The 144,179-nt window shown below is 39.6% G+C and overlaps 3 protein-coding genes and 1 long non-coding RNA gene across 6 annotated transcripts; 2 read left to right on the top strand and 2 right to left on the bottom strand.

The window, feature by feature from the left end:
* Nucleotides 1-34,688: 34,688 nt before the first annotated feature.
* QRSL1 (glutaminyl-tRNA amidotransferase subunit QRSL1) lies at nucleotides 34,689-117,182 on the bottom strand (the record flags this gene model as incomplete). Of its 2 annotated transcripts, XM_079298715.1 has the most annotated exons (12): nucleotides 34,689-35,143; nucleotides 35,605-35,810; nucleotides 38,875-38,992; nucleotides 39,368-39,560; nucleotides 41,096-41,208; nucleotides 41,324-41,499; nucleotides 43,680-43,856; nucleotides 45,553-45,649; nucleotides 46,645-46,743; nucleotides 47,919-48,078; nucleotides 48,288-48,357; nucleotides 117,179-117,182. In XM_079298715.1, the coding sequence occupies 11 exons, from the start codon at nucleotides 48,309-48,311 to the stop codon at nucleotides 34,932-34,934; spliced, it is 1,575 nt and encodes a 524-aa protein (XP_079154841.1). In that variant the 3' UTR covers nucleotides 34,689-34,931. The 2 variants fall into 2 exon arrangements, with proteins under 2 accessions (XP_079154841.1, XP_079154840.1); XM_079298714.1 differs by lacking the exon at nucleotides 117,179-117,182 and having other exon boundaries at nucleotides 48,288-48,527.
* Nucleotides 48,578-71,632, top strand: RTN4IP1 (reticulon 4 interacting protein 1; the record flags this gene model as incomplete). Of its 2 annotated transcripts, none has more annotated exons than XM_079298760.1 (9): nucleotides 48,578-48,824; nucleotides 49,970-50,121; nucleotides 50,916-50,984; nucleotides 51,218-51,342; nucleotides 56,591-56,639; nucleotides 58,115-58,251; nucleotides 60,282-60,465; nucleotides 61,783-61,875; nucleotides 71,499-71,632. In XM_079298760.1, the coding sequence occupies 9 exons, from the start codon at nucleotides 48,578-48,580 to the stop codon at nucleotides 71,613-71,615; spliced, it is 1,173 nt and encodes a 390-aa protein (XP_079154886.1). In that variant the 3' UTR covers nucleotides 71,616-71,632. The 2 variants fall into 2 exon arrangements, with proteins under 2 accessions (XP_079154886.1, XP_079154887.1); XM_079298761.1 differs by lacking the exon at nucleotides 71,499-71,632 and adding an exon at nucleotides 64,347-64,489.
* Nucleotides 73,631-122,429, bottom strand: CRYBG1 (crystallin beta-gamma domain containing 1). The gene is made up of 22 exons (XM_079298694.1): nucleotides 122,306-122,429; nucleotides 114,339-115,828; nucleotides 107,310-108,762; nucleotides 107,055-107,231; nucleotides 104,556-104,603; nucleotides 104,323-104,441; nucleotides 102,849-103,011; nucleotides 101,765-101,904; nucleotides 97,950-98,076; nucleotides 97,583-97,618; nucleotides 97,044-97,186; nucleotides 96,679-96,805; nucleotides 96,442-96,587; nucleotides 90,392-90,518; nucleotides 90,184-90,216; nucleotides 88,301-88,410; nucleotides 87,949-88,078; nucleotides 84,151-84,290; nucleotides 81,773-81,896; nucleotides 80,481-80,639; nucleotides 77,449-77,611; nucleotides 73,631-74,335 (listed from the first exon to the last, which is right to left on the bottom strand). Exons 1-22 carry the CDS (start codon nucleotides 122,306-122,308, stop codon nucleotides 74,247-74,249), a joined length of 5,247 nt encoding a protein of 1,748 aa, XP_079154820.1. The 5' UTR covers nucleotides 122,309-122,429; the 3' UTR covers nucleotides 73,631-74,246.
* On the top strand, nucleotides 120,749-143,881 carry LOC306798613. Its single transcript, XR_013773414.1, has 3 exons — nucleotides 120,749-120,959; nucleotides 140,272-140,370; nucleotides 141,706-143,881. It is a non-coding gene; the product is annotated as an uncharacterized lncRNA (long non-coding RNA).
* The last annotated feature ends 298 nt before the right edge of the window (nucleotides 143,882-144,179 follow it).

The following is a 144,179-nucleotide window of genomic DNA, read 5'->3' as shown; positions in this document are numbered from 1 at the left end:
ACGAAGAAAAATCCCAGTATAAATAACTGGTGTAACTGGTTCAACATCTCAGTGTACTTAGACCTAACTCTAAAGGTCTCAAAGTCTCTGTAACATGGTTGACAGTCTGGAAGCTGCTACACAGCAGCTCCATCTGAGGAGTATACTCATTACTCTGACATCATTCAGCACCCATTTTTAGAAGGGAAGCAGGATTTTCCTCTGCAGCCCAGGCTTTAGCCAGCTGCTTGTGCTCCACTCTTTTACTTCTCTTTGTTTTCACTTCATTCTCTGGCCATAGAAGAAGTGCCCTGGCTCCTCTCCTCACCCATCATTGACTGTTGTCATACAGCTCCAGGAGGGCCTGGCATCCTTAAGCATCACACAAACTCTAGGTGGATATTTGCATTTTCTTCCTTTGTACTTTCTCCTACAAACCATTCACCTGTACTCTTTGTATTTTGTAAACAGATTATTTTATTTAATTATTTTTTGCTTTTACTTTAACATTGCTTTCCTTGGAGTTATTTTAAAGTAATTATCACTTGAAATCCTTCTGGCAATCTTAAAAGATAAGACAATGGCTGTTTTTCAGGTCCACAAGCTCCATCTTGGTTATCTCAAAGTGACTCTGTCTGTATCTACCTCTGGAGAGTAGTTTGAAATTGGTTAATAAGGTTTTGGGAAGAAGAAATGTTTCCTGCTTCTCATTTTCAGCCAGAAAAGTTCTCTCATATGTAGCAAACATGGAGAATCTCACCTTATATCCAAGGGTGGATATAAGATTAAAATCTCTCCTTAATAGATTGATTTCTCCTCTGAAAGAAAAACGTGGGAGCTTAGAATAGAGGACATCCATTCCTCAATGGCCATTGGCCCTGATCTAACAGTGTAATGGTTCGACTATTCTACTTCACATTTTCTTCATTTAATCCATTTAAACTAGAAAAAAAAATTGAAAAAGAGAAGGTTGGGTTGGGATGAGAAGGCAGAAATAAGATAAATTCAGCTTCAGGGTAGCTAATTGGGCATAGCTGGTAATTTGACCAAGGCAGCATGGAATTGAAGTAAATTCATTTATCCCTGGCCTAAGAAGGCTTTGCAGCCTGTGCTGTCCTCACTCTTACTTCAGGGTTTTTATATGTGGCACCTGCTTGATCCAGCCAGCTTAAGCACATCTACTCAAGCTGCTCTAGAGCAACACACACAGTCATAGCATTTTTTTTTTTTATGGGTAGTGTTGAGAATATTCATTGGGAGTTAATTCTGCTTCCTGGATATTAAATGGAGTGTGACTCTTGGCTTCAGTGACAAGCTATCCCTCACACAAACACCCCCCCCCCCCCCCCCCCCCCCCCAATATTCAGTAAGGTAGAATGGCTTGGAGTATTGTGTATAACAATATTAATATAATCTTTGGAGAGGATATGGATCTTAAATTGGTGGCAAAGTAAGCAAAATGTTGTGCTGGGGTACTAAAGACTAAATAAAAATACAGTTGGCTAGCTTAATTGTCACTGGCAGTGAAATTACATGCCATTGGTAGGATAATGGAATTGAAATACTGCTGTGTTCCTTGCACTTATTTCTGTGAATCAGCCTTTTGAATGGTCCACAGCAAATGAGTAGGCACCAAGTTTATATTCAGAAAGTGCTCACTCTTACAGCCGTGTGTCCTGTAATCAGACACTCTGCAAGGAGCAGCAGTCAGTGCTCCCCCCATACACAATATTGAATCTCATCATTTAATCAACCATGTCTGGGGAAGGATGAGCATAAAGAAGTTACTTTCTGTAATCAGCTGAGAAGCCCTGATCTTGGTGTTGCAGATGGCTCTTTTCAGCTAAGTAATTAAGTGTTATGTGTAAGAAGTGTGTGTTACATACAGCAGTTGACTAAACCCCAGTGAAGAGTAGAGGAACAATTTTACAATTCCCAGATGCTGGAGCATTCCCCAAAGGTGACTTTAAGAAATATAACCACTCCTGGTAGTGGTGATCTCCTACTTTCCTACCTCTGGTTCTTGAGAGGTGAGAGGAAACAGAGCCAGGCCAGATGCTCATACACTATAAATTTTCACTGTTCTGCTGGGTTTTAGTTGTGCTAGGCCAGTCTTTGCCACCTGACCAGTCAAAACCTGAACAAATTTTTTAACTATTGCAAACATTTAAATTCTCCTTCAGTTCACAGGTGGATTTAACTCTGAAGTGAAGATAACAATAATAATAAAAATAATTCCTTAGAACAGATACAAGAAATCCTATGTCATGCTATACCCTATAAAGTCCATTTAATGAAGCAATAAATCACAATGCCATAAAGGCAGCATGTATGGAAATTTGCTGATTATTCAAGAACCTAATCTTCCAGGTTAGTAAGAAAGTTTAAAAGGTTTATCTGACTAAATGTAGATGTCTACGTATGAATTACTCACCTTCAGCTGTCTTCACAGAGATATAGTTGAAAATGTAATAGGTTCATAATGAATATGATTCATGCCATCTCAGAGTAGATTTTAAAATTCAGCTCTAGAGAAATTTCTCCTTCTATTGCTCTCCATCAGATACAATGGAGTTCCAGAGTACTTAGACATCTGCAGTATAATTATCTAGATCTGACTTAAAGTGAATTGTGCCTCTTCATTCGTGATTTCAAACTTTTGCCTGCAACCACAATAACAAAAAATGTCTGGGTTCAAATACCAAAACAACTATCAACACTGTGGTAGTGTTGAAATGCCCCATGACACTGCTTATATTTGCACTGCAAACTCAGGAGAAGCAAAGCCAGTTTGTGAAACCCTGCAACACCCCTTCTCCCTCCTATGCCAAATCAATGCCAGCCACAGGTAAATGCAAAGAATCCCTCTAGCAGGCAGCTATGTTGAGCTTTCTTTGGTTGGACTCACCATTCCCCATAAGAAACCTTTTATTCCAGGAGCCCTCATTTGGAGCATATCTGTTGTGAAGGGTCTCTGACTACTTTAATGTAAGTACTGGGTTTGAGGTTTTTAACTATAAAGTACAAAATGCTTAGCTTTATTGCTTACCCTGAAAAACTCACTGAATTATTGCTGAAGGTGATGCTGAGAGAATCACAGATTTACCCTTGGTTTTGGTGCAAGTTAGAATCTGCTGGCTTTCATAATATAGTTTATAGCATCTTCATAATCTAAAAATACTGCCATTGCTCTGGATGTACAAGGCAGAGCAGTTTGTTTCCACTGATAGACTGTACAAGGCTTACAGTGATGTATATAAGGCTGGTTCTAGGAGGCAGCAGATACAAAAAACCCTTGTGAAGATGCTGGCAGTCACTGAGCTTTGTTTGATACCAATGTTGGAACTGTTGGCTTTGTTCACCATTCAGATCCACCAGAGATACAAATGCTAGGTTTTTCTGGGTGTCAACAATTACTTTTGAAGGGAGACTGGTGTGGGGCTGCAGTAGCAGTTTCAAGGGTTATAGTTAAGTTTAGCCTCCCCCTATCAACTAATCAACAGCTGGGTTGGACAATCAGGCTTTAATCTGCACAAGGATCACTCTGGCCTTGGTTATGGGCTGGTTGCAAAAGAGAAGCCTTTTATGTGTCATTGTGTGGCCTTCAGCTAAGGCAGAGGTTGTGGCTAGCAGGGCTTGATGGAAAGTAGATATTTTTGTGGCACTTTAGGGTTGGGGCTGGTGGCCAGAGGGTAAGAGCTCATTCCCTTTTCAAGCTATGATAAGAACCTAACTCTATGGCCAGGTGTCATGCTAGGGAAATAGACAGCAGGGCCAGAAGAGCAGCGCTTAAAGGTGCAATCCAGAAGGCACTGTGGACTAAGATACAGGTTTGTGTCAGGAGGCAAGAATATTTCATGCCTCTCTACAGTCTATAGAAGGATATCAAAGATATGATCAATTTTACAGTTGGAGACACAGATCCTGAAATACTAGTTTGACTAATTGACTCCTTAGAGGTGCTGGGTTTAGGACTCCAGCAGATATCAGCTTTTTAGCCTCACAATCCAGTCTATAATTATTCCAGCTGGGGTTTGGATTTTTGGCTACTAGGCCCTTACAAATTTGACTTAATCTGAGAACACAAAGACTCTGCCTAGGACAAAAGGCTGTGTAAAACCTTGGGGGTTTTAAATGGTCTTCATATTACTTTGACATCTTCAGAAGGCTATATATACATATATAAGTGATGTATGTGTGTGTGTACTTTCTTGATTTTCTGTGTTTGTGTAAAGGGTTAATAATCTAATTTGTGCTATGACTGGTACACTTATTAACAGCAGGTTCTGCAGATTTCAAGTTTTATGGCTACAGTCTTCAAGGCTTAACATCCCAGAGCAAAAACCATTTCTAGAAGTGAGGAATATCTTCCTTTGTGTTTGTTTGTTTCCAGCTAGGCCTCTCTAAAGCCTAACTTTATGGGTGGGGAATAAAGCCAAAAGGTTTGGTATGTCAAATTAGATACATTTAGTATGCAGGACTAGTCTAAGCCAAAGTTTTGTCAGTGAGTTTTTTACCATGAATGGCAGAGAGGAATCATTTTCCCACCACTGTTGAGCAGTAATCACACTCCTGACAGTAGTGGTACCAAGAGACACATCCCAGCAGCAGGTGGATAAGCAGTGTAAGGAGTTTCCTTCCTTTTGGTATCAGTCCTCATCCCAGTCTGCTAGGCCTGACAAGATCCTAGTCCTCCAGCAAATGAGGAATCTGTAAATGAACCTTAACCACAAATCCTACCCACAGGCTTAACAATAATAAACAACTTATCAAACAAGAAAAAAGGTCATACTTTCCTATGGGCAGTTCAGCCCATAGGCATTTCAGCATCTGTGAATCCAACTAGCTCTTCAGTTGAATTTTGTCTTAATTATACAGCCCAGAGCTGTGTCTCCTCTGCAGTTCTCCCCTGAACTTGGAGTAACAAAGAAACCACACATGGCCCCACATCTCATCCTCAGCAGTGGCCCTTGCATCATTAACTTGAGATCTTCATCCCCTTTTCCATAATTCTTATCCCCTCTCCAATCTTAATCATAGGTGTAAATAATTTTTCAAGAGATATAAAAATCACTTTAGCTACAGAGATGAGCTTCTGAGCAACCATAAGCCAATTTCTTTCAAATGTGAATTTTATCCCACTCCTCTGCACCCAGCATGACAAAGCTGCTTCTGCTCTCAATAACTGCAACCATATGAAGTAGCCCAACCTTTTTTCATGAATGTTCTAGAAATTGGAAAATATAGAAAAAAACCCCACACAGTACTCAGCAAATGTCCTAGTAATTTGATCCTCCCATTCAGAGCTCTACATCTAAACCTCTCCTGGGCTTAGACTTGTTTAGGGCCAGAGAGATTCCTGCTACAGCAAGAACAATCTAATTTCAGTATTCACCTTTATTCCAACTCAGAGTGCCTTCTAGTTTACTTTAACCTTTCTTCACCTGCACTTTGTGACCCTTTCTGCAGCAACAGTTCTAGCTGTAAACCTATCAATTATGCAGAAATATCTACCTGGGAAAAAAAAAAAAAAAAAAAAAAAAAAAAAAAAAAAAAAATAAGTTATTCTGTTCCTTGCTTGACCACATTTGTTTTCCATATCAGTGGACCATGCAGAAATGAGCCTTGCCTCCATTGCTCCATGTTCATGCCTTATATCTTTTCCAGCTCATTCTTTTCCTGTCCTACAAGTGACACTATGGCTGTTTCCCTACCTCTGAGTTTTTCTTTGGCCAAAGATATGTGAGAGAATGGTGGGCTCAATCCTTTAAACACAGGAGCTGTTGCAGGAAAACATCCAAGATTAACTGCTTACAGACCTCCTGGACATCCTTCCGTTTCAGGAAGAAGACAAAGACAATGAGTTCCTGGTAGTGTGTGTTAAAGATCTCTGAAGCTATTGTTCAAACTCTCTGGTTCTGGGAAATGAGAGTGGAAAATGAGTAAGAGCTTATCCAGGTATTTGCTTTCCTTGAGTTCTTGAAAATAATGGTGCTTTTCGTGGGGACCCAGTCCAACTGGTGCCTGGCTGGGGGCAAGCAGAGCATCATCAGCATCCTTGTGTGCTGCAGCCCCTGTGGCTCACCAGCTGGGCCAGGCAGATGAGCCAAGAGCTGCCAAATCTTTGGAGAGGGGCAAGAGAATCCCTGAGGGAGGAAGGGCTGGTGCAGTAGCGTCATGTTTCAAAGTGCAATACAGTGTCACACAGCTAGGGGTTAACTTTATTACCAACAACTATGGGGGATTGTTAGATTAACTGTGTCTGTTAGAAACCAGACAAACTGCAGATATTGAGGGCTGATCAGATTTTTTGCATTATCACAGAGTATCCCAGGTTCTCCTGTAGTTTCTCGGGCTTTGGCAATGCTCCATGAAGTTGGATGCTGATAACCTCTCTTTAGTTTTCTTCACCACTCATCTTTTCACATTAATTTCTCTTTATAAGTTCCTTTGTGCTATCCCAAACTGTTTTTTACACCCAGTCAGAGGTTTTATCTCATCTACTATAGATATCTTGCTCCAATTTATTTTTTAACTTGCTACAGTCTCTGAACTGCCTCTATCCAGTTTATGTTCTTACTGAGCTTAGATTAAACACAAGTAAGACCTTTCCTCCTACAAGGTCAGCTTTTTCTCAGGTCCTTGCATAGCAGTTTATCTGGCCAGGTTGTTTTGGGACCCACAAGACCATGTGAATAACAATGCCTCCCATTGCAGCTGGCAAGCAGCTGCTAAAACCTGCTTGGAATCTCCAAGAACAGGCTGTCCTGCAGACCTTGGGGCATTAGCAAAACAGATTTACAGACCCAAAAGCCCCTCTAAGAGTGGGAGTACGCTTGGAGGGGCCTTCCAGGTCTGTTTTGAAAGGAGTCTGGGTGCACCACAGCTGCCTAAGGTACAGCCCAATGCTGCTATGTGGGAATGATTAGTGAATAAACTTTTAAAGCATGTTGTAGCACTGATTTAAGAAGCTATTGTAGAGTTACACAGTGGAATCCTGAGAACTACTCCAGTAAGCCCCACTTGGATCAACACAAATATCACTGATTCTGTGCCCTGATAATGTTGCTCTTTTAGGGCAGCAGGCAGTACATCACAGAGCCCATTTGCTACATGAGGTTTTGAACCTTTGCTAATTCATTAGAGCAGGGAGCTCTCTCATCCCTCCTGGGAACAGCAACAGCTTTCCCTTGCTTCTCATCCTATGTCTCTGCTGCCCCTCTTAGCTCCTGCCAGCACAAATGAGACCTACTTACACCTGAGTTAAGTTTTAGTCCCCACACATAGGTCTTACACTAGTCCTTGTAATTTTCAGACCCACCTGCAAAGTTTGGACCTTACTGGCAGTAACCTTAAATCCTCCTCAACCTAAAAGCTAAAGTAAAACCTTCCACCCCATGCCCAATTTGTATGACCTTCTCTTTAGCACAAATCAATCTCTTTACTATCTGCTTTCCTAAATAAAAAAATTTAAGCTACCCCTAATCCCAGTGTAGGCAGTAACCCTGTTACTCCAGCATGATCTGGTATACCAAATGACTGTGACTTTTTGGAGCCTGTTGCTTAATGGTTTGGGGTTTTTTCTTAATTGAACCATAGCTCATTATAGTCAGTGTCATTTCTTTTCTCATTTGTTGCCAATTCTCTTGTTGATGCTAATGAGCAAATGAAAAGCACACATAGGCTGAGTTAGCAGTCGGATTATGCTAACAGCAGGAACTAAGGGCTGGAGTTGTTTTAACATTCAAGGTCAACAGAACTAGAATTTGGGGTTGGAATTATGTGTCAGAGTAGGGCAGAAGGCTTTTTCTTTAGCATAGGTTGTACCAGTGTCTCTGGGTGGTGATGAGAGTACTAGGAAGTTTGGATTTGCAGTTAGGCTGTCAGGTGTTGAGGAGCTTGGTTTGCTGCTGCACCCCAGAGAGCCCACACAGGAGGTCTGGAAAGGGCTCTCCTGGTAAGCATACTGCCCACACCAGCACACAGTGCTCTTCTGTGAAAATGAAGGGGATTTTGTGCTTCCTTTCCTTGGCCTAATTTAGGGTGGGGCAGTTTGAGCAGGAACCTGGCATTGCACTGGTGTCAGTGAGCAGTGCATGGACTGAGAAAATCCTACAGTATGTACAGTATGCAGTGTCTTCATTACAGAAGCTTGTCCAAGAGCAGATGAGGTGCAGATGTCATTCAACAGACAAGGTAATTAAGATTTTAACTTACTGAGAATTAATATTTATTCCATGGTAGTGTTACCAGCAAATGCAGACTCAAAGAGTTTTATTCCCACAAGGATTAGAGAGAGTTAAGGTACAAGTGCCTCCTTCATCATCCCTGTTAATTTAAGTGAGCACCTGAAACTTGCATACCTTGCCAGCAGACCTGAGCCAGCACAACAGGTTCTACTTGGAGTTGCCATAGTGTCTTGTTTAACCTAAAAAATAACAGAACCTGAAATTCTCTTGATGTGGCAAGAGGTTAATTTTGCTGAGCCAAAGGGCCTGCAGATAAAGAGGGATCCCGTGACAAAGATAAAGAGGCAATTTGCAATGATGGAGGTCCTTAAGTATGCTGGGAATCGTACAAGAAAAAAAAATTATATAAACATATTAACACGATACCTGTAAAAACTGAATGTAAGTCCTGTTGAAACAGGTCACACTGGCAAGCCTAGAAAATGAATTCACTGGTTATATAGAGCTAGCAGCAGTTCATTTACCACAATTTACAACACAGGCCTGTTTGAAGGCTGAATTCATCATGGTGGGCTTAAAGGGAGTCTGCACACGTATCCCAAGCAGTTGGATTTTTCTGAGCGATGATGAAATTGAGTATTTAAAGGGCAACTTTCAAAAATACATTTGTATTTCTGAACCTGTCAGCTGCTGATGGAGAGCAGGTAGAAGAAATGTGCTATGTGGCCTGTTTTCAGCCTTGTGTGGATATGGGGCTGTGTCTGAGCCTGAGACATTACATACAGTGTCTAATCCTCTAAACCATAAAATCTCACGTGAATAGTGCCATTGATGAAGCTTGCAGGTATGGGCTGCTTGTGTGAATGACTGGCTGAAGGACCCAGCCCTCTAATTTCAGTCTGTAGGGAGCTGTCCTAGCTGTGTTTTGTGTAAAAACACCTAAAAATCAGATCCTAATAACAAGCCTGGCAGACTTGCTGCTGTGGTGTAGAAGGTATTGGTGATATTTAGCTGATGGCTATGACTGTGGAAGATGATGAACAGATTAAGGTTCTCAGTGGAGCTGATCCTATTGCACTGGGAGCAGATGTGGTGAGGCTGAACTCTGGGACTGGGGATAGGAAACAGAGAAATGCAATGAAACATGCATTGAAAATGCAATGAGACACAGTGAAACTGACCTTCCACTCTCAATTTTGTGCCCAAAGGAGAAGGTGGGAGGCAGGAAAGAGGGTAAGACTCTGGTTAATAAACTTGTGTTCATGATGTGAGTCATTCCTCCAGTGTCTGCAAGGAAGCAGTTAATTTATCTTCCAGGGATAAATTAACACTGTAACTGCTTTGCCAGTCTAATTACCTTACAAGCTAAAAGGAAATGAGCAGTTGTTACTTAATAGCTTTTTCTACAATGAACTGCTGCAAACACTGGCAGTAAAAATAATGGAGATGAGGAGGTGTGCCTGGAGTGAGACCAGTGTCTTGCTGTAAATAGAGAGGTTTGCTCATTCTTAGAGAAACTGGAGAGAGGCAAATTTTACGCTCTAAGATACATTGGATATGTGTGGCAGACAGCTGCCTCGGGTTAAGAAACTTGGAGAGTCTTCTTCCTCACCAAGTTTGCTCTGTTGCATATAAGGACTATTTAATTCTAAATATTTTACCTGAATATGAACTATTGATCATTCCAACCAGGAGATAAATAGGTTGGTTGGTTTTGGTGGTTTTGTTCTGGGAGGTGTTTTGTTTTTGTTTTTTTTTTTTTTCTTTACCATTCCATATCTTCTTTCACACAGGGCATAACTGGAGGGATAATTCACATAATTATTTAGACTCATATTCCAATACAATACTACATTTTTTGGTCTCGAAACAGTTTTTCTGGTGCACCCAGGAAAAGGAATATTAAAACCAATATATTCCTGGGAAAGTGAATTTGAAGGCTTCAGAGAGCCAATACTCTAATTTTACGTCTCTTTGCTCTTCTTTCGAAGTTTCAAATGATGCCACAAATTTAGCTGTGGGCATGAGCTGTGGAAAAAATCAATGGCTATAGTATATGGAACTGGATCTGAGGAGAGTTGTCAGGTAGTTATTTATCACATGGTAAGCTTTTTACTAGATGTTTCTCTAGGCAGAATTAAACATTTAAGTATTGTTATAAAGGCCTCTGCAGGTGGGGTTTAAAATTTTAGGCTGAAAATCTCACAGGATTTAAATGTCACAGTACTAAAATTCTGCAATATAGGTAAAGGAGAGGTGAGCATTTTGGAGGCAGTAGTTGAAGAAGAAAGAATCAAGAAACTCACACTGGGAATATTTGTACCTGCAGCTTCCCACTCAAACCCAGTATTTACTGTGAACAGGCTTTCAGAGACTGTCTAGTGTGACAGTTGCTTGAATTAAATGCCAATTATTCATTACTTAGTCACCAAAATGTCTGATAGTGCATCAGTTTCTTAGCAATTGTACAGCTGGTTAGGGAAAAAAAATAATCAATACAACACCTACTCAGCAGAATTTATTGATTTTTAGTCAAAACTAAAATGTTATGCAGAGATGGTTCTGATTCAGTGTGAGCCACAAATAGATATTTTCCCCTGGGAGCACTGTACTTGATGAAAGGGGTTGATGCAGCTCCTCTGCCAGAGGCTGCTACCCCAGCTGAGCTCCTGGTCAAGGGCTCCCTAAGGCCCATCCTGGAAAATCAACCCTGGCAAATCTGAGGGGCAGGTGGGGAGTAATGGGCTTCACTGTTTAAATGAATGAGGGAGTGCTCAGGTGGGAAAATCCTGGGAAGCAGTATCCTCTTCCCCCTGTATGGCTGGACTTGGAGGGAACACCCAGAAGGCTGAGTGCCTGTGACACTTGGGTGTCCATGAACCAGGTTTGCTTTTGTCTTTATTTTGACTCCAGACAATTTGTTTCATGGTTCCTCTGTCAGGTACTCAATATTAAACCCTGGGAATTTCCAAGCCCTACATCTCTGGGGCACTTGGCCAAGCTGAGGTTCTTTGGTGGTATTTGGTAGTGATGCTAAATAATCTTTATGCTGATAGAGTTTTGAATTGTGCCAGAGACAAAACTGTTTCAAAAGGCTGAAGTCTTCTGCACAGAGGAGTCTGATCTCCCAAGATGTGTCTGACTGTTTTGAAATCAAAATGGTATTTTGACTGAAAGTGCACAAAAAGGCAGGCTCAAACTGGAAACTGAGATATAAAGGTGGTTCCTGTGCAAAACAGGCAATTCTACTTAGCTGACATAGTGTTGTAGAAAACTGGAAGGGTGGTGAAATGAGTTTGGAAACTCTCTTCAGAGAAAAATGATTACAGCAAGCTTTGGAAAATCTCACAGACTTTTCTGGTACCCCCCTGTCACCCCTCTTCTTCCTGTGTTATCTCTCTGAAGTAGGAAGAGGAAGGTTCAGCATGCAGTGATCTTCTCAAAACCTTTGTGAAGAATGCATTTTGGGGCAAAGAATTGAATGGAAGCAATAGAAAACCAGTTTGCCATGAAATGGCTGGAAATGCAGGTATGACACCTCTCAATTTCTATATTACTGAAGAGTCTTTGAAATACAGAGCCTTCCTGTGTTGTGCCACTGGGGCAGTGTGTCTCCCACACTGTTTATATGGGAGCATGTGGCTTCTCTATGAAGGGAGTGGTATATCACCAATAAGGCCAGCAGAAGATGATTTTAGCCTCAAGTCTCTCATTGGTGGCAGTAATTCAAAATATTAGATATTCTGATTTTGAAATCTGGAAAATTTTTGAGTTTTGGGGTAAAATTACTGGAATCTTGTAAAGAATTGCAGAAAGAACTGGGCTTTTCAGTCTGAGTTTAAATCCATTAAATGATGGAGAAAGAAAATACATTAGTCTCACAATTCTATATTTTCACTAAAATGTGGTCTTACTTAATTTTTTGCTTTTGTTAATTACTTTTCCAAATTCTTGATGCATGTCCCTATTAGATAGGGTTTTGTATAAACTCTGAAATAACATTGTTGATTTCAAATTAGTTGGCCAGGAAAGAGTAAGGAATCACAGGAAAAGTCAGGGGATTTTGATGGGCGAGAAATTAATTTGTTGGATTTTCTATTAGAAATCCAACATTGCCTGAGAGAGCAGAGTTAGTTAGAATTTGTAATCAGAATTTCAGCAACAATATTCTGTGCATTGGGTTTGTTCCCTGACCCTATATTCGTCAGATACAACCCAAAATATCTCATGTTGATTTGAAATGTGCTGGAGGTTTTTATAATCATCCCAACATTGGGGGAAAAGAAAAGAAGACTGAGTGCTAGAGAATTAAATTAAAACTGAGTATGATTGATTGTATCTGTGTTTTTTCACTTCGTTCATAATGTATTTTTTCTCTTAGAATAGTTTGTCTTATGTGCCAAGATGTCAGGAAAATGTTTGTTCAGTCTTATGAATCTTATTTAAAGCTAGAAAAGGAGATGACTAAGTAATACCAAACCTGTATTAACTTTTTATAGATGTCCCCAGTTCGTGAGGACTTTCTTACAAGGCTGGATCTTTTCATGCTTCCAGGGTACATTGGTATGATACACTTTTAACCCTGTTATCTGCCTTGTGCACAAACAAGATTGCTCTGCAATTATTAAACCATTCTACTCACCTGTGGAGCTTTCTTTAAATATATAAATTAAAAAATGTATATATTCAATCCCTTCTTTCTCAAAAGACAGGGATAGTCACAGATTCCACAGTGTAACATTCTCCATTCTTGGAGAATGGGGGCATTGAAACAAAATATTGAATAAAACTAGAATATAATATTATTAAAGTTGGTCAAAACCCAGTAATTCATTATTACTGGCTGCACTATTGGTGGCATTGCACCTGGCATGCTAGTTTAAACAAGTGAGCTGTCCAGAAACTTCCATTACCTTGTGGAGACATGAGTAGTTATGTTGCAGTTCTTCATCTTAGAAGGTGGTCATAAGAAAGTTTAGAGCTGAAACTAGAAAAACTACACCAGAAATAAAATGCATAAGGTCATTGAAAATGCTTACACAAGCGTGTGTGGTTATTCAGTTATAAAAAGCCTTTAATTGAGTAAAATATCTGCTGTTTAGAAAAGACTGGAATTCTTATAAAGGTTGCTGTGGGACTTAAAATCTATTAAAAAGTATTGTGAATAATTACTTGTCGTAAATGTTACTGACATTAACTCATAGGGTCTGATGGATATTGGTTTAATGTTCCAAATAACAGGCCTTAAAATCCAGATTCTTCTACTTTCAAGTGTCCCTAATACCCTGATAAATTAACTCTTAGATTAACACTTCATTGAATTAAGGTAATCAAGTAAATTCTTTAGAATCTGCATGACTCTTTTGTAAGTTTTGTAAGAGCTCTGCTGTGTTTTTCAGAAATAATTAAAAATGTAAAAATTTTGAAAATCTCGAATCTGACTTTCTCATAACTTCTGAAAAACTGATTAGTTTTTCTTCTTTCTTTTTCTTTCTTCATGTGTCACCATTCCTTCTTTGCTCACAGAACCAGCGTTGCTGGGCAAAGGTGGGTGCAGTGCTGTTTGTGTGTCCCCAGCTCAGGATGTGGACAGCAGATGTAGCAGATCAGGAGAAGGTGGCTGGAAGGGCTGGGATCTCTATTTCTATGTCTGGGGGTGTGTGGTCAGCTGCTGCTTGTTCTCAGGAGCATCCCTTGCTCCACTTGCCTTGTGGTGTGTGTGTTGTAGTTATGGTTTAAGGATCCATCTCCAGCAGGATTTCTTTTCTCTGTAGGCACACACCTTCTTTAATGTGAGGAACTCCAGATTTTGGATAAGAACAAGAAAATCTGTCTTCTAAAGAAAAAAGTGTTAAGCCACAGCTGAGGATGACAGACTTTACCCATGAAATCACTGCATTGCATTAAGTGCTGTACCTCTACCCCAGGTAAAGAAACCTTCTTTGAGGGGGAGAACTTCTGAAAACTTAATGTTAGTGACTATGTAAATATAATATGCTTTATTGGGAAAGTCAGTTCAGGATTTCACAAAGTGTGTTGTGCTAGAGAGTGATGGAATGCCATTTCACTTAGGCATGGCATGGAAATTTCTCTGCAGAAGTCATAACAAAGCCCTCTGGAAATGTTCATTTCGCAGCCCATAAATAGGTGAGACCACCAGCCCTGTAAAGGATTACTAGGCTGCTGGCACTTTCTGGGCAGGCAGGGAAGTCATAAAATGAGGATTTCATTACTTGGTTATGGAGCTGGAAGAGAAAAACATTGCTTTTAGAACTGAGGAGGAGAACTCAGAGAAGACATGGGGAGCAGAATGCTTTCAGAAGAGCAGGAGTGGAGGCTCCATGGGCGTCATCAGGAGGCTTTGCTTGAAGGGTGGAGAGTCCAGCTGAGTAAACAACAGGGAAGGATTTTACTCCTCCAGAAAGGTCCACTGTCACAGACAGTGCCAGAAGGATGGGTGCCCACTACTTGTTGAGACAGCAAGTTTTCAATTTGATCAAACGAGTTTACGTTGGAAAGGATCTTAACACCATTAGTTCCACATTTAAATACACTTTACACTCACTTTCATTTCTAAAATACCTATAGCCTGTGTAAAACACTAGAACCTGTGATTATGCTTAACTGCTCCAGCTTCTGGGATTTAGAAGTGACTTTAATTCTATTTTTCATTACTTAAATATTAACTAAATAGAGTACATCCATGGCTGGATGAATTTGCAAGATGAATTTGCAAGATGAATGGCAAGATGAATTTGAAATACTATCAATGTGTTATTGGTTTGACTGGTGTCCATGGATCAGGACCATGGTAGGATTTCCCCCAGTATATATCAGCTCTTGCTTGTTTTGGAAGAAATGCTCTTTCTCACCTTCCTGAGAGGAGGAATGACTTTGCACAGATCAGTTTAGGTGTGTGGGCATATCAGCACATGCAGAAAATATTTATTTGACTGATGGTGTAATGTCAGATGTAAAAGAGCAGGCGAAAGAGAATAGATAAGAAAAAAAAAATTGTAATATAACTTGTACAATAAAAACTCAACAGGTTTTTGCAGAGAACAATGAAAATAATTGTTGTAAAAGTGGCAAACAGGAATCATATTCTGCAGCCATTCACATAAATATCTTTATTGTGATGGCAAATTCAATGTAATTTTCTACTCATTTCTGAAGCACCTTAAGATTTTAGATTGAGCACTCCATTTTCGGTGAATAACATGATCCTGTGTCAATTTAGAACACAATTAAGGACAGTGGCTACTGATACCTCTGTACCTCAAAACCTTGGAAATATCTGAATATTTCCAACATTTATTGTTAGGTGGGTAGAAAAAAACAATGTGATCTTACAAGAATATTTTGAACACCTAATTTAAACAGAATTATGAATATACAAAAATGTAACAAATGCACTACAAACAGGTTACTGGGGCTTAACCTGACCTACTTCTGCTTGCAGTTGCTACAGTTAATAGTTTAGATAACACCATCTTCCTGTGAGTTTGTAGACAATAAGAAGCAAGACTTTTTTTAGCTTGGCTTCTAGATCACAGGCATTTAAAATCAGGGGATAAACAAACTCCTGAAGTAGATTTAGCAAAACTTCGTGCTTGTTTTTCTGTAGATCTGAAAAAAAAAGTTTGGAAATCATTCTGTCAGCTCTTTAAACATAGAAATATTCAGGTACATCATAGTAAGAAAGATGTATAGCTTACAGTGAGGAGGATCAGGAAGTATTTTACAGCTCCTGTAACTTATTTCTGTCCATTAGTTAAGGGTTCAGTAATTAAACTTTGTTTATTAAGAAGAGATTCTTTCAGTGATTGCATAATGCTTCTCTTCAACAGCATATAGTATGTGTTCTGATAGTCTTAAAACAGTCACATCCTGACTGTGATGCATTGGGAGAGCTTCTATAAATATGTTAGACCATTAAAAAACTGTTGATTAATATTTTGGTTGTAAGTATGCACAAATACATTATTGCCCATATCTGCTCTACCTCTGGAATACCTGACTTTCTTCTGATTTCACAAAACAAACAGGTTAGGTTAATTTAACCACTTTCCATGAGAAAACAGTGTAAACTTCAGGCAATTCTATGTTTTCTAGAGCTTACAGATCAGATGGGGGTTGGACACCGTGTTTGTCTGAGCAGTGCTCTGTACTGAGAGACCAAGGAGAATATGTTTACATGCTGTGAGAGTACTGATTTTAGAAATTCTATAATTTTCTGATGTGTAAAAATTATTTTCTTGATTATTAAAATCTACAGGTACTGCATTCATATCTACTGCTGTAATACTGAAAGACTACTTCCCTTGAGTAAACTGACTTAGGCAATCTGTGGAAAACTTAAAATCAGTACCATCGTAATTTATAACTTTAAAATAATTTCTACTGCATGTCTAAGAAATGGATTTTAAAGAAATCTAAAATGGGTAAATGTTACTTTGAGTAATAGATAATTACATTTGAGTATATAAAACTTGCACTTGCCAGAAAAGTACCTGACCTTGAGAAACATTTTCCTAAAACCCCTCTTGAATTAAACTTTGTCAATGAAATAGATTTTTGTAGGGGGATGAATAGTTTGTTGTGTCTGGGGTGGATATGACCCCACAGTTACCTCACAGTAACTTTGAGCAACAACAAAAGCTTTCCATCAAAGTTTCTAGACTTTAAACTGATTCAACAAGTATCAGTAATTAAATGTGTGTACTGAGTTGAACTCAGGAAGAGAGCTGGTAAATTATTTCCCGGGATCCTTCTAGCTTTGCTTTCTTTCCCATCACCTCACCACCCACTCTGCTCCTCCTATCCCCCACCAAGGAGCTGGTCATTAGCCCTTTTCAAAAAAGGAATGAGATTTCCTAGACATCCCTGAAAAATCTGGTTACAGCCCTGCGGTTTCTGTGTCACAAGCAATGAGTCAACTATTAAATCAGGTGCCAAAGCACCTCACAGAGTTGGTTCTTGTCTGGGGCTTTGTTCATGGATAAGCTTTCCTCTCTCTTTCAGACTGAGCTTGGAAACCCCCAGATGTGGGCTTTCCTCCCCAGCCCACTCGTGGCATCAAAGCCACTCAAGGGCTTGAGAAAAACCAGGCAGTAACCACTGGCTTATTCCCAGGGAAAGTAGATTTAGAAACCAGCCTTTAAAACCATCTGGATATGAGATGGGATGGACTAACCAAGATAAATTCAACTGGTACTTAACTACCCCCAGAGATGTGTGTGCTGCTGAGGTACCTGCTGTGTGGCATACCCGTTTTAAAGGAACTTGTCCTCGTGTGGTTTTCATTTCAAGGAAAGAAGTGCTCATGGCTGGCAGAAATTATCTTGTCTTTGGAAAGATGTCATTCTTAGAGTCATGACTTTCTGCCTCAGGGTCAGGTTTTGATGCATTTGTTTCTCTCTTTGAAAGAGCATGGCAAAGAGAGGGGGTAACCAGGGCAAGTGTGTACATTTAAAAATATATTCCATAGCATTTCAATGATATTCATTAGTACAAACTGCTTCACCCACATTTCACCAGGTGGTATCTGGCTTCACTGAGAGTGTTCTGTCTGATCATGGTTATATTGTTGTTTGCTGGGCACTTCAGATCTTGAAATTAGGCTGAGTGGCCTGTAGTCCTCTCATGTCGTACCTAGCAGCCTTCTTTGTCTGCAGGAAACACACCTAACACACCTGCTTTCTGTGTGTTTGCTAAAGGTTTTGAGATTGCTTTGTACTGTTTTAAACAATGGTATCTTGATATTCTTTTGACTTTTTTTCAGTGCTTGGTGCAATTTATGTTGCATTTAATCAGTGGTGCCTGCAAGATCGTCTTTGTTCCTTTACAATGTAAGTTGATTCTCAATAACACTACTTAAAATAATAGCTAGCTTGCAAAGTCAGAAAAAGAACAATCTCTTTGAGAAAATCAGGGTAAGTGAGAATGAACAAAAGTTCACTTCTTGATTTACAAATGGAGATATAAAATTTGGTGTGTAATTACTTATTTAATCTCTAACTGAACGTAGGAATGAATTTTGTGATGAGAATATATGCATATTAATAGAAAAGTTAAAAAATATATTACAGATGTTCAAGAATTTATTGATCAACCAGTCTGGTTCTTTTAACCAGTGGCTCAAAAGTAATAACAAAATAAGCATGTTGCACAACATTACATATGTAGGACTTATAATGCTGGCTGGAGAATGCTTAAAGAAGAAAAGGAAGAGGTTGTTCTTGACTGGCAGCAGGCTCTAGAGCAGATAACTCGAGGACTTCCACAAATGCTACTGGTATGGTTTTAATGGGAAGCTACTCTGAAGCAGAAATTCAATTCAGTTTGGATTTGTATTGTATCTTCTCTCCTTTCTGGATGTACATACTGGAATCTGGCACTGTCTGGGAGGACAAACTGTCTGAAGGACTCAAGATGGATGTATAGGGATCAATCAGATGAAATACAGGTTGCAGAATGAATTCACTAAAAATTAGTTATTTGAACCACAGCCATGTCAAGCCTTTCCCCTTCTTATAGGAAACCATAAATCCATGAAGATTAAACTATCCTTCCCTTCTCAAGTTTTGCCAAGAAGTTACACAAAACTTCCTGATCAGCATTTTTCTTGATGCTTTTTGCAATGCTCGGTGTTATAACTCATCTTTATTTAAGCCTGGAATAGTGCCAGAAGAGTTGTATCTCAGTCATTTCAGGAAGCAATTTCTGACACTTGCCCAATCCAAAAGGAAATAAAACTTCCAAAGAATTTATTTGCAGTGTCCGGATAGCTCCTTGTGATTGCTGTGTTCGCCAAGGAGAGTACAGGGGCTGCTTGCTCCTGGTGCCTCCAGGAGGACACATCACCCTGGTTCAGGGAAGGGGTGGAGCTGAGGTGGCACTGTCACCTCAGCATTAACCCAGGTCTGGCTGCAGAATAAGAGAAGGAATAAGGCTTTACTAAAGCAGATGGCAAAATCCAGCTTCTCCTGCTCTGTTCCTCTGCACCTCATCCTGTATTCTCTGATATCCTTAAAATCAAAGGGAACTGATGAAAAGTCTGCCTAGAACTTTCTAAAATCCTAATTGGACTTCCTTCAGATCATATAGCACTGAGAGCTGGGAATGCCCCTGGTTTAACCATTTTTTGATTCCATACATTTGCATCAGAGGCTGCTGGTACCTGAAGGAAGGGCAGTGGGTGCAGTACAGAGGACATTTACCCATCTCAGTGAGCTGTGTGACCAGAATACAACAGCACAGTGTGTTTGGGAGACCCTCAGAAACAAAGACTTGCAGCGTGGAAAAGGCTCTTGTTGAAGAGTCCTAGCCAAGCTGCTCTGTAGCTCTTTGTAGGCAGCATTTTCTAGCTCTTACGTTTTATGGCTGATGCTTAGGAACAGTAGAAGTGGCCAGGGTGTGAAAAGAACAAACAGTTCAATGTCAAGAGCAAATCATGTGGCTGCGAGTCAGCCCGCTTGCTTGCCGCACTGAAAGTGCAGCCAGGTTACAGCTGGAAATTCCCACTCAGGACACAAAATTAGAAACTGTTTTGCACTGAAAATAGGGAGATGTGGAGAGAGACAGCCATCCACTACAGCAGGGAAACCCCCATGTTCCTGAGAGGGTTTCAAGAAGGTGGAAAATCAGATTTTGTGGTGAAGGTGAAATGGCAAAGGGACCTGGAGGCTTTGATGCAGTCCATGCGAGTTGTGGAGCTGGAGGCAGCTCCTGCCCAAGCCAGCCTGCTGTGCTGCCCATGCCTGCCTTCAGGCTTTCTCTGGCAGCACCTATCCCTTCCATCACCCCAGTCCCACTGCCTGGCACTGCTGGCACACAGCAGCTGGTCACAGCAGGGCCCAGTCAGGCTCTGGGGACTTGCTGCCAAAGCCTCTTTTACACAGGCACATTTTGCCAGAAGAAAGTCAAAGAGCTTTAGGGATGTTTATTTTTACTTCCACCCCTCTTCTTGCTTATTTTTGGCAAAGGTATACGCTGCACTTGCTTTAGCAGAGGATTGATGAAATGTAGCCTTCCCTTCTGACGTTGTGCTGTTCTCAGGGCAGCAGGACTCACTTCTGCTTTCTCTCCCTGTTTAACAGTTAATGATCTGGAAAAAAAAACAAGGGCTAAGGTGACATTGGCAGCACTGCAGCTCCTGGGGGAGATGGGCTCTCTGCGGGAGCTTGTGCCCTCTCTGGCTGTTGGGGGCCAGTAAGAAAAGCAGCTGCTGGTGCTCCTAAATAGCAGCCACATCTCATTTCATCTTTTATCCTTGAGACTGGGATGGAAAGACAGTACTGGGAACTGCAGAAGATCTTCTTTGAAATTCATTCAGAACAAGGCTTGGCTTAATTTGCCCTTCTGGACTTTCAGAAGATATATAATTTTCTCTCAGAAATTGCATGTTCAAGAGATATAAACAGCCAGCTGCTGTTCTAAAATTGTCACCTCATCACAACTGCTCAGGTATCAAGAATGTCAGCAGTACAGCAGGTCGATGAGAGTGAGGGACTTTACCTCCCATCCTGGATAAAAACACCATGATCATAGTAATGATATTCTGATTCTCTAGTTTATAGCAGAGAAAAGAATCAGAGGAGGCAAGGAAGCATATTTCAGTTTTATACTCTGAAAAATGTTTCAAGTATACTTACATTTTTCTGTTGGGTGAATTGCAGGAAGACAAGTTTTATTTCTTCCATGAATCCAAGTAAATGTGGGATATTGATTTAAGAATAAATAAGCATTGATTTCTTTAGTCACTGTCACTTTAACACTCACAGTGGCAGTGCTGCTTGGAGAAGGTGAACAATTTACTTTGCTGGCTTTGAAGTCACACAGCAGAGAAGGCAAAGCTCTTCCTGCTCAAATTCTTGATGGTGCACTGCAAAATGATATGATAATTACATCATGTTGAGCAGACGTTCACGAAGTCAGCAGCTCAGTTTTGCTTAGCTTGCAGCATGCCATGGGCATTTAGGGATGTTTTTTCATTTGCTGGTGAGATGGAATCTTTTACACATCAGTGTGGCTTTGGGACTGTAGTCTGGAGCTAATAAGGAGGTATCTGCATGGTATTTTCTGTTAGACCATCTCCTTCTGCTCCTTCAGCCAAAACATACATGTATGCACTCAATACTAGTATTTCAGGTTTGGTATCAGTCTCTTTGGCTCTCCATTTGTTTCTGAGAAGTGTTCTACTGCATTCTTTTACAGAGGAATGATCAAGAAATGCAGTCCCCAGGCTCCAAAAACATAGAAATGTTGTTGGTTCAGATGCTTCATTTCAGAAAGGTGAAACCACGACAATTCAGACTTCTCAGTTTCCCTGTGTCCCATCATGTGAGACACCCTGAGTCAGGTTATTTGATCTGGAAGGGCAAAATGCTTGCACAACTGGTCACTTGTGGGAGGATGAGATGAGGAGGCCCAGGCTGGTGTGTCTGCTCCCCTGGCAAAGGATGTGGGGCTCAGTGATGCTGCAGGGGGGCAGAGAGGAGCTGTGGCAAAGTGCTGCTGCCAGGGTGGTGCTGGAAGAAGAGTGCAGGGCTGCAGCTCTGAATATGGAGCTGAGTGGGCCCAGGGAATTTGGAGTCAGATTCAGAGAAAATACTTCCTTACAGTGTGCATGCTGCTTGCTAAGTCAAGAGCTCTTTAATTAATTCCCAGTAACCATGATTCCAGTTTGGGAACAGCATCCATGGAGGCTGCTGGGAACTGATTGCACACTCACTGCTTGTGCCAGCAGGTTTCCTCACATGAGCAGTTCCTGGTAACTGGTAAAGGATGTGGGCAAGGCTCTTTGGGAATCATTGAAAGCTTTAGGAAAGAAACTGCTCTGTCTTTGAGCTGGCTGTGGAGGAGGAAGGGAGTAACTGTTGCTTAAAATGCAGATCCAAAGTGCAGGAACTTGTTCTAGTTTCACCTTTCATGCTCCTTAGGATGTGCCTACAGAGCCCAGCTTATTCTGCTATGACCTGTCAGGTAGATAAAGTGGTACAAGCTCATTAAAGTGGGTACAGTATAAAGAAAGCAAGGTTTGTAAAGAAAAGCAGTACCCTTGTTACAGCAACCAGTGTACTGGAAAATAAATAGAGAAGGTTTCAGGTACTTGGGCCTTTTCCCAGACTGTTCCTTACACAACCACAGGTACAGACATGGTCACTACAACACCATAGATGTGCTGTAGTAGCACAGCTGTTCCCAGGTGGAAAAGGAAATACGCAGGTAACAAGCCCTGCAGTAGGTTGTTGTATTTAAAAAAACCCCACAAGCAGAAAAATCCAAAGTAAACCACTTTAACTAAATCAACTGAACTCTTCCCAGCTCAGTTCAGCTTTAAACCAGGATTTAGAGCAATGTTTATCTTGCCAAAACACGACTTTGCAAACAAGTCCAAATTTTCTGCAGAGCAGAAAAAACATAAGCTTTTCCATTGCACTGTAAAACTGGTAATTCCTTTTGCTGACCAGTCAAGTTCCACAAGGCATGTACACCTGGAGGCTAGATGATAACCGGGATCAATGATCCTGGCTGCAATCACATGAGGTCAGGGCAGGCTTGAAAGTCCAAGCAGTCACTCTGAAAATTGATGAGTTTCACACAGTTGTGGATAACATATCCATTCATTTGTTTTTCTGATGATTCTTGTATATTCAGTGTTTTATGCAGTGCCTGGATTTCATGCTACCTAGAATGTCCAGAATGTATTGCCAGTTCATCAGTGTGCCATAGGAATTACAAGGGATGAACCTGGAAGGTTTTGACCACTGGCTAGAATGTTTCTGGCATTCAGAGAGGAATATGTTTAAGTAGCACAATTATTTGTGAAACAGCTGAAAAAACCCTCATTATCCAACCGGTTGTCTGTAGTTTGGTGATCAAGGAGCCCACTGAATTGTGTGTGATGATTTATGCTTTGCAAACACCATTGATTTAGTCTGGCTGCCAAATTTGGGAATTAACGCTGTAGTGATTTGTGCATGTTTCATGTTTTCATAGGCGTCGATCTGGAGACGTGGATCCAAAATCCAAAGCAAGCCCTTGAATTTGGGGGGATGGGGGGAATACTGAACTCCATGGAGCAATGATGAAAGACTAAAATGCTGGATGCCATTCAACCATGCTTGTTAAGGCACACTGTACCTTTGTTCTCAGGGGCTATTTTCTAGACTTCTAAAAAATTTATTTCTTTTACTTTCTTCCAAAAGACTGGCAAGGAAATATTTTAGAACTACAATAGCCTTGCAGTGGTATTGACTTTTAATTGAATCTAGTTTCTCTATGCACTTGAAATAACAAGGGGGTCATTAACTGCAGGGTTTGTATTGGGCTAAGCAAACTGACTAAGAAGAATGCAAAAAACATCTCCTAAGCAAGAGAATGCTTCAGATGTGTGAGGAAAAAAGTCTTGGCTTTTAAAGTGGCTGTACAGGCAATAGTTCTTTTAGGACAGTCAACTGAAAAGTTGCTTATTTGATCTCACAGGGAGATGGAAGATCTCTTAGCACAAAATGCTGAACCATTAGGAGATTTAGATTAGGAAGGAATCATTTCTGTTCTGAGAGCAAGGGAATACTGCAGCTGAGGTTTTTATCCTACAAGGATACATAAAGGGATAGCAGCAGAACATTGTGCTGCTGCATTGGCAAGATGACAAAATTTGAAAGTGGCAGATTTTAAATAAATAGGTGGAAATGCAATTACTTAAGATAAATTGGGGTTTGTCTCTTTTTATTTCACTATTTTTCTCACTTTATTCCATTATTGCTGTTAAGGACTAATTACACTATGATTTGTATTGCAGACTGTAAGAATAATTGGTCCTGTTTTAAGGCACATCCTGTAAAAGTACTGTGTTACAAGGCATTGACAGGAGAGTGCTAAATCCATTCTTGTTTGGTGTGCAATGCATCTCTGGTAAGACACAGTACTGATTTCAGGAATGAGCTTCTGTGGTTTTGATTATTTATGCAGAATGACATCCTGCAGAAATTCAGGATCATACTAGAAATCAAAGACAGGACTGCATCATTAATGCCTGAGTTTATGTGGAATAAAACAACTTCAACCTTTAACTGCCCTTTAAAATTTTTAATGTAACATTTCCTATAAAAGAATGTAAGGATATGGATACACACAAAAATTGGCTTTGCTTTAAAGGTTCATTTCTTTCTACCTTCCTCTTAAGTGCAAAAACTACTCACAGAGCAAGATTTGGGATTTTTTAAAGGCAGGAGAGGTAGGCAAAGCAGCTCATGGTCAAGTATTAACCAGAGTAATGTCAGAAACCATGCTGAAGAAAGGCAGCAGGCATAAATTTGTTTAATGTCTCCTGCCTTTGGTTGCAGGGCAGAAGGAAGGTTCCTCTTCATGGAGGGTTTCTGGTGAGCAGGCAGGCTCTGAGCAGGCTGGGAAAACTCTGCAGGTTCTATTTCTGAGAGAAAGGGACTGCCTGGAAGCAAATGAGCACCCATTTAACTCCAAGCCATGCCATGGTGAATAAAACCAACTTACTTGCCCAAGGACAAGAGGGGAAATAATTTGGCTGCTTGAGCCAATGTAAGGGTCCTAGATAATAAACAGAGAAACTGGAATTACTCATTTATGAATGTAAATTCAATAGAGATGGCATTGCTGGAACTTGATGGCAATTTTCTGGTGATTGAAATTTTTAAATCCCAGGTAAAAGTATCTTAAAAAAGTTCTGGTGGACAGAAAGGGAATAGAAACAGCACACTATGACCAAAAATAACAAAATGACATGAATATTTTACTAGAGACAAATTACAAAGAAATTATCTCATGGACTGATTCCCCACTCTGAAAAGTGCAAAAGGGAGTAGGAGTTTCTCTCTGTGTGAGAAAAAAACCCCTACTTTGTATGAGGAACAGGTGACTGGCTCTTTCAGTTAGTGTCTATAATTTATAGGAGGAAAAGGAAGATTGTGGGTTTTGTGGGAGACATTAATCCAAATGCCATATGCTGGCAGTCTCATGCTGCCAGCACTGAAACATCTTCAGAATCACTAAATAACATTCTTAATTTTGTTTCTTAAAGATAATTGCTCCAGATATCAAGATTTTGCCTCAGCAGAGGAGAGGAAACACAGTAGTAAAAATTAGTGATACAATAAACAAAAATGTTCGTAACTCAATTATATTTATTCAAGGAAAAAAAAATGCAAATTAGTAGTTTTAGCTGATAAAATTTCACAAAATGGAAAACAGTTTTGAATGAAGTCATTAGGAGGAAAAAAATGTAATTTGTAACTGTAAAATGTCTAAGAATATTTTCCAGGCTGCCTAATAAGCCATAACTTGGAAAAAATAAGGGTACATTCATTTCAAGAAAAACAACAACATTCTGGCTGAAAGGGAACTGTTAAAACAATAATCCTCCTCTCCTCTGTGAATATAAAACATGAATGGGGAATCTGAGAGTAACAAATACAGGACATAAATTTCTAGCTGGAAAAGCTGATACACCTCTTTCCATAGGATAAGATATTAATTATATGGAATAAGGTAAGATATTAAACACTTAAGGTCTAGGCTTTTCTAAGAATAAAAATCCACCTTCCCTTCTCAGCTCAGCTGTGCTCCTGGTCACCTACTGATGCTTTTGGCAAAACAAAGTCTTTGTCACAAACAGCAGAGAAAGGACTTAGAGATATTTATAGATACAAAACAAGAGACATCATAGCTATTTCATGTGACTGTATATCTTATCCTCTGGTAATAAAATGGGAGCCTGCTAAATTGCAACTGAACATTTGAAAATGTGCAACTTCCCTGCAGGAAATGCAGCAGGCTGAGAGGTTCTTGGGGTGAGTGTTGCTGTGGCCAGCAGGGAAGCTCTGAGGAAGGAGGGGAGGAAGCTACATCTCAGAGCCCTTAGGATCTCAGGGGGCACTCCCAGCCATAAGCCTGTTGGATCTTAGTCACAGGAAAATGCAGAAACCATGATGGGGGGACTGGACAATAGCAATTTGTAAACAGTGTAATGACTGTCAACAGATTAATGGAAAACATTTTCCTATCAAACTTGAGAGGTTTGTAATGTTGTTAATAAGAGGTGGCTGATATATATTATAATGTTGCCACTATATTTAGAGTTGTAGAACTTTTTTTTTTTCTTGGATGGTATTTGACGCTTTTGTAGAAATGGGGAGTGATACAAAAGCAGTATAGCACACTAACATAAGTAAAGCAGAATAGTAATAAAAATTATTTACTTCAAGTGCACTCTCTGAGTAATGGCCTTTTCCTTGTAAGGTTTCATCAAATTCCTGAAAGGCAACCTCCACTCTGAGGCCTGAAGTAGTGACATGAGTAGAGAGCTAAGTCACTTCTGAAAAGGATCAGTTTGAAAATTATGTCTTCAGTGTCGCTGTGCAGTTGGTCAGTTCCTCAGTTAAGCAGAGAAAACCAGACCTTTCCAGCTATCAGTAAAGACTAATATATTGAAAATAGAAAAACACACCAGAATATATTTCAAATATAATATAAATATATCAAAGTATTTTGAAAGTGGCATGTGGGTAGGGACTTAACAATGTTAGCCTTATAGAAACACTTAGATATATCCAAGGTCTATTCACAAATAATAAAACTCATTTTCAGGTTTCATCCTTGGAGAGTTCATAGTTTTTCAGAACTGTTTCTTGCCAGTGTTCTGTAGGGATAATTATTGGAAAAGGTTAGTGCTTGCAGCAGGTCCTAGAAAAAAAAAGACTTAAAAATTGAATAGATCAATAGAATAATGAAGTGGTATTTAGTCCTCTTGTCCCCCTCCCATCCATTGTGCTGATACTTAAGGCAATGGCAGCAATTTCTGTCTGTAAGAACTGGAGCATGAGATAAGCTAAATTCCCATGTATTTAATAAGATTGAAGATTGAAGAATGCTTTAAGGTGTTAATTCAATAGCACACTCACTCTGGTAATGCTAGACTGCATGGAAATGTGATGTTTATTTAGTGAGTTTGCCAGTGGTTTAGGAAATGTCTGTGCTTTCACAGTAAAGAATACAAGGAGAAGGAAATTTAGGACAAGTCTATAGGGAAGAGTACCCACTGCTAAATTCACTGATGTCTCTTCTTGATAACAGCATGACCAGTCCCTTTACAGCAAGCAGAATGAGTTCTGAAAGGTTTTCTCCCTCATCTCAAGTCTATCAATGAATTCCATATTTGTTGGCCAACTTCATTAGGAAATCTTGGGTTTGAATGAAACAAATGAAGTGCCAAGGAAGAGCAGGAGTCAGAAATGCTCTACATGTAAAGTAGCAAGGCTGTACAGAGAGAAGCTGTAGTTACCTAAAGTTCCTCTATACCATAGCTTGTCTTAGGGTCTCACTTTTAAAGAAGAAATGGAAATAATTACATCTTCTTTAGTTTCAGTTATGTTGCTAGTTCAGTGCAGGTTCTTCTGAAGTCTGTTTTTCACCAGGTTCACTGTATGTTAGATGCAGTCCTAATCCTTCAGTGTTCCAGTTTGCTCTTCCTGAGGCAATGGAATTGGAGCAACACACCTCCCCTTCATCAGGCTGTTTGTAAAAGTAACTGTGCTTGAAGAGCCAAATGCATTAGAATATTTTGCTGACTTGCTTGCAAAAACTGTTTCCTCCTTTGGTATTCCATTTGTCTCCCCTCATCTTTTAAGACATGCTACAAATTCCTCACCACCATTCCTCCCTCCCATGGCATGTACTCAAACAGGCAAATTTGGTTTTAGAGAAAAACACGTTGTGTGGGAGAAATACACTTGGCACCCGCAGTGTCTCAGTATATGTTCTGGGGACAAAACAAAGAGTAGTTTAATTTAAGATAAGTGTGTTTCACCAAGTTCCTCCCCCAGGAGAGATACTGGGAGGTGTAAGTTCCTCTCCCTTTGGCTGAAGATTAGGACAACTCTTTGCTTGTTCTGTGAGGGAGTCTCTCTTGCCAGGATGTGCTGTGGTCCTGCTGGGCTACCCTCAGGTGAGATGTGGCAAAGATGTGCAGCACTGTTGGCTACAACACAGTTTTTTTGGCTTTGTAAGTGATTCTGTCAGATGGATGCTTTAAGTCCCAAATCAAAGAGGCATGAGCAGAGCTGGGTTTTTCTTCCACCCTGATAATGTTTAGGCATATTCTCCATGGCAGGCCTTGGGATCTGTTATCTCTCTGATTGCACAGTCAGTGTTTCACACAGCCCTTGGGGCCTTTATAAGTTCCTCACACTCTCCATGTACATGCTGCTGTGGTGCTCTGGGAACCTTGTGATTGATTTAAGATACAAGAATGGGATGGGAAATGAATCACAAATTTCTCCCTGAGTCTTTGGAAGCCAGCACTTCTGGAGAGGCATCAGGGCTGCCCTCAGATATCCTCAAATATCCTTTACCCTGGTGTACTGGGCAGTCCTCTCAGAGACAGTTTTGCCTCCTAAATATGTTCTTTGACTTGTGTAACCAGGCAGGTGGAGTCCAGCACCTTCCCACCTGCCCTTGTCTGCAAGCAGGCAGGCTGGTATCTGTGGGAACTGGCAGATTGGCTCAGAGATGATGCCTCTTTCTGAAGGGCCTTTTGAGGTATTTTGTGCTCTCCCTGAGCCAGGCTGTATTGGCAAAGTCCACATTGTCCATGTGGTTGTGAAGCACAGGGGACAGTCAGAAATACAACCCTAAATGTAAAACCTGGGATGAAGAGTAGCTTACAGCTCAGTTCAACAATATGGACATCCCTCTGCCTGTCACATTTCTGACTGGGGCTGCAATTGAGGATTTTGTTGCTTGTCTGTTTAAATAATGTGAAGTTAGATGTTTACTTCTATAAAAGAAATTACATGGCTTTACATGCTGCATGAAAAAAGCACAGCACAAACTTTGTGACACAATTGTGATTTCCTGTTGGCTTTTCTGTCAAAGTTATAGGGTTACAAGATTCTTTTAAAGTAGTATCATCTTCCCTGTGTAAGTGATGCCATTTTCCTTTGTGGCTTAATCTGTCCACTCCTCTGGGAGTAAGTATTAGTTTTCACCACTACACAAAATTCTACACTTTGTGTACTACGAAAGTAATGTGATGGTCTTTCCTTCCAATTCCAGTTGCAGTGACCATCTGGAGACCTCCCATTCAACTTTGGATGAACTTCAGCTGAAGTGTGAGAGCCACTTTGGCTCCATACAAGCTGTTCCAAGCCTCATTGTTGCTATTAGCAGTTTGTCTTAGTGACAAGGCTGCATTTTGCCTATTGCAAGTCCGGTTTTAGTGATTCAGCGCGTTTCCATTGTCCACAATTGAGAGTAGATCATTCAGGCTCTTATGTTTCCACTGCTGTGGATACAATAGCTCATTATCCTGTGGAGGCTTTTTTGTTGGGGGTTTTACAGGGGTTTTGGATAGATGCATAATAGATGCAAGCTCTTTTCAGGGGCAAGTTCTTTTCTTGATACCCATGCACAGTGTTTATTGCAATGGAACTCTGTGATTTTAGCCTTCAAAGCAAGCCAGTCATGGAATAGAGTGAGGGCTGTAACCCCGAGCTTTTGTTCAGAAAGGCTGCAGCTCCTCAGCCTGTATGTAGCTTTGTCAATAGGTGATTGCATCTACACAATTCATCAGGGCACAGGTGAGACTCACAGAGGCCACACAGGAGAAGCTGGATTTCATTGTCCTCCAAGTCCATTGGCAGCAGTGGCTTGGAAAATAATTGCAATGAGGGTGAAGTTATGACGATCAGGAAAGTTGTTTGAAGGACACATTCTTTGTTTCTGATGATTTGAAGCTGGGAATTACTATCAAAACAGCAGAGAGTGGGACTCTTACAGGAAAAACTGGAAAACTCCGATAATCAGAATAGCAGTGATGAGAAAGAGTGCAAGGTCATGAACCTAGAGGCTTAATAATGAGCTCCCAGCTCATACGGGAAATGGTTATCCACTGAAAGCAAAGGAGGCAGAGCAAGCTCTGAGTGCATTGGTTAATCATAAATTGGCTCTGAGCTACAGTGTGGTGTAATGTGGCTGAGTAAAGGAGGAGTGTGATTCCAGAGTGTTCTGGAGAAGAATTTTTCAGGAGTGGCAGGGAAATACTGATGCTGTTGTGCTCATAAACCTGCACCTGGAATTGCCTTTTGAATACTTGTCACCTATGTTGGAAGACATGGATTCAGCTGGAGCAGGTGCAATGAGTGGCTACAGGGATTAGCACAGGGCACTCTAATATACAGGACTAAACTCTTCTAGCAGAATAAAGGCTAAGGAAGAATGTAATTGTGCTCTGTAAATGAATTAAGCACATCAAGTGAGAAGGCATATTTAAACAAAAAAAAAAAAAATATTGCCTTGAGTAAATATGTGTGTGTGGCTTGGCTGTGATTTAAGTTTCTAAGCAAAAGGTTCTTGAATATCAATAGGAGAAAGAAACCAAAAATACTTGTCAGATTTTAATAATGGAGATGACTGCATGAGATCATTATCTACATAGAGAAATCAAGCCCACATGACCTCTTACAGTGTTTTCCTGGGCTTCCTGAAGTACATTGTTAATAACATGTTTGGTCTTTGTATTTTGTGTGCCTGTGTCAGATGTTTTATGTGCCTGAGTAGCACTTACCTTGGCACTAAAAGCTGGTGAATGCAAGTCTTAAACACTCTGGTTTTGGACTAAATCAAGCTGCCACTGTTCAGAGAGGTACAATTTATAAAAGGTACTCACCTTTGAAGATTTCAACTTAGGAACATGAGATCAGGGTCCCTCCTTCACCAGAATACCTCTGATGAGCTTTGTGGGTCCTTTCCAACTCAGAGTCTTCTCAGATTATGTATGCTTCCTCATCCCCCTGTCCTTTATATCTTCAATGTTCTTCTCCCGAGTCTGGCTACTTGAATGAGTTATCAGCTTTTATGACAGTCCTTTCCCTCTTTTGTGGGCTTTCTGCCTCCTGATGTTTCTCAGCTTTCCTAGACAACGTTTCTGCGTTTCTCAGTGTCACTTCCCAATCTGAAATGTCCCTTCCTGGGTGGCACAACAAAGTGCTTACTGCTTTTCCTCCATACACTGCAGTGCAGGACCATGTCTCCCCTTTGGGAGTGGTGCTAGCCATGTGTCACTATCAGTGCAGCAAGAACGGACACACTTTCACCACTGGCTTTCACACACAGTGACATATAAGAACAGTCTCTTCAGCTGAAAAAGATTAAATTTCCAGCTCTTTGAAGTCTATTTCATCACATATTGTGCTGCAGACTTGGCTTGTGACTCTCTACAGCACTTTCACCCTTACTGTGTGGGTATCGGACCATAGCCTGGGCTGTGAAATGGCACAGGACATGGCAAAGTGCCCTGGCTGCATTCCTGCAGCTTTCCCTGAGCCCTGCACCCCTGAGATAAAGACACCTTTTACTGCTGTTCAGCAGCAGCTACATGAGGATGCCTGTGCTGGGTGGGAAAAAAACCTTTCTTCTGCTTACAAAGGAAGGTTAGCTTGGAATCGCTTAATTGCATCTGGACATTAGACAATCAAAGGTGTGGTGAGCTAATTAAGAGGATTGTTTTTCATTTTTTGCCTCTCTCTAACATTCCTGTAACTGGATAGCTTCTTTTTTATTTGAGAGACAGATGAAAAAGTAACAAACTTAGATAAACCTCTTTTGCTCCTCCAGCTTTTTTGTTTATTTCTGTGCTCTCTCTGGTGGCATGGTGGGCATCAATTTAACATGAAGCATGACTGCCATGAAACTCCAGCTGAGGTTTTTAGGCATGCTGTGCACACCTCTTTCTCCCTTTTTAGCTAGTGGTACTGCTCTCAGTATTCTGCAGGGCAGAGCTGAGGGGGAGGCCTGTGGGATTCCCCAGGTAGGGTACAAAGCCCATTCCCTATTGCAGCTTTCCACAGATTAGTTCCTGGGTGAATCATAAAACTCATGGAGAAATGACTAACACTTTGGAAGTTATAATGAATTCGTAGCTACTCTTAAATGCATGGTACCTGAAAACTAGAAATGCAGGAACAGAGAAGGGGCAGCACTCAATTAAAATTTTGCTTTGAATTTCTCCTTTTTATGAGTGCTCTTAAAGAAGGTGAGGAAAAACTCTTATGTGGAAACTGCATAAAGTGCAATATCAAATGGCAATTGTATTAAAAAACATCTTAAGCAAAAGCTCTTGACCATTTTAATCTGAAAAAGTTTTTCCACTATACAATGTCCTTACAGGTTCTCATTACCTGAAGAAAAAACAATTTGCACCAAAACCCAGATTGCTTGTTTGCTAAAGCTCTAGCTTTTGTTTCTTTCAGGAAACACTGGAATTATCTGGGCTCAGTGTGTGCTAAGGTTACACCTACCTCCCACTGTGACCATGCTGCAATGCCATGAAACTTCCAACTATTATTTCAGTGAATTGTTTTTCAAGACAGCTGTACAAAATGTTTGCATAGGCAGGGTTTTGGGTTTTTCCTTTTATTTTTTTGTTTTTACCTCCAGACTTTCCTGCTCCTTGGAATTCCTTGCTTCTGTAACAAGGGGTTTTGAGAGTCTAATTATCTGGCATATCAATTTTTCTGTTCTTAAGTTTGGAGTCGTGACTTGGCATGGGGGCAGCTGCACAAAGCTCTGTTCACAACCACAATAACTATAGGTAGGTGGGGGTGTTAAGCTCCTCAGGGAACTGCTGGGGGATCCACAGTCAATTACCAGTTTTTCTAATATGGAGACAGTAGACATCTCTTAGCTATTCTCCTGCAGTGTAAGGAATTCTTGCTTACATCCTCCACCAGCTTGACCAAACTGGTTCCTAGGTTCTTACCTCTGGTTTGATTAAATTCCAGGTTTAGAAAGGGGAGGGCAGGAAGAGCATATAGGTATATGGTCCCCAAGAATGGAAACCAGCTAAGAATGGGAAGAGGACAGAAACCTTGTTGGGGCTGCTGTGAATCTAAAGTACAGTCCTCAGCTTGTTCTCTTCTGCAGCACTCTAAGGTGCTTCATGTCTCTCCAGAAATGCTCTTCACAGCTAATCTCAAACTCTGGGCCAAAGACTCTAACCTTTACTTTTAGAAACACGAATGGTAGGTCTGGGTTTGAGATGTGCACATTAAAGAGCAGCTATTTTAAGTCCATATCCAGGTACAGAAACTTGGATAACCTCACACAAGAGCTCTGGTCAACTAGCTGCTGTAAGACACACCTGCATGATTACAGCACACCTAAATTACTAAACAAGTAATTTCACATCAGTGAGAATATTTTATTAGGATTCTCAATTCATCATCACCCACTAACAGAAAAAAACAAATTCCCTACAGACTGTTCTTTGGAAAAAGAGAGTGAGGCTGCAAATAGGCTGAACCTTGATTTTTAGTATTTAAAAATATAATCTAGCTTTTTAAATGTGGGGTTTTAGTTGCATAACATTTTAATTGTGTAGGAAAGGTATTGAAAAAGCTCACTTTGGCATATGGAAAATTCACCGATTCATCTGCAATTTTTAGAAATAAGGTTTTTCTTTTTTATATGGGTGACAATATGGTACAGGACAAGATGCAATTCAGGAAGATTGTTTATGTTTCCTTAGGAGATTCCACCTCAGTATTTTTCATTCCTCCATACCTTTTACATCTCTGGATGCTATAGACTATGATTGAAAGTGAATCTGATGCAAAACATCTACAAACTTCATCCTTCATGTTTTTTAATTATCAAGAAATGGAAACTGCAACATTTGAAACAGGTAAATAGCTGTTTAGTAAGTCTTCCAGTCTACAAGATGATGGTTTGGAAATTCCGTTCAAATTACTATTGTGTTTACTAACTGTCCATGAAGGAATAGATGGCATTGTTCCTACAGGGAGTCACACTGTGTACTGTCTCTTTCTTCGTGAGTATTTAAGTGGTGATTATAAAGAACAGTGAGGAAGCAAGAAGAAAATAACTACTCAGGTACTACTACAGCCTCCCCAGAAGGTATCTGGAATTCATCATAATTACATGGACAGAACCAGAGTAATCTGCGTGTTTTCTAAACCCAGAGGTTATTTTCACCTCCTGCACGAGTTAGCTAGAAACATGGAGTATTTTGGTTTTTAAAATGAACTAACATTTCCACATTGTGAATTTTCATAAAACAGGAATCTAAATGCAGGTGTGATTTAGCTTTCTCATAATGACTTTAATAAGCAGCACATGGCAGATGTGTAGATGTGGCATTAGGATATGACTGAGTGCTGAACTTTGTGATGGTGGGTTGGACTTGATGATCTTAAAAGTCTTTTCTAATCAAAATGATCCTATACTTCTATGTTATTCCCTTATTTCCTTTTGTGTTTAACTCTTAGTGAACAGATCCTTATTCTCTTTGCTCCAACAGAGCTTGTTTGGCTATTGCCATTACAAAAGCTTACACTCCAGAAGGAAACCAAACCCTCTGGCAACCATGACATTTTCACACAAAAGTTCAGGTTAGTTCTTTAATTGGTCGGATACCTTACACACCCTTTGGGGGATTAAAAAATCAACTTCACAGGCATAACATACACAATTTCAACTTGATGTTTTTAATATCAATAAGAAATGGCTCTTAATAACATGGTAATGTTTACTTAATGATTCACTTTGCCTTAATTACAATGTAACAAGCTGTCGTGATTCCATTGTGCATTACTGTGTAACATCTTAAAACAGATTATTACTTCAGCAAAAGACAATTAACTGCAGAAATTAATTTCTTGACCATCCCCACAGCTTTTGTGCTCTAGCTGACTAGCAAGTCCCAGGCTATGAAAAAGAAGCAGACTTCTGCTGCTGAAAGACACCACTGTCATGCCTCTTTACTTCTTCTAATTGAATCACTGGGAACTGGACTTGTTTTTCAAACCATTTGGCTACAGTGAGAAGCTGCTTCTCCTGGAATGAACGTCCAATGAACTGAAGCCCAACTGGCAAGCCTCTCTCTGAAAGGGCTGTAGGAACATTTATGGCTGGCAGTCCTGAAAGAGAAAAAATACACATGCAAAGATGCATTATTAAACCCTGGAGTAATTTTTGTATCAATTTTAAGAAAACCAGAAAAAAAATTATGTAGAGAAAAAAATAGCTAAAATAATTTGATTCAATGAACTGAATGCTAGATGATCCCAAGAAATTAATTAGAGAGATTTTAGAGGTCAGCATCCTCTGAAAAAGACAATCAGCTCTCCTTAGAAATAGATTTCTATCTCTGGAACATCTTACCTGCAGCCCATACTCAGTTCCAAGGTGCCCTGCTTTAAAATGTAGTCTTATGTTTTCAAGCATTTAATAAACTGTCCTGAGATCCAGTTACCACTGTAAGACTTACAACACGAGGGTGAAATATTTTTCTTCTAAAGAGAAGGTTAAATAGCTAAAGAGATGGACACTTAAAATGACTAGGCAGAGGAAAACAAGTTGAGTTCCTGTCCCTACTCACCAGCCATGTTTGCAGCCTGTGTCAGGATGTCATCTTGAGCGCTGCGGGTCCTGTTGTCTTCCTGGATGAATTCCGTGTATGGTGCTGCATCACTCAGAGTGGTGGGAGTGAGCAAAATATCAACACCGCTCCTGAAAACCTTCCCAAAGTCACTGGCAATCAGACGTCTCACTTTCTGTGCCTTGACAAAGTACTTCTCATAGTTCCTAGAAAGGAATAGGGACAGAAAGGCCTGACACTTTAATTCCCAAAATAAAGAACTTTTTTTCTTAGTTACTATGGAAATGACAAGCCCAGTAATCCTTTTGGATAAAATTTGGACTCACAACAGAAGCTTAGTAACCACACCTGTTTATGCTCTCATAGCAGAGTAGCTATCAGAGAAGGAAGAGATGAGGGCATACAGCTGAAGAAAGGTGAAGGGAAAACAAAGCCCTACTTTACGATAATTAACTTAAAATCAGAACAACACATTTATGATCATTTGGAAACTAAACTCAGTATTGAATTTCACAGAACCATGGAAAATGCTGAGTTGGGACCCATCAAGATAATGGAGTTCAGCTCCTGGCCCTGTACAAGACACCCCAAGAACCACACAATGTGCCTGACAGCACAACTCAGACTGGCTTGGTGCTGTGACCACTTCCCTGGGGAGTCTATTCCAGTACTCATCCACCCTCTGAGTGAAAAGCTGGCATCTAACCTAATTTCACTGTAGAGCAGCACAGCAAAGTCTCGAAAATGCAGAACTACACAGGTCTGAAAACAGGAATTAACCACTTAGGAATCAATCCAGCAAGATACCTGAAGCCCATGAAAAAGTCCCATCACCTCTTTAAATCCACCAAATGGATTTAAAATTATGTATGTGCTTGTAGTACACATCTCTGTAGAATACTATAAAGACCTTATCTTTACCCTTGTTTTTTCCCCTCATGTTAACTAACACATGGTCTCTGGATTTCCATCTTTACACAACTCTAACGCAGAAACATTAGTCAACTTTATGTCTATTGTTCCTTTTAACTTCATATGCAGAACTGATAAATATGGAATCTTAAATTCAGAGAAGTTCAGTTTCAAAAGTAGCTATCATCTAAACCCTCAGCTATTTGGGAAAGTAAAAAAAAGTAAAGTGAAAGAAAACTGGTGTGGTGCTACATGCCAGAGTGTTTACAGATAAAACAACTGCAACTGTCTAAACCCACTTTGTTAGAGTAGTCTAAAGATTTAAAGATTCTGAGAAACAGCAATGAAAATGGTTGTAATCAATAAACAGTGGATTCAGACCTTTTCCTACAATCACTTCAGAAATTAATCTAGTTGTTAACTTCAGGAAGTCCTTAAATGCCACATCTACGTGTCTTTTAAGTATCTCCAGACATGGGGAGTTCACCACTTCCCTCGACAGCCTGTTCCAATGCTTGACAACCCTTACAGTGAAGACATTTTTCCTAATATCCAATGGAGTGCAACATAAGACTGTTTCCTCTTCTCCTCTCACTTGTTACCTGGGAGAAGATACTGACTTGCACCTCACCACAACCTCTTTTCAGGTACTTGTAGTGAGAATTATAAGGTCTCTCCTGTTCTCCAGGCTAAACATTCCCATCTCCCTCAGCCAGTCCTCATCAGACTTGTGCTCCAGACCCTTCACCAGCTCTGTTGCCCTCCTCTGGCACTTCAATGTCCTTCTTGTTGTGAGGGGCTCAGAACTGAACACAGGATGTGAGGTGTGGCCTCAGCAATGCTGAGTACAGGGGGACAATCCCTGCCCTGGTCCTGCTGGCCACATTGTTGCTGATCCAGGCCAGGATGCCATTTGCCTTCTTGGCCACCTGGGCACAGCAGGCTCATGTTCAGCTGCTGTTGACCAGCACCTCCAGCCCCTTTTCCCCTGGGCTGCTTTCCAGCCACTCTGCCCCAGCCTGTGCTGCTGCCTAGGGTTGCTGTGACCCAAGGACAGGACCTGGCCCTAGAGAACCGCATAAAATGGGCCTCAGCCCTGCCTGTCCATCCCTCTGCAGAGACTTCCTGCCCTCCTGCACATCAACAGTAGCACTCAAATTAGAGTTGTCTGCAAACTTGCTGCAGGAGAACTCAATCCCCTTGTCCTTGTCATCTCTAAAGATGTAAAACAGAACCTCCTGTACAATCACCTTAGTAATTTCAAAACTTTGAAAAGCAAGATAAAAATCAGGTGTAAAAGGCAATATTTACAGGAGACACAGCTGGGTTTTCTCTTCTACTTATTCTAAGAATGCTTTCTGAATCTTGCACTCTGTTCTTCAAGAATAATTTACTGTGGAACAGGAACACAACTCATCCTGTTCCATCTTGGTAGAAGCTAAAAGTGTATTCCTTCACAGAAGAGTTAACTACGTGAATTTTAAAGCAGCCTTAGGAAAGCTGATCTGGACAGTTGTATGCAGAGGGAGCACACTTGGCAGGAATATCGGCATTCCATAAAAGCTGGTTGTTACAGACTGACTGACAACATTCCTGTCTCTGAGAGCAATTAGAAGTCACATCTGATGAATACTCTTGCTGACAGAGCTCTTTCAAAGCAAGTGCACTACAGAGACTGATTACATGCCTAATATTTTTGTTAGTATCTGAACAAATTCAGACAGAGAAAAACAGCACTTTTACTAACATAAATTAGGACTGCTGGAAAAGGATTGAAAACTAAAAATGTAAAATTGATCCATGCACCAGCTTTTCTATGTGAGCTGGATAAAACCCTGACTTCTGTAAGGACTTCAGAACTTGTGCCAATGCCAAGCTCTTTCCCTGTACATCGAGGCAGAGAGCTGCAGTTAATTTAATTGCTATGTCTCTGGCTTTCTCTAGAAAACCTCACTACAATGTACCAGTGGTTTCTCTATGCAGTTTTAATGAGATTAACAGTTACAGAACTTCTAACACTAGGACAGTAATGACTTCACTATGATTGCAAGTCATACTATAGGGTACATTTCTGCCTAATTTAACTAATGGATGACAATAATGCTCTGGTAGGGGAAAAAAATATCACTAAGTTGTTTTACTTATTTAATTTAGGAGGCTCACTGGTAAGACTCAGGGAAAACGTTTTTGTTCATTATTAACAGTTCACTGGGTATTACAGAGCTAAAGCAATAATAAAAATACAAACAGCTACTAGTGTAAGGTCAATTTCTTTTTCATGTTGTGATGAACAATTAATCACCATTTGCTGAAGAATTCATTAAGGTGGAAAGTTGAATTTCAAGATGTTCTGCTTACTGTTTCAACAAGAAGTAGTTTCCTGATAGAATCCTTCCTCTGACGACATCATTGAAGCCTTCTCGCCGTGTTGCAGCATACATGCTTTCAGTGGAATCCTTCACATCAGAACGATGTCCTGAAAACAAAATGCATTTTGGCTATCAATAATTCCTGTAATCCTTAAGATTTAATAATGTCATTGTACATGCAGTACAATAGGTCACTGTTTGCTGCAGTCTCACATGCTACTATTCTGGAAAAACAACGAAATATATTCCTGCTTTATTATGGAAATACAAAGTAGATTTTGAGCCCAGACACTGAAATACCTAGTAGTGAAAAATATTATATATTTATTTATATCTGCAAAAGAGTTTTTACTATATTCCATCTTGGAGAAATAACATCAAGCATCTAACCATGAAAAGAATATCTACACAAACTAACACTTTTACATGGCATCCAGCAATGTTTCTACTGTCTGAGAAAAAAGTTTTTTCAGAGGCCTTACCATATTCCAGTCCATCAAACCTGGCCATATTTGATGCCACTTCTGCTGTGCACAGCACATGATAGCAGACAATTGAGTAACGAGTGTGTGGTAGGCTCACTTCAACCACTTTAGCCCCTGCATTCTTAAACAGGTCAGCAGCCTTTGACCAGAAAGCCAGAATTTCACTAGACAGCCCTGGTGCATGATATTCCTTAGAACAAAAACAAGAAGAGGAGTTATTTTACACACTGGTTTACTTCTAATAGCAACCAAGACACAATTACTCCTTACTAAAAATACACTGAAACCATTATGTCACCACTACATGGTTTAAAGTACTTATTAAAGCTTTTTGCATCTACTAAATCCTATACAATCAAGAAGTATTAGATTAACAGGATTCAGTCTTCTTAAGAGTATTACGTTCATCTCAGTAGGATCAACATATGTTATCACAGATCATGGAATTTCAGCAGTTTCTTCTGAAGGAGTAATTACCCAGTTATCCCTTTATTTATCTATCAAGACTGTACTGCACTGACTTTGCAGTCACGGATAGAATTTCTCCAGGTCTAAATCCTAAAACTGGGGCTGCTGCAAGCAGGAAAGATAAAAAGAAATGGCCATAGCATTATCAGTGGCAGCTGGCACACCTTAGTAAAACAAATAAAACCACCCACCAAAGAACTACAATCAAGGGGCTGGGAGAAGACTTAGATTAGCTACATTCCTATTTCACTGCCAAATTATAGACATTCTATTAAAACTCCTTATTTTTGAAGATACTTGCTTTAGTTCTAACCCATAATATCAGGGTCATAATACTGTCTGATTCCTGAGTAGCTATGACCCATGTTTAATGTACGCATGTATCTGTTTAGAATAACCTGTAGCAGTAGAAAAAAACTGTCCAAGGGACAGGAAAAACTAACCAGTATCACCATTTTAGATTTATCAAGATTTGAACAGTAACCAGCTGATCAGTTTTTTAGGCATGTAATTTTTCCATTTCACAAATGGTGAATAATTGGTCAATAAATGTCTCTGCTTACCAAATTAAAACTTGGTATGCCTGTTCTAGCCTAGGTTCCAATATTGAGAATCCAATTAATAAATGTTATTCACATTGTCTCTTTGAAGGCAGAGCCTTTATTAAATTAAAAATAGGCTGAAGTCCCAAATTTTGTTCCCAAATTTCAAGTACTCTTATAGTTACAAACATGATTGAATTGCATTCACCAGATGCCAAATTACAGATGTCTTTCAGTTCTTATTAGAGCTCTGCAAATCACAGCTCCTTGTGCCATTCAACTGCCTTTAAAATTCTGCTCTATAGTAACACAGTGCCATTTAGGCAAGTATCTCAAAGCTCTGCACAAACCAGTACCAAGCTCACTGTGTGGGAAGGCACCAAAAGCAACTAGTTTGAGGTTACAGAGTGGACTAATGAAAGAGCAACAAAGAGAACCAAGAACTGAAGTTCTCCATTTCTCCTAAAGCTCCTGACAGTGCTTTCCTCTATGACCACAACATATTTTAGATGATGCATTAGTGTATGCTACTCCAAATTGCCTGGACAGGCAGCAGAGCACACACATACCATTCTTTCCCAGGAGCTGCTTTTACTGTCTTCACTGTTTCAGATCATGGGAGACTGGAAGGTGGTGGGCAAGACAAGTATCTTTTTGTTATGTGTCTTTTATTTGTTTTTCCTGTCCATAACTGTTAACAGGATTGAACTGTTACCTTTGGAATTCCTATTGAAAGCTTGCTGACATCAGTCAAATTAGGTAGTTCAAATGGCTTAAAGTCATCCTGAATTGTGGTAGAGTCCTTAGGATCATGTCCAGCAAGTGAACCTGAAATATGACACAACATGTGGAGACCAGGAAAAAGGACATTAGTTACGTTTTAATTCAGAATTCAGACTGTTTTGAGGAACACTGTAAACAAATATGTATGACATAGTAATACCTAACAAAACTGCTGCATCATCCACACATCTGGTTAGGATTCCTGGCACATCCATGGAGTTCACTAGAGGAATGAGACCATGGCGAGAGATCAGTCCATATGTTGGCTTTAAACCTACAACACCACAGTGAGCAGCAGGGTTTCGAGTAGATCCTCCTGTGTCTGACCCTAAGGCTCTATGGTTTCAAAAGGATCATCATTAGTAAGATAATTCAGAACATTTCCAAATCATAAGAATGTGTGGCTTTAAGATGCATGGATTTAAAACTCTGTGAATTCTTCCAGATCAGAAATCGTAATCACACAGCCTAAATTCCACCCTGCTCTCTATGTCTATTTATCATTTGTTCTCTGAATTTGCCATTAGTTCTCTTCACAAAGCAGAGGCAGATAGTCTGAATTCTTCCTATCTGAAAATGGCCCCAAATATCTCCTTTTGTCTTCTCTGTTCCAATACTGTGGAATCCAACTGATACATCTCATGTGATTCAGGGAACAATTTTCCATACTGATATCTTATTGTGTAGCCAGTGCACCATGAATCAGCATTTCCCAGGATAAAAATGAAGAGCAACACTTATTGCCCTTAAGAGGAGGGCATACTTTGGAAAGATATTCCCTGTTCCCAAATCTACAAAGATTGATCAGAATTCCCAGTTTACTGTAGCTTAGGTGCAATTAAAACACACTATATCGTTATTATTATTATTATATTGAATTCCTATTTTTTATCACAGCTGAAACCTTGTTCTTTCTAAATTGAAATTTTTATTTCAAAAATTGTATTGAAATGAAACATGCAGTTCTCTTGATTTTGATAAATTTAACTCAAGTAGCATTAAAAAGAGAAAGCGTTTTTCATTCAAATCTTTGCCAAAACCAATTCAAACTTCAGGAACAGATACAACTTACTGAAGTGAGTATATGATTTTTCCCACAGCCATTTGTTTCTGAGATGACTGAACCAATTCTACTGACTTTCCTGAAGTGGAATATTTTCAAATCCTCTGTGTTCATGTAAAACATCCTCACTTTTATAGCATTTTTGGATATCCAAATCTCAAATTGAAAATGTAAAGACTGGCAGAATTCCTGGTGCTTGAAAGACACTAATAGGATGAATATAAAATAGGTTATATGAAATAAAATAGCTGGACAAAAAATCTCCCTGATCTGACAGTGTGCTGAACAGTGCAAAATAGGAGCCCAGCAACATAGGAAAAGGTGCCAGACCCTCTTAGGATCAGCCCATTCTGGCTCAGGATGAGGACCAGCAGTCCTTGGGAATGGGTGCACAGAGTTCAATTTCAATAGTATTAAAATGATGAGTAGGTTACATCCCAGTAAGGAGATCAAGAGATATATAATTATTAAAAGTAATTTAAAAAGTTGTAATCAACATTAGCAAGAATATTTTAACAACAAAATACATGCTTGTAATGTAGTCTATGGGTAAACAAGGATAAAATAACTAAAGAGCATTTTTAAACACCTTCCAATTAAGAGCACAATTGAAATAATCTTCTATAAAACATGCTCCAACATGTAGCTCTAAAAATTGCATAAAATGCAAGGTGTGAAGGTTTGTGATCAGTTTTAACACTCAGATGGGGAAGATGGTATAGACAACTGATTTGCTAAATAGTGTGTTGCTATTCCATACAGTTAATAATTATTATTTTTTAAAAATCCAGCTTGTTTAAATTCCTTTAGGAAAAAATCTCCAAACAACCATAAACACACACTTGCCTTAAAAAAAACCCCAAAATAAAACTGTCTCCTAACTTAAAAAATAAAGAGATCTGTAAGTATCTACATAGTAAATACTCTGTACTCTTTTGTTAAAAGAGTATGGGATTTTAAAGCTTTTAGGCCCCAAATCTCATGTACTATTACATAACTATGCTGTAAAAACAAAGGAGTGGAGGAAAGATTATTCGACAGTCACAAATTAAGGGATGTCTTAATTTGCTGAATTACATTTTCAGTGTGTATTTGTGTAATGCAATTAGTGAGGAAGAGGATGTCAAAAAACCCTGTAAGACACTTTTAAGGGATTATTTGGGAATAAGAATAGAACTGTCACTCCTTTACTGCCATCATAATTTTATTTCATGCAGTGCAAAGTGGTCCCACCACTGAATAATGCTTGAAATGATAAATCTTAATTTGCCTGCATGGATTAATTCTGGCTTCATGGTATGCCATGAATAACCTAGGGATGCTTAAAAAAATTTTTGCATGCCAGTGCCAATAACCCTCCTATTTCATACTAGCTTATGAGAAAATTATAAAATTAAAACATTCCAAAATATTTTGAGACATTTAGGGCACAACAATTTTAAAAGTCTCTTACGCAAAACATGTGAAAGATGACACAGCAGCTGCACTGCCTCCTGAGCTCCCTCCTGATATTACCCAGTCAGGCTCTTTGTCTTCAGAATGGGATTTTGGGATGGACTTTTCCTTGTACTGTTTTGAATAACTCCAGGGATTTCTGACTGGTCCAAATACTCCATCTGTACTCCCAGATCTAAGACAGACAGAACAAATACAGACAGAAGTGACAAATGACACACTGTATTCACCAATTTAATTTTTAAAATCCAATTCCTCATCATCTTTGCAAATTCAATTTCAACACAAGAAAACTGGTGTACGTAAATCCTTATGCAATCAACTTCTACAACATTACATACAACTGTAAAATTGATAGCTGTTCATCAGTTTCTGACACAGAACCTGAACTGGTACCTCTTTCTATCTTCTAATGCCACTGAAATGAACAGAGTCACAAAGACATAAAACTGATTTAGGGTATGTAGAAGGACAAGAGCACGTATCTTTCAAAACCAAGGTATTCCATTTTTCCAGCCCTGCATTTGATGCAAGATGACAGTTGTGAGGAAAAACATGCTGCTAGAGGTGGAGAAAAAGTTCCACAATACCAGGAACATGCATTTCTCTGAAATGTCACACTATTATTCACCCTGTAGCCCTCTGCAGAGGCCAGAGTTCACTGGTTCAGAATGCCAGACTGGCTTCTCAGAAATTGGTTTCAGTCAGCTTGTGTCACCTAAGTGTGAGCTGCCACCAGAACAGGGGCAGGGTGTACTTTTCTCCTTCCTCAGGTCCTCTACCCCACACTCCCCCTGACTGCAAGGTGCCAGTTTTACCAGCTAAATCATTGCATAGAACAGGCAACTGACAGCAGCTGAAAACCAACCTTATTTAGACATCATTACCTTAGAGCTGGATCCACTCCCCAATCAAGAGATCATGCAAACACAGACCAGAATGAGAAGCCAGTATTGGCATAAGCTTTTTAGGACAATCCTGTGCTTTAATGAACTTAGACCAGTTGTAATACTGCATTATCAGGTTTTTCCCAAGCTGTTTGCCTGCCTGCTCTTCCACTGAGGAATAGCTTTTTCACACAAAAATTACTTTATTCAAAAAATGTTGGCAAAGTATTTCCACTCCATTCATGTGATTTTCCAATCAAACCTTCAACATTGATTTAAGTATAATAAACTCAAAATACAGCACTTTCTTTTTTTACAGGTAACTAAAGTTCCAGAGATTCCCTTCCAAACCTGGCAGTAATTCCTATCCCTAAGAGCCCGATGCTGTTCTCTGCTACAGCTTGGCTGCCTTCACTGATTTGCAGAAGAATCAATTTGTATGAGCATTTTTCAGTGTGCTCCTGACAAAAAGTCACCAGTGTTAGCTTAGCCAATTTAAAAGCCTTGCTCTTGATTAGCCTGTGTGCAGCAAGCCAGGGAGTACCCATATAAATTACCCCACTGGCTGATGGCAGGGGTAGTGACTGCAACTGGGGGCATGATAACAATTACCTAAGGGCAAAAAGCTGCCAGTAAGGAGAGAGGAAAAGGCAGCAATTAACTGTGTTGCAACCAATTCTATTTAACACACCACTGAATCCACAAGAAGGCCACTTGTCCTTGGCCTTCTGCAAAAGCTGGACTGCTTCTGCCTCTCAAGCACAGCCACATTTGAACACTATGTTCACAAAACTCAGCATTTGTATCATTTACACAACACTGCAAATGCTCAGGGAGAAGTTCATGCAGTTCTGTGTACCTTTCCAGTAAGTATTCATTGTTGTTGCCTCATAGAGAAAGGAGTTAAGGATTACAAGGAGATTGGGACAGATGTATGCTAGTTTTTGTAAAATCAACACGTTAAAAATAATAAACATCACTCACCCCATTGCAAATTCATCTAGGTTTGTTTTACCTAAAAGCACAGCTCCCTGATCCAGTAATTTCTGAACCACTGTAGCATTGTAAGGAGAAATATAACCTGAAAACAAACAGAACAATTAAGAGCAACTGGTGAGATACAAATTATTTTTACATGTTGCTACTCTGACCATTCTGAAGTTGTCATCACCACTCAGACCTTACATAACCTAGGATAAGAACTATGACAGTGACATGAGACCTCAGGTAGTAACCAATTCCCTCAGTGAATGATGGCAGGGGCTTCTCCACTCCCACCTTCATCAGGAACAGGGACATAACTCCTATTGCCCATTGCAATCAATCACAACAGGTCTGAGAACGTGCTTTAAGGAAAAGCATCTCAGGTAATAGAACAATTTTTACAACAGTGAAGTCCTATTTTTTTTCTTTTGCAATTAAAAAAAACCACAATCAAATTAGAGGTCTACTATTTTACTTCTACTATCTTCCACAAGAATTAATATAAAGTTTTACTTTATGCAGAATAAAATAGATATAAGAAATGTTTCCTACTTTTGTTTTTACATAAAAACATTGTAATACTTTGAAAATGTTCATGACTTGTTAATCAAAACAATGAATTAGGAAATTTAAAAAAATGCGTTAGAAGCATTACAGAATGTAATTGTTCACATCTACTTTTCCTACAGTCATATGAAAAAGCTATTTAAGACAACAGTTATAAACAGACCAACAACAAAATAGGACTGTCTTTGGATTTCACTAGGCAGAACAGTACTGACTGCACTCCTCTAGACCTAAAAGTAATGTGAAGGAAAAACATGATCTTCGGTACCATTTTATTGTGGTATATAAGTTTTTATTATAACTGTTGTTAAATGCATACAAATATAAATACAGATAATGTGCTTAGAAGAAGAAAAGGATCCATCTGTAATACCAGATGAACTTGGCTAGTGAAATTGGATAAATGTATTTCCTCAAATGGCGCCAGCTCATTTTTTGAAAATACTTGGATTTCTGGAAGACTCCAGTCCATAAACCCTCTAGAGAGCAAAAAAATCTGGTTTTACTTTAGAAGTTTTACTGTACCTTTTAGCATATTTGATGCACATGTTGTCTCAATGCCAGCTGTATTAAAGTTGTCTTTAACAGCAATAGGAATTCCATCTAGAATGCCCAGTGGCTGACCTGCATTAGGAATGATTGTAAAACAATAGAGATTAAAGCAAAACCTGCTATATATATATAATGTTCTCATCAATTACTGTTTATTTTACATGTCCCTTTGGGTGGTTTTTGGAAGCAAGATTGCTTTCCACTAGGCATCTGATGCTTGTCTGTTCCATTTCCAAGAACCATCTTCCATTCCAACTCAAATGTTGAGCACTCTGCCCAAACCAGACCTCTGTAAATGTGTCTAAACCCTCCAGACAGGCAGCTGCTTTTCCCAAAGGAGTGCATACTTCTTCCAATGTGACAACACAGTGCTTATTTTGGCCACAGGTGTTGCTAAATCCACTCCATCACTAGGCTGGGAGCCATAAACACTGTCTACTTGACATACACAGCAAATATGAAAAATTACTGAAGCAGAGAAAATCTTCCCCAAGTAATCGATTATCTACCATTAAAAAAAAACCCGAACCAACAAACAACACCACAAAAAAAAAAAATGCCAACCTGAAAACTAAAAGGCTTACATGAGGAAGACTAAACAACCTGGCTGACAAAATTATTAAGCTGCCAGAGGACAGCAAATGTCACCTCTTGGAAGGAAAGAAAACATGTACTCTATTAGGTGAAAATTTACCTTTTCTGCCTTTCTTAAAACGCAAAGGAAAATGAGTATGGCCATCTTCTAAATGCTGCAGATAACAGGACTGAAATCTGTTCTGTTCTCTAATTACTAACTGCAATTAATGAAGCTGCTTTATTTTAATTTGCTTTCTTAATTAAAACTCAACAGGCAGTGGCAGCTGTTTGCTATCCCAGTCTGGAGGCCTGTGAATGAGCACTGCACTTGCCTGTTCTCGGTACCTGCTGGCTACACACTCCAGATGAACTGCGGAGGGAAAGAAGCAGCAGACACCGAGCAGCAGGGCTGCCCAAGAGGCACAGAACTTACTTCAAGCTGCAGTGCCTCGTTTGGTCCAGGCTTTCCCTCTGATTTTTGGACCGAATACTCTCCTGAGTGCCAAGTGTACATCCAAGAGCACCCACGGAAACCTCAAGTGTGAGCCTCAGCCCCCAAAAATCAAACAAGCCAAGACACCCCCTTTAAAAAGCAAAGCTGCTTCGTTTAACACAGCCAGCTCCTCCACAGCATTTTTTTAAGGACTGACATTACTTACAAACCAACATACCTCTTTTATATCTTTCCTCTGATTCTTCAGCTTGCTTCAAAGCGGTCTCTTCCGTTACGGTAATGTACGCATTCAGAAACTTGGTGCTTTTGATGAGGGCCAGGCATCGCTGGCAGAGCTCCGTGGGAGTGACTCGTCCTTCCTTCAACGCCGCCGACACCTGAGAGCGCAGCGCGTCTTTCAGGGCAGCCGGAGGACAGAGGCCGCGCCGGGGCGGTGCGGGAAGAAAGCGCCATCCCCGCTGAGGGAGGGAGCCCGCGGGAAGCGCGTTCCCGGCCCCCGGGGAGAGGGGACGCGAGGGCACCCCGGTCACCTTGCGAACCCGCCCCACTCCTCCGCACCCCCGGCAGGCAGACAGACCCTACTCACCTGCCGGAGAGAGGCGCGCAGCATGGTTCTTCCTGCCCGTCGGCGTCGCCGCCACCTCACGCCCGCCGAGAGGCCCCGACCCTTCCTCCGGCGCGGCGGCCGCGCGCCGCCATCTTGCCGCAACACCGCGCGGCGCCATTGGCAGGGCGGCCAAGAAGGCGGCAGCCCATTGGCTGCCGGGGGCGCCGGGGCTGAGCGCTGAGGCGCGCGGGAGCCACTGGGTCCGATCGCGATCCTCATCCCGATCGCGATCCCGCGGCTCGGCTCAGCCCGGCCCGGCTGCCCCGGCCATGCTGTCGTGGGGAGCGGCGGGCGGGCGGGCGCTGCGCTGGGCCAGCGGGCGGGCACCGGCCCGCGGGTTCCGCGCCTCTCCGCGGGCGCGAACCGCCATGCCCAGCTGGGTCATAGACCGGTACGGCAGCAACGAGGTGCTGCGCTTCACCAGGGAGATGATGTTCCCCATCATACACTTCCCGAACGAGGTCATCATTAAGGTTCACGCTGCGAGCCTGAACCCCATCGACCTCAGCATGAGAAGTAAGTGCCGAGCCCCAGCTGCCGGGAGGGCAGGGGCTGTGCCGGGGCTGTGCGGCCCGAGAGTGCCAGGGCAGCGTCTCGGCAGTGCCTCAACACACGTGTTTCCCCGAGCCCCGGGGAAAACCTCCGCCTCTTGGGAGCTTCCTTCATGTTATCACGGAAGAGCGGTACAAAAAGATTATGCTGAACTTAGGGGAGAACGGAAGAGCCACTGACAAGTGTGTTTTTTGTGTTTGTGTGTGTTTGTGTTGCGAGGGTGAGCTTTCAGCTGAGTGATTGTGGTGCTACTCTCGACTAAGAGATGCCCGGCCACGGAGCTGCATTCCCCCTCAGTCATGCTGGATTTTCCCGTCTCCCTGGGGTCAATGGGGCTGGAGGTCCCAGGTGCTGCCAGGTCGACATGTGCAACCTAAGGCAATGAACTAATATTCATTGCCATGCCCATCCTGAATTGGCATCTGGGGACGTGCTCTCATCCCGCCCAGGAAATCTGTCTCTTTCACCGCTCAGCTCTTTGTATTTGACACATTTAATCAGATTTTCCTCCCCAGTTTCTGGATTTGAAACACAAGTTGTGGTAGTAGAATACCTTACATTTCCTGTGTAGAAGTGCTTGCATATCAAAAACGATTCAGTAGAACAAGCAAATATATCTGCAAGAAGCCCCCTGACAGAGCTGCAATCTGTATTTTGGGTCTCTAATAAATTAATTTTAAAAAATCTTTGAATATAATTGGGGGTTTGGTGATGGGACATTTCCTGTCTTGAGGATTCCTGTTAAGGCACTTTCTAGCATGATAGGCAGACTTGTCCAAACACTTGAATGGGCATACATACCAAATGCAGGCTATTTTTAGGCTGAATAGTGTTATTAGATAGGTAATTCGGAGACTTCACAGCATTTGTCTGTTGCTTACTTAATGGGAGTCCAGGTTACTCATTTGAGGAGATATGCCTTATAATTTTTTACACTTGCTCTTTATTTCTAAAATCTGTAAAAGTATGAAATATTGCAGATTTTTGTGTGCTTCGGTTATAACAGAAATGAGGCACGTTTTGTATAGATAATGCTTTCTAATTGGAATTGCACAATTAATAAATGAGCACTCATTGTGGTGTGTTGTGGTTTATTCCATGTTTTGCAGGTGGTTATGGTGCAACTGCATTAAATATGAAGCGGGATCCCCTGAAACTCAAAACTGGCTTGACTGAATTTCCTATGACACTTGGTCGAGATGTCTCTGGTGTTGTTATGGAATGTGGACTGGGTGTGTCTTATTTCAAACCTGGAGATGAGGTGATACCACCAATCTCTTATTTTACTCTTTTCCCAAAATGTATAGTTAAAATATACTATGACATGTGCAGCATTAATTCTGCTCTTAATAATTTTTTTAATGCTGTTACACTGTTAATAAGCCTATCTGGAAGTAAATTCCTAGAATACTGTCTTCCTTTAATTTTTTTCTCGGAAAAACATAGTCTTCTGCAAGTTAATTTCCCTTCTGTGTTTTAGTTTTTGGTCCATTTCAGCAGCAGCAATAGTGCAATTTGTTTGTTTATAAGTGTGCACTCAAAGTGCTGGTCTGTTTTTAATTGAAGGTAGAAATCTAACAAGAAAGGGTTTGTTTTTATTTGTCCCAAGTAACTTGGAGTAGGAACTTTGGCTTAACCAAAGTGGATGCCCACACAAAAATGCTGTTTGCTTTCACCCTCACCAGGTGTTTTCACATTTCATTGGTTTTAGCCAAGCAAATCCTGATTCTGCACCATCCTCACCCTTCTAATCTGGGTTTTCCTAGTATGGGAGTAGTTTGGGGAGGGGTTGAAAAATTATGTCTTATACACAAAGCAATAGTACAATTTATTTACATAGCTTCCAGTCCTTCATTTAGTCAGTTCTGTGATTTTTTTTTTTTAATGTAAAATAAGCTAATAAACTAAATAAGGTAAATAAAACTGGTTTCTGATAAACAGTGAAGACATTCTGTGAATTAGAAAAAAAGATTTCTATACTGATGGAAACTTCTGTGTACTTGCAATTGTGTGTAAAGCTACAAAAATTGATAGTTGTTTTCTGTTTGGTTTTAGGTGTGGGCAGCAATTCCCCCGTGGAAACAAGGCACTCTGTCAGAGTTTGTGGTAGCTAGTGGAAATGAGGTAAACTTTCAAAACTGTGGCTAACAAAACCTCAAAGTTGCAAAGGCTGGCATTTTTCTTCTTCAGTACCGACGTAACTTTATTTCTTAGTGCTTGGATTGATTTGTGCTCCAGCTAGTTTTGAAGATGGCTGAAAAGATGTGCAGTACACAGTCTGCAATTCAGTAAAGGTTTTTAAAGTATTTCTGTATCACATAGGAGCTGCTGTTGACTTAGATATGATTTTATTTCAGGTCTCTTTTAAGCCAAAGTGTCTCAGTCACACAGAAGCTGCTGCCTTACCATATGTGGGTCTCACTGCATGGTCTGCACTTAACCAAGTGGGAGGACTGAACCAAAGTAATTGTAGTGGGAAAAGGTAAGTAAATAGTTCTGGTACTAAAACTAAAGTTCTTCATTTTTATATTGATGAGCTGCTTCTAAGACATGTCCAGCAGTGATAAAGACTGTTATACCATGACATTCCTAAAGATCAGCTGTCTGAGGATGATGGATTCTGTCTACACAGCTGCTGAGAGAGGCTTCTTTAGAGGAAGGCTCAGATGAGGTCCCTATATAGAGGTAAGAAATGCCCAGAGAAGTTGTGGATGCCCACACATCCATAAGTGGAAATACTTAAGGCCAGGTTGGGTGCACGTCTGGGTAACCTGCTCCAGTGAAGGGTGTCCCTGTCCACAGCAGGGCATTTAGAACTAGATGAACTTTGAGGTCCCATCCAACCCAGGCCATTCTGTGATTCTATTATAATCCAATATGTATCTAGTGTGTGTGTTATATGGATAATTTGAGGATATTATCTCTAGTAATTTGTAGGGAGTTCCCTTTTCTGCCTGTTACAATAGCTAGCCAAATGTAGTGTCCTCTCAGTTATACTGGCAACTCATAAAAAACCCTCTCAAGGACAGACTTGTGTGTGTGGGCCATGTGGAGCAGACTGGTTTTCCAGCTTTTCAGAGAAAAATGAGCAGGTGACAGACTCTTATTTGACCTACAGGCCAGAACTTTGATGAGGTCAGGAATGCAGACAAGAAAAGGAGAACGTGCAAGATGAGCAGCCAGTGAAATAGAAAAATTGACTTTGTTTATCAGTCTGTTAATCTGACAATGGCAGATGAGAAAAAATGCAGTGAAAGATTGGAGCAAATACCATTTTTCTGATAATTGAAATTTTCAGTTATTTTGACCTTTGAATGTTTGAGTAAAGAGATAGCAAGATCTTCAGAGTGGAAATACTGGCAAAAGTGAAACTATGGGAGTTGAAAAATAGTTAAAATTACTATGTTGCATCACAGGTTTAGGTCATGAAGTAATTATTGGGTATCAGGAGTCTGGATGCCTGACCTCTTCTTATCTTGACTGCTACTTTGTAATGCAGCACATTGCAAGGGACACTAGATCTATTGAAATTCTTCACCCAGATCTCTAGAAGACAATCGAGTGAGTGGTCATTCACATGTCAGAGTGAACGTCATCATGAAAACATTGAGTAATTGTTTTTTCTAAAGATAAACAATGAATGAAATTGTAAAATTTAAAGGAGTTTTAAGGAGACATAATTGAAATTAACTTCCAGCTAGTAATAAAATTCTAGATAAGATCACTTTACTTTTTATATTTCAGTATTTGGACTATTCATTATCTTAACTTTCACATGCAAATATAATTAACCTAAGGATACACTGATAGGCTAGCCTTATTTAAATTGTCTTTCCAACCTTCAGGTAAGTGTTTAGATTGTTAACATTAAAATTCAAACTGCATTTGTAATGCATCTTTACATTTAATATTTATTTTCATGTTCCAAATAAATTTTTAATTACTCTGTCAGCAAAAAGCCCATTTTAATTTACTTTAAAAGTATTATATTTCCTCTCTACAAATTTTGAGCTGTAAAACCAGCAGTGAATGACTTATGTGATGGTACCTTTTTTTCTCTGAAATATTACTTGTAGGAAAGTGTTTAAAATACGTTGAAGGAGCTGTGCAAAATTATATTCCATGAACTCTTAGGGCAATAATTTAAAAGTACAAGAATTTATATACTGTTTCCTAATTTCTTTAGATCGTATATTTGGTAAGAAGTTACCTACAGATGTGATTTTATGTCAGTCTTTTTGTCTCCTGTAGTTGTATGTAAACAGCTGTGGAGAAGGGTGCATGTGCACACAAAAATATCTTACTTTGGCAGAGCAGCTGTATTCCTTGATGGAAGTTTCTTCACTGGTACTTTAGTGCAATGTTAAGACATCTTAAAAAGCAGCCAGATTTTTCTGTTGGTGTGTTTTATTATCTTTGCCTCTTTTAAGGTGTTAGTGTGGGCTAACCAGAAATACTTGCAGCCAGTCCAGTGTCTGGCTGTACTTTGATCTGACAGATTATCTGCTCCACCTGTGCATACTTTCACAGGTTATGTTTTTACAAGTTTCCTGCAGTATGCTCTCATTGTTTGTGAACCCTCCTGCAATTCTAGTCATTTTTCCATAGTTTTTATTCTATACCACTCTAATTAATGCCAGTATTCTTGTAGAAGCTTGAATGTTCTTACTATCCTAAGTATTCAACATTGCTCTTGTGTTGTGTTGAAGGTCTCTCTGGATACCTGGAGCTTCTCATATGTGCCACTGACCTGTTTCAGTAGAAAGGGGTTATGCTTATTCAACACTAGCTGTTGAATATCTTGCTTTCTGTATTCACAGAATGCATAACAAAACCAAACCTGACAGTTTGGGAAGTTATTGCTACATGCAAGCTATACAAAGTGCTATTAAGTAAAAGTCTTTATGTAAATACAGAGGCAATATCTTAGACTTTCCAGAAATGCTGGATTCTGTTAATGTAACTTACCAAAAGTATACTCCTGCTTTATAGGGTTACAGTGAAAATTTGAGTGCCATAATACCCCAAGATTTTTTTTTTTCAATGTGTGTGTTATTTCATAATTTTATCTGCTGAGAAGTACAAATTCAGTGTAGGTTGTAAAACTTCTTGATAGGGCAAACACTTCTTGATCCAGGAATAAATTTCTTGGAGACATTTTGTTGGCATAATCAAATTAAATATAAATGTTACATCTAAATAAAATTGATATATTTAGTCAATAAAAACATCCATTTTATAACAGTATTAAATTGATGCATTTATTAAATTTTTATCTTGAATATAACTCAATCACTGAAAAACTTTAATTGTTCATAATCTGGAGAAAATATTAGTCCTTGATCTTTACCCTCCACTGCCCACCCTTTGCATATTCTGGTAGGGGCACACAAAGGTGAAGCAGGTCCTGTCTCTCTGATGCTCTTTTCTGACCACACCATAGTTCCAAGCAGGGCCCAGGGAGATGGGCTAAGCTGTCAGATCTCATGGTGTGCTTATCTGGAGAGATCTGCTCCCTGTGATCATTTGAACTGCTGGAGCCCCATGGGGAGCTTGGTGAATGTTGTGCCTCTGTCAAAGGGAGAAAAGCTTGGGGTACAAATGTTCTTTTTGTTGTTTTGAAAGAATTGGTTCCCTTGGGTCTCTGTCCAGGTCAGAAGATTTGTTAGTGTGTTGCCTGGTGCACATACTTGTGTATTAGTTTACTCCTGAGCTGCCCTTGCAATGGAAACAGGTAGTTTCTGTGTTGTGTTTTCTCCTGGCTGTGTTTTCCTGAGGCAGTGCAAACAAAACTGTTCTCCTTTGGCATTTGCCACCATCTGTCATTCAGTAGTGTCCTAACAGGTTCTGCACCTTCAAACACTCCCCCACTTGTACTTTGCTGTTGTCAGTGCTGTAAAAATGCTGATCTATTGAGCTGCTACACATGGATCTCCTGTGCAGGTGTAGTTTATCTCAGAAATGAAGAGTTTTGTGAAGTCACAATGTGTGCAGAGAGTTTTAAAAAGTGGAAGGTGTGGTAGAAAATAGCCCATGTAACATAGGAACAAACCAAATCTGGAAAGTATTTATACCTGAAGGAATCTTGAGGGTTTTTATTGAAGGGGAAAATAAAAAAAAAAGTCCTAGCCAAGCTGCTCCCCAAACTGAAAATGTTACCTAAATCCTTTGAGCAAATTGTACATTTAAGGCTTTCCCCCAGATACGTAGTAGAAGAAATGGTCTTTAACTACGGAGTGAAACTGTAAAGGTGGTTTGAAAAAGTGTTTTGAAAGGATCTCATTTTGACTGTCCTTTTTAAGGATAAAGATGGGTTTAACCCAATATCTTGGTGTAGTATCCTGGAGCCTTTTCAAGTATACTAAAGTTGAAATATGCATGTTGCTCCAGGCATCTGTCGTTAGAAGCCTGCTTTGAGGATAAGTACATTTTGGCAGATTTAAAAGCTGCAGGCTTTGTGGTATTGTGGTTTCATATTCTTAATCTGAATTTTGCAGCTTGCATCAGTGAAATGGGAGGGAACAGTGTCTGATCACTTACAAAAGGAGCATTTTAAAATGGATAGTGTGACCAAAGCCAAGTCTCTTAAGCTACATCAAAGAACTTTTGTAAACTGAGACTCCAGATTGTATAGTACAGTTTTGTACTGTAAAAAGCAATTTCCTTCAACATCTTTTACTGTGAGATTTAAAAGAGAAATTTCACCAGCTTCTGAAGATTCTGAGACTTTTCTGGCAAACAGAAGCTCTGAGAAACATGATGTTCCACAATCCTATGCCAGGACTTCATCTTGCATCTTCTTTTTGTCCTAGAATTAGCAAATGTTTGCAACTTGAGCTGCAAGGTTTTCTTACTAATTCACTTTCTGATGTTTATTTATTTAATAAAATATTTGGATGAGATTTTTGAACAGTGATTAAACTTCTAGTAGTAAGGTCCTCTCACAAGTAAGCTTGTATTAATTTTTTTTGAAATTTAGGGTTATCAGCTAAAATGAGCTGTCAGTTGCTAATAATTTGGCAGTATACTCTTTCATTTTCTTGCTTGTGTGTTAGTTTCCACAAGCTGGCATTTACAGGGTCTTGTTGAGATGTACTGGAAGGAACTAGAAAAATTGTACTGCCTTTTTCTAAAGAAAAAGACACTTCAATAGAAATTAAACTTGTTAATGGTGAGGGTACTTAATTGTAATTTTATCTTTTAGATAAACATTATGCAATATGGGAAAAAATTGTGTTCCATATGTTCTGCAGTTTACAGTCTCCTTAAATAATGTGATACTAAACTGCTTTTTCTCTTAATGTAAAATATTGGTGAATTGGGTTTTTTTCTTTAGGAGATATGACACTGGAGTGTGGGAGACAGAAAGGACTCTTAATTGATTTTTTCCCAGACTAAACAATTGTGTTTGGGAAAGTAAGGACAGGTACAGGGGTTTTGAGTGATATAAATGCTACTACCTGACAGCTCCACTGCCTGCATTTAGTGGAAAGCACATATGAGGAAGTCTCTTTAGCTGTGCTGAGATAATGCTTTTGGCACAGGACACATGATCAGCAATGTTAAGTAAAATTTCTGGCTATCTGAGCTCTTGAATAACATTAAATGATAAAACCAATCTTTTGCTAAAAATGATTCAGTGTCAGAGATCTATAGGAAACATTAGAATACATAGTTACTCCAGAGTTTATTTAAAGAACTATTAAATATATTTCAATTTTCTCTTACAGAATATTAATATTAGGAGCTTCAGGAGGAGTTGGTACATTTGCTGTACAGGTAATATTATCCAGCATGCCCAGGATGAATCTTTAAGTGTTTCAGTATGAAAGAAGAATAACAGAAAGGAATTGAGAGAAGGAATAGAGAATAGCAAGCTCCTGATCAGTCTGCCTGATCGAGATGATTGATATTTCCAGAAGTAAAGTATTTTCATATTTATTGCTTTCAGTTTATTATGTTGTATTTTAAAGTAGGAAGAAGGGACTTTCAAAGAAGGGGGTTGTATGTAAGATCACATTTCACAATTTGGATGCAGGAAATCTCTTGATTGGTGTAATTAACTTGAAATATGTAGCCTGTTCTCATTATCTTTCATTCAGCACTGCACTCTAAATATGAACAGAACTTGCTGTATGAGTAGGAAAACGGATGGAGAATGTCACCTACCACAACTGCTGTAGTTGGTCAAACAATGTGAGAGGCCATCAGGCTTTTGTGTGCCGTGGCTGTAAAGCACAGAGGCTTAGATTTACTTTCCCTCACTGTCTTTGCCCTTCTGCCCTTTTGTCTGTCTGTTCCATTAGCTCTAAACTTTGGAAAATCAACATGCTCTTTTGTTGCTTCATTAGTTGTACAACTTCCTCTTTCATCCTCAGTTAATTTGGGAGTTTTGATTCTAATTGCTGTCATTTCATGCTGAAAAATTTTTCTCTCAATATTATGAAATAATACAGAAGTTGGGTGATTGCATCACTGCTTTCCATGTTACAAGGCCATAAACACAGTGGTTAAAGAGGTTTACAGCAGAATTTTTCATGGTATGCTTTTTGCCTGATCCATGATAAAGCAGGTGACTTTCAGTATGAAAGGCTGACCAGTCACTGACTAGTTACAATGCGTAACTGATCAATCCTGGATAAACTACATTATTTAACCTGGAATAAAGGTAAAAAGTGTTACTGTAGATGAAAAAATGAGATGCAGAAAGAGATAATAACTAGCAAAAATAATTTAATTTGCTATAGCTTTTGGAGTCAAAGATAACCTGATATTGTCCCTGTGATAAATCAGAGATTACTTCCTTCTTTTTCTTGTTACTGGTACTTAACCTCTTTGCAGCAACATGAAATACTTAAAGGGCATATTTAATAATATTTAATGATATGTCTGGTGACAGTTTGGTAGATTAACAACTTGGACAGTGCCTCTTGCTGTATGTTTAGCTGGCAGATTCAGATGGCAAACTGAGAGCCTTATTTGTCATGAAACCTACTGTGTTTCAGTGGCATTAAGAAAACCCCACACTCACCAGCTCCTCCTTCCCCACAACCACCTTAAATATTGATAAATTCTAGCCTTTATTTTGTCTGTGGGATTTATGATTATTATCTTGTACTAGAACAGTCTCCTCACTCCCTATTAAACATGCTCATTTGTTCTGTAAATATATTGAGACTTTGCCTTTTAAGTTGTTCTCGATATTTCACTAAATTTTAATTTTTGGACTTTTTTTTTTTTATACTTGTTTTTAGCTATTGAAGGCCTGGAATGCTCACGTGACAGCAGTTTGCTCTCATGATGCCAGCACATTGGTGAAAAAGCTTGGAGCAGATGATGTGATTGATTATAAATCTGGGAATCTGGAAGAGCAGCTTAAAACATTACCCTTGTGAGTGTTAGTGTTGTTTTAACACAGACATGAAGGAGTTGGTGGTCAGACCTTCTGCCTTTTGATTGCTTGACTCCATCAGAACTCCCTACATTTTCCCCCCTGTTTCTAAAGCATTATTTTGTAAAGCAGATTCACCTTTTTGATTGCAGTTTTCAAGTGAGTATGCTCAGCACAGGTTTCATTGTAAGACTAAGCCAGGTAATTGGGAGACAAGCTCACTTCCATGTGCTTCTCTTCTGTGACTGTGGTATGAACAGTTCTGTAGCTTCCATCCAAGTATCTTGGAGAATATACAATGCTTGAATAAATTGAAATAAGCCTCTGAAATCCTGAGCAAAGCTGGTAAATATGGAATTGATCTTATAGAGGAAAGAACTATATAATGAAGAAGCAGTGACTTGCACTGTGCAACTCAGCTGGGAGTAAATTTCTCTTCTGTTACATTTTCAGCTGCCTCTGAAAAACAATCACATTTATCTTGTCACAGCAGCTATGTTTAAACTAGCCTGGGATTTTTCTCCAGAACAGAAGTAATTTTTGCTTTTGTAATCTTTCCATCTGTTTAAACTTAGTCTACTGTGACTTGTATTTGAATACGGTACTTACACTGCTCTTTTTAGCTAGATTGAGCTAACTTTCTGAGAGGGGAAATAGAAGCTGCTGGATCTGTGAGAGAATTTTACTGGCAGCTGTGCTAAGAAGCCCTTTAACTGTAGTGTGATTGTCAACAGGCCTGAGGGCAGTGACACTGTATGGAGGACAGACTTTGCAGTCCGTGCTAAATTTGCCTTTGTGCAGTTCAACACTTTAGATGCTAAACACCCATTCTAGCAAGTGACCCTTTCTAAGATATACCAACAACAGTGTCCTGGAGTGCAGTTTAATGATGCAACTAGGCTGATTAGTCAGCTGGATTGACACTTCAGAACCCATAGTGAGCTACTTTTTCCAGGAGCATTAGTTTTCATGATCTTCTTTTGCTGGCAGCTAGCTGTTATATTAACTGAACTTTAATAATGAAATCACACCCTTGGAAGACAGGCAGGAGAACTGTCATTCCAGAGAGATAAGTACTTTTCTATTTAATTTGCATCAAGTATTTTCCCTTGCATTTGTAAGTTATTTAGATTAGAGATATGTGTATTTACATATCTACTGCAATCTAGAGATTGCTGGAAATTTACAGATGAAAACAAGAACGAGTTGTGCATTTAACAGAACAGGTACATAGCTCCCTGTTGCCCTATTCAACCTTTACAGGCTCACATGTTGGGATAATGAGAAGGAACACTGAAACTGTGGCTTTTTGTCAGAGGCTGCATATGTCCATTCCATGGGGGGCAGGTTTTAGATCCTTTGCATTGTTAGGTTCAATGTTAAATAGGTAGATGTGAAGAAAAGAGCTATCAGGAGAGGTAAAACAGTCCCTAAATAAATAAAGAGGTAAAAAAAAAAACACTTGGAGAAGTGAAGCTGAGAATTGGGTCACAGAAGGATGTGAGGAAATAAGCATTAGTAGAATAATTTGTTTATGTAATTTTATCCACTGGAACTGACTTTTGTGTGAGTACAGCATGTACAAGAGCTGTTCCTAGTTGAGGGCACGAGTCCAGACTAGTTTTTACATGTACGTACCATATTGTTCAGTGCTAGACCTCAAGGCTGTTCCAGTAGTCTCTGTGGGAGGGCTGAAGAGATAGAACTCTAGAAGGCTTTAAGCAAGTACAGAATGTAGTTGTGCACCTAAGTTTGTTTTTTGGAGTTTAAGTGTGCTTTTAAAATAGCCTGTGTCTGCTGCACAGTGAATAGGCAATAACCGTAAATTTAAATCCCATTGTACATTAAGATGGGACTCTACTGAAGTCCTGGGAACTTCTTGCTGCTGTCTTGCAGCCTGATTATTTTATTGCATTGCAATGACAGAAAAAAATGTGAAGTATAGGCAATTTCTGCTATTAATTAGCTTAATTACAGTGAAGTTATTTTTCCCATATCAAATTTTAAACATGTTCTTTACATGTCTGCAGGTTTGATTTTATCCTAGATAATGTTGGTGGATCCACGGAGAAGTGGGCACTAGATCTCTTGAAGAAATGGTCAGGAGCAACGTATGTTACCTTAGTGACACCTTTCCTGATCAATATGGACAAACTTGGAGTGGCTGATGGAATGTTGCAAACAGGAGTCACTGTTGGTTCCAAAACTCTAAAGGTATTTAACAAAATCCTATGTACTTTCATATTTTGTAATACTTTAGTGAGTACTTCTGTGGCTTGGATGTCAGTCACAGAGCTCATGGAGGGGCAGCTGTTGCATTGTCCTCATATGTCATTAAGTATACTGTTCTTTCTTTCTTGCTTGCACTGAAATGTGTTGGAGTGGTGCTGCTGGGTGTATGTAGTAGTTTGGGGAGCTTTGAAGTTTGATTCCTTATTGTGCTTTCCATTGTGGCCTTTACCATATGGCCTCCCTGGTGAGTCCTGCTGGCAGCCAGGGTTTCATAGTAAACACATCAAATCCCTGCCTCACTGAAATGAGGGCAGTTCTGTTACTTGCTTTAGGCTGGTCAGGCTTTCTCTCAAAAACATTGTTCCATGACTGATTCTCTTCATCCTGTTCCAGCACCAGAGAGTGGTTGAGGGTGGCTAGGAAGTCTTTCATCTCTTTCATGTTCATGTGTCTGGATGGTGATACTGATTTTTCTAGTTTTCATAAGTGGATCTTAAAACATTCTGCCAGTGGCCAGATCAGTAGGGCTTTAGAACTTTTCTCTTTCTTCTCTATGCTTGTGTACTTGCTTTTCAAGCAGTTGCCATGGTATTCCTGTGAAGGCTTGGCTGAATGGGATTTTAAGTCCTGCAGCAGTACTTTCACAAGAAAGCCCAAAGACAAAATGAAAAGATGGGAAAGAAACAATGTAATATTATTTCTCAGTGTGCATGTTTCCATGATGAAGAGGATTCTATGCCATATATAAAAATCTCTCTTTGGCAGATGATGGCTTTTATTCCTGTAATGACTTACTCAGTGGAGATGCTCTTGACTTGTATGTGTGTGAGATCTTCCCAAAATGCTGTTCATGTGACCTGCCATCTGTCATTGGACAGTGATGACTTTGGCAGATATTATGGTGGAAAATGAAGTCACTGATACTGAAGTGGAAAGTTCTATATGTCACACTGCTGGGTTTATTTCACCCCCTTTGTGAGTGTACATGAACACAAAACACCATTTCTCTCTTATATAACAAATACTTCTGTTTTTAGCTGCAGAGACAAGGTAATTGTTTTTCTCTGCTAGCTGACTTGTGCAGTTAGACAAAAAATTCATCCTGATTCTATTGTGGTAACACAACATCCTGGTCTGTACATTTAATCCACATGCTTAGGTGCGAATTTTTTCAGACACTAGCATATAAATTCCATATTGTTTCCTTAAGTTACTTCTTCAGGGATTCTGTCATTAATTTTAGTTCCCATTACAGTTTGCTCTCATGATATTTTAATGGATTTATGATCTTTCTTGCAGCATCTCCTTAAAGGTGTCCATTATCGATGGGCATTTTTCATGCCAAGTGGCCCAAGTTTGGATGAAATAGCAGAACTGGTTGATTCTGGAAAGGTATGTCAGTAATGGCTACTTAGGTATTTGTGCTGAAAGAGATGCTGCTTGGACTGAAAAATGGTGTAGTTCACTATTGGGAAATAAAATGTTATGAGAGTCATGGTAGGGAAAACTAATTAAAAATCAACTTGTTCCAGTTTCTAACTTCTGCCTTTTGCATGGAATTTAGGAGTTCATAATGCTTAAGACTGTTCTGCCTTCTCCCTCTTGAGCATATGTTTTTAAAAACACAAATCTTACAAAGTTACAAGGAGTAGTGTCCAGTGATTGATTATCTTTGCCAGTGGGAATAATTTTTTATGAACTTTATATGAAAATTATGTTTTAAGAGGTCTCACATGGTTAATTTGGGAAGAATAAACATGGCTGTGTATCTGCATATACCAAATTGCTTAGCCTGGATGGTTGGGTGTCCTGCCCATACTATGTACAGAACTAAAATATTCTGGTTATTGCATGTGATAGGTGATCTCCATTGGCAGAGTGGTGACAAGAATCTTGTGTTTCATTATTTCAGTACTGCAGAGTATGATGTTTGGGCTAATTCAGCACAGGGACTTGGAATGTTGTGAGCATTCATAAGCTTCTGGGGAATCTTAGTGGACTTGGGGGGAAAGGTCAAGATAGATTACAGTCTACTTTTGTGATCTTTTCATGTTTATGAACTTGTTACAAAATATACTGGGGGGGTGAACAGTTGATTTCCTATGTTTTGGGTTGTGTGGTGATAAAGGTCCCAGCAGTGTCCTCTTTGGGAATTTTGGCAACATTAAATTACCCAAGAGTAGAGAATATGGACAACTGCTGTTAATCTTTCTGTGTGGTGGATAAGCAGAAGAGTAAACAGAGTCTGTCATGACTGCTGGTAATTCTAGTATGTGAACTGCCATCTTGTGCTCAAAATTTGCACATATTAGTAAAATTTAGATCTCTCAAAGTCTGAGTGTCGATCCCCCTTTTTTGGTATGCAATATGTTCTAGAGTTTGGAAAAGACTAAATAAACTGCTGTTGTACTGAAGACCTGATTGCTTCTGTTTTGCCCCCTCAGTGCTGCTGATAAAAATAAATAGTTATCTGCTTTGAATTATGTCCAGTGCTATAGGCATAACCCTGTGGTCAAGAAAGAAGCTGTAGAAGGTTCTCATCCTGTGATTGCATTCAGTCACACTGCTAAATTATAAGTGTCTAAGAAAAAGGAATGCCCTTGTCTTTGTTCTACCATTTGTCCTGTCCTCAGCCAGTTGCAATTTGTTTTGTGTTCTGTCCCTACCTTGTATGCAAAACAAATGCAGAATATGCTCATGAAAGCCTCTTGGGAAACAGCTGTTTATGCAATAGAGATAGGTCTTAATCAGTGTTCTTTGCTTAATAACCTGGACAGGTGAATTGCAATGTGCTTAAAATGTGCGTCATACATACATGAATGTCCCGATGTACTTCTGGCTGTAAGATGATCATGAGAAAAAAGATGTGCAAAAACAAGTCCTAACGTCAGACTGTCTGCAGAGTCATTATTCTAGCAGCATTTTACTCTATTTTGTGCAATGTTATAAACATTGACCTGTCATCAGGATTTTATAAGACACAGTTATAAGACTATCACCTTTCTTGTTTAGACACAAGAGTTCCCTTAAAAGGACAGACCATTCATTCAGAAGAGTAGGTGTTTGGGGAAAAAAGGCAGGAGAGAATCACTAGAGGAATTGTACCACAGTTTCCTATAAGTAAGTGAAAATAAATGTTTATATTTGGATAGGAAAGAATAAAGAAGAAATGAAAAAAGCATGAAGCAATTAAGTGTATCTAGAAGCTTGGGGAAGCCAGCAAATTGAGCTAATGTAGTTGAACTTGTTACCTTTGAGTGAATACTTTTGAGTAATGCTGGGGTTTTTTTTAATTTTAGTCTTTTTTGTTAGACATGTTAATTTTGAGGTGGTATGAAGTGAGTAAGAGCAATTAGAAAGCTCCTGAAAATGAGAGGCTTTTTTTCAGGAATAAATTATGTGGGGGAATTAAATGTAGGAAATTAAAAAGAGATGATGTTTTAAAGAGATGTTACAGTAAGTGAAGCGTTGAAGAGCATACCTCTGAAACATTTACAGATAATTTTGATTTGACAGTGTTTCTCTTTACAGTTCTGTGGCAACAACAGAGATTTTTAGTTCTGATACGTTCATCATCTTCCTTTGTGAAAGCAAAAGGATTCTTAATCCTTCAGTGGATGAAGTATAAGCAATTTTGTTACTTGGTTTTCACCTGGATGATCTTTGCAGTAAGGAATAGAGAATTGCAAAATATCAGCTCTGAGGAGGAGTTCTTTTAACAGCCCTTTTTTAGTGGGAGAGTGAAGGAGAGAATTTGGTGAGTTGGTAGTACAAGGAAAGAGAATAATTTTCCTTGTGTAATTTGCCTGGTGAAAAAAAACCAAAACATTTTCAATTTACAAGCTCTTTTCTCTGCCTTGCAGCTGGACATCTTGCAAAGAGACTATTGCAAGACTGAGGGGCTGGGAGGCTGCTGCAACAGTTGTGGACATGGAGAAGACCAGTATTTCCTTGACAAATTTTAGAGAGACTGGCTATTTTTTAAACTGCTGAAGAATCCCTGTTGTGGTTTGAATTGCAGCAGTTAATTGTAACGCTGTAAGGACTGGCTTAATGTGGGCTCCACCAAATGACTTGATGAAGCCCATTCAGAAGCTGGTGTATGTCTTTCTATGGTAGAATGTTCCTGGTGAATTACAATTCTCATCTAAAGACAAATGAAATCAATAGAGCCTTTAATTCAGGACATAGATTTGCTGGCACACTTTGGTGAAGCATCATCACTGAAAGGCTCGTTAGGAATTAATTTGGTGTTTTTGTGGTTGGTGTTGTGGATTTAACATTGACAATTTCGGTTTTTGCTGCTTGCTCAGCATTTTTATCCTAATGATATGTCATATAGTCCTTGCTGAAAATAGGCCAAATTCATATAGAAGCTTCTAAGTCACAACTGAGCAGTTACTTTGCCTTTTTATTAAGCCTGGTGGAGGAAAGCAGCCTCAGTGTCATAAGCAGGAGACTGAGTGTGTTGTGTGTTTCTGCAGGACACAGGTAATAGGATGTGGGTTAACATGTAGCCCAACAGGAATGTGACATTTTCATTTTAATTCAGTGCTATTTAAATGCAGTACAAGTGTGTGTGCAGTATTCCTGGTGACTTAATACTCTTTCCTTCAGAGCACTGTTGCATCAGATGAGCTGATGGGTGAAAGTTGTTTTTGCAGAAGGAAGGCCAAAGGGCAGAGTCTCCAATCATGAAATGAATAGATCATTCTCTTTGATATTTGCTTTTTAGATAGATGTTCCAGCACAGGCATCCATAGGAAGAACAACTGCATGCCTATATTAATGTAATTTGTGAATAGTGTTGATTATACATTTTGCTGAAGGCACTAGATGCTTTGGGCTTAGCACCTGCTGTTATGGTTTGGAGGGCAGGATGCTGACTGTTCTTTGGCCCTGCTGCTGTCTTCTTGTGCAATGCTGAACAAATCACATAGCCCTTTGCTACCATAATGTCTTGATCTAATAATGAAGGCTCATGCCCTTTACTCACCTTTGTTTATTTGCTCTGAGATACCTTGTTAAAATGAGGAATTGGTTTGGTTTCTGTTCCTGGTCTTTCCTATTCAGAAAGTAAATAACACAAATGGACATGATCATCCACTTGGACATGCCATGGGTTCTGAGAGTTGTTTGCATGGCTATGATTTAAGATGGCTTACACCTTCTACTAATGTAGGTCATCACAGCTTCTGTATCCTAACCTGTGTGTATTGATTTGCTTCCAATTCATCTTGTTTCAGTTCTGCAAACACTTTTCCCCTGGCCTTTATTGCACTATTGTTGCATTTCTCCCAGCTGTATGAATATCAAACAGCGAATATAACACTGAGTCCTTGAATGTTTTTCAAACAAGGCATCTATAGTTGTAGCCTTCTCTACAGTAATTCCAGACTTTGACTGTGATAAAGTATCCTAAGATATCAGAGAACTCACCTTTGTGTGGTGTCTGCTTCAGTCTCTCTTAAAAAAGGACTATGGTGCCCAAGTTAGCAAGTAGCAGTTTCTACATTTAAATGTCTCAATTAACTAGAGATCAGTCCTTCCCACTCTCTTCCATCACACTTGTTCTGATGACCATCTTTCTTCATGCTAAGTTGCAAAGCTTGCACCTTTTTTTTTTTTAATTTTGTTTTCCTGTTGCAGTGTGTTGGCTTGCCAGGTTGGTTGGCTAGAGCACAGAGAAAAAGGTCTGTTCAGTCCTTTATCTTCCAAAAAGAACGTCTATCTGCATTTGGTCATGGCCACCAAAAAAACCCAAAGCCACTGTGATTTTTATTAAAACCTATCTGTTGCTGTTCCTCCAGGACATAGTGGCTTGCTTATGCTCTTTATGAAAGTGCTATGTGGTTACATCACAGAGTGTCTGTGAAAGAGCACTAATGGAAACTTTGCATACTGTGGGGAAATAGGGTTTCAATATGTAAATTCACTTACACCACAATGAGGTCTGGAAAAAAAATCATCATCATCTACTAGGCATTTAATCAATGTGTTCCCTTAACCTGATGTAACTGTAAATTGTGTGGAAAGTCAGTCCTGGTGTTCTGAGCTCTAGCTTTCTGGTGTAGGAGGGAATTGTGCCTATTGCAGGGGTAAAGTGCAGACAAGGCAGCCCTTGTCTGCTGTGAGTTTGCTGAGACCAGGAAGATGTGGATCATGCCAGGACTGATCTTCTAATTGCTATATATGATATGCTTTCATATGTAAATATGTATTTATATTTAACTGTATCAAAATTGCTTCTATCTTAAGTGTATAGTGACATTGACCAAAATTGCAGTAATTACCAGCATAAATACCAGGACAACTAGCAAGAACGTGCCTTACCAGAGATTCCAGAAGAGATTAATTGTGCTTTCCTTTAGTTAACAGTTTTTCAGCATGGTCCAGTATGTAACTGAACCCAGGATCTTCCTTATTTCTACTGATTTAAGCTTGGGCTAGGCTGGCACACATTGCAGTTCTGGGCTTGTCCCGGTTTCTTATTGTGTTCTGTAGAAGCTGTTCTGCCAGGGCTAATTAACAAGAGATTTTTGACTCCTTTTCTACACTCTGAACTGTACCCTGATAGCTTACTTAACTGGAATTTGTCTGCTAGCGTTTTTAATAACTGTACATGGTACTCATGAGTTCCTGTGGGCTGCTGCTAGAGATTTGATATGAAAGAATGTACTTTGGTTTAATAACCAAACAAGATGGCTGTGGGATTAGACCTGGGACACTTGCCTTCCATTCCCATCTCTTAACCACTCCAGCACCATTTTTGTTATGGGTGTATTAGTGGATCACTTTTACTTCTGTTAGGTATTTGGGACAGAAATATCAGGTACCTGATGTCCTTTAATGTGCTTATGGATGAAAGTGCATATTCTCAGAAATACAAGTTAATAAAAAACACAAGGAAAGTTTTTTACAAAACATTCAAAGATGGGGCTCTGAGCAATCTGGTCTAGTAGACCATACCCTGCCTATTGCAAGGGAGTTGGGCTGAATGGCCTTTAAAGGTTCTTTTCCAACCCAAACCATCCTGTGATTCTGTGCTGGTATGTGCAGTTGCAAAGCTACCTACCTGTACAGAATGTGACCACAGGCAGCTGTTGCAGAAGGTAAGAGTTTCAATCTTTGTCTTCAGTGAGGGGTGACACAAGAACTTGCTGTTGGCAAGCAATATGGGGCTCGGCATACATTGTTGCATGCCATTTTAAGGGGAAGAAACAATGAAGAAAGGAATGAGATTAAGATCCAAGGAGCATGGAATATGAATGTGTACAGCAGAGAAGATGCTCAGCTAAAGTAGGAGTGTCCCAAACAGCATCTTTTTTCCCCTTGGGATGACAATAAAGCAACAAATAGATAACCATTTTTTTAGTTCCAGGGCAGGGACTGTTCTTTTTAATGATTTCTCTTCACGATTCTTGTTGACATTGATGAGAGACTCACTAAAGGCCCAAGGAGACTCTCAAGCTCTGCATTTGTGCTCACAGTCTGCATTTAGGCTCGGTGGTAATTTGTGGAGGAAGACAGCCTTTATCTTTTAACTCAGCTAGTCAAAACAGCAGGCAGGTCTCTTCCATTACAGCAAGCCCTCAGGAGGATTTTGATGTCTGGTGGAGCACATCCCAGCTTTTGTTCTGTGCAAGTTCCTTTATTGGAGAGCGTGTATGGGAGCCCGAGCAGCCTCACCAAGGCATAGGAAGGGGATGTGCTGTGGGAGGCAGCAGCGGGGAGGGAAGCCCTCTCCCAAGCTCTGACAAGGCCATCCTTTGCAGACCTGGAAGAGAGCCAGTGCACTGTCACTGTCCTTTGAGTGAGAATTTCAAGGCTCTTGCTCTCCCTCCAGTGGCAGGAAAAAGCTCCACATTTCGTGCTACTGAAAGCGTCAAAGCCATCTCCATTCCTTTCATGTTTTCTCACTTGTCCCCTCCTGATAAACTAAAACTGGTCTTTGCTACCGCAGAAAGTGGGACCTCCAAGGGTGGGCCTGAATTTGCCATGAGCAGGAGTGTGTTCCTGCTGGCAGTCAACTCCTGCCAGTGCTGTTCTCTGCCTATGGCATTCAGAGCTGGAGTGCCTGGGACACCACCTCTGTGCTGTGTGTAGGATAGCCTTAATCAGCATCAGCAACTACTCTTTATTTTTCCAAACAAATGAGTTCATTTCAAGAGACCTGAAATTCATTTCTATAGTATGTCCTGCACTGGAGAGAATGAAGAGGAAGAAAATACCTTTCAGGCCCAATCTGTTTTCAGATAAACATTTCAGTGTGGGTATGTGTAATCCTTTCTCTCCCAGATTTTAGTTTAATCCCTTTTCCCTGAATAAATAGGTGTCCTCTGGCAAGGAATTGATGCGTGGCTCTAAATAGGCAGTGTTTTTATTATCCAGTTAATCTCCATTTATTATCACACATTCAACAAACAGCAGACGCTCCCCTACTTGTTTGTCTGTTCACAGGAAGAAATTTTATCTTAGTCAGTGGATTATGGTAAAGGCTGAGTGAATCACTGTGCTGCAACACGGTCAGCCCTTTCAGGGTTATTCAAACAATGGGACTGTCCAGCCAGCCAGATAAAATGTTTAATGCTCTAGATTGCCAGGATCATCAATTTGGTATTCATGTCTCTCTATAGCACTGCCTAAAGCCAGCATTTAAATGAAGCTAGAGGTTACATCAATGTAGCAGATGGGCTTTGAGCATGTGGTGGCTGCAGTGCACATAGTGTTTTGAATTGTGAGGCTGAATTCAGGACTCCTCTGAATCACTGTGTCACCACTTTTGAAATGCAATGCTTTGAACTTTGCCCAACAGGCTGAGGATGTAACATACCTCACTCTGTCAGGGTTATAAGCTGCAACCTACAGTAAGGGACTGCAGGTTAGCAAGACAGTGAAGTGTCTTGTTCATATATTCTCAGTTGCTGCATGTGTCTGAAGTTAACTTCTGCCTTTCCCTGGAACCCTTTGCACTTCACATCCCTGGTACTGGTGATTTGCTTTCTACCCTGAATACTTTTCCTCTCCTCCTAGCCTGTTGCCTTGTCAGGGTCATCTGTGTCCATGCACCAGCAGTCTGTGTTTCTATATCTCTTTTTTCCCTCTTAATTGAAGCACAGCTTTGTACACAACTGCCACTAATAATAAATACTGTACAAGTGCTTGGCTCTGCAAGGTTCCTGAACTGTGTTTTCCCAAGCATCTGCTATGAAAGCAAGGGTTGGTCCTCCTGAAAACAGTCAGTACTGATCAGCAGCACGTTCCTCCTGCTGATGGTCACAGCAGCTGCAGCTGCACTCACATGCTGAGTTTACCCCAAACCATTGTCTAATTCAGTATTTTTGCTGCCTTGAGTCCACGTCCCTGACTTCGCTGATGTCCAAGACAACATTTCCATTCTGTGCTGAATGCTGCCCAGACATGAGTTTGTCTTGAACATGATCATTTATACCCAACATTTCTTCCACAGTTGCAGTATCTTTGTGGCTCCTCTGCTGTGCATTGCTACTCAATGAAGAGGAAATTAGGAGATCTAAGAAAAGGACCTCCCTGAGCATGGAAAACTATCAGAAAGCATTTGTTGTGTTGTTGGGGAGGGTGCTGGGTGGTCAGCACTGCTACTAGGAAAGTGTGTGTGTGTGTGTGCATATGAAAACCTTTTTTTTAGTAGTGCTGCACACTCACCTTCTAAGCAGCACGCCTAAAAGCAAAACCCTTTGTCTCATGGTAAAAGCAAGGCAGCTTTTTGGAAGACAGCACCATTCCAAAGCTGGCACACTGTTTGTGTCCTTATTGTTGCCGTATTCCTTTTCTGTCTAGCACAATGCACGTCCTGCCAGCAGAGAAATTACCAGTTCTGGCTTATTCAACGAGAGTACGTGCTCACAGCTGTAAGAAAAATGTAGAAGATTTTTTTTTTTCCCTGACACAAGTGAAAAGGATCGTGTAGCACTGTAAATAGTGTGTTTGGATCTTTGGTACTTCGAATCTTCATCACTGCAAGTGCTAGCTGCAGAGTCATCTACTGGTCATGTTTTCCTCTGATAAGAGGATTAGGGTCAGTGCATCAGTGCAAGGACATGCACTGGGCTGGTGATCCAAGGTAAAGGACCAACCTCAGGGTAGGCAGATCTTTGGTAGGAGGTGTGGCAGGTACTTCTGTAGATAAATCTTACTTTGGCATTTAGAATGCTGACTCAGAACTTGACAGTAGAAAATAATCTCTTCCCTTGGACCAGCCGTGACAAATATTTTTCAGAAGAGCTGATATTTCTTCTGCTTCTGTTGGTACACATCTAAAGAAAATACTTTTGGGGGTTTTAGGCTCCTTAGTTAGTATTGGGGGAGTGAATAATTAGTCTCACTGTTTATAGAAATGAGTCTAAAGCAGTCCAGAAGGCCACTCTACAAAATGAATGTCAAAAGCTGGGCTTAATAATGATTTATGCCTCCTGAACTACACAGTGATTGAGTTTCAAATGTAGTTTAATGATTCAGCAACAAACATTGGTGGACTTTTTATTCATACTTAATTTGTGGTCTTTTAAGGGTACTGAGCCAAGTACTAGATGCAGACAGGCTTCAGAGTTATAGGTATTACAGGTATATAGATATATTTCTAAAATATCACTGTGAGATTTTCTGAGTCTAACAAGAAAACCAGTAGAGAATTATGCGGGAAAAAAATGTTCATTAGTATATCATTGTGGACAACAAAAAGTTAAACTACAGTGTCAAGTTTTTGAAAGGATGTAGAAGTTAGAGCCTTACATGGTGACATTAGGTAAGGTCTCTAAACTGTGCTCCTAGAGGTGTTTCAAAACAAAGAGCAGCAGAGAGCTTTCTTCTGGATAGAGAGGTATCCTTGAAAAATCTTAAAAAGCTAGTGGCTCCATGGCAAGTTCTGTCCTAAATACCTTAAAGAAAACTTCCCCCTTTCTTCATACAGTTTTGAAGCCTGAGGGTGACACATAGCTTTATTCCTAATATAGTGAATTTTTTTCTTTATTCTGTAGATTCAACCAGTAATTGATGAAGTCTTCTCATTTTCTGAAGTTCCAAAGGCCTTTCTGAAATTGGAAGGAGGACATGCACGTGGAAAAACAGTGATCAATGTAATTAGTAAACAATAAAGTATCTCTAATCATTATTCTGCCTGCAGTCAGTCCTTGAACATGAGTTGGTATGTAGCAAGTGTTTATTTTTTAAAAGCTCATACAGGATGCCTAACTTACAAATTTTGTTTTAGAAAAGTCTCTGATTTCTTCATATACTGCTTGTTAATAAACAGACAAGACATACTAATGTCCCTTAGGGATTTCTAGCTGAAAACAATGTTAAGAATGTAGTTGTGACTTTTGCAGAACACCCCTCACTCTTAGGATAAGAGGAACAGTCTGCAACATTTTCCTTTTGTATATCTTGGAGCTTTTATTTCTCAGATGTAAGTCCTGAAATGGTGAGGCACTCTCTTACCTACTTGTCTATATGAAACCTGTGCTGCTTTTCCTTGGCTTTCCTAGTTCTATTTACTTTCACTAATGTAGATTATCACTCAAGCTATTTCATTCTCAGAACTAAATGGTCTCATCACTGTCTCAAGACTGATACTTTGATCTTATTATGGCAACTCTCTCATGACATAGCTAATCTAAACAGAAGCATGGAACAAAATCAATCTGTAACTGATAATTATTCTAGTTGCCCAACTCTTGGCCCAGATTCAGCTGCAGTGTTTATGCAGGTAGTGTAGACATGATTTTGTGTCCCTGTTCCTGCTGTGTCTCATCAGCACTGGTGAAGTGCTGGAGAGGGTGTTTGTGTCTGGTGGGCTGTTTTTCAACATGCCATTTTGCCAGGGATGGGCTATGGAGTAGCTTCCCCTGCAATTATGCAGGTGGATTGAAGAAACTGACAGTTTCTTAAATGAGAGCTGTCCATTTGCTGCAGTGCAGCTGTGGTGGTGCACAAACCATGTCATGCAATGCTTCCATTGGGGGACAAAGTGGCAGCCGTGTGGATGGTGGCCCTGTGCACAAATGCACTGAACACATATGGAAAAATCACCCATTCCTCAGAGCCTGCAGCTATTCCACACTGTGTATTCACTCCTCAGGGGCTGGCTGTCACAGAAGAATTATGGACCAAGATGGGCACAAGATGAAAACAAAACTAACCATAAAATGTCACATTTCTACCTTCAAAAATAATTTCAATAAAAAGTTACCTAACTTAAATTTATTTGTAAAATGCTATATTATATATAGCAAGAGCACATCATTATAACAAAGTACCACTGTTTGGAACCAGTAACAACATATGTTCTATTAAGGACTAAAAGCAGCACATTTCAGAGCAACAAAACTTCAGTGCATCTTTACAAAAAGAAGAAAATTAGTAAGGCACTTCCTCTAAGGTGGTAATAGTAAAAGCACCACTATCCTTTGAGGCAATAGAATAGTAATGAAAATGTTATTTTTAAACACACTTACTATGCAAGACAGAGGCCTGGATGTTCCTTGGAGCAGCTTCTAATAACACTGGTCTAAGCCAGAACAAAACACAGCAGCATAGTACCAGAGTTTGTGTTTTACCTTTTTGCCAACATTATTAAGGAAAACTAAGGTTCAAAGCAGGGCAACAGAAGGACCTCCTGTAGTCATCAGAACATCCTACTTGTCACAATCTCTTTACTGAACCAGTGACATTTACTTGGAATGGGCACAGCCCTTGTGGCTGGGCACGTATCCAGGCTTGGTGGCTGTGCCCCTTCCTAGAGGAGTCTGACACTTCTGTCCAATGGGAGCCAGGAGCCCACCTCAAACACTGCTCTCCAGCATCTCCAGAAATACTGGGGAGTTGGGCATTCTCCCTGCTAAGCCCAGCAGGCAGTGGCTGGAAAATTCAGTAACCACAGTGCTTACAGGCTGTTGCAGACATATTTAGTAATACTTTCCCTAAGAATTCTTGTTTCTTATAAAATTTTGGAGTTCAGTAAAACTCTACTTACTGGAACTGTTTTAAAAGGTACAAATGTGTCTTGGCAAAGAAGAAAAATGCCCACAACTCAAGAAGTTAGGCAACCTAGAAAATGGGCAAATTCTTCACATTCCAATGCATCCTTTTTTCAGCCCTCTCTTTTTCTAACAAAATATCTGCTACTTTACATCCTCTATACATGAGAAAATCTAGATTTTTTTTCTTAATTTAGGACTTACTATATTAGCATACTAACTATACTTGAAGCCACATGTTAAAAAAAAATCTTTGGATGTGCTGTACTAGCAGTCTTCAAATTTTCAGTAAACATAAGTTTGTTCTAGTGAACCAAATATATTAATTTCCCATAGTGAATATTTCTCTATACTACAGCCCATAGGTCCAAGTTGCTATACTCACATACACACTGCACTCCTGTCCTTTATAAAATAAGTTACACTTACTGACTATTCTGGGTTAACCATCACTGACATAACTCCATGGGGTCTCTCCCATGTTCAGTTGTTCCCTTCTATCCTGAGGCATACTGCCACTCTATCCAACACTGAATTGTAAGGATTTAAAAACAAAAAAAAAAAGATGGTTTTGAGATACTCAAGCTTTTATAGGGAAAATAATCTTGAATAGGGAGGTGAAATAATTCTGTTGATGGTGAAGAAAAGACAAAACTCTCATCATTGATCCTGCATCCTTCAGAGATGGCAGTGCCAATTCCAGTGTCCAGAACAGTGGCCAATTCAAACATCATCTTTGCTTCACTGGGTTTATACAACCAGCGGTTCCCAACACTGTGTTAACTTTTCTTCGTTGACTGTGTTGACAACAACATGGTCACAATCATACTGTGTGCCTCCTGCAGAGAGAAATGTCAAAAAGTGGAGGTTATCTTTGAAAGAAGAGACAAATACTCCAGGTTTCAGAAAAGTTCCAGTAAGAGCTGGTGTAGACAGTTTGTCTTTGACCCATGGATCTGAGAAGACAAATGTATTTTCGTCATTGCCTGCTTTTGGAATTTATTTTTGAAACTGTTTTTAAATTTACTGAAATCAGTCTGCTTGAATAAGGCACCCCTTTAGCAATTCAGTTTCTCAGCTCTTTCGGCCTGGATGGAAAAGGAAAGAAACACTGCAGTACAGTCAGGTGCAGCTCCTTGAAGACTCTGTCTTCCTACAAGTCATGCTTGACTATTCTGTTTTCCTGAAAAAGTTGTCAATTGTCACTTGGCTCTAAAAATGGAGTGAAGATGTTTAGATGATGAGCTAAGTCCTGCTGCTAACAGACAATACACACGTGACCGTGTCAGGGACACGGTCTGGCACTTGTTTACTCCTTGCCATTATAATCCTTTATTTTGACCAGATGAATCACAAGTCATCATGCACAATGTATCACTCAATGTTCAGCTGTTTCCACTAGCAGCTGAACATATCTGAATGCAAAATAGAAACATTTCTTAGAAGAGCTTAATCTACTTACACGATGCAATGCCAAACATGTTCTTACAGAAGAGCACCATTAATACCTGACTTAAGAAACTGGGAAGCAAAGAGATGTTTGACTGGAGCTGAAGTTAAAATTGATGTTTTTTTCCCTCAGATCTAGTATGTGCTGCAGAAATGTAGGGCACATGCATTTCCTGTGGTACGACACACCTGCAAAGCAGGTGGTATTCCCACTGGAAGCAGCCATCTGTGCTAACCATTTATACAAAGCACCAGGACACTCCCATGGACACTGTCTTTTTGTTCTGCACCCCAGTTGCCTCACCCTCACTGACTAAGCAAAATACAAGCCTGGCAGCTGAAAGCTTATGATGAGTGTAACATTCTGAGCTACGTAGCTAATGCTATGCTTTGTAGCTCAGTTATCACTGTGAATGCAAAAATTGTTTTTAAGTGGTGTCTGATAGAATGTAAACATGTTAAAATGGGAAAAGATGGGATTCTTTTTCAGTGGATAGAGACTATTTACTTTGATAGCATGGTGCTCTGGACAAGGCTTTGTGCTATGCAGTTTATCCACAAGGTGGCATTGGCAACTGCACAGTTACAAAACTGCATTCATGTGCTGAGGAATTCTTTAAAGCACAATTTATAGTCCAGAATGGATCAGCAGAGTTGGCAGAAACAGGCAATGCTCCTACTAGGCATTCACTAATAACAGCTAAATGTAGCTACTGTTTCGCATTTACTGTACAGATTTACTTTGTTTTAAAGCTAAGAGTGCATCTCTACTTCCACCAGACCTATCCATTGTAAAGTTCTCCAGTTAAAAATGCAGAATACATAATTGCTTTCAATATGATTAACTGAAGAAAAGGCAATACAGTAGTATTTCTGCTTGTTTGGTGCTACTTAGAATGGACTTTAGAAAAAGATATGCAGGCATTGTGACTGAAGATTCTCCTTGAACTGGAGTGTTTTTGCTAAGTTTGTAATTAACAATCACTAGGTTTTTATGGCAGTAAGGAGATATTGTGACTATTTGTGCCACTGTTGTATTATGGTCAGACATCAGATAACCCTGATTGCACAGTTTTGATAATCCTACCCAGTAGAGGTGGGTGATTGTCCCACTCCGCTCTGTGCTCCCCTTGAGTGAGCAGCCTCACCTCGAGTTCTGTGTGCATTTTTGGGCACCACAATATAAGAAAGATATAAAGCTATTAGAGAGCATCCAAAGGAGGGCAACAGAGATGGTGAAAGGCCTTGAGGGAAAGCTGTATGAGGAGTGGCTGAGGTCACTTGGAGACTGAGGGAAGACCTCACTGCAGTCTACAACTTCCTCATGAGGGAAAAAGGAGGGGCAGACTGATCTCTTCCCTGGTGACCAGCAACAGGACCCAAGGGCATAGAACAAAGCAGGGAGTTTTAGGTTGGATATTAGGAAAAGGTTCTTCCAATAGAGGGTGTTTGAACACTGGAACAGGCTCCCCAGGGAAGTAGTCACAACACCAAGCCTGACAGAGTACAAGAAGCTTTTGGACAATGCTCTCAGGCACATGGTGTGGCTGTTGGGGTGTCCTGCAGGGCCTGGAGTTGGGCTTTGATGATCTAAGTCCTTTCCAGCTCAGGATATTCTGTGATTCTAGATGTTCAGTCCTGCTTGGTTCTAAAGTGCTGACTGTTGACTGTGCTATTTTTCTGCTTGGTTTGGGTTATTTGGGGGGTAGTGGTGGTTGTAATTGACATAATTAATGTCACAGCATCAATTAAAAATCAATTTTAAAACAGGTAAAACAATTAATAGAATAGAACAGATATAGAAAATGTTTACTGCCTTCACAAAAAAGAGCAATTATGTAAGATACATCTGATTATGCTAATTCTGCTAATCATTCAATTTCCTACATTTTTAGACCTTCTGTGAAGCTCTGAAAACAAAGTTTAGAAACAGTATCTACACAAATCAAATTACTATGACAAAAGTGACTCTAAAATACCATCAAGTGCTCACAAACCCCAAGCTACTATGGCAGAATCTCATGCTTGCTATATAGGCATAGTCATTAATAAACAAAAGAACCCCACCTTTTTGCATCTAATCCCATCAGTATACAAGCCTGCTTTTGCTTTCCTAATATCCTCTGGCTATTGCATCTACAACTACTGTGTAAGAAAATTTGCACTTACAGAAATTAAAGTTAATGAGAAGTTAGGTTGTTCTTGCTTCACCATTTTAAATAATCATACTCACATTGCCCAAAATTAACTGAGGCTATCTACAGTGAGTGGACACTGAGAATACAAGATAAGCAAGTGCTGTGAGTTACTAAATTGCATGTAAGAAAAATGAAATGAAGTCTTAGGGCCTGTATAATTCAAGAGGTCAAACTAGCTGATCGGGTCTTTTGCCTCTAGATTAAAGCAACTAAAGCACCATGCTTAAATTAGGCACATTTAGTGTGTATCCCATTGCAAATACCATGTAATTAAGACCTACTGTAATGAGATAACATTTGCTTACCTTTGATATCTAAAACCAGCTTGGGTTTCATCTTGCTATAAATTCTGCCATCAGGACTAATATGCCAATATTGTTTGTCTTCATTCCGCTCAAATGACAGGCCGAGTTTAGAGCCAGGAGTTATAAGATTTCCAACAATTGTCAAGCAGCAATCCTCTGCTATCTGTGTCATCAGAAAGGGAACAGCAATTATTCAAAATGGCCTTACTTCTACTTTCCACTGTTTTTTTTTAATCGAGTAGGGGAGAGATCATTAGGTGAAAACAGAATTTAGGAATGATTTTCCCTCAAGGTATCTTATTTTTGCCCCAAACTCAAGACTCATCTTTCTTTTGTTCCTGTTTCTGCTGACACTCTCCACTACACAGGAACATTAAAATAGCTATGCTGTATCAGATCAAAAGGAACAATTAGCACCTGTCTCTAACAGTGGCCAATAACTGAAAATTACATTGATACCGTGGAGGATTACATTGACTGTACTCTTGTATGCAGGATGTTCCTGGTTATCTCTTCCAGGCTACAGCAATTGCCAGCCCAGAGACTTTTCCATGCATCCCAGTAACTGTAATGCTCATCTTCTGTTCCATGTGTGAATTTATTAGTCACTACGCACCAAAATCAGTGTAACCCTTTTAACATGAACACTCTTGTGCATTGTAACCCTTCCATACTGTGGCAAGCAGTTCCAAATCCTAACTACCACTATTTTAAAGAAATATAAATTAAAAAGAATTTGATACGCGACTCATTTTATTTGATGCTCTCCTTATCCCTTGATTATTTTAAAGGATGTGTTATCCATGCTATGTTTGCAGAGAATTCATGCAAATCATCCCTCAAAGTGCACCCTTTGTAGGCTAAAATATCCTCACTATTTTGTCTCTTCCTTGCATAGAGGCTCTCCATTTCCTCTGAACATTCTTTTTTATTTTCCCCCAATCATTTCTAATTTTGGAGTAATCTTTTCACATAAAGGACATAACTGCACAGTATCAAGTGTATGAATTTCACAGAGTTTCACAGTAATATTTGCTTCTTTGTTCTACACTCTTTCCTAGTCACTTGTATTACTTGATTCCAAACATCTGCAAATATCTTCTTGGTTAAAAAAGAGCTGGCAAAAATTAAGTTTATTTCAAAAGAGTATTAAGACTGTATTACTAAGTAACAGTTTTTCTAAATAAACAGTAATTTTCAATAGATCAAAGATCACCATGAACTATGCCTTTTAACTACTAAATGCACTTCTGTGGCAGATTGAACACTCATCTGTCATTGTTGAAATGGCCCTAAATTATTTTTACAAGTACTGTTGAAAGTACTATTTCTTGAGAAAGTCATACTTCTGACTACCATAACCTAGAATTAAAGTCAATTTAGTTGTGAAATTCTCACTTGTATCTGAAGCATTCTAGTCTCTAGTGGGACTAGGAAAACTCTGAGCTTAAACATTAGGTCCACTAGGCCAGAACTTCACCCATTTCCATGAAACTCAAAGAATAAGGAGACCTGCACTCATATCCATTTCTGAAAAAAGAGCAAAATGACTTTCATATCTTACTGGTTATCCCACATACTTAAACCAGCCCTTCCTTGAAAATCCCAGGCACAGTACAAGGTCGCATCTGGTGACTCAGTCACTGAGATGATCCAAGCTTCAGGAAGGTGCAGGTTCTTCCAGTGACCTATGTCTGCCTCTATGCAGGTAGCTACCCATCCAGGAGCTCAGTTTTCTTTGTAATATGTGGTAAAACCCAATGCTTGGTTTGTGCAAATGGATTTACTACTATTCACTAGAAATATGGCAGAGTTCTGTAAGAGTTCAGTCAGTTAAGATCAATGTTGCCAGCTTGCACTCTGCACTAAGCTACCTAATTGCTATACAGCACACACTGTGTATTTTCTGTGCACAGAAAAACTGCTTTATGAGACACAGAAAAGGGGGAAAAACCAGAAGAATTTATCTAAGCCATACAATACCAGACTGTCTCAATATGAAAACTTTCAGTGACATGTTTGAGAAGCACCATCAAAAGAGAAGTCTTTTGTATGTCATATTAAAGCTTTAGCTTACTTTGCACCATTTTGCTGTCTGCATAAATCCCTTTTACAACTACATGTGTCCTGTAAACTTGTCCAAACAATGCCTTAGCTTATTAACAGTAAGATTTTTCCCTCCAGCATAGATGACATAGTTATAAATGGCTCCTTTGAAGTTATACAGTCCTATAGAAAAAGTTCACATGATTCTTCACAGTCAAGCTGTTTAACAGTATTAAAGTAACTTAATTTTCTTTTGGCTGGCATCCCTACCTAAGACTGTTCATGCTTAAACATTACATGAACTGAGCATACCTCTGCTCACCTCAATGACAATTTGCGCATGATTAATTGTATGGACTGTGAGAAAAGTAGGCTTCATTTGGAAACTTGTACAGAGGAAAGGAAAAAGAATGGATTTGACAAATACAGGGATAGCCAGAAAACAAACAAAAAACCCCGAAACAAAACCAAACCAAAAAACCCCCACCCCTAAATGACTTGAGTGGGATTTTATCTTAAATTTAAGCTTGCCTAAAAGCAGAAGAGGATATTGTCCTCGGGTGACTTTATGATGTCTGTATTTTTAATCATCTGTTTCCTCCCAAATTTGCCCAAGACTAGTACAAATACCAACCTACATTACACTAACTGTCCTACTGCAAGGTATGCATGGTTCAAAATATTATCAGGAAGGGTCTGTACTTTAAAACGTCTTCCCTGCTTTGATGCTTTCACAATACATTCTCTGAAAATTTCCATTATATCAAAAAAAGTATCATACAACTAATTTGTATCACCTGAAAAATCCAGAGTTGATTGAAACAACACAAAACCCACAAAAACCAACTTTCTACAGAAAGATTACATTATAGTTGAAGAAGAGTAAACCTATAAAATAAATGAAGATGCTGTGGTAGGAATTAAATTCATAAAGCCCTACTACTGGAGAGGAAAAGAAAAAAATGCACATTTAACTCAAACCTTACCCGACACTTTATGAATCCATCCTGATAAACCCAGATTTGATCATCTGAGTCTGTATCTTCTGCAACCTGTATTCTGAGAAGATTCAGATTATCTAGGTTTCCATCAGCTGACATGAATTTTCCTGTTTCCTTGTTTCGAAGCCTGAAGTACACACGTTTCTGCACAAAACAAAAGAACTCTTTCACCACAGTCTTAGCAGAAAACACATCCTGCTCTGAGTTAATTTCAGAGCAGTTACTGTCAGTGCTGAATCCCAAACCTCCCTCTTTTGTTCTCAAAGCTTAACTCTCTTATTTGAGAATTTAATTCAGAAGCCCATAAACATCTAGATGAGACAAGCTGTGAGAACTCTGCATAGAGTTTTAGGCTTTCCTGTGCACTGAAATCAACACACAGCAGAGAGCTAGAATTTTTTAATTCAGAGCAGAACTAACTTCTCTCTGCTAATTCCTTCTATGGATGCTCTTAGCTTTCATTAAGGGTGCACTTGTGTGGCCTGTTGGACATGAACACTTCTGTTCAGACAAGCTCTCAGCAGAGCTGTGAAAATGCATTATCCTAATTCTGCTTAAGGCTATATAAAGACAAAGCTATGACAGCAAGCAAACACAGTTGGTTACAGGTACAAGTAACCTATGAATTAGAAAAAGCTGTTTCTCTAATGAAATATGGCTCAGCAAGAAGTTCAGATGTTAAAGCTCCCAGGACTGCTGCATCATTGGACAAGATCATATGGTCTTTATTTAGAGAACAAAATAAAGAGTGCATGACAAGAATAAATTTTGTATTAGATTTGCAAATTATTCTGCCAAGTAATAAGCAGGGAGGGACTTACCCTCTTAAATCAACACAAAATCACTTCTTAACTGAAGTATCTTTTTTTTTTAACCAATTTTCTTGTTCCATAAATAATGCATATATAGTACAGACAGTATGCCAACAACCAGTCTAACTGCAAGTTATGAAACAACTTAAAATTATTTATACATAGCAGTTATTGCCATTATTTATTAATCCTTAATTAATCCTTATATGCTCTCTTCTGTACTTTAGTTTAAAGGATGCTTAATGAACAGTTTAAGCAGTGTAACTGCAAAGCCATGTAGCATATTCAAACAGCTTTTATTACACATAAAACTCAGGAGTGATTTCTTTACACAATTGCCAATGCTTAAGTTTGTCACATGCCTGTGACAAGGCTGTAACGCTGCTTTTAACTGCATAGTATCTCCCCAACCCCATGACAAGCTATAAATTAGTGCTTGATGAGCTCATGTCAAAGCCCACTCACCTGCAGTAAAGGTCTCAGAGAACCTATCTGACAAAAGCCACTGGCTTTATACCAATCTGGAATTTCATTTGGCATTAACAACATCTGACGTCCCCTGTAATTACTGTGTTCATAAATGATCCATCTATGAGGAGAAAAAATAAGACAATGTTTTAATGGCCAAATTCTGCTTTGGAATCAATAAATGAGTTCAACAGAAATCTGTCCCACAGTGTAGTAGTGCTTAGCTTTGGAAAGCCAATGACGTTCTTTGTCATTAAAAAATAATAAAATAACATCTTGATTTAGATCAGCCACATTGAGATGGGTACACAGGAGTTTGAATTTTAGAGTTCTATTATTTAAAAACTACAAACTGAGTGAAGCAAAGCATTTTCTTGGGAGAACCTAATTTTGAAATACCATTTGTTTTTGGGAGGCATTGTGACTCCTCAAGAAGCACAGATCTATGTGCTGTAAATGCTACATTGCTGCAAGTGCAGCACCAGCTGGTTTGTGTATCTGAATTTGGACAGACCTGGTTTATGTGAGAAAGAACTACTATGGATGCAGATTGGAACAAGCAAATACTGCAAACTGCAATAGGGTGAAGTTCTCTTGGGTATTTTGATAGCGGTTTTATTTTGTAACAACTCTCTTCTTTCCAAATACCTGCATGGGGGGTGGGGAAGAGAGAGCAAGAGTGCACATAGAAAAGTTTGTTTAGCATTCCCTAACATACATCCAACCACGCTTAAAATCACACATTGAGTGTAATCTTTCAGAACCCAACTTCTGATTCTCCATTATAGGTACAGCCAGTGAATTATGTCTGAGCTTCAAAATACTCTGCCATACAGTGCAATTTCTAGAGTTTTCTCACAGTGATGTGCTGGGACTGTCCAGTAGCCATGGGGGTTTGTGGACCTGAACACTCAATATGTTTGCTTTCAGGTTACCTCCTTCCTCTGACTGATCTGTCACCAGACTTCTCCATCCAGAAGCACACTGACTTTAATTTTGGTGCTTTTTCACTGCCTAATACACACCTATTCCCAGGCATGAAATTAAGAGAATTATAAGTGGAGGCCTCTTAGCAAAGGAAGAGAAGATTAAACCCTCTTCAATAAGGGAGGCAACAGGGGTAAGGAAACTGTAAATCCTGAATAATGGCACATTTCAGCACCTGACACTGCTCTAAGGAAATCAGAATTGTATTATATTCTATGTTTCCAGTGATCCACCAAAAATAAACCTCACATGTATTCATTGGACAGGAAGCACACACAATTTACAAATCCATTACCTGGAATCATGATATTGTCAAAGAAGTAACTTGATGTTTGACTTCCTGCTATGGAAAGTGACAGTCATATATTGTGGTTATGGTGAAAGATAATGAAATCTTGTGAGGCTTCAGAATATGAACATGTACCTTTTCTTATAACCTTTGTTTCAAAGTTCAGTTCAGCCTGCTAGGGAAACCCTTTGACCTGCTTATCCAGATGGGGAAAATTATTTGCTCTATGGATTTGCTTATCAGCTATCCACTTGAGGGCAGTCTTAAGCTACCCACAACATCTCTCTACCTCTGAGATTTACCTCTTCAAAAGAATACATTTAAGTGCAAAGCAACAGTAACATGGATCTATCATTAAAAACAAAAAAAAAGCTCCAAACTACAAAAACCACCAAAACTGGGTGCAAGTATCTTAGAGGTAGAGGCTAACAACAGGGGAAAAACAAAAAGAGAATTTAACACATCTCGTGTAGTCCTAGAATATAGGACAGTAGTTTTAAAAATGCTTCCAAACAGCTTTTAAACTTCTCCAGACTATTTTTTTACAAGATCTTCAAAGTAAATTTAGAGAACACTACTGATTAAAAACACCCACCAAATCTAACTGCTAGATTCTCATCCAATTCTTGAAGTAAAAGGGACTATTACAACTAACACCAAAAGAGGTGAGACCATGGTCTGTACCTCTGTGTCCATAGCAGAGATTAAAGGATGACTGTGAACACTTACTAAAAAACACTTTGAGCTTATGACACAGATCACAAACCAAATTATTTTTTTTTTACGACTGTGACCTAAACCAAGAGCAAAGAAGTTGGTTTTAAGGATGCTATCCAAGCTGATTTTTATAATATGGCATGAGAGAAGACATGAATTTCCTTGAGAGCTTTATTCAAATTCATTTCAACTCCTAGCAGAAAACATGAGTCGGTGATAACCTATTATTGAGACAGGATATGAAAATGCTCTGTAAGACAAAATGGCATTAATGCACTACATACATTATGTTATTCTAATTTTGCATTCTCTGGTTCCATTATACCTGTAAAGTTGAGTAAGTACTTCATTCTAAAGAGTCAAAAGATGATTTTAAACTTACATGCCACCAAGGACTTGAACTGAAGCTATTCGAGGATTGTATCCCAGGAACTGAAGATTTAAGATTTCTGTACTGAATTCGATTTTCTTTCCTTGGAAGCCCATCTTTTCAAAAAGAGCTATGCAGGGCTCAGACAGCTCCTGCAAAAGGAAGATAAGTGCTTTTGTAGGATGTTGGAATTCCAGATGGTGACTGTAAAGATCAGTACTCCACATACCCCTTTTATTTCAGAGGTTTCTTCTTGATTAAGATCAAAAAGCCTTAATCAAAAACCCAACTCTCTTCTTAAACTTGAAAAGTCATAAAAAAGCCTTATACAAAATACACAAGGGGTCTTCTTGCATGGAATATAAGACTTTCTTATCTTCAGGCACAAAGACCTCTGTGGCTGATTCTTGCACAATACCTTAAGTATATTTTAAAATACATTTTAATCAATGCCATATCTCTCTTCCATTGCACTAACCCCCACTCGTGGGAATTTTCATACAAAGCAGAACAGACAGTAAGATAATATTGATTTCTACAGCTTCAAATGATGACAGCCTTGTCAGCACTGCTTATCACTTATTGCATTAATTTTTAACTTTTACAGTAGGTTACGGCAACTTCAATCTCTGACTAGACAAAAGATTCAAGATTCATACTACTAAAGTAAAATTCATGACAAGTGAAAACTGTAACATCAGAATCCTCCAAATTGCTGGGGGGGGATGATTCTTCTTGTCTGTCGAAATGCTTCTGGTATCAGAGGGATTCTGCCCACATGAAGCTCTCTGCAACACCAAATCCAGTTTGAATGTCTTCTGGAAAAGGAACCTTGGACTCTCTTCTGTGGGGCAAGGTATCTGTAGGGGACTAAAATAACCTGTCATAATGAAGGCCTTCCTGTGGAAGCTGGGAGGTAGGGTTTGAAATTCCCCAGGGTAAAGTCAATTAAGCGTGAGCGTCCTTGTGTTACAGTGTACACTCATAGACAGAAATGACACTGCCACTCCCTTTCTCACAAATCTTCCAGCCAAGGACTGCATAAAACCAAGGCCCCAGCCAGCAGCTCCCTCCCTCTGGCACATGTTCAGCACTCGCACATCAGCTGCATCGGGAACGCCTGACATGACGCAAAGTCTCGACAGACTCCCATCCGGCCTCGGGCATGGAAACAGGCCCTCCAAGGCAGAGCTGGCTCCATGCATGCGTGGCAGCTCATATATGCATGCTTCCATGTCAAGTTATTAGGCAAGACATCCTATCTACCAGTTTCTAGACAGTGTTAAATTCCTCTTTAATCTTCCTTCAGATGTTTAAGGGCTCAGATGACTGTGTTGCATGAGCGTCACCATTGCCTGTGCAGCAGTCCAGCTTATCACACAGCAGCTGAGCTGTGCTTCCTGATGGCACACGTGCTGCTAGGCTGTGGAAAATGCCAGGAGAGGCCTTTTCACTCTACTCCAAAATCAGAGTATGCTCAGCCCCACCATGAAAGGCAACACCAGTTAGATTGTCATGTATCACCATGGACCAGTCACACTGTGATATCCCAGTGCCCCTGAACTCTAAGCCCTTTTACAGACTAACACCTGCCCTCTGAGGCATGCAACTTCTCAGGCAGCAGCCTTTCAGCCTCATGCAATGCTTTAGAAATAATCTTGCAAAGAAAACAAACAGAGAAGGAAATCCTCCAGTTTTCTGCCACACCTTACACTGGGCATTTTTTTGATTCAGCAGCAATACTGTTATATAAAACAGTGAGAAGTGCAAGGTCAGCTCATGAACTTCCTGTCATTACTTCCCATGTACTGCACTGTACCAAACTGATGTTCCTGCATATCTACATTTAGTTATTCCACAGTTTCTCATTAAAAATTTCAGATGGTCATTTCAGATGACTGTTCAAGTATAAACCACATTCACAGCCATTTTTTATAGTATGCTTAAGAAGAAGAAGGTGTCAAATTCAAGAAAAAATGCTATTTTCTATCTGCAGCACAACCATGTGGAACACACAAAGCAAGCACAACCAAGACATAGTGGAATCTAACCCCAAAACCCTTGAGCTTATAAACAGCCCTTAATATAGTTTAATAAGCTCCCTTATTTTAAAAATAAAAAGTCCTTTTAGCTTTCACTTACAAGTATATCAAATACCCCTTTATTTTCCCTTTTTTATTTTATTTCTTTTTTTACAAAATGATCCCTGCAAAGGGGAGTTTGACTAGATAAATAAAGAAAAATGACATTAAAATAGCAAAAGTGCTTCTTGTATAGAAATGTCATGAGAAATCCTGAGGACAGTTATAGAAATGGCAGATGGTGGGAAGGAATTAAGATTGGCACTGCCAAAATACAGTCCCAAAATAAGTCTGACAGGTGAAACCAGGAGCTTAAATAATAAGGTTCAAGCTTTTTGAAAAACACGAAAAACAAACAATATAATTAGTTGGAAATTATAATTTTTTTTCTAATCTGGTTTGCTAATAAACCAATGAGCAATGGAACTCATTCTCCTCTGCAGCTAGGGAGCCTCTGAAGAAGGAAGCAGCAACACATCATTTGCAGACAGATGCAGCTCTCTGCTACTGTCTGAAGTGTGATAAAATGTAGGACTAGAACAAGTTTCACAAGTGTAAAGAACTTAAAGAAACACAGAACTGGCATATCTGTTTTAACACAAAAGTCTCTGTCACAAATAGTAAATCTTTTAAAAGTAAGCTGATCCTTCCAGCTTGAAACAAGCATTTTAAACCCAGGAACTACTGACATGTACAGAAAAGTTTATTTTAATTCATGGTGATCACCCACCAAGCTTGGCTAGAAAAAGTTCTATTGTTTTTCATACATCTGTCTACTGGACAGCCAAAGAGTTCAGAAGGCAGATGTACTTGCTAGAGTTGTTTGTTTATAGAGTAGATCAAAATTCTCCAGTGCCATGAATGAGGATGACATTTTAGCTCTCCTTCATCAACTGCTACACCACTGACAGATTACCAATGGAGTGCAATAAAGTTGCCAAATTCAAAGAAGAGATTCAATACTCTTCATTTTTTAAAATGAGTACCATCTCCTCATGTTGCCATAAGTTCCTGGAATCTTGACCACAATTTGCTAGTAATTACTTTGATCTTAAAAGATACTTGCAAATTCCGTAAGTGATCCACTATAATGATTGGTTAAAGGCTTGAGAAAAACGCATTCCTGGCCACTGATGAGTTACAAAATATGTAAATGTAGTTTAGTTTGTATCCACCACACATAACAACACTGTTTGATTTTGCCACATAGTAGTGGGTGTTGCTTTTCCTTATCTAGAAGAGTGCATTATTTTGTGATTAACTCAAATTCCATTGTCCTGATGATAACAACAGTGTCTTATAATTACATGTATTTCATGCAAAGTTGCTTAATTAAACCTGCTTTTTAAATATGCATGGAAAATATGGTACAGATATTTCTTCACACTGTCCTACCACTTTTTCGACCCATTCTAAGTGGTCTCTCCTACCAGGAAATACACTTGTCTCTTTACAGAAGTTCTTTTATAAGCTGCTATTAAGAACAGGCATCGTAGGCCGTTGTTTCTGTAATGTCTTCTCCTTTACAAAAACAGCACAGAGGTCAAGAAATCCTAACTAACTGCAGCTAAGACATTTAACTGCTACTGCACAGGAAAAAACCCAAATAACCAACCTCCCGCCAACCCAAACCCTCTTCTCTTGTATGCCCTAGAATTTTTACTGTTGCAAAAAATGGGGAATCATCACTGTCCTTATCTTTACAACTTTTCTAATATGTTTTACTTACAATATTTATGATCTGTAAAGACTTTAGAACTGTTTGGGGTGAACAACCCATTGCTGTCAAATCAGGATAGATCCCTTCTTCCAACACGTACTGGTTACCGGTGAATTCCTCCTGGTCATACACAATGCAGCTGCAGAGAGAAGGAGAAGTTTCCTCTTAAGACATCTGTGTCAGTAAAATGCAGACACACTATTTACAATGCTTTGTCCTGAAAGATTGATGTGCAAATGGCAAAGCATTGTTCTCTGTAAGTCCCCATATGTGGAACCACCTCATGTGTTAGAAAGGTGGTTGCTTTTCTAGAGATTCTACCATTTTAGTGATTTTGCAGTATTCATTCAATGTAACTTACCTGCCGTCTAAAATTTTTGAAGACTTCACAGCAAATGAATCAATACATCTTGTGGTTTTTTCAAATATTTGGCAGTTACCCTTGAATTCAGGCTCTGAAAATAACTGGACCTTTAAAAAGTTATAAACATTATTTAAGGAAATTCATTCTTCTACCTTCAGTTACATTTCCACCAGTAATTCTATAATTAGGTAGAAACATATTTAAAACACCCAGACTTCCTTGGTTACCTATGTTTGTCATCTCTTCAGTGTTACCATCCTTGCTCAAGAGAGCAAGGTTACAATTCCAAAAATTACTTCTGGCTGTAAATCACTTAGTGACATACAAAATAATTAACAACACTGACAAGTATAGCTCCTTGGTTTATCTGCCTGGTAAGATGCTTAAATTCCCACATAATGGCCAGAATGGGCACACATTTATTGAAGGGCCATAACAAGATTTCTTTTATATTATCAATCTGCTTAATTTCCAAAATTCATACTCTTCCCAGTAAATGAACACACTCTGCCTCTCAGAACACTAATAGTGCATGATCCTGGCAGAGGACTCAGACAGCATGGCAAGAAGCATGGTATATATTCCCAGGATATATGAACTTTATGAGCATGTTACAGCTACAGACACAGTCTCGTGTTGGTTCTTTCTCTGCTCCAAGAATAAGAGAGGATACATCTCCCAGAGTATTCTGCCCTTATTAATGAAAAAAAAAAAATTCTAAGCAACAAACTGGCTAATTTGGCTAGAGAATAATTAGCTGTCATCACACAGAAGTAATTCACATTACAACATGCCCACCAGCTTTATTCACTCTTAATAGAGATAGGAGTGTGGGCAGGAAAGAGGAGCACACTGACGATGCAGTGTGCTGGCTGCAAGCCACTACTTCTTTGTTTCCTTAGGATAAGGTCTTCCTTAGGATAGGGTCTTAATAGGCATATAATGTAAATATGCAAATAATTTTTTATGCACACAGCTGAAAATAAGCAGCCTTGAGATTTTTATTCCCCATAGTTTATGCATTATCCCTATGCAAGATATTGCAGTGAAGTGTGCTACTAAACAGAAGTAGCAAACCAGGATAGCTAAGAATTGTCTCCTTAGTTTTTAGGGCCGTGATATACTCACTACACAGACAGAATTTGTACAGGTTAGGATTTCTGAACTTGAAAAGGTTCAGAATTAAGAAAGATGAAAAAAGCTGCCCATTAGCCTCACTGTCAAAACTACATATTAGTACTTGCACAAAGGAGACAATCCAATGTAGAAATATATTAACTCACTGAACAGACAAGTTCTCCCTGCCATTTCCTTCTCTTACATTATTGACAAAGATGGCTTTAACTTTTAAGCACAACTCAGCAGTATTTTTGAGTGAACAACTCCCTTCAAGTGCAACCACCACTACCAAAACTCTTATTCAAAGAAATAGGTTCAAGAGGAATTTAGTCAGCTGTTCCAAGAACAACAACATCTATTCTGTAGTGCCCTCACCAAGAACAACATCTTTGTTGTAGAGCCCTCACTTCAGGAACAGACTCCAGGTCCTGCACCTCTGGAAAGAGGGCTTCAGGCTCCAGCTCCTAAGAACAATCACTGATACCCCAAAACACCTCACTTGCTGAACCACTGCACTGCCAATGCCCTAAGAAAGTTCTGATAGCAATTGCCAATTAAATCCCACCTTCCTTGGGTCTTGATGTGCCTTACTCAAGAAGTTTGGAAAGTAGCCTTCCTCCACCTGCAGTTTTCACTCTTAGTCTGACTAGTCAGCCATCAATGCAAATACCTGAGTGTTCCAATGGGCAAAAAACCACTTCTCTATTTACATGTTACAGACATTTCACAGTATGTTTCATGTGCTTAGAGAAGTATCTTACCTTGACTTTACCCCTTTCGCTTCCAACAATATCCTGCAAAAGTTTCGAGGAAAACAGGGAAAAAAGATTTTAAACAGTGATAAAAAACATACAAAATTTACTATTAACTATTATTCAAATAATGTAAATATACTGAATTTGACAGAAAAAGCAAAGTTCCAAATACTTCAGAGAAACTTGCAAAACAAGTATAAAATTAGCTCCTTACCATAACAATGGGTTGAACTGAAGATATTTTGCAATTCTTTCCCCCCCATGCCTCAATGCTGGGATACAGCCCTTTGGCCAGGATATATTGCTCCCCTGTAAACTCAGGATTCTCATAAGCCACCCATCTAAAAGAGAAAGAAGAGGAGGGTGGTTGTTAGAAGTCACACTACATTTTCAAAATACAGATGTGTATTTTCATTACTGTCTTAATGTCAGAACAAATAAAAAGTTTCTGAAGTGCCAAATTGTGATGCTGCTAAAACCCTAAACAAACCAGTGTATCTGACAGTGCAAACTCCATGCAAATTTTACTACCTCCTTGCACTATGTTGATACCAATCAGAATGAATTAGCTAAAGCAAACCACAAGTTCAGACACATCATCTGCCACATATCCTAAAAGTTATCTCCAGTAAGAATATTTCCAGATGTTTTACAATGCTGTTATTTTACCAACATCAAGTTCTTCTCTAAAATCAAAAAAACAAAACAAAACCAAACCATAGGATAGACATCAGAATACAGCTTTTTCAATAAAACTAATTTTAAGAGTAATCTGGGCAGTAAATGTAGCAATATTGACTTTTAATGTTGCCTGTAGCTATGGCTTAGTTGTGTTTAAGCAAATACACACCCCCAACAGGATGCTGAGCTGCAACAACAGGCATATATGCCAAGCAGAGAAAGGAGACTGTTCCCTGCAAGGAATCAGAGAGAGCAAGAAGAATATCCCTGGAAGTTAAGCATTAAAACCACCACAAATTTGACCAGATCAATGTATTTAAATGCAAAACTGTTATTGTAACTAATCAGTTGAATCTCTTGCTTGACATAGACCACAAACTCAGATTTGCATCAAGTCTCCTGTCTCAGTCGGAATATGCCTTTTTGAAAGACTTTCAACTTTTAAGATGGCACACACTTGAAGTACTAGAAAAGCAACCAAGTCACTATATGTATCTCTCTGATATACAATTGCTCCTGCAGTGCTTCAAGTCCAATCTTAAATATCTGCTATCAGTTAGTCTTGCTAAGTGTAGTCTACTACAGTCAATAAATCTTCTATTACAGTGTTCTTTAACCCTGGTTCCATACTGAAGCCCAGAGCACTTCCTGCATCTATACTACCTTTGATTTTGTGATAACCTGCAGAACTTGTCTTGCCTTTTACTGCTATACTTCCCAAACTTTCCCATACTTACACTCTTTTTTTTTCTGTTTGGTTATTTTTCGAGTGCCCATATGAGAACAGACCACAGCAGCAGCTGTGCCTAATTAATTATATTTATGCAGGAATTAGGACATCTTGCTGGTTCCTGATTCTACAAGAAAAATTTTTACTCAGTCAATTTGCTTTTAACTTTTAGCTGCTGTAGTGTACAATGAATATATGCTAGATTATGCCAAAATCCACTTTCAGTGAGCTCAGAAACTGAGTTTCTACACTGACAAAAATTTCACATCATAAAGCAGTAAAATGATACAGATCTTAAAATCTGCAACGGATGATAACTCTCAACATCAAAATTCCCCATTACTTTCTTAGGTGTGTTGATCAACTGAATTCTATTAAGCAGCTGTTTTATTCCAAGTACAAATACCAGTCTCTGCAGATACAATTAGTGGGATAACCTCAGACTGAAATAAAGGTGCATGAACATGTATATGCCAGGAGTATGAACTTTGTTTTACTTGTCCATGGCAAACACTCAAACAGTGATTCACATATATCACTATTCACATCTTTTGGTTTGCCTCAGATATAATCAATTATTCCAACTTGTTACGCACTAATTACTTACGGCATATTTCAAGGCCCATTTCAAAATCACCTCAGTAATTCATCAAAGAGACATTGGTATGTACCATAAATTGAGCAGAGAGTTCAAATGTCTCAGGTGTGTCTATACCTGTACCACATACACTAAAAGCAGTGAAAATGAGGTTTCCTTAAACAATTTCTTCAGCAGGCATTCATTATTTTTCAATGCCAGGATACAGCTATGGTGTATTGCAATTTTACTGGATTGAGATCTATGCAAACAAGTGTTTCTGATATAAAGTGAATTGTAAGACATGTCAGCAGCCTCCTAAGAATCCCGTGGTAGCAGTTATTTTGTTTCCCCCATCTAAAAACAAGCCTGAATGCACAAGTAATCAACGAATCTCACTTGCACATGTTTACATTTAAATAAATGGTATTTAAATAATTAAGTGCCACTCTTCTATGCAAGTCAGCCCATGAAGTTAGACAGTTCCTAGAGTCAGGGCTTAATGGTAATACTTGTGCTTCTCCATTCAGAAGCCCATATAAGCTGCTGAAAGTAGTAATAACATCATCAAGGACAGGCAGCTGAATTCAGTACCAGCTAAACCTGTCCAACCTCAAGATTATCCCTAAGAAGGAGCACTGCCTTAATCCAACTTCTAACTTAACAGAAAGGCCTGGAGAACAAGACATTGCCTCCACAGCTGAGCAAGAGTCACATTCCAGCTGCCAGGCACAACAAAAACTGAGGTACTGCTCTGCAGCATGGCAGCAACCATCCTGCCCCACAGGCAGGATGAGAGCTCGCCTAACACAACAGATTTTGTAACCCCCAGATGTACAAACTGCCCTAGTGAGGCTGAGCAACAGCTCCATCCCAAGATGCTGGCAGGAGGGTGCTGGAGACCTTCACTCCTAGGCACCATCCATGCCCCTGAAACCAGAAGCATAAAGCTTTGATTATATATTGTTAGTAGTATTGCACACAGAGAATCTTTCTCCAAAAACTCTAGGTATGACACCTAGGAAGCACAGCTAAGAAAATAATCCAGACATGGGTAACTCATGAAAAATCAGATTTGCCCTCAGTTAGCCCAGGACTCACCTTGTCTAACTTTAGGACAGAGGTCAAAAAGTTAACTGGCTCTTGCAGATTTGTACCACAATTAACAGATAGGATGAGGTAATAAAATTCTATTTATAGGAAAGAGAGAGCATGCTCCTTTGTGACTGTGATTCTTAGCATCCCAGGGACCTGCGACCTTTAATTTTGTGACTCCTTGAAAGGTTTGTTCTGAACATGAATTCAGATATACAGAGAAGTTAAAGCTTTGTTTGAAGTGTTTTCCAGTGGGATAACCAAGGGGACTTGCCCTTTTCAGATCCCAGTGGATGTACCTTGTGTCTCCAGTTTCACTCCCATTACCTTCCTGAGTGCACGTAGGTTAAATTTACTACCTTCTGGTTTCTGTATATGAACCACTCATTATCTAATTATTTCCTTAATATCACTCACTATCCATATGTACTCTAGAAACAACCCAATCTACATTGTGGACTACTTACAAGAAAACTAGGAGAAAACCAGGCTGATAAGACTACCACAATAAACAGATGACTACATAAAATAAACAAATCTGGGAAAATTCTTCCAGCAAGTTCAAAAGGAATCAACTGTAAGACAAGAGCTTCTTCAGGAGCTTGGTGTGTTTATGGATAAAGAAAAGGCACATTTCAAACATGCAGTTCCTGTGATTTTGATCAGTATTAAATAAAAGCTTGAAGAAGTTTTTAAGCAGAGGGGAAATTAAAATAATACAACACTTGATTTTAGTACGTGCTTGAACTTGTAAAGGGTGTTACCTGTTGCTAGCAAATAGTTCCATTTTCCGCCACTTCAAATTCTGCCAGTTTGGAAGTAAACATCAAACCCTACTTAACAGAACAAAGGCCCCTCCTATTTTCAGGCAGCCTGGATTGCTTTCTCCTATCTTAATGGCAGAAAAATAATTTTATGAATTTTATGTCTGACTAGTCTCCAAAAAATGCTCAAGAGCAAAATATTTTTATTTTCTAAGTAGTAGATTTTCATTTTTCAAGAAGTCAATCCACATCTCCTTTGGAAATATTTTTCAGGATGTCTTTACAATGGATTTAGCAAAAACATGAAAATATTGCTTTTTAGAAACATTTAGAAATCTAGAAATTTTAATACAGCTAGTGCTGAATTACCCCAAAATGGAACAGTCACTCCCCAAATGCAGAGCTGGGCTGTCTCCAGCAATACAGATTAGAGCTGCAGTTGAGCTCTCAACTTGTTCAGACTACAGTATCTGTGCACTGCAGTGTCAGGCCTTCTTTTCTTTGATATACCCTTTAAATTACAGAGCAATCAAATTAATTATGTGGGAAATACAGATCATCTGTTATCTTACTGCTCTAACTGCTTACCCCAGATACCTGTAGTCAAAAAATTGCAATGAAAGGTTGAGGGTTACTTAAATTTTTGACTTAATTGTTTTCAATATGATACCAGGAAGGTTACTTCAAAATATTATGACAAGCTTTTATTGAATCTGCCACAGTTCACTATGTCATCATCTGCATTATAAACAGCTCAGGAAATTGCTCAATGGATTATTCATTGCTCTATGACAGATTTCTTGGAAAGAAAGATATAAAAAAACCCTTCTACCTGAACGGACGGTTAACACTTAAAATAAAGCACTGTATTGCCAAACATGACTTCAGAGATCATTCAAGCTTTCTGACACGTTAACATTTAGTGAGATCAACACAAAACCCTCAAACACTCACAACCTCTCTGGACAATACTCTTAAGAACTGAGTGCTAGCCACCTGTTATGCACAATGTATCTGAATTTTTCAAAAGCTTATTGCTACAAATTACATCTTTTGGAGTCTACAAGGTGAAATTACAGGAGTGGTGGCAAGAGTCTGTGGGACAAGTTTTGTTCACAAAGACTTCTAGCCACCTTTGCCATCAGAGTATTAAAGTCATTCTTAATTACTAGAATACTCAAACTGATGTATGATTCCTATCTCAGAGGCAACAGACACATTTACTGGAACAAATACATGAAGGGCATGATAGGTAACCCACAATTTGTTTCCCAATTTTGGAGGCAACTCTTTCCCATTAATTTCTCTTGCATATTACAGATGACAAAAGAGCAGAGCTGCTTCAAAGGTCACCAGGCAGAAAAAAATCTGCTGTCACACCATATTCATATACAAATTAAAAGCATTCCTCTGGAATGCACCAAGCTTGATTCTGCAACCTTTATCCAGACAAAACTTGCAGAGATATAGCACAGATAACACACAGGAAAGATTTAGGGTGTGGCTGGGTAAGGCAGAGCTTCCAGCAAGTCACCTGCATGCATACCAGGCAGGGAGACAGACTGTACATCTCACGCTCTTTTGGTTCTGCTACTTTAGTTAATTTTGTGTGTTTGCAGCTGTGTTTGCTAATATTTGTCTGCATTTCCAAAATACTTTGATACGATCTGCAAGGCTGTGAAACTAAATCTGCACTTCATGGACTTGACTAATCAAACAGCAAAGTCTGTAAGCTGATCAACTGCATGTGACAGCACTCGTGGCACTAAGCGTTAGTTTGTTAATGGCCATGGCTGATACAGACTTTTGGGAACCATATGTTTAAAAAAAACCTCAAACTAACAATAAAAGCAACATCACAGCACTAAAACAATGTTAACCTATAGGATTCACTGCAAAAGCAATGTTAATTTTCAGAACAGTTACTCTCCCTAGTATCAGAAGGTATTAGTGAGCACAGTAAAAGTTCTCTCTAATTAAAACACAAGTGAGAGAAAGAGCAAGGAATCTAGCTCTGATGAAATGCAAGAAGCCTGGAAATAATTTCCATAACAGATATTTCAAAACTGGAAATTGTTTCCATAACAATTCTGCTGTTAAAATGCTTCAAATAAAATGCAGCCACAAGAACAACCTATTTCTTCCTCTCTTGATGAAATCTTGTCTCATGCTTTCATACTCTGTGTATCAGGAAGTCAATGCTTCCTGGGACCATCTTATCTTACTGTAAGAAGAAAGCCGATTTACTGTACGTATTTGCCAAAACTTTACTTTTCACATTCTGTGGTCAAGGGCAGAAAATTTTATCTGAAGACTCCACAAAGAAATTAGAGTCCTGAAAAACATCTGCAAACACTATCAGTTTCTATAAGGACCAGCCTGCCTAAAATGAAAGAGTGAATAAAAGTATCACTTACACGCCACTTAGCACATTTATAGACTGTGTCCTCAGCCCATATCCAGTGTCTTTCAAATTGGAAATGATGCCTAACACGTTGATATTTGAACCCTTTGATCCAAAGTCTTTTTCACTGTACATTATCATATGGGAGCTTGAGAAGTCCTGTTAAAACAAAGAGAGGCACCATAAGGAAAGTGCCACATGACATCACAGAGCACTCAGGAGACACCTGCTACGTGTCCTTGGAACTTACACCGACAATTGGTCGCAGGGACTGCACTGCCTCATCGTAGCCGCCCCAGTCTGTCCAGTCCCGATACGCTCCTTCCTCCAGCAGGTACTGGTGGCCTTCAAACCCAGCCTTCTCATAAGCAACCCACCTGAACAACAACAACAGTCTGAAAATGGACAAGGCCCACTCCATCTTTTCATGGAGCACATATAAATATGGGTTATTTATTCTTTTGCTGTGAATATTTTCAAATTTAACCCTGGTGTATACCTCAACCCAAAACTTACAAAAGCAAAATAAACAGGGACTGGATTTGCCCACTGCAACTTCCAGCCTATGGAGTTATTACTTCAGCTGAAGGGTAAATACCACTTTTCCACACTTACACTCCTCCCAGCACTTTCATGGATCCCACTGACTTAAATGGAAGTCTTGTCTTGTCTTCTGATTCCTTGTCATCAAGCATAAAGATCTCTGATTCTACTTCCACGTGTCTTCCTTCAAAGGAAGGCTTCTCATAAACAATTATCTGGAGTAGAAATAAAGTAAAAGAAAAATTGCAGGGAGGATGATGAATTCTGACAATAGACAGTTTCTTTGCATGGGCACATAGAGGGAGAATGCATAATGATGAAACCAACTAGTGGGATTTCTCCCTCCTCTACAAAAGGCCTTTCCACTACTAGAGATGCAACATGAGGGCTTGAGCATTCATTACTCATCTGCATTATCTGGACTGCTGTTAATAATGTCTATATGCATGCGATGGATGCAGAAATGTGACAGAAGTTGCATTTTCACTATGTGGTCACATACAAAAGGATTACCCAGTAAACCATCAGTAGTTGGTGTCCCATCAAAGCATACTTATCTAGTTCATGTGCTATAAAAGAGCTTTGGACAAGCAATACATACTGACTTTTACCTTTGGCTCCCCACTGAATTCAACTTTGCGACCACCCTGTTAAAAGGGAAAAAAAAAGAAGAAAAAGATTAAGCTGTTCATGACTTAGGCAACTTACAGATGTCTCTAAGAGTCATCAATTATTTACAAAAAGGCAGGACTAAGATGAAATATTCCTTACAGAGTGCAAGTGAAAATAAAAGGCAGATTAATGGCAGAGATGGAGGCAATCAAATGTTGTAAGCTCAAGAATTTTACACATTAAAACTTTTGGGTTTTTAAAACGAGTTAGATTTTTGTATGTCTTGAAAAATCCAGCCACCTTAATACATTATTTATAACACACAAACATAGGTCATTTAACTTGTAAGTAATAACAGTGGTTTACCATTTTCAAGGGCCTCATGGACCTAATGTAGGCTTCCTTCTTCTCCCAGAATAATAAATTAGGATATTCACCAGGCTCCAACATTACAGGGATTCCCTGAAAACCAGGTTCTTCATAAAGAAGCCATCTAAAAGTGGAGGGGGTGGAGGGATAAAAGCAAGACATAAAAAACCCAGAACATTTCTGAACAGCAAAGAACAAGACAATATGCTTACTTTAGCAACAAGATCATTGTATCCTTAACAAAAACTTTGTTTCTTTACTACCAAATCTGCCAGCTACAAGCTGGCGTACTGACAAACTTCCGTGCTCCAAAGGAACCACCAATAGTGGTGTTTTGTTTCAACAGCCCAAAAAACCCAAACCGGAACAGTGAACAATAAGAATTTGATTCTGTCTTATCTGAAGGCAACCATATTTAGACTGAAATATCAACATTTAAGGTTATTCTATTATTTTTTAAATAGCTTTAAAGTGCAGAACCTATTTACAAGAATTTTTAAAATACCCTAAACCTTACTAGTATTTGATGCAAAATCTGCTCAATAAAAAAGTTCTAACCTTATGTTGTTTACTAAAATACAGAAAAATCTGACAACTCCTTAGAAATCTATGTCCTTGCAGCTTGTTTCTGCTAATAAATCCACTTTGAAAGACATAACTTTGAGAATTCTTGATAGGGGCAGCAAAAAATAGTTTCTCAAAGCTTTTTAAAGAAGAATCTTAGCCAGTCATCATTTGCTGGAAACAAAGATATCTGATATACTGCTGATATCTGCATAAGGATGTCAGAGAATTTCTTTAATTTAAATGTGCTGATCTCAGAGAAGTGCAGTGTGGAGCAGTGTGGAGCAGTGTGGAGCACAGCAACATCTTTTGCAGCCAACCCTTTACTTGTGTAAGTACCATAATGCATAAATCTGGTAATACCAAAGAGATTAAAATAATCCATCACTCTGTCACACATTAAAGGGAGATTCCAAGCTAACATAAACTGGCACAAACTGGTATCATTCCATTGTAGACACATGGCTCCAAGAAATAAGCAAGGTGCTTTAGTTTCATTAGTGTCTGTAGCTGCATGTTTGATATATTGAGTGCCCTGTATTCACACCACTCAGTAAGCCATTGGCTTGTGGCTGGTCACACGTGGTATTTCCAAGGGCTCCATACTGGGGTAAATTCTGCTTAATATCTTAATATTAATGATTTGCATGAGGGGATTTGAGTGCTCCTCAGCTGTTTTGCAGATGACAAGAATTTGGGTGGGAGTGTAGATCTGCTGAAGGGTAAAAAAGCTCTACAGAGGGATCTGGATCAATGGGCCAAGGCCAATGGGATGAGGTTCAACATGGGAAAGTGCCAGGCCACAACATCCCCAGGCAATGCTTCAGGACTGGGGAAGTGTGGCTGAAAAGTTGCTTGGCAGAAGAAGACCTGGGGGTGCTGGTCAACAGCAGTTATACACAAGCCAGCTGTGCCCAGGTAGCCAAGAAGGCCAATGGCATCCTGGCCTCCATCACCAACAGTGGGCCAGCAGGACCAAGGCAGGGACTGTCCCCCTGCACTTGGCACTGGTGATGCCACACCTCAAATCCTTTATTTCAGGATCTGTTATGGGCCCCTCACCACATAAAGGGCATTGAGGGGCTGGATTGTATCCAGAAGAGGACAATGGAGCTGGTGAAAGGTCTGGAGCACAAGTCTAGTAAGAGTGGCTGAGGGAGCTGGAGGTGTTCAGCCTGGAAAGAATGAGACTGGGGAGACCTCACTGCTCTTTACAACTCCCTTGAAAGAAGGTTTTAGCCAGGTAGTGACAGGACAAGAGGAAGTTGTCTCAAGCTGCACCTGTGGGGGTTTAGACTGGGTATTAGGAAAAACTCATTCACTGAAAGCGCTGTTAATCACTGGAACAGGCTGCCCGGAGAAGTGGTGGAGTCACAATCCCTGTAGTATTTAAATGATGTGCAGTAGAGGTGCTTAGGGACATGGTTTAGTGGTGGACTTGGCAGTGTCGGGTTAATGGTTGTACTGGATGGTCTTATAAGGCCTTTTCCAGCCTAAAGGATTCTATGACTAACTTCACTGCAAGAACTGACACACATGGAACAAGGAGAGAGTACAGTCAAAAGATAAAGGGGCATTGACTCATTTCTGTTGGCAGCTGTTAACAAACAGCAATTAAACATGAACACTGGGAAACTTTAAGATGATACAACCACACCCACATGGCAAGGTGACTCAGAATCACAGCTTCCCTCACCTGCCAATACAGTGAACTATGTCATGCTTGTAAACCAAAGGCAAAAACCCCCTAACCCTGCACATGCAAAAAAGGAGCAGCCACCTGCTAAATTTCTCATGGATGCAACTTCTTTCTACACTGGACTAACAAACAGAAAGACAGTTGAAAAATAATATATTTCACTTCCTAGTGAAAATATTAGTCTGCTTTTCTACAGGGATACAAATGCAAGAGAGAGATATTAAGATAGTAAGAGTTTATGTGGATTTAGTAAAACAATGTTGTTACACTAATGCAAAATAAAAACAACTGAGATGTGCACAGGCTCTGCCTCCTTTCTAAAAGGTTTGTGATTTTACTGGTCAGAGATCGCTTTTAAGTGAGACAAAATAAAGTGGAGACGTGGATGAAGTGAATTGACAATTAACCTCCAAATAACTTATCTGATTTAATCACTCTTGTGAGACATATAATTTGGATTGAGATTGCAGTTCACCAGAAATAACTTCCTGTCAGAGAACCAACTACTTGGACATCTTCACATTTATCCATATACCAAACTGCTTCACTTTTTTCCCCACAAATCAAGGTGTAAATATTTACTCAGATAAAATACCCTTTACCTAACAACAAAAATGTCCATATATCATGTGGTAGATGTGAAAAATCTTTACAGCAGTATGTAGCACCCACCTTCAGCTGGGCAGTTTTTGATAGTTATACTACTTGAGGCAAGGCAAGTGCTATCAGTGCCCAAACATAAGAGCTAACAACCAAGGTCTGTACACCCTGTAAGAAGTTCTGCAGGATGAAAGTGGCCCCAGTCTCACTTTTTCTGAAAGAAGCCTCTCTCTCCTGCATACTTTTCCCAGTACAACTTTGAAGCATGTTTTCTATAACAATTTACAAGTTTATTTATTAAGCCATGAAAACTAATATTGGTACAGTACCTGGATTCCTCCTCAGAGGTCTCCTTTCTCATAAAAGCTTGCTTGGCTCACAATACTACCCTCCTAGCTCAGATGGCCAGATATTTTCAGGTGACATAATGTATTTCTATTAAACATCACCATAAAACCCCAAATCAAAATGCACTGGGAAATACAAGAATGTCATGTAGAAACTCTCTAAAGCATTAAATCTTAGTTTATAACAGAAGGACATAAAAAAATATCTTCTTTTAGTAGGATGATTTCAAGTTTAGAAGAAAGGAAGTGGGAAATGTGGTCTTACTATAACAGCTCATTCCCCACCCTCACTTACGGTAAATTTGCCTGAATAAGAAAAAGCAAGAGAGGCAAACTCTTATTCCTTGGCTACAAATACACAAGGGTTATTCAGTATTTACTACACACAAGCAGAAGAAAATCTAGCTCTAACAAAACATTGTAGGTCAGACTCCCCAAGAGTAAAGCATTACAGTGATGTACTAACACTGCTGTCAACAAATACTGCCAAAATATAGGACTAGAATAAATATAGCCTGCTCACAAGTTTGACAGGTATAACCAATAGTTTAAAGCAAATTCCTTTCATTGCACTACACATTCATACAGAGCTATATACTTACATGCCCCAATGTACTTTAATAGAACAAGTCTTCTGAGTGGTTCCAAACACCCCTGTTTCTTCAGTGTCATCAAAAAAGGAAGTCACGATTCCTAACCCTTCAGGCTCTGTATACAAATCAATTCGGCAAACCCTGTAATCCTGAAAAATGAAGATCGCCATAATCACATGATCTGTGCTCTGAGTTCTGTAATTACTGTGCATAACTAAATCAGTTTTGAAACACCTGTTTATTTTAAATTGTTTCCCCCCTTGTCAATTACTACTGCTATTAGGTGTCTATAATAAAAGTATAGCTAAGCCAGTTTGCCTGTCTCTGAACCAAGACAGTCAGTCAATCTCTAACCAGTATTTACACTGTTTACTTTCTGCCATCTAGGCAGGAATGCACCTTCTTTCATCAGTTTACATCTCCTCTAGCAAATTAAATCCCAAGATAACACCAAACAAGCCATCCTTGAAGAGAACTGCAACTTAAACAAGAATTGTAGTTACAAGCAATATATATTCCTCCTTTTTCCTTTCCTAGTCAAATAACTTTATAACTTGTGCTTGTTTTGACAACCTGCAACTACAACTACTTAATGGTAGGTTAAAAGTGCATGTAGAAAGACTGTTCCATCATGAGTTAAACTCACTAGTAAGTTTGACCACACCAAGCAAACCAAAGTTGGGTGTTTGACATTGAAGTTTGTATTGAGTGCAAATTTAGTTTGTATTGTAAAAAAAAAAAAGAAAAACCTGTATTTTGAAAATAGTAAATTATTGATGGTTTTCTGGATGCTTTTCCTGAGACTGACCAGACTACAAAGCATATGCTGCATGGTAGCATTTTGATGGCTATTCTAATAAAACTCCCCAAGTTCTGTTCCTACCCTCCTTCTTCTTGATATTACCACAATCCCCATTGCACACAAGCCCCACATGCCTTTGTGATTAAACATGAAATTCAGCATGGAAGATTGTTTCATGCACTTGTAGATCATGTTACACTAGTGTCCTACTAGACCAATTATGCTCTCTATCAGTATAAAACATCACTATACATTAAGGTCTATAAAAAGTTTTTTACATATACTACTTGCCTTAACAACGTGTCTGATTGAACCAATCACTGCAGGCTCTTGAGACTTGCAGTCACCTTGTTCTTCAGAAGTACCTGCACCCCAAATATCTGTGAGTTCCAACTCTCCTTCTTCCAGTGGAATAGAGGGGCCTTCATAATTTGGTTTCTCATAGAGTATCCAGCTTTAAATAAATTTTTAAAAAATCTAATTTTTCATGGTTCTTTATCAAGTATGATTTGCAAAAATCATGTTCCCACTTAACAAATCCTTTCATACACAATACTGTTTTCAAACCCTGCCATTTCCCCAATACAGCTTATTCACCCAACACTGCTGAAACAAGTCTCTGTGATACCTTTAAAAACAGTGATAAAAACAAAGATGCCTACTGCTGAATTGTACTCTCACAAAAAAACTCCTCCACCTTTCTAAATTGATAAATTGGGGCAGCAAAGACTACTGTGTCTGAGTACCAGACTTTGTCTGAGACACTAATCAGAACTCATTTGTACATCAGAAAACAATGACACTGCAGACTGCTGCATCACGTATAAACAGACAAGTTGCTTGGATCCTGTGAACATGGTGGAGTTCCATAGGAGCTGGTGTAGATGTGCCAGAGGATAAGACTGCTCAGAAGACTACTTCATTTTTAACAGCAGATTGGAATATATAACTAAATAAGAACTGTATCCATATGCAAATACAAACCCTTCACTCACTTTAATGGAAGGAGGAAAAAAAACCCCAAACCCAGTCCCTCTAGACCATGCTAGAATGACAACCCAGTTTACAGAGATCAAAAGGTTTTTATTCCACTTTTCTGAAGCTAAACAGCAATCAGTTTGGTTCCCAGTACCTCCTGCTGCAGCTAGCCCTTGTGTCTGCAGCTTACTATCAGATAATTATTTTTGAGAACCTGCTATTTGACTGCATTATAGCCTGACCACAGTATAACTTGCCATGCTAGCCACACTACTAATGGCCCTTCTGTTGACGCTATGAAGAAAGCAGGAGATGAACTTGTTTTGAATTACTCTTGGGCAATATAGCTTTTGGAGCAAAATCCCTCCTTTTGTCAGAGAAACAGTCAATTATTTCTGCTGCACCATCTTATTCCTTTGGTCATGAAATAATCATGTAGGACCTGGCTTTAAACTTATTTGCTAGCCCTTTTAGCCCAATCCAAATACTATGCAAGAATTCTTAATGACCAGAGGAGTTGAAGGGCAAAATAGGTGGACAGAATCTGTCATTTCATCCCACACCTATGCCCAGTGAAATCTTGCACCCTGTCAGATGGCAACACTCACTCAATGAGTCAGCAAAATAGGTTTTCCAGCTCAGAACTTCCTGCTGCAGAGGTAAAATTACCTATTTCTTGCTCACAGTTGTTCATGTTAATTGCCTTTTAACAAAGCAGACTTAATGTGAATCATATGCCAGTTCTGTTTCAAAACATTTCTGGATAGAGTAAAAATTTATCTCTTACCATCCTCTGATGACTTTAATTAAAATTGTTGGTGATAGAACCCAAGAACTGCAATCTGGAACATCGTGGAAAACTTCAATGCCATCTTTTTGACAGTCTGAGTCACAGTATATCACTAGCTGTATTTAAAAAAACCCAACAAAACAGATAAAACACATCAATAACATATAGTTCTATTCTTCCTAAGCTTTAAAAATAGAAAAGAACAGTAAAACTATTAAAATTCATCTTACCTTGCCAGGTCTGGGATTGATTTTACTTTGTCCATTTCTTGGAAGTGTCTAATAGACAGTGAGAAGAGAAAAATCACAAAAAAACCCCACAAAAATCAAAAACATTTTTAATAAAGATACTTAGCTATAAAAAAGGGTTAGTAGAACAAAATAAAAACTACTCTGAACAGCAAAAGCTGGTAACCTTTCAACTATACCTACATACCCCCCTTCAATCTCTACTTCCCCTTGCAGAGCAATATTTTGTCACAATTGTATAAATTTATACACTTTTTAAAAATTCTGAATTATCATCTCACTGAAGTCTACTAACCTCAGATTTTAAATGCTTTAATATCATCCTGATTAGCTTCCTATATATGCCAGGAGTTCAATACCAAGAGATTACTTTAAAAATTGCTACAGATAAAGTACATGCTGTACGATGATAAAGATGAGTTTAAATGTCTAAAAATATCAAGCCATAAGACACAATGTATTTTGAAGGAATATATGAAAATACTGAGGATGCAGGATGGCACACACATGCATGAGCTAACTAGCATAATCAATTTTGTGATTAACACCTTATAACAGGTTTCCTCAAAGACTGTGAACTAAGTGATAAAACTAAAAATATTCAGAACATGTAAAACACACTGAGGTATATAACATCTAAAACAATGTTGAAGTCAGCACAAAACTGTAGGATATAGAATATATGAGAAAGCTGTGGTTGCATTGTGTCATCTTCAAACAAATAAATAAAGCAAGTATTGCAATTAAGTATTTGGTTTCCTAGCAAGAACAGGAGTGCTCTTTCTGGGACAGGGTCCTGCTCTTCTAGGAATTATTCAAAAACAAAAAGACCAAACCAGATCCTTCCCCTAAATAGGTAACCAGCAACACGTGCAAGGAATTAAAGAGAACATAGTAGTTAACATACTGAGCAGGCAGTGGTCTCAAGACAGCTCTTAGCCACCACCAGGTTTCTGTAGGCATCATCAAGGCATGTTGAAGCACGACTGGTTTTTTAGCCTGCGCTTCAATTCCAGTTAAAACTTGTTCTGCGTTTTGAGGAATGCCAAAGTCATTGTTTGGGGCTGCCCTTGCTCTTTCCTTCACATTACCCACTAGCCATTGCATCATCATTTTCTTAGTCAGTGGAAGATGCACAGCAGGTACACCTCACAGAAACATTTTTGATTCCTAACTTGAGCCAAACAATTTGGTCAGCAACAGTGCCACAGAAATCCAGAAACCCTTTGAAGTCTAAAGAGATTCTCTCAAGTGCAGTCACAGGTATGTACACACTCCACTGCTGTATCAGGCCTACACACACTACTGCAAAATTGGAACCCACTCAAGAACAACAGTTTAAGTAGCAAAGACCAAACTAAGACAGTACTGATATTTAGCTTTAAATTCCAGTTTTTAAATCCAAGCAGGACCATCACAGTAAAAAAAGACTCTTTAACTGGTAACATAAATCTACACTACTGTAAGTAATCCCCCTAATTTTCATCACCACTCTAATTAACAAAACTTCCCACAAGAGAAGAACCTACATTCTCAAAACTGCAAGGTACCATGGATGGCTGTCTCCTGCAAGGTACAAAGAAAGGAGCTAATTCTGCTACCCCACTCCTTTTACATAGCACATAACCATTAATTTCAGAAAGTATTTCTCAAACTTCTTACATGCTGCAATTCCACAGGTCACACTCATGTGGCTATTAAACTTTAGAAAACATATTTCTTCCCATGGTTCTTCAATCTTCTGATTAAAGTTTTCCTCTCGGGTCACAATAACAGCTTACATTAACAGAAATAGCAAATACTACAGGACATTGGTTCATTATTTTAAAAATAGAAATTACAAATATATTCCATATGAAAGTTGCTTAGAGGGAAAAACACAGGTCTGTCTTAAGCCATGAAGAACAGATGTTTGTAATAAGACCTAGGGTCAGCCCTCCACTGTACCAGCACTTTCAATAATCACTACTATCCGGTTATTAAAGTATTCTTAAAGAATATACATTTTTCTGCCAATGCACAGGAATACAACAGAGGGCTAAAATAAAATAAAAAAAATTGCTCTGTTACTTATTTAACTGTACAATTGCTGAATGTCTTGTTGGAAGAGAAGAGAGATTACTTCAACAGAAGTTTTCTGAAGTTCACAGAAAGCATTCTACCAATTTGCAATAAAAAATTAATGTTAGCATAAGATTTGTTTTAATATAATACAAAATCAATTATGAAGACATATTAAAAAAATGCTTTCCATTCATATTTGCAGAAAGTCTCAAAATAAAGACCCCTTAGTCATGTTGATAGATGTCATCTCACTCTCATTTTTAGAAAAAACAGGTACCATACCTAAGTTCACCTCAATGTATTTGTAATCCATATATATCCCAAAGAGGGGAAACAAAACAATGTATGCACATTGTCTATCAAAAACATAAAAGCTGGATAATTTTGCAGGCAGCTTTTTAAAAACACAATACTTACATCCACATCTAATAAACCAGGGGGGACATTTGATTCATATCTGCTTGTTCCTAACCAGCTCGAAAAATTTTTCTCAAGGTTGCCATAGTTGGGCATTTGCAAACTTAGCTCTTTTTTGGCACTATCTGCTTGCAGGTACTTCTCCACAAAACTTGGAAACTTCATATCTGAAAGAGACTGAATTGCAAAATCAAAATTAACACTCATTCAACAGGCAGACAAACATTGTTTCATTTCCTGAATGATCTTTATTACCTCAGATTTTTGAGGCATGATGAATGGCCCAGAAACATCCTGTTGTAAAGGAGGCATCCCTGAGGAGTCAGTTGCAAAAGCTGTTGTGTTATTTACTGAAGTGACAGAAGGGCTAAAAAACTTTTCTTTAACAGACAGCAAGCTTGAGAAGAGGGAGCTTTTTTCAAGTCGTGATCTCTTAATTTCACCATCTGTACAATCAATGTTCTCTTTCCCATTTATTTCGTGAGGAAAGGCAGGTTCCTCTCTACATGACTGCAGAGCTTTGAATATTATACTTTGCTCTGTTGATGCACGCTTGGGTCTGACTTTGGCTATTGTTTCCAGGCTTTGCATTTTAATTTGTTGTGTTGGTAACAGATCCTGTGTTTTTTCCCTCCTCAGTCCCAAACCAAAAGTAAATACACTAGGATCAAATACTTTCTCTAAGTTGTCTTCATGAATGGGAGGCATTGCAAAGTGGGGTGCTGGAGACTTCGGAAGCTTTGACCTCTTCTTTTTCTGGGGTAAGCAAACTGAGCTGTCTAAGTTTTTTATAGTTTCAGCAAACTTCTTCATGTCAGATGGGGAATCAAAAATGCTGTCATCTTCAGCAGAGCCATTGCAGGTTTGGCCTGGGCTCTTTTGTGTATCGGTGTTGTGCTCTGATTCCAACATACTGTCTTGACTGCTGTCATCGTACTGCAGTGCTGCAAAGTCCAAATCTCCTGGCTTTACCTTTTTATCTCCATTTTCCATATTCTTAAATTCTGATCTGGAAACCTGATGAGATGGTAGAGGATATTTATCATTACTGCAAGGTGATAATGTCTCTGTGTTTGGCAGCACTTTTTCTTCGTTTCTATGGAATTCTGAGCTTGTGTAATTTCTTTGGTAGAAAAGATCTTGAGTATTTTCACTTTTAACAGGTGAGTGCAAAGGCAGTTTAAAAGGTGAACTTTCTTTCTTTGCTGTGGTTAATTCTGGTTCTGGTTGCTTCAGAGAGACACTACCACCATCGCTTTTGCTACTTTGGTTAAAAAGGGAAATTGCAGCTTTTACTTTAAGTTCTGTTGTCTTCCCAATATCATCACAAGAGGCAAAGCTTTCTTCATTTTTGCCTTTTAACTCTGCAGTGCTTTCTTTCTCCAGTGTGCCATTCTCAAATAACTTCTGGCGACTGCTTTGCTTATATAGTGTTTTATCAGGCTGTTCATTTTCTTTAGATTGTTTTCCAAATTTAAGCTTTGCTCTGCCAACGAATGTGCTTGGTACAGCACTATTTTTTGAAGCGGGGATGTCAGTAGGCCTCTGGCTCTGGTTAGCACATTTGTTTTCAAACAAGGAAATTTTGTTGGCAATGTTGCTGTTAGTTTTATTAACTGGTTTTTCAAGTGTCTCCTGCTCACTTTCTAAACTGTCTTGATTTGTAGGTGTTTTAAAATTCAGCTCTATGTTCTTCGGTTTGGCTGGACTAGAGGAGGCAAAGAGACACAGAGTGACATCTTTAATTAATCTTGAACAGGCTTGTAACAATTTTCAGAACAATAAAATGTAGAATTATAAACCATACACTTAGTTTAAATTTTGATATCTCAAAAGGAATCAACTAAAAGGGGAGTAACGATATGGATTTAAAAAATGAGATACTAAATAAGTGTATATTTCAAAAGTACTTATCTCTTTAAGGTTAGTGAAACAAACACAGCAGCCTACAGCATCTGCAATTGAGGCAGAGAACTCAACTACTTATGACTGACAGACATTAATATTTAGTAGTGAATAGGCAGAATAAATTATAAACATGCAATTCCCTACAGAGTTTAGAAAACAAATCCCAATTCATTAAGGTGATAATGAGTTGGTTAACATTTGCATATTCTCTCCAATGAGTTTTGAAGACATCTGCACCTACACTGCAGAAGCAACCTCAAATTGAGTGAAAGAACTCTTCCACTCTCATGAGTGCTTGCAGAAAATGTTAGCTGTCCCCGAGCACTGCATCACCACCTTAGCTAAGCAAACACCACATCTTCCACTTCCTTCAGGCAAACTTAGCTAACAATTTAAATTGTGTAAACTAAGCCTAATAATTTTACAAGAATTGAATTTGGAATCAAAACTTTTCTATCAGAGTGGACAGAAAAGCATGTACAAATACATGCACACAGTACTCCTGAAGATGCACAGCTAAGTGTTTCAAGCTTTTTTCTCTCCATACCTACAACCAGGAAAATTTATTTGTCCATGTAACTTGCTACTGTATACTGTACACTATGAACAGCTGTGAAGATGCAAGGCAGATGGCTTCAAAATTTATCAGTCAGACCTAAGGAGTGTCACGGAGCCCACCATCACCTCAAAGACAGTCCTGTTCTCCAAAGGGGAATCTGGGGGACACTCAGAAGTAGGAAAACAGGTAGAAACTGCCCTACATGAAACCTGACAAAGGTGAGAGATATAAAGAAAACAGCTTGCAGCAGTCTCCAGGGTCCCAAATGCTCTACCAATCAATGGTATTTAACTGCTTTCCTCTTTTTCTAACCTACAAAAATTGTGCTCACTAAGTTCTCAGGCAGTTCTTTAGCCCAAGAAAGAGGTGTGAGATACAGGAACAACCCAAAAATTGAGATCCTTTCCTCTCTTCCTCAAGTGATCCATGCCAAATATGAAATTAAGCCTTCCTAATGCAAGACTCTCCATTGTACAAACTTTTTTCTTGGGAATACCATGAGGAACAAACTAAGTGAAATAACAGGAGGATTCAAAAATTTTTACCTTCAAATCAATACAGAGAGAAGACTATTAAGAGGCTGCAACGAATCTTAAAAGATCATTTAGCCCCTACTCCCCTGCCATGGGCAGGGACATCTCCCATTAGACCAAGTTTCTCAAGCCTCATCCAGCCTGGCTTTGAACACTGCCAGCATTGGGGCATCCTCAATCTCCCCAGGCAACCTTTTGTAGTGTCTCTCCACCCTCACAGTAAGAAGTTTCTTCCTAATATCCAACATAAATTTCCCATCTCTCAGTTTGTATCCAGCACTCCTTGTCCTATCGCTACAGTTCCTGGCAGAGTCCCATTTCAGCTTCCCTGTAGATCCCCCCTTCTGATACTGGAAGGTTTTTATGAGGTCTCCATGCAACCTTCTGTTCTCTGAGAAGTCCTGACTCTCTCAGCCTGTCTCCATAGGGAAGGTGCTCCAGTCCTCTTATCATCTTTGTGGCCTCCTCTGGATTTGCTCCAACAGTTCCACATCCTTCTTATCATCATATCATTTCAGAGAAGCCTTCCCAACATTACTTCCTGTAACTACCAACCTGTTCAAGCTGATTCACAACTGAAAGGCTCTTATGAAGAATGCATGATCAATAAAAGAGGAAATGGCAAACTTAAAATCCACTGGCCATACTTCAGATAGGTGCTAATAAAACACACTTGGAAAATGTAAGGAAAAACAAAAAAACAAAGTGTTCCTGAAAGAAGGAAGGTATGAAGGAACTATCATACAGCATAAAATTAAATAGATTGAGGCACTGCTTTTCATTTGAACTGCAACTGTTTTTTCCTAAATTTTCAAAAGTTAAATTATTCTGTGACTTTTCTCTTTGGAAAAAGAATACGAGTTGCAAGGGACCTCTAAAGATCAGGTAGCCCAATTTCCTACTCAAAACAGGGTCAGCTTCAAAGTTAGATCAAGCTCCTGGAGGCTTTGCCTGACCAAGTTTTGAATAACTTCAAGGGTAAATACTTCACAACCTTCCCAGTGAAGCACTGAAGCAGGGTGGCCAGTGCAGCTTTGAATTATTTTTGCCTTATATCCCATTAAAACTTTGCTGTTACAACTTGACCTGCTGGCTATGCTCCTGCCTATGAAGCACAGTACAGGTTTAGCCTTCACCTGGTACAATGATGCACTACTGACATGTGCTGAATTTCCTGCTCACCAGGACCTTTTATATCCTTTTCTGATTAGAAAAAATTGTACTTATCCTTTTCTTTTACCTGCATTTTCAAGAGGTGGCACTAATGGCCCAATTATCTAAAATTCATTCCCATACCCCCTTTTTTCAGCCTGTCACTTGCAATACTACATGCATTTATTTCAACATAACAACATGTATCTTCCCCATAAAATCCGTGTCTCTCTGTATGCCCTGACACAAGCAAGCTTAATGGCTAACAGTGATACTTATCAGCCACACCTAAAACCTATTTTAAATTAAGAGCTCACCCCTCAAAGGTATAGTTTCAAGCTTTGCAAATGTATGCAGAAACAACCACTCCAACACTTTGTATTCCCCAGTATTTCTGCACAGCAGCAGCAGCCAAAGAACATCAGAAAGCTCAGCCCTGAAGCTCCACTCATTACAGCTGGCCTCCTCTAATCTTTTCATTACACTTTTTTCTACACTATGAAATACTGATTTTAAATTCAGCCAAAAGATGCACTTCATTGCAAGAACTGAGTTTCTAAGCTTGTTTAAAAGATGTTGTTTGAGTATCCTTTAAGCCTCTCATCTCATATGGGGAAAAATCTTAACAGTACAAATGATTTTCCACAAACAGTCCAGTGTGACTGATTCTTACTACTCATCCCTGATCTGCAACGCCAGAAACAAGCAGGCACAAGAGAAATACCAATGTCCTTCTCTTTGGCTACACCTTGCAGCTAAACTGTGGAAGCAAGCAGTTAAACCTCTCCCAACAGTCAGAAATGGAAGGTGAGTCATATGTCAAGCATGCAACTGGTGCCAAAAACACACTGATGCCAAAATATCAGATTGAGGTGAGCAAAGAAAAATGGCATGGGAAAAGAGAAGAATAATTCAACAAGTGAGCTTAAATATAAAGGCAACTACAAAACCATGTCTGAACATAAAGTATGACAACTGAAGCCAAGTTTTCTGCTAAGCACATCAAAGTAACTACTGCCTCAGCTTTTATTTGCCAATGAAGATTTACCATCAACCTCATTTTAGTCTCAAATCTGATAGATTTCCCTTTCAAAAGCTAGAAGCAGAGTATGCTGTGACTTTCAAGTTATCCAGTACAGGAAGATAAATGGAGAAAAGAGGAAAAATGCTACCTTTATTTACGGGCAACTCACATTTCTGGAGGTGATTGGAGAAACTGACCTGTTTTGAAATTGTCTCACAAGAAATTTGATTCCCAGAACTAGCACAATGTCATTAGTAAGAGACACCATGCATTTTTAAGGAGAACTACTTGTATTTTATAAAATCCATCTTACAAGGGGCCAAGAAATTTCTAAGTAAATGGGTATTCTTCAACCAGAAAGGAAATCATGTGAACTACCTAATAATAACTTTTCTAACCTTTGAAAATGAAGAAGTTATCTGTTCAAAGGAATCACTAAACACCAAAAACACACCATCTCCTAGTAATCACCATCTTTTCCTTTCCCACTTCACAGCACCTTAATCCACGTCCAGGTTTACAGATCATATATTCTAATGAATGACCATAAACTATACCAGATCACCTGAGCATGTAACTCTGGCTAAAGAAGTGGTGCAGTGCTGTGCAATGGCAGCTATCAGATGCATCAGAAACCTTGCAGGCAACACAGCAGTCCCCACCCAGGGCTAAAGTTCCAATAGCAGAAGATAAGGCCAAGACACAATGTCACACCCCCTACAAAATGAGATGAAATAGAACTGGCTGTTTGCTCCTTAAAATTCAGTCTTTCAGACAGGACATTTGTCTGTTACTTTATGAGTACAGTAAAAGATAATTCACTGTACAGCAAGCCCAGGAGATAGAAAAAATTAAATTCAGCTGTGCAGGGGTTTATAACTTCATCATCACTAATGACAGTGACACAGAGAAAAAACAATGCAAAAGCTACCTTACCTTTGAAGCTGTAAAGATATAAAGAGTTTAAGATTTGTGATCTATATTGCAGATGGCAAAGCATCACCAAGTACAAAAATGCCACAGTTTAGCTTTCAGTACTAGCCTTTTTAAACTCAAGTTACAAATTAACAACTCAGATGTAGAGTATTACAAATTGTGCAAAGGAAATTGCTCCTGTGCTCCTCAGATGTGGGAAGCATAATTGGAAACCGAGGTGTCTCTGAAACCATCACCTTGAACCTCCACATCCCTCCAACACAAGGACAATTATGAATGTTCCATGTTCCTCAGGTGGGCCTACAGGATTCAGTGTACCCCAACACCTACAACTGAACATGCCACAACGAGGAGTGCAATAGCACACAGTACACAGCCATGACAACCAAACAACAGAAATTAATAATGCAAACAAATCATTCCCTGTGGATGAGAATGCAATACTAGCCAAGTAATCAATCACTGGTCTCATACTAGTGGTAACATGAACTTTATAAATACAGTTGCTTCTTTATAATCCTAAAGAAAGCTCTGATCACCTGTTTCTTCAAGTGTAAAATCAAAAACTGGAAACTAATATATGCATAATTCTGCAAATCAAAATTTAAATTATTCATCCTGCACATACTTAAGAAAGCAACTGTATACATTCAAATCTCAGGAGTGTGATCTATTATATCATTTGAACAATCAATTTCTGCATCGCATCCTACATTTCTTCATAAAATAATAGCAGACCTTAGGTTCTTTCATAGAAAACTTATACACATTTCTTATTCAAAAATTTTCACATACACAATCTTCAACCACATTCTGATTTGGTTACAGGGAGAAAAATTACATTAAGTTCAATGATAGATAAATTAATCTGATCCACAACGATGATGACTGAGCAGTTTTTATGTGTTAAATTATTCCATATGATGGAATTGACAAAGACATTGCCTATCCATTAAAAAAATTTAAAATGAATTATTTTTCTAGTACATATAGACTACAGTGCTTGTTAAGTGGTAGTTTTAATTATGGTAACTTTTCTTTTAAAGGCAGTTCTTAACTGAAAACAATTTAGGCAGATAACACATACACAGCCAGTGTTTCCATGGAATTCTAAACACAGATACAAGCAAAATTACAGCTACAAGGACAAGGTAAACTAGTTTTTTACTTACAGGCTGATCTTTGTTGTGACTGTTCTGGAAGCATCCAAACTCTTCAGCTTCGAGGTGTCTAAATCAGAATTTATCTGTCTTTCAGCTGACAGACACAGGTCTCCATTTTTAATCCCATCAGTATGCAAGAAAGCTTTTCCATCTGCACCATTACCATGTTTTACTGCCTTGGTATCATTTCTCCCTTCAGCAAACACCAAGGCATTGTCTTCTGTCTTAGCAGCCAAAGAAGCTTTTGGAGACTCCAAACTGTCTTCCCCAAAAGCCACAGGCGTAGCTCCCTTTTCCACTGAAGTTCTTTTTGTTACTGGGTTAGTCTCTGGTGATGCTAAAGGTTGCCTTTTTGAAGAGTAATCTTTCACCTGACCCTTCAAGCCAGTAGGGGAAATGGGTACAGTATCCGATTGATTCTTTTTATATGATCTTCTCCTTGCAGAGGTTGTGCTTGAGATTTGCTGCTTGCCCTTGTCAGCATCAGCTTTAGACGCCCCTTTGTGAGCAGATCCAACTTTTAGGTCCTGATTATTACCTGAGGAAGAGGAATTTCTTTCAGGAGTCTGTTGAAGAGACCTCACTTTTCGTTCAGGGTTTATTATCTTGTCTGAAAACACCTCAGAATGGGAATCATCCTCAAAAACAGATTCTTCTCTTGCAGTATTCTCAGCCTGGCTTTTCTCTCCATTTGAAATGTCATTAGATGACTGAGACTTTCTCCGTTTTCCAGATCTTTTACTAGCAGATTTTTTATCCATTGTGTCCAAATCACTGCAATTTTCTTCTGATATCAGAGTCACGGGTTCATTAAGGAGTTCGTCTGTTTTTCTTAGATAGATATCAACTGTTAACACTCTAGCAGAATGTGTGTGTTCACTCGCTGCAGATTCCAACTCGTATGGCAAATCCTTTGGTTTTGCATGCCCAGGCTCCTCAGACACCCACGTGTTCACAAGCTGCTTGTGACTTAAGATACTCTTCTCTAAGTCTTCACTAGACAAATTTCTCAAGCTCTGTATGAAATCTGGAGTTGTGGAATTATTTATATCTGTGACGGATTCTTTCTCCAACCCCAGAGTTTCCACATTCAGGCTGCTCTCACAGAAAGAGTTTTTAATGGTTTCGCTGCTGCCGCTCCAATCTGCTGACCACTCGCTGTCAGAAGAGACTCCCCTACTACTCCATTCTGAAATGGTGTCGTGATACAGCGGTCTTACTTCCCCACTGAAATTATATTCCTGTGCCTCGGAAACGGCACTTACGTTTCTCACTTGGTTCTGTACTTGAGGAGCTTCGTGTCCTTCTCTGAAGTGCCTACAGTACACTGCCTGTGCCCCGTGAGGAGAACCTGACCTCTCACCCTTATGATGTGAAGTGTGTTCTAGTGAACTTTTGACATTTTTCCTCTTCCCTGTACCAAACAAATTTCCAAGTCTTTCCAAAACGGGTTTCTTTTTATTTTCTTCTCTGGAAGAATCTGGAAGGTGTGAGGTGGACTAAAAAAACAAACAAACAAACAAACAAACATTTGGTTAGTGTCAAAGTTGTTTCTACAATACATTTGTTTGCTTTAGGACCACTTATAAATTAAAAGGACACAGTGAATAGAAACAAAACAGTTTATTGAACAATACTAGCTCTCAAAAAAAGAACAAGAACAACAAAACCCTTGAAAAACAATTAGGACTCCACAATGTTTCTGTATGTTTTTCCCTGCATTTGTTTACAAGTGTGCTCATCTTGCCTTAAAATGACAGCTTGTAATGTCAGATGTCCCAAGTCTCAAACTTTTGCACAATTAGTTAACGTCACCCAAAATGTCACCCAGAAAAGCATCTTGGAGCCTGCAAGATCAGGGTCAAACTTCATGGTCAAAATTTTCCTTACAAAAACAAGAGTGAGGAGTTCAACTTTCTCTTCAGAGTGGATGAGCCAGTTTTCACACTTGTGCCGGTAGAGAATAGTTTCAAAGATGTAAGTTGTCTTATAATTCATATATTTCTCATTAATGAAGTTTAGTAAATATTCGGTTTGCGTTTTGGGCTAAAAAACCCAGAACAATAAAAGCCACTGCATCACTCAGTGAGTATTACTGGGTCAAACACTGCCCTGCATTACCCTTGGTGAAATTCTGCCTTACAACTTCTAATTAACATGGTAAACAGGAAACACGCAACAGCATCGCCGAGCACACATGCATATTTGCATTTTAATACATTAGCCCTTTTTTACATGCCGGTACGATGAATACTTGTTTTGAGACGTCTATTTCAAAACACCGCGAGTATTTTCTACCCCGGCGCACCAGACCTCTGGAGGAGAGCGCGTTTCTCTCGGCAGCACGGACCCCGCTTCAGCAGTTTCCACCTTGTTTCTTGCCGCAGATGCCCGGCTCGCCTGCAGTGCCCAGCGCACTCGGAGCGCCCGGCGTGCCCCAGCGCCCAGGGCGGGCTGCCGCTGAAGCCCCCGCGCAGCCCCGCGGCCGCCGATCCCCTCCCCGCAGGTACGGCTGCGGAGAACCGGCCCGGCACCACCCCACCGGAGGAGTCACAGCGCCCGTCCCGCGCGTTACCGGGAGGGTGAATCCGCCCGAGGCTGCCGCTGTCCTTCCCCGTCCCAAAACGGGATGAGCAGGAGGAAGGTGTCGTGGCGGGCTTTACCCGCCGCGCCGCATCCTCGCCTCACCTCCCCACCGCGCCGAGCGCCCGACACTCACCGCCCGGCTCGGCTGGGCTCAGGCTGGGCTCGGCGGCCCCTGCGCCAAGCCGCCCCACGCACCCGCCGCTACCCGCGCGGTGCCCGGCGCCGGCCGTCTGTGCGCTCCGCCTCGGCCCGCCCCCGCAGCCCGCCCCGAGCCGCCGCCCCGCCGCGGGCAGCGGCTCTACCCGGCCGGGCCGCCCCTCCCGGCCGCCGAGGGAGGCGCGGCGGCAGCGCTGGACCGGCCCCCAGCGAGCGCCCCGGGGCAGCGGGAAGCGCGGGCGCCCCCGGCCACGGGCGAGGCCCTGGAGGGGGCGGCGGGGCGCGAGTGGGCGCCGCGCCCCGTACGTGCCCCAGCAGCCCGCGCTGCGGCTGCCGCCTTGTTATTGAGGGCAAAACGCCGCCCCGGGCAAAACCGACGCCCTTTGATGTTGAGGGAAAAGCACCGGGGGTTGGAGGCGGGCGGAGCGCACCGCCGCCGCCGCCCCGGCGAGCTGCAGGGCGGGCTGCCCGGCGTGAGGCGGCGCCCGGGCCGGGGCAGCGCAGCGCAGGGACAGCGGCTCGTCCCGGGCCAGGACAGGGGCAGCACAGTGCAGGGACAGCGGCTCGTCCCGGGCCGGCACGACGGCTGCGGGGCCGCGGAGCGTGTGGAGAGGCCGTGACCCGGCCGCCCCCCGATGCCGGCCGCTCGGAGGCGCCGGGAGCAAGCGTGGCGTTCCCCCAACCCCGGGAAGAGAGCGGGGGCCGGCACCCCCGTGGGACATCTGGGTTCAAAGCCCTGCGGGGAGATGAACCCGCATCTTCAGCTCGCCCCGGAGGCGCGGCTGGCTGCCGTCTGTGCCTGCCCTGCCTGGCCGCCCTGGGCCGGGACACGGCTGCGGGCGGGCGGTCGCGGCTCCCCCCTGCCCGGCGTGAGAATGACTACGTGGCCGAATGATGCCGGCGCTCTCCCCGGGCGCTCAATTAGTATTTAATGTTTAATGAATGCTCAACTAGTCCTCTTCTAATTAAGGCTTAATGACTTATATGAAGTGGAACAGCTTCAACAGGAAGGACCACGCAAGTCTCACTTCGGAGCGTCTGAGGACCAGCGCGGGGGCGGGGGAGACACCAGGTCAGCCCGCCTGCAGCTGGCCGCGGTGCCCGGCCTGCGGTGTGTCTGGCCCTTTGGCTATTGAAGAAAATAAGGGCCTTTTTTTTTTTTTTTTTTTTTTTTATGGAGTCACTTCCTCCTCCAGCTGGAAAAGTGTTAAGTTAGTTATTTTTTCTTAATCAACAGCCTACACAGTCTTGGCTCAGGAGAGACACACAGAACTTACTTAATGCCAATGAATGTGCAGCAGCAAGGCTGGCCCAAGCAAATGAAAAATACAAAAAAAACCCCATGAAAAACACAGAGACTGAACTGGGAAAGAGGTAGAGGTGACTTATACTGCAACCTAACAGAAATCCCAGAACCCTTGTCTTTGCCTCTCTTAACCAATGTCACTCATTCAACTGATAAGCAGCTGTACCGCCAACCAAGCAAGACCTGTGTCCTCACACAGTGATCTTTCACCGGTGGCCTTCAAATCTATGGTCATTACCCTAAGCTCAGGTTTTTGTATTATTGGGGTTTAGGTTTTATTAGACAGAGAAATAAATGAGAAATTTGTCTTTTTCCTCTCCCTTTGAGGACCTTTTTCAACCAGCAGAACCAAAACAATTAAGTAAAGTGCAACACTAAAGGCTGCATTAAGTTCATATATCTCAGACAGGTAAAGTGCCTTCATGATAACAAAACCAGCTATAAATTTCCCCTATCAGATGCAACAATGAATAATGCAGCCCAATTACTAATTTCTTATTCTATGCATGTATTCTATGTATTGCTATTGCTAACTAATTATAGGGAAAGGATAAGATTACAATAACGAACACTGCTATCTAAAATAAGCAAGAATATGAAATTATTACACTTAATGCAAGTTAGTAAGGAAAGATACTGATTTGTCTGAAAATTTATAATAACCAAAAGTGTGAAGAGGATGACTACATTGCTCAGACTAAAAACCGCTGGAACGGCAAAACAGGGGAAATTTAACTTCATTATGGTGTCAACCAGCATATTAATATTTGGATGGAAATAGCTGTCAGTCTTCTAAAGTAGTTGGGACTACATTATGAACCTGACCCTCATTATTACACTTGCTGTCAATCTTTTAGTTTGCAAGATTACACCTGGAAAAATAAGTTACTTGAACTGGGGATCTGGATTTCTCTCTTCCCAGCCACTGATTTTCATAAAGTCCATGGGAACTTAATTATCGTTGAGACGTCTCCCCCTTTCAAATGTAGTTTAAACTACAACCAACAAGTTCAAAAGGTGTTGAATGGAAGTGAGGAGGGACAGCCAGCCAGTCCAGTCACATAAGCCTTGTTTCCTCGGGGAACAAGGCTAAAGATTTTTCCTTGATCTTGAAATAGCTGCCCTATGTAAACTGTTTTGAAGTAATTTCTTCATACAAAGTACCTTAATTATATACAACTCTTTCAAAACACATAAAAGACCAGGTACTTGCCCTGAAGAGGTTGTATTTTAAGTCAGATAAATGTAGGTGAGCCAGTATTGCCAGTGCAAGAGGGCACAGAGACCGAGCTTCTCAAGGGACTCCCAAGTGGGACCCAGTCTGCCAGGGCACAGGACGAGAAGGCTTCATTTCCAGAGCACTGGAAGTATTTGATTTCACAAGGCAAGATTACTCTTACTCTGCAGATCACGCTTCTTCAATGTGTTTATGCTCAAGCATTCTTACTCTTAACACAGTAGCTGCTTGAGAAATACCTGATCAAAGGCATTGACAACTGAAAAATCTAGAGAACCTGCCTCCATTCCTTGGACAGTTTGGAGGAAGCCATTTCAAGCACTCTGCATGAACCTTGAAATTTAATCTGAAAGCAAAATGCTGCTGCCTTCTTAAACAAGAAATGTAAATCTTGTTTGTATTTATATTCATAGCATTAAAATATTTCCTCTGTTTTTGGCTGGGTTTTTTTTTCTCATTAGCTAATATAAGTTGCCACAGCCAAACCCCTAATTTAACAGTGCAATTAAACATGTGCTTTGCTGGTCTCCAGTGAAAAGAGACCATAAGCTACTATGTTCTGTTGAATCAAAACTTCAGGATGTGTCTTGAGGGATCAGTTGGATGCTATTTTCTTAGATGAGTTCATCTGAGTCAGCTGAACATAAATGAAAACACTTCTTAGAGCACACATTAGAGAAAAAAGCAGTATTTTTACTAGTCATTAGCAACTTTGTGGTAACTAATAGATGGTAATATCTAGTGTGGACAGTTCTTTAATTTAAACATTTATTTTCCAGCATATGTTCATCTTCAGAGGGGAAAAAAAGCAACAAACCATTTAGGGAAGAGTAAGTTTGAGATTTATCATTCATTAGAAGGTCATAAATAACTGGATTTCAAATAACACGAAAACTTCTGAGACCTTTCTATCTTCAGCAGCTCTGATAGTGTAGGACCCTTACAAATTCATGCTGGAAAGCCATTAACATCAAATATCTTTAAATCACACTATCATAATTCACCCAACCATGAGAAACAGAAAGCCTTGAAGTTCTAGCAGTCACATGACATCCTAAAATGTGCTTTAGCCAAAAACATTTAAATAAATAAACTATTACTCTTCAGGCTTTGGCATTCTGCAGAGACTGAAACTCAAATATCCCACACTAACAGTGCTGGGCTTTGTGAGGCTGAAAATTGCTCTGGAGTGTTGCTGGCTCAACGTGCTGTGAAAATATTAGTAGAAAAACTGGAAGGAACAATGTACAAATCAAAGCTAAGAGAGAGAAAAGTCTGAGAAGCACAAGACCCACTCGAGTCCTCAAGTCCTACAGAGAGAAGTTTTCCTACCACTCTCCTGCAGGTAAGTGCCACAGCTACTGGCAGAGAGAGAAGGAGTGAGCTGCAGATGGAAATAAGGCTTGGTGCTCTTCTTTTAAAAGCATGGGGGAGAGATATACTTAACAAAACACTTGACCTGAGTCAATTCTTGTTGTGATTCACTGAAGGGGAAAAAGCAGTCATATTTTAAGTTAACCTAAATGATCTCTAAACTTAACCAGTTTAACTGACCTTGCTGCCAATCAAATGGGTTTGAATTACTTTAATTCACCATTCTCATTGTTCATTGTTTATGCTGACCCTTAACAGAGACACAAAAGGGGGGTTGTTTGGCATATACTCTTTAAACTTTTTTTAGCATTTCTTATAAGTATACCATGTTCCAGGTTGACAGTATCCTCTTCAGAGTTAGAGAAAAAAACACACTTTAAGAAGTCCACTCTGGCATGAAATTCACTCCCTGCCTCTTCCTGCTCTTTGCCTGCTATACAGACAGAGGATATAAACAGCAATAACTGGATTTAAACTATTTCAGCTTTACCTGAGCAATTTGTACAGGGAATGCATTTATTTAGATTTGGGAACTTACCTGAATAAGCAAGAGGCTATGAATTTGAGACTTGAGCAGAGTGAAGTGAAACAAACATAAGTTTTCTTAATAGTCATATTTTTACACATACTGCATTCTGCATTTTCTAGTAAGTCAGGATATTTTAGTGAAACTATTTATATCTTCAAGAGAATAGGATCTGTCTTCTTCCAATTAATTTTTTCACCTTAAAAGTAAATTTCTAGTTCAAACGTATATTGAAAATTGACTATTTTGCAACAGCATATAGATTAATGAGACTAATGAGCCTGCACTATTTGGAAAGGAAATCATCAGCTCAAGAAGCATAGCTGTGTATATAAATTATTTTATCCCATGTTATTTCTTAGGTGAGAAACACCTAGATTTAGATATGGATGTATTAGAAAAGAACATCAAAACTGAAAGGAGCAAATCACGCAAAATCAGATGAATAAAAATCTTTCAAAAAAGCTCAGGAAAGACAAAGAAGCATTGATAAATGAAACAGATCCTTACGTGAGTATTTAAGAGAGGAGGGAAATAAATAAGAACAGGCATGTCAGAAAAGGCATGTCTGCTCCCATCTCCTCTTCCCCAGAGCTAGTTATTTCCATAAACTAAAATCCTTCCCCCCACCCCTTCTGTCAAGAGGAGCATCTGTTGGTTAAAGAAATGCTCTATAAAACCAATGGAGATTAGTTGATTTTTTTTATGAGTTAAAAAAATAACTGTGTATTAACATGAAGATTTCTGGTGGGGTTTAAAAAGGGAATAAAAGAGAGTGTTGTTTGCCTTACCATGATGATGATAATTCTTTCTGCTGTTAACAGAAGAATAAACAAACTACCGTGTGTGAGATGCAGTCCTGTGTGCCTCTAACCAAACCCTTTTTCTCAGCAATCCTCCCACGCTTTAACCCCTTCTTTCTTCTGGCAGCACTCAGGTAAAAACAAGCAAAAAAAAAAAAAAAAAGGAAGTAGTATCTGACTTGAGCCTTTCAAACTGATAAGTCATTTGGCAGACAAATTAGAGCTATGAAAGGGGCTCAATTAGAGGATAGGAGAAAGAACTGCAGAACGGTGGCAGCAAGTCCTACAGTAAGCAGCTCTACTGAAGCAGAGAACATGTTGCAAAGAGCTACAAAGTTAGTGTTGGGCAAACGCCTTACGTGTATTAATTAACGTGCAATACCAGAGCATAGATATGCAACAGTAGGAGAAAATATACCACACACGTTGGTTCTCACAGACCCAGTTTACTGCTTTCTGATCCAAATTTAGGATGGCTACAGGAAAAAAAAATCACCTGTGCCTTTATGCAGAAAGAGACTAATTTATATTGGCATCCTTGGTTCTTCACCTTCTTAGGTTGGTATGTTAAATCTGTATTTTTAGAGCTATTGGTGGTAAAATGGTTCTAAAAAGGGACTCGAAAAAGCACAAAAGAACTAGCACCAAAAGCAAGAGCAGGGATTATTCAACAATGAGAGAATATTTTAACTCTCCTGAACCTGAAAGACATCCAGAAAAAAAATTATATGCAAAAAAATAGTATTAACATAAATTATTGCACTTGCAACTCTTTGTGTTTCATTACAAGAGAAAGTGAGGAAGTTTGATATGAGTTAGCCTCACATCTCTGCTCTCAGGATTTTGAGTCTTGCTACTGGGTCAGAGCTGTATCAGAAGATAATCTTAGTGTAAAGTTTCATCAAAACTACCTCTTTCAAAGTAAAGAGTGAATATAAACATATGTATGTTTTGTTCTAAGAGATAGGAACTTGAAAGTACTTTTTCTGTTAAGCAATAAAGGATAAATGGCAAAAGCATTTTGGAGAAGAAGAGAGTGGCTTGGAGTTAATTTTAAGTCTCCCCTAATCAGAAGCCACAACTAACAAACGTAGCCCCTTTCCTTTTCTCATTTCTGGGTGCAATTTACAATGATAAAGAATCTATTAAGTAAGCAGTTTTGATTTAGCAGATCTCTTTCTTCTACACTTGTACGGCTCTCTTCTGTTTTGTGAGAGAGTACAGTGTCCTGTCACTAGCTCTAAATGGTGCATACTGGTTAGCATAGATTTAACATAAATTGTCTAATTTAGATCTATAGCTTACTGCAACACTTACTCCTTCTGGATGAAGTATTTGTGTATAGTTACCAGAGACAAGTAATAACATTCTTTTTCTGCAAACACAGGAGTATCTACACCACAGGCTGAACTTTCAGTCGCTGGAAATCAGCTCTTTCTTAAGCACCATCAATCTTCATCTCTTCCTCATGCTTTCACATGAAATTGTTGCTGTCAATAGGAGCTCAGCAGTCTGGAAAGTCTATGGCACTTGAAAAAGTCTTGCAGCATTACATTAAATGATTATAGGGCAAGAAGGAAATAATCATATGGAGCCACCTATATTATCAGTCTTTGCCAAACAGGGCACTGATGTGGCTACTCTGTGCTGGTTAACTGAACTGGCTTTTCCTGGGCTTCTCCTTTGGGTGCAACAATGCAACAAGGATATTAAACTGTTAGAAAGCTTCCAAAGGAAGGTTACAAAGATGGTGAAGGATCTTGAGGAGAAGCCATATGAGGAGTGGCTGAGGTCACTTAGCTTGTTCAGCCTGGAAGAGGGGAGACTGAGGGTCTCACTGCAGTCTGCAACTTCCGTTTGAGGGGAAGAGAAGGGGCAGACACTGATCTCTTCTGTGGTGACCAGTGACATGAGGGAATGGCATGAAGTTGTGTCAGGGAAGGTTTAGGGTGGTATCAGGAAAAGGTTCTTCACCCACAGGGTGGTCAAGCACTGGAACAGCTCCCCAGAGAGGTGGTCACAGCACCAACCTGGAAGTTCAAGAAGTATTTGGATAATGCTCTCAGGTACATGGTGTGACTCGTGGGGTGTCCTGTGCAGGGCCCTTCCAACTCAGGATATTCTGATTCTATGTAGCTCAAATGTAAGGCAGAATTTCTCATATGTGCTCAGTGTTTCTTTTTAGCTGTCTCTAAGTGCTCAGCATAGGAAGGTTATAGATTGTTTCACACTACTAGGCAGGAAATCTAGGTCTCACCTACAGTTTTAATTCAGTCTAGGGAACAGATGCCAAGGAGTTAGTTAAACTAACTAAAGCACCAAAGTGTCCTTCAGCAGCTCTAGCTCTGGAAGTTATTCATAATTTGAAATTTATAAAATCAGAGATCTTTTTCTTGGATAGCAGATAGTCTGAGACTATAAATGGAGAACTAAAAGCCTTTTGCTAGCTACACAGGGACTTTCCCCAGGTCAGGCACAGTAGAATATAGTAGAAAAAGGCAAGAGGCAGAAAGCCATCCTTGTGAGCACTGTGTTACTAAGGTGAGTCTGTTAAGGTGTGAAAGAATAAAGACAGTAAACAAACTGGAAATTGGACTGCTAATTTAATCAAAGCCATATTTAATAAACAACAAAGTGAACTACATGTTTAACATGCTGGCTTTGGAAAGTTGATGTGATGGTCAGAAAAAAAATTACTGTATGGTTCTGGAAACCAGCAGGGTGAAAAATGACAATATTTAATCAAACTGTATTTAAATATGAAATTAATGTAGTCACTCTTCTCTGTAGAAACTCTCATTAAAGAGATTAAAATCATGCAATACAAAATCCTTATACCAGGGTATCATTGGGTACCTTCCAACCGAAATGTATCTCAAGTCAGCCCCCCAATATCAAGGTGCCCAACACAGCAGGTGCTCTGGAAAATTTGGGTTTGATAGCCTGTGTGCTTCAAAGAGCCCTTTTATGAAATGCATAATGCTTGATAACTTTTCTGATGTACAGATTTTCCATCATGTACAAATGAAGAGTTTTAAGTACAAGGAACTATTATTACTAAAATACCTTATTCTGACTTCATAACAATCAGCTGGATACCTCATTTTATAGTACTATAACTGCAACAGTACTATAACTTAGTATTTATTCCAAATAACAGTGTTCACCTAAGGCTTTCAGAATTCACTAAAATTATTTCTTATAATTATTATAGAGAACTGCCTCAATATTGGTTAGAATAAACTTAATAAAACCAGTATGAAGAAAATGGGAATGACTCCAAACCTACTGGTTCCCTACAGTGTTGTGGGCAAAAATGTAAATCAAGTGGAATCATCCTTCAAACTCTTTGCTTATAACTCCACAATTACTTCCATATCGCAATATTCTCCATTAAGCAAGAGAAAGTTCTAAGAGGAAATGTTCTCATTAATTGCATCTTTATTCTTAGGTGTGTTTATTTTAGACTCCAAACAGAACTAATTAATGCAGAAAGCATTAAAACAAACAATAGGTTTCTCTAGAAAACAGATACATTATTATTTCTGAAGAAAAAAAGGAGCTACATGTTTTCCTGCTATTACAGACTAATTACTACAGTCATGCTGCATTATGCTACTGTGCACTCAAACTGCTAAATGTTAGCTACTAAAGAGATACAACTACAATATCATTTAAATTGCATTACTATTATTGGTGGATAATTGGATGAAATTTATAATTCCTACTTGGTATTAAAAAAGAAAATGCATCATGTCTTACCTCTAAAAATATGTTTTGTTGATTAGCAATAATGCAAGAGGGAATTAGACCAAACTGGATGCAACTGTATAGTTCAGAAATACCCAGATTTCCAGGAAATGCCAAGAAATACACAGAGTTATTCATTCTGCACTTGAATTTCTGAAATTGTTAGTTCAGATATAGGCCAAATCCAGCATAGTCTACGATTGGCTTTGGTGTCTGTGGCTTAGAACAACAGATTTGACAAAGATACTTTTAAAGCTAACCCTGAAAGACATCATGACTAACCACAGTTTTAGCTACAACAGTTCTAGTGTTGGGCTCAAACTATTTTAGAAATGAATTATAGCAAATCCACTCCATTAGCAGCTCCTGGAATCTCCTTTGCATAAACTCACTCTATTATTTGTTGGTGCTTTGGAATGCAGGAGGGAGGTGGTTGTGGACCATTAAACCCTGGTAGACAACAAGCGTTTCCTGTACGCAGAAGGCAGGCATGAGTCTCCTCTCCTGTTCCTAATCTACCGCTTCCCTCCCACGCCTCCTTGGCACCTGTTGGGAAAGGCTGGGAATACAAATCTCTCCTACTCTGCATGGCTTTTCCCTTGCTAGCTACCCTTTTCTTCTACAAGGCTCTTCGGTTTCCCAGCTGTGCACAAGGCTCTGAACAGCAGCCGGCAACAAGCAGGGGGAGCTTCTCTTCTGCTTGGCAGACATCCGGAAAAAAACCCTCACAAACTGTCTACACATCTCCCATGTTTGGAAAGTGGGAGTCTTTTTCAGGTCCAAGAGTCAGAAATTTATCTAATAAAAACTGTCTGACACACCAGACAAAAAACATACTCTTGGTATTTCCAGAAGCAAAACCATCAAAATTCCATGGAGAAGAGGGAGAGGAAATACCCAGAATTACCTCTGATGAGCCTTTTAAAATCACAGATTTCTCCAGAGGAAACACAAAAATCCAAAACAAATCTTGGGTTTTTTATCTGTCTGAAATCTAGCTGCTAAATATTTGTCGTGCAGTTTGTCAGATTTCAAATTTTTCAAAAGCTAAACTTTTAAATCTCTATTTTCCTCTGAGATTTTTTTTCCCCCCAGCATATATACCCTAGAAAGCAAATTGGTAGTTCCATCATAAAAGCAAAGTTTGTAGTAGAAAACATTACATTCTATTCAAATCTTTAGATATTATTTGTAACCACAATGAACTGAAGACTTAACTGGTGAAACATTGCCCATTGTGATTTTGAAAATTACATGAATAATACTAGTTTGTAGTAATAGTCTTTTACAATCTCTAAATCTTATTCAAACAGTAGTTTAGGCAGTTTGGCTTTATAAGTGGATCATGCTTTGCTTTCGCAGGTCTTGAGCCATGGCAGGTCGAGCGCGTGTTTTAAAGAGGTAAGTGAAGAAGCATTCCAGCTTATTCACTCTAATTCAGTTCTTGAGACAATAAAACCAGAAAGATGAAGTTTTTCACGACTACCCTCTTCAAACTCATTATTGGGTTTGAAGCAGCTGGCACAACAGAGCAATAAATTGCACATACATGTATGCATATACACATTCCTAATTTTCATACGCATTATGTAGCTTAAAAAGTGGCAAAAGCCTGGTCAGGAGGAATGGACTATTAGCAAAAGGTTTGTGTCGCAACCTCCTCAGATCTGAGGGTGCTCAGGTGTACTGTGAGCCACCTGATCACGTAGCATAGCAAAATGGAAAGAGGGCCACACCCAGGGAGAGAGCACAGCCAGCCGCCAAGGTCCTGAAAACCATTCCAGCACATTGCACAAGTGTGGAAAGGGTACAAGAAAAGCATGGTGCAGAACAAGTACTCAGCTCTCCACACTGCAGATCACTGCCCAGCAGCTCGGCGTGGAGGCCAGAAACAAACCCCTGGCGATTCAAAGAGCAACTTCACAGGACTGCACTCACCAAGGGAAAGAGGAGGGAGGAGAACACCCTTGGGAAGAAAGCACTCAAGTGCTGGGTGTCATCCTAAGGAAAAGTTACATGCTAGCATAAGTAACACCTGAGCAATGTTGAAATGCTATGTAGCTGCGTGTTTGGCATGATGATACACAGAGGTGGGGCAGATAAAGGATGGTCACCGATAATTCCAGACTGCACACTCCCATGTCACCATTACCAGAGTCATTATGTACTGTCAATGCTTGATCATTGATGACAGACCTCTTAAATAATTTGCAATGCATGAAGGGTTCATTGTCTTCCCTGGGCAATACCACAATGAGTATGTGGCTGTCCACATTATCTCACTCCTGCAAAGCGCAGAGGTGTCCTGGTTTGATAGACCTTTTATTTTGTCCCTGCTTGGGAGACTGTAGTTTATTCAGCAGCCCAGCCCTGAAGGCCTCAGCACTATCACATTCCTGGAGCACTGCTCACATGACTTTAGACCATCATTAGTCCTCTTTAAAAGAAACACATGTTCATCCACTGCTTCCACTAAATTTGTTCACAATATTAAATGGAGCATGCAATAACTCAGATGAAATTCAATTCCAAACACAGCTGAATATGAATGCTATTCAGGATTCATATCCAATGTAGAGTTGAACATAACCCTTTTATATTTCACCTGCATCAAGGTGGATATATTGAATTGCTCCAAAGGAGAGTTGTCCAAGTAACATCTGTCTTAAGCTGCCAGCCAAGAATAAAGACATGCAAGTTGTCTGATACAAGTTGGTTTGGGTGTTTTTAACTGCATATATAAAACCCCTGCAATTTCCTCAATAAACTTTGTGAGTACTTGAAAGGTGTCTATCAGAGTAAGAATTGACTGGTATCCCTGCCTTCAAATATATTCTCAAGGGGTGAAAGGAGCCTTCTTGACTCAGTACATCCACTGCTGTCTTGAATGCCAAAGTATTAGACTACAACAGAGATTCCTCCTACACCAATATTCCAGTACCCATGCTTCTTTTATGAAAATGATACATAACTCCATCTTCCCTCCTGAGTTTTGCCCTTCTCTAAGGCCCATGTTCATTGTCAGCTGTGGTCCCGTACAACTACAATCAATCACAGCTTAGTTGCTGACCTATTAACCTCACCAAAAAGCAGAAGAAATAGAAGAGAAAAAGTTGTTTTCAAGGTCTCTCTGAACAAGCCATTAGAATGAAACATAACCTAACCTAGATGTTATTTTTAGGAAATAAGACAGTTGGTGTCTTAAGCCATATTAGAAACAGCAAAATGAAAACCTTTGTAAGTTAGTACTGAAATGAATTTGTGGTTCAAATGGGGATAAGAGGAATAATGAGCTGAGGATATGGAAAAGAGTTAACCAACAAGGAAATTGCCATGATGCCATCAGTCTAGTCAGCAGCAGAGTATTTTATTAAGCAGAGAAGTAATTTTGTTGAGCAATACTCAGAGAGGTTTTGTCATGGATAGCTGAGAACCTCTCTAGTGCTGTAATTAGCCATGGATTTCCAGACTTTTTAGAAGGCAAAAGGATGAGTGTGTCTTCAGTGGGCTAATGCCAAATCACAATGATCACATAGTTTTATAGTGGACCTGATGCCCAAGCTTTTTGACATGGGGACTTCTCAGAATTTTGGTTCTCTGCCTACACAGTGAGTATGACACTGCATGTGTAAATGGTTGATTCTTCTGTCTTCACTATTAGCAAATATGGCTGAATTGAGGACACCTGCCATGTTCTTCTGTTAAAGAATCCTATCTTTGTATCCAGAGTATCTCCACTGCAGTGTTATGAATGTTTGCCATGTCCTGGGAAACCTGGGCAGCATGATGCTTGACCAAAGGTTAGTATCATTATGGATAGTCTAAACTAAGGAATCCTTAATTCTGTCTTATGTCTCAGATAGATCAATTATGTTAGAAAGGCAATTCTACTATGAATTGCTTACTCTTTCAGGGATGCAATTGTCAGAATTTTAGTTATTTAAGCAGAGATATAAAATCAACCTGACTTACAGCAGAATCCTAGAAAAGCACAAACATTTTATCATGTACCTGAAAGCATTTAAATTACAGAAACTGCTTATTCAGTCTTCTGAACACTCCTTCTTCCATTTTTGGGTTAGCTTTCTTTCCTATCTGCTGTGAATTCAATCAATAAATAATTATTGTTCTTGCTTTGAGGTTTTAGCTTGCTTTTGTGCCAGTTTTTGATCTCTCCTCTCTAGTATCCCACTTGTCCCCTCTTCCCTCCTTCTACTGAGTCCTTAACAAAAAACAGACACAGGTAAAGCAATGGATGTGCAATTATCACAGCCCAAAAGCAAATGGGCTTAATGTACACATGTAGCATTTCTCTTTATTTTGTTCCATAAAAAAGACACAGTATCTAGGTTCTATCAGTGCAATAACTGCAATAGGTGCAATGCTGACTTGCAACTACAGCTGGCTGCCCAAGTGCCCTGATTGAGCATTCCTACAGGAACACCACCCCCCATGCACTTTTAAAAGTACATTGCCTGTATAAGGGCTCTGCTATGTTAAAGCACAGTACCATATGTTATTAAACCTGAAAGAATTAACAAAAGCCTAGTTCAGTCTTCCACTCCTACTCAATGCTGTTCTTTAGGAAGAGCTCGCCCACATGTGGATTCTCGCTGGCAGGTGTATTGCACAAAGACCATCTGGACATGCTGGGGTTAATTTTGCTTTGTTTCCATGATCCTGAGACCCCTTTAAGTTAAATATACTTATGGTAGTCAACATTGCCATTATGTCTCTGTAGACCATGTTCTTAAATATTCTCTCTGCAGAAAAAGCTTTGATAGGCTTTTATATTCAAATTATTCCCCCTGTGCTTTGTGGGTTTTAACATTTGCCATGCCATTTCAGTTTACTGGTTTATGACACTACTCACCAAACACTGTGGACAAGTAACTTTATATATAGTGGTTTCTTGGAACACAAGTGATTCTGGGGGACATCACTGTGACTTAAATTGTCAACATTTAAATTCTGTCCCAGTTCTGCATTTCCTGGCTTCCATAACGACTTCAGTACTCTCTAAATTCTGCTTTTTTCTTAATGTTTATGGTGATGTTGGGTTTTAATTATGAATTGCATATTTATCAACTAAATAAATCTGAAAAAATACTTCTGTTTTAATTATCTCATATTATTGCAAAACAGAGCGTGACTCAGAGCTAAACATCTTTGAAAAGTCTAAAAGTTTAAGGGGCAGAGCAAATTAAATATTTGTTAAGTGTATAAATGCTTGGTCAACACTCTAAGAAATGCTGGCATGGCCAGGGCAAAATGAAGTCTTCTTTTTGCCTTCCCACATTTCTCCACCCTACTCAACTGGTTTGGTTTGAGAATTTGATTACTTCCCCTCCATGAATTTCAAAGTAAAGACTTCAGTGTTCTTCTCCTATTAACATCACTTTCTTGTCCAAACCACATCATGGTTGCAGCCCAAGAATAGGAACAAATTGTGTTGAAAGTCTAAATGGAAAAAAAAACCCCGACTTAGATAAACCAGTATGGCATTCTCATGTTTTCCTGTACATTTGAAACCACAATAAGGAATTACTGTGCTGGTAGCACAATAGCATCCTATTAAAAGCCATACAGAGAATGAATAATGTAGGTGTTCTGAATGTTGTCAAAGAACTATCATGTGATCCAAGCTTCACCACATCTGTTCTTTTTCCATTCTCTCTATATATTGTTTTCTTCAACTGATACAAATACATCAGGACAACAATCCCAAAACCATGGTTTATGAATGAAAATCCCCCAAAAGTCCTTCAGTTTATATATGCATTTCAATACATACCCATATATACATATCTCTTTATAAATAAAAATGTAAATAAAATTAGTACACATATTTTAGCCTATAAAATATTTATTACTGTATTTTTGACTGATTTAAAGGAAAGAAATGTATTAATTCAGATTTCCCATAAATTAGTGAACCAGAGGCACATCACATGCAAGCAACTCTCTCAAGCAGACCTGTCTATATAAAGAACTTAAAAGTTATACTTTAAATTTAAAACATGGGAAGCTACTCTCCCCTCAGTAGGGATGATAAAGGGGAGCAACATGATTAAAAAGTAGCCCTAGCAGAGTGAACACAAATATGAGTAACTGAAAAGGGAGTAAGTGAATGTCAGCTTTGTATGGGGATTATCAAAGGATTTTGAATCTGTGTGTCTATTAACAAGGGGAAATTTCTTGTAGAAGAAAAAAAAAAGTAAGAAAAGAAAGAAAAAAGGAAAGGAAAGTGATTCAACTGGTTAAGCCTGGGAAAGAGGTGGGAAGTGTGACCATTATTTCTGGGAAGCAAGTTACACTTGGGGAGGGATGGTGGCTGGAACTCGGTAGCAAATGACCTGTGTGCACTGAACACACACTCCCAGTGAGGAGTACAACCACCCTAAGTGACCCTTGCTGTACTTCCCACACAAGAAATAACAGTAATTTTACCAGGTAAGGAGCACAACAGTTACACCAAAGAAGACAAAGAAGAGGAGGGGAAAAAATATGTTGAGCATAAGTTGAACAAGAATCCGGACACGCAGCACAGCACTGAGCAGGCTTTTTTACTGTCTTTGTCCAGGTAATACAATAAAAATTTGTCCCGCTGCAACATTTAATTAGCTGGAAAGATATAAGCTATTCTAAACAGCTGAGGGAGGACCTATCTGGATTGTAAAAGAAAACAAAACAAAACCAAGGAGAAACCCATCCCCTGCCTCACCAACGCCTTTCTTAGGTGACTGCCTTCCTATAACTCCCCTTCACCTCAAAAGAAAAGGATGCTTCAGTGTCATAACATTTCCCCTCCTTTTCTCCCTTCAGTCTTTGCACAGGCAGGTTTGTGTTGTCCTGAAATTGTGGGTGTTTTTAGTCCTTTGAGAAAACCACCAGCACATCTTCTCAGCCCCTGCATGACTCCTTTTGCAGGACCCTGGCTACCAGGTTTTGTTCAGCTTTCTGATTCCAAGCTGGAGAAGGAGGCCTTCTCTTCTTTCAGTCTCAAATCTTGGGAGGAGATTGGTTAACCACTGAAAGGCCTTATCTATTAAAAATTGGGGTGAACCTTAAGGCAACAACTTGTTCTCCTCTGGACAGGTTCCTCACCTCTCACAGAACTGATAATTTTGTTGTCTGTTACTTTGGAAAGTGACTTACCTGCCTTTTCACTTACTTGGTAAGGAAGTTTATCAACTGACAGTACAAAATGCTTTATTTCTGCCATTTAAACAACACTCTGGGAGGTAATTTAGTAACCCCATGGATCCCAAACAGATTTTGTTATTTCTTGAGAAAATAAACCACTGTAAGAAAAAGCAGCATGAACAGCTAGGCTGAATGTCTCGCTAACATTTCTTTGAGCAAGGCAGACAGAAATTAAAGAAGCAGATGAGGAATCCAAACATGAAAATATCTTAGACCCTGATGAACTGTCATCTTGAAAGATGAGTTAGAAGAGCAGGAGGAATTAGAGATCTGCATATCTGCTGTCTCAGGAATATGGCAAAGGCAGCGATAGAATAAACTCATTTAATCCAGTAATTTGACACAGAATCAAAATGGGCTTCCATAGCCACACCTGGGTGTTAGAAGTACTCCACCCAGTTTCCTTCGATGAATATTCATGTTACAGAGCTGAATCTTTGTGTGAGAGGCAGTGGCTGTGTTCAGCTAGCAAGTAGGTGTGAGAACTCTTATCTAGATGGAGAATCCTGAGAAATCTTTAGACAGGTACCCGGTTATAAATCTGAAAATATGACTAATCAACACCTGAATATAAGAGCAGAGACAGCACTAGAGCACACAGATGCAACTTGGAAAAAAGATGTTGAAACCTAAGTATCTTACATGAAATTTTAAAGTCTAGATTTTTGTGATCATTATTCCTAATGCACAGGAAATATATAAATAATGAAGCATTAAGAACTCTATTTTCATTCACTCATTTTACTATCAGCAGAAGCCAATGTAAATTTGGAATTGTTCTCTAGGGGAATAAATGCCTTTCAGCATAACTATGCAGAAACCTATCAGCTCAACACCTGTTTGTCTTTAACTACATAATTTAAGGTCATTTGAGTTTACCATAGCACAGGTAGAGCTCCTTCACCCTTGGTATCAGTATTTTGTCACTGCTGAAGCTGCATGACTGCAAAATACACATATTATCAGTAATTTGGTTCTCAAATTGAATTATTATTTATCCAAAGAGAAAGAAATTAATCAAACATTCAGGAAGTTGTTTCTCCATTCATAGTGAGAACACTGGCCACATTGTTTTATTAATAAGTCTTAAAGATAGAAAAACCAGATAATAAAATCATGGCCACAGCTATCTACTTCATGCAGTACAGGCTATATGACAGCTCAAGCAATCCTCAATGTGAATCCACACCGACATTCTAAATATAAACAGGAATCTAAGAAAACCATTTTCCCTTCATTTGCAAACAAACTCAAGGATACCAAAGGTTCCTATTTAGCTTCAATTAGCAAAACTGGAAAATATAACCAGTGATGTAATGCATTATTTGGGAAAAGGAATAACCTGGGTTTTAGAATTTAGAAATAGTGTTGTCTGTGGATCTGACATCTAGAAATTATTGTTAATTATTTTAATATGTAATAATGTGATATCAAATGCCTATTTGCCAAAACACTAAAAGAGAAACTAATCTTCAATTCCATGAAACAAATGTTTTGCGCATTAAATAGCACAGGACTAGAAAGGTCAAGAATCACAGAGAATCACAGAATATTCTGAGTTAGAAGGGAGCCACAAGGATAATTGAGTCCAATTTTTAAGTGAATGGCCTAGAAGGGGATCAAACCCAAAAATGAGACATATACTCAAATTTGTATGATTTTTAATTTCTCATAGTTTCAGTTACCTCCTGTGACTTAATAAATATATGCAATTTGTATTTTGATAAGAGCACTCTCTAATCTCTCTTTCATTGTTATATAATTGACATTTTCAGTTTTTCCAATCAGAAGCATGCAATAAACAAAATTATAGATTCCAGATGGCCTTGCAAGGAGAAAGTGAAAATCTGTACAGAAACACAAGTACATCTGAATCTACATCAGAAGTATTTGATGAGAAAGAAATATTTTTACAGAAGGATGCCACTTTTTTCCTCAGAAAATTATGCAGTGAAAGGGAGTATTTTTGCCTTATAATTTGGGTAACACAACATTTACTCATTGAGTAATACTATCAAGCAAGTGATCTTAAACACTTTTTAATATCCTGCTCTTTTACCATCACTATTTATGGAAACAAATAGAAAGAAAGAGAAAGAAAGTTGCACTGTACATCAAGAACAGTTGTTGTGAAGTGCAGGAAGAGGCAAGATGAAGATTTGTTAAACAATCCTGAAAGAAGATGAAAAGGGAAAAGCAGGCTGTATTAAGATAGAAGTTTATTATAGGCCAGCTTTTTGGGTGGAGAGAAGTCGTGTTTTTTGATCATGCAAGGGAAACATCTAAAAAGACAGAACCTGATGGCTTTAATTACTTCTTGAAATTAATTTTTTTTTTCCTGTTGCAAAATAAATACAAGAAGGAGACAGTCCAACAAGTTCTTGGAATACGCTGGGGACAGCTTTTTCTTTAGAAGGTAAAGAAAACCATTAAGGGAGTGGCCATTTTAGATCTTCTGCTGACTAGCAGGGCATGAACTGGCTGAGAGGGAAAGGCAATCTAGGTGAAAGTGAACTCCATCTCTACCATAAAAAAGGAAAGAGGCAAAATCAAATTACTTTTTTTTCCTCCAGAAAACAAAACCAAAATTTTATGAGCTCCAGAGACTGATAAGCAAGGTTTTGTAGGAAGACTGTTTAATTAACAAAAGAATGTAGGAGAGCTTGTCTTAGTCATTGCTGGAGTCAGTTCTTAATTACCTAAGGTAAAGGGAATAATATGAATTAAGCAAAAACAGAGGATAAAACAAATTAGTCTGGGCACATTATTCTGCAAGACTCCACTCAGTACATTTACCTTTGAAAGGCTTATGAACAGATTTCCATAGAAAGAACAGCAACAGAGAGGAGCCTGATGCAAACAGCTTATGTTTTCTAATGCCTCGTTTTCTACCACTCTCCCACAAGAAATGCTGAGGGAAGGCAGGGCTTCCTTAAATCCCAATCCCCATAAACCATCTGTCATCAGCAGGTGACTGTGTTATTACACACATTAGGAGATTATCCCAATACAAAAGAAACTGCTGAATTCACACACACACACACCCCCCAGGCGATTACCTTGATTTTTACGATTTATCTAACAATCAGACTTTTGCGTTATACATCAAAGTATAAAATTATGTGGCCAAGTCTCACTCACTTTCAGAAGCTTCATTTAAAAGGCTGTAAATGTTCTTAGTAAAAATGGATTGATTCCAGGTTGGAGAAATGACACCCCTACAGTTTAATTTAGCTGTAAGTATGAACAAATTATTCCAAAAGAACTAAATGCCAACTCAGAACTTTCTAAGCCACATCTGAACCCTCCCATTCTTCCACTGAAAGTCCCTGCAAGAAGCTAATATACAAGACAGCAGTAGGGTGAACAGCATTTTTTTCTCTTTGAATGACAATTTCCCAGCTGGCTTTACTACAATGGAATGTCGTCCCAGCACAGTAAATGTGCCATTTTGCTGTTTGTGAAGAACTGAGATCTTTTTGTAGGATGTTTCAACAGTATCAACAGAACTAAAATCCTTAATGAGACCAAAAGGGATATTTGGAGTTTGTTATTTATGTATTGAGCTAGAGACCCATGAGTCTTTTCCAAAGGCAGAAATTAGTAGATGAGATTTGCTGGCTTGAGAAGACTGAAAAATAAATGTGTTTGTTTTAAAGACAGCATATTTTAACCCTCCATCAAATATATTCAGATGAATATTAGTTCCACAAACAAGAAGAAAGCAACTTTTTCAATTACTGGCCTGCTGAGTGCTTTTGTTAATGTGGAAAAATAGTATTTCTCTCTCCACGGAGAGATTACAATAAAGACAAGAATGGCATTGCACAACTTTGTCTGCAATCTGAAATTAAGTTCTCACATTAGAACAGGAGTAATTAGCATTTTCCCTAGCTTGCTTCCATGCAGTAATACTGCTGCCAAGCAGTATGAGTAACACTACATGAGCTATATGAACACTAGAAGCAAATGTGTAGCCATTCCTCCTTCTCTGGGAAAAAAAACTTACAGAGAAAACAGTACAGGTTAAGTGGGGAGCCATAGAAACATAGGTGCTGTTCCTTTATTATTTTGGCTCACATGTTTTTAATGAACAAAAGGAAAAAGCCATATGGTTTGTGGGAGCATGTGGAAGATCTCCTCGAGCCATTTTCTTTTGTGTCTCTTCATGCCAGCTACAGTCATTATGTACCTTCCTTATTTCCGTACACGTTATTAACCTGAAAATTTTCCAGCACTTCAAACACAGGTCTTTTAAAGAAAGATTACAATTATACCTTGTGTTAAATTCTGTTTTCAGAATTTGTGTAGATGATATTGAACACATGTGTTTAGTTCAGTCCTACCTTTCTGAGTGCCGCTGGTAGAGAGGCAGTAGACATTGATATCGCTGGGAGAGCGTAGGAGTGGGGGCAGATCACTGACGGTGCTTGGTTATCCTGAGCAGGGCAGCGTCTGCCCGACACATCATAGTACCTGCAAGGAGAGGAAACACGGCTCAGATAAGGCATCCTAGCAACAAAAAAGCCTGAGTTGGTATTTGCTGTATTTCTGACAAAACATTAAGGTGTTTTCTCCTGTTGCAGGCCTCTGGTACTTGCAAAGTTTACTGCTTTATTTTAGTTAAACTACTTGCTCCTCTTCTTAGACATTAATTCATCCCACCTGCTTTAGCTCTCTGAAACTAACCTGTCAGCTTTTTCCTGATAATAAAACAACCAAAATCCAAATACAATACTCAGCAGGATAACCACATCAGAGCCACAAGGCAGAAAAATTAGTCGTCTTATCTCCTGTCACTCCACCTCTTCAGAGACAGCAGATTACAACCTTTGGGGTTTACAGTTCCACATTACATCACATGTTCTGTTCACTTTCCTTCTGGAAGCTGTCTCAGTAAAGAATCAGTTGAATTCTCAGAACAAGACACTGGGAAGAGCTGTCACAATAGAAGTACATACAATCTTTAAAGCAATACATTCATTTTAAGCAAGCCAGTCCTAAACTTCAGAAAACTTAATTTTGCTTGTTTATTTCACAGTGTCAAATTTCAAATTCTGACTCCAAAGAATGTGGAAAAAGTTCACTTAGCCTCTTCTCAAGAGAGAAATAAAATAGTAAAAACTGACCAAGTCACAAAATCTCTTCCATTTCACTGTCTGAAAAATCAAAGTAGCAAGTATCCAGAATTCTCTGAAGATACAGTTTTATTAAAAGATAGATAAATATAACAGTTTATATATTTTTGTCCTTTAGATGATTCAACAATTGGTTAAGATTCAGCTTTTTAGAAACGGTATGTATTTTGATATTTTTATTTCAAAATTGGATTGAATTTTTCATAGGATCACAAGACAAAGGTTGGAAGGGACCCCAGGAGGTCTCTGGTCCAATGTCCTGCCTGAAGCAGGGTCAGCTATGGGAAGACATCAGGTTGCTCAGGGCTTTACCCAACCAACTCTTGAAAATATGCAAGGGCAGAGACATCACAACCTCTCTGGATAATAGTGAAAATGCATCTAATCTGAATCTCCTTTATCAACTTTTTGCTGTTGTCTTGTCTTCTCGCCATGCACCACTGTGAGAAGTCTGGGTTCATCTCCATCACCACCCAAAGCTGCCTCCTCTCCAAAACTGAACCAACTCCAATTCTCCATCCTCTCTTCACAGGGCAAGTGGAGCCTCACAGGCAACCACCACACATGAACTCACCCCTGTTTGAAACACAGAGATCTCTAGGCAGAAAAAATACCCTTATCAAATACTTTGCTTTTACTGGAAAAAAAAAAAAAGACTCTAAATATTCTTGTTTTGTTTTGTCCTTAGAATATGCATATTTTCCATTTTGGTAGGAACAAAACTGCCTTTTTTCCCACAGGCTTCTTTTCCAGACTCATCATATTGTCCTAAATCCAGCTTTGTTTGTACAGCTTTATTTGCAAATTCAGTTTTATAACTGACTTTCATATAGAGTTTTCAAAGAGTGAATAAGTGAGCAGAAAAGCCTCAGGCATATTTATAAAGTTGCTCAGTTTATTGCATAATTGTGGTGAAAATGTTTTGACATTTTAACACATATCCCAATAAACATGTGCAATTATTTTGTTTATTTACCTATTTCTAAGGAAGAAACTGCATCACGCTTAATAGCTGGTTCCCTTCCCCAGGACATAGCTGACTTTGAGCTGTCCATCTTGATTTTCATGTTCTGCCTCCACTGATAGAGCTTGCTTTTGGGGTGGTTCTACACATATTGTATGTGAGAGAATTCAAAAGTCCCATCAAAAAGCTGCTCAGGTAGTGCTGGAAGATCCTGTGGCACCCTACCCTGTCTATGGTCGATACTGCTGAAGGGAGGAACAGTAGGCTGGGGACTGTCAACTCTGTGACTCAGAGCAATGCAACAAGTGACATGACATGGGCAGGAGACCAGGAAGGGGTTTGGCTGAAGTCTGGAAAAGAAGTCAGGGTGAGGAGGAAGAAAATAATGGCACACCGATGGAAGTGGATGGAAGAGTGTCAGCTGTTGAGGTGGCACTGACACTTTGCAAGAGGCCACCATTCACCATGGTGCTGCTGAGCTGGTGACAAGCAGCTGCACCCCAAGTGATACAGAGTGAACACATGTCAGAAAATAACACATCACCAATCCCAAATGCCAAAAGGAGCCAAAGGAAGCTCTGGAAGCAAACACTTCCCAGGCACAAGGCAGGATATTTCACCAGGATAGCCTTTGTCCTGCTGCAGAAGGAGGCTGTGATGGTCCCCAGACAAGCCAGCAAATTCCACCTGGGAGGCACCTGCTGGCTCCCTTCCAGCAATGAAGGCTGGGCCTCCTTGGGACATCCTCACACCTTGCCCCATGTGCCCACTCCTGATGGCATCCATGGGACTCAGGGTGCTGGCATGTCTGCAGTGTGGTAGCCAGAAAGCTGCTGCTTCCAGAATATAGTGAAACAGCACTGATCCTTTCAGTGCTTTTTTTTTTTTTTTTAAAGGACGCAATTTCCAAAAACTGGAGCTGACAGAAGCAGCCTGGGAGGTTTCAACCCAAAGATGTTGCACTGGAAAACAGCCAGCTCCAGATTTCCAAACAGGTGAGAAAAGATGCTCTTGAATTTCTTCATGGTTTAAGGTCTATCCTCCCAACAATCTGCTGACGAGCTGAGCTCACCAGAGCCTCCGAGTTTTACTTGATGGCACGGGCAGTTTTCCAGGGAAAGGCTGCAGTACGCTTCCCGCCTGAAGGCATGGGCATGCACACAAGCTCCCGAGGGCAAGACAGGCTGTGAAGGCACAGGGCTGCTCCTCTGCTGCCCAAATCCTGCCAAATCCTCTCCTCCCAGCCCAGATGCAGAGCAGCTCCCCCCAATGCACGGTGGAGAGCTCACTGTGGGGCAAGGCAGGTGGGGGGACAGTCACCATAGGGAAACTGAGGCACTGTCAACCCACACCCTTGCTTCTCTCACCCAGGCATGTTTGTGTAACCATACCCACTTGCTCAGAGCCCCGAGGCCATGGGGGGAGAAGGTGCTTGCAACACGCTCAGCGTGTTATGAAACCCTCCCAGACATTTTGCTCAGCAGTAACTACAACAGCCCCGTGTTACCTACACTGTTTCCAGCACAGATCCAAACCATACTTCCACACCTGTTATCAGGCAGAAAATTAACTCTACGCCAGCCAAAACCAGCACACATATTAACCAGCACACATATTAACCAGCACACATATTTTCATAGAGCTATTAGTTGCAGTAGTAACTAATTTTACAGTGAAGCAAAGGAAGAGCAAGAAGGAAGCCTTGGAAATTATTAAGCTTTTGGAGGGAGCATGAGGCACAAAAAGGAGGAAAGAGAAGTTCTGTTGGTACATACATCTTCTCTTTACCTGATTTACAGTAGAACTACTGACTGGAAAAGGAAACCATCAGATGGGAATTGACCTCTCTTTATGCTGTAGACCACACAGTTTGGCCCCATCACTCTCACCTACCATAATCCTTAGTAGCAACACAATGTTATCTTATTAACTTTCTTAAAATATTGAAATATGACAATTACAAATAATTTTGAAGGGAACTAGCCTGTGGACAAAAATATATAAAGGCAATATAGGACCAATAAGTAAACAACTCACTAAAAAAAGAAGAAAAGAATGGGTTGCCATTCATCTTAACCTAACAGTGCTTACTGAACTAGCATCCTTATAAATTTTTACAGACATGGCTTCCCTCATAATCCATCATATTTAGCCCTGAGATCCATCTCCCATCTGCTGTTTTTCAGAACAGTCTTCAGTCTGTATCCAGTAGATGGTTCTTGCCTATTAATTCCCGCTTTTCAATCAACACAGTATGAGATCATTTTTTAAGAGAGAGCATGCAAGAGCAACTTGATTACAATGGAAAGATATTTTGTTTGTTTATTCAGATCCTCTACCCAGTCTTCCCCCTCCCACACCATGTCAGGACTAGAATTTTTCCCTGGGAGCAGCAAATATCAATTTGATCAGCAAAATGACTGACTAAAGATTTACTGCAAAAGACAGAACAATATGACGAGCAGTAAGGAGCATTTCTCTGGTTCACCCACACCTCAGTGCTCATGGCTCTGAGAGATGCCCCTGTGCTGACAGATAATTTACCTCCCTGGTTCGTCCCCTGGTCCTGGTGCCCTTGTCAGCCCTACTGCAGAGGCATCACCATGTGCTGGACTCTCTTCTGAAGGAGACAGACTGCTTCTCTCTGAGGAAAAGCCAAGGCACAGCTCTGTGGATGGACTGCCCTGAGGATGTCACCACAAGGACGGGACTGGACCAATAGTGGCTCCTGCCCTCCACCATCCCAACCAGCCTCTTGTCCTCAGACAGCCTCTGTGTGCCCCACACCCCACAGCATGCAGCATACTTTTAGCATAATGCTATAAAAACACCAGTCTTGCAGGCAGCAAAGCAACCTTCACATACTTCAGACACTTTGAACTGAAGCCACAAAAATATAATTATGATCTTAGAGCCATGGGGGCATCAGACCCAGGTCAAATGTTAGGCGGCACAAACACAAACAGTTCACTCCAGAGGCAAAAGAGGTGTGGATACATCCATAAGGATCACTCCTTGGGGCAGATCCTTTAGCATTGTAGACTATTTTAAACAAGGGTTTTTTAATTGTGCATTATTTGAGTTGCTGTTGTTACAGCCTTAATATATTTTGAACATTTCAAACAACCTGCTCTGGGCTGAAGTTTTCCATACAAAGCTGCTGCTTGTTATTCTTTCTGTCATCTTTTCCACAGAACCAGTATGTGGACTCCCTGAACAGTCTGCAGCAAGCTACTTACCACATTTATACCACCTCTTCCCACTGCCTCAGCAGTCCCATTTCTGTGTCCCTGGCCATAGAAGAGTCAACTTCAGCTCTTATACAAAGTGGCTGCTACACTGGGACACCTCTTGCACATACCTACTTACTCACACAGTTTCAAGGGGTGGAAAACTGGAGCAGACACATCTTTGAAGGGACGTATGCTTGGGGGATGTGTACTGCATGTAGGAGTGACAAGATGTGTGTGTGTGATCTTTATAGGGAAACTAAGCATTTCAAACTTCTCCCAGACCTTGATGAGTGGCTCTGAGCTCCTCCTTGGGCATGGAACTGAGAAGTGGTGTGGAGGCAAGCACCCTCTTGTGCCAGCATCCTGCCATCTAATGGCCAGGCTTCGGATCACAGGTGAATCGAGTTTTACCTTTCTGCTTCCACCATTCCAGATCCTAGAGATAGAAAAGTCTGTTTAAACTACCTTAGGTCACATCTTGTCAGCACAGGAGTATTCCTACTGGCTTACTTCGAGGTGTTTTGTTATATGTCTTAATAACAGGGTTAATACCTCACCTAAAAGTACCCTTTGTTATACTTACTCCACTCCGCCTTACTAATTCAGCATAAATAATTCCTTCCTTTGTTTGGCAAATTCATACCATTTAAATACTTGCAGGCTTCAGCTGTATCTCTCACTCACAACCATTATTTAGCATTATCTTCCCTTCTGTAAAGGAATTCCCACGTTGTCCCCCACTGTTTCCTTCTGACAAGACCCCTCCAGCAAAGATGTGTCCAGAGCTGGACATAATGTCCCTGCTGGACTCACACAAAAAACCACCAAGAGCAGGTCTGTTACCTCGCTGCTTTGTTCCACGATACATTTGCTCACACAAAGACTGCACAGAGCTCTTCTGAGACACTCTAATACCACAAACTTGTCATACTTGTTGTCCACTTCCATTCCTACATGTATTTGTTTTTTTTCTTTCTACCGCCTTCCCAGTACAATATATTAATTTCAGGTTATTAAATGTATTTGTTTGCATTTGGCAGTTTGTTGAAGCTCTGAGCAACTGCTCAGGAGATGAAATGGCTCCAAGCTTCTGGCTTTCCTGCACTTCAAACAGCAAGCAGCTGGAAATTCTACAGTCATTAGGCCTTCAAAACATGTTTTTCTGAGTGCTAACACAGACACACAGGGCTGCTCTGCAGCCAAATCTTCAATACACTGAATCCAAGCAGCTTCTGGTTTCTCATTCCAGGTGATCTTCTTTCATTTTCCAAAATCAAAAAGCCCCTCTGTCATAGAAATTACTGTGATATTAATAATGCTTAATGTTAACTTCTTTAGCACCTCTACTAACTAGAAAAAAACCCAACAGACACTTCAAAGACAGATTATAAAATCCAATAAGAAAGCTGAATTATAAGGTTATCTGTTTGATAATCTGGAAATTTAGTGAATAATGAAGTTAGCTGCCCCAAACCCCTGCCATTACATAACTAGTTAAAATATTCATGAATAGTAGCATAGAGCTTGATCTATGATCTATGGCTTGTGCCAGATGCTCATCACCCTTCCAC

This window comes from Erithacus rubecula (genome assembly GCF_903797595.1).
Source record: "Erithacus rubecula genome assembly, chromosome: 2".
NCBI lineage: Eukaryota > Metazoa > Chordata > Aves > Passeriformes > Muscicapidae > Erithacus > Erithacus rubecula.
This window is presented reverse-complemented; position numbering and strand designations above follow the sequence as displayed.

What these genes read in the sequence shown, in the direction of transcription:
- CRYBG1 (XM_079298694.1), bottom strand. An exon ending in AATTCAGTGGGGAGCCAAAG is followed by an intron (nt 97,187 to 97,582) that starts GTAAAAGTCAGT and finishes TTTCTACTCCAG; the next exon opens with ATAATTGTTTATGAGAAGCC. An exon ending in TCAAAAATTTTAGACGGCAG is followed by an intron (nt 88,079 to 88,300) that starts GTAAGTTACATT and finishes TTCTCTCTGCAG; the next exon opens with CTGCATTGTGTATGACCAGG.